We start from the raw sequence: 130062 nt of genomic DNA, 5'->3' as shown, positions 1-130062 counted from the left end.
TGTCATGAATTCTATTGTGTTTTATTCCTTTGTAATTGTGGTTTGGGCATAGAAGCTAGAATTCAAAAAGTAAAAAAAAAGTTTGAGTAATTGAAGAGAGCAACCAAATTTGAGGTTCCCTGTTAGCCTTTAAGTGGCTGATGCAAAAAATATCAGCTAACTAAGTTAATAAAAGGCCTCTAAGGGCTCTTGGGTGGCTCAGTGGGTTAAGCATTTGCCTTTTCTCAGCTCAGGATCTCAGGGCCCTGGGATCAAGCTGCAAAGGGTTCTGCTTAGCAGGGAATCTGCTTCTCTCTCTTCCTCTATGGTGTCTCTCCCTCTCTCTCAAAAAAATTAATAAAATCTTTAAAAGTAAGAAAAAATAACCATATAGTTGACATCTGAAATCCCTACTCCACGATTCTTATGATACATACTGGTTTTTTTTTACATACTGTTTTAAGACTTAAAAGTATATACACATTTTTTTTTAAAGATTTTATTTATTTATTCATGAGAGACACAGAGAGTGAGAGAGAGGCAGAGACACAGGCAGAGGGAGAAGCAGGCTCTATGCAGGGAGCCTGACATGGGACTGGATCACTGGTCTCCAGGATCACACCCTGGGGTGAAGGTGGCGCCAACCGCTGAACCACCTGGGCTGCCCTTATTTTATGTTTTTAAAGATCTTATTATTTATTCATGAGAGTCACAGACACAGGCAGAGAGAGAAGCAGGCTCCCTGCGAGGAGCCTGATGTACGACTAGATCCCAGGACCCAAGGATCACCACCTGAGCCAAAGGCAGACCCTCAACCACTGGGCCACCCAGGCGTCCCCACATTTGTTTTTTAATATTCAGCAGTTATACACAAAGCGATCCTTTGAATCCTTGAAACTTTTTCTTACTTTACCTTTCTCTATTTTTTTTTTTTTTTTTGGCTTCTACTTAACAAATAAAACCACTTTACCAGAATCTGGAGGTTTGTTTATAAGCATTGCATGCATGGCCATAATATTGGGTCCAGTGAAGCACTCCACATATTTCAGAATCTAAGAGTAAAGAGTTGCATGAGAAATCAAATAAACAACCACGTAGTACAATGTACACTTATTTGTACAAGAGTCAAAATGCACATAGTTATACAAAACACTTGGTAGAAGTGCCTGGGTGAGTCTGTTGCTTAAGCATCCAACTCCTGATTTCAGCTCAGGTCATGTTCTCAGGGTCATAGGATACAGGTCTGCCTTGGGGTCCTTGCACAGTAATGGGTCTACTTCAGGTTTTCTCCTTCTGCCTCTCCCTCTCTATCAAACAATTATTTAAAGGAAAAAAAAAAAAGTTGGTATTTCCCAACGTTGCAAACAAAGAATGAAAAACTCAGCACTGGAAATCTGTAACACTCTGAATTAAACAGGTTTTTTTTTTTTTAAAGATTTTATTTATTTATTCATGAGAGATATAGAGAAAGCGAGGCAGAGACACAGGTCGAGGGAGAAGCAGGTTCCATGCCAAGAGCCCGACTTGGGACTCGATCCCAGGTCTCCAGGATCACACCCTGGGCCAAAGGCAGCGCTAAACTGCTGGGCCACCGGGGCTGCCCTTAAACAGGCTTTTTAAGCCAGTTGGAAACCAAACCCCATTTTCTATGAGAATGCGAAGAGTTTCTCTCAGCTTTCGACTGGGAAGGGCAGGAATACCCTCCTTTCACCTGACACTGTCCATAGATGCCCAGGGAGAAGGCACCTTCCTCTTCCCCTCACGGAGACTCTTCATAAGAAGGGACCACGAGGGGCACCTGGCTGGCTCAATCACTAGAACATGAACCTGTTGATCTCGGGGTCGTGACTGCAAGCTACTCCTAGAGTGTAGAAGTCACTTTTTAAAAAGGTGGTAGGGGGACACCATTGCAGCTCAGTCAGTTAAGCATCTGCCTTCAGTTCAGGTCATGATCCCCATGTCCAGCTCCCTGCTCAGAGAGGTGTCAGCTTCTCCCTCTCCCTCTGCCCCTCCCTGCCACTCATGATCTCTCTTGATCTCACTCACTTTCTCTCTCAAATAAGTAGAATCATTAAAGAGAATAATAAATGAAAGGACCATGAGAGGCCCCAATAACGTGCAGCTGCCATGCAGAGCCCAGGGGACAAGAGAACAGCAACAGGGGGACACTTCACAGTCAGGCCACCTCCCTTTCCACAGCTCTTCACTGAGGGCTACAAACCAGACAGTGATAGAAAAGGACACGCAGCAGGGAGTGAGATGAACAGGTCCCTCCTCCCATGGCATCTATATTCTGTTGGAAGGATGTTAAATAATGACATGGGCACTGGTGCTTGACAGCAAGTGCAGTTACAGAGTATGAGGAAGCAGAGGCGGGGTGGGGAGGCTGAATTTGGCCAAAGGTCTGGCAGCGGGTGTGCTCCCTCCTACATCTAACCCACTAGGGAGGAAAGCACTCAGCTTTGCATGCCTACCACCTGCCAGGCGCTTTATGTGTCAGCCACTTAAGTCTCACAACAATCCCTGAAAAGTAATGCCCCCAGGAATTAAAGATCCTTTAAATGATCATTATCCTGCAGATAATAAAGTGCCCAAGGTGGCAGAGCAATTTCAACGAAAAGGACGGTATTCCATCTCCAGTTCTGTCTGACTTCAAAAAATGAAGCCTCTTCTACTGCTTTCTCACTACTTGATCTCCCGTATAAGCCATATTGGCAATTTGAGCATGAAACACTCGAAATGGTCCCAAATCCTAGGAGTCGGGGCTCATATTTGTTTTTTTTTTATAAAGGGTGTCATCTTTTATATTTTCTTGTGATATTTTCTTTGAAGAATATATTCCTCAAATATTTCTTCATATACTTTCCTTTCCTGTTTCCTGGTTTTAAGTAATCTCTATCGCTTGAGCCCACGACTCTGAGATCAAGACTCACATGCTCCATCGGGCCATGCCTGCCCAGCATCTCCTACCAGTATTTTCTAAACTTCAGTGACTCAAGAGACATTTTACCCATTTCTAGCATATGTTGCTAACTGCCCAATATTAGTCAATAATTTTCCTAAATTAACTCATGTCTTATCCTGATTAATAATATTCCTGAAGTCATAGGTTTGATGCACCAGCTACTTTTTCCAATACATATTGAAATAAATACCCAACTACTATATCGTACCCACCTCCTAAAAGTCATTGCATGAACCAGTAGGTGCATGGTGCACACTTGAGAACAGTGGGAACCCTGGAGGCCTCCGGGTACCCAGGGCCTCAGGCAACACAAGTTGCCTCTAACTTCAAGCTTTTCCTCCTTGATTGATGCTCACAAGTTCCATTTCCATTGCAAGACTTGAGGTTGGGAAGAATAGATGATTCAGGGACCTTGTCCCCCTTTGTCCCCAACCCAAGGGGCTGGACATGATAGGTGGCCTGCCTGTACAGTCTTCTCTCATGAGGAAAATATTCTTTCTTTTTTTTTAACATTTGTTTAAAGATCTTTTTAAATTTTAAGTAATATCCACACACAACCGGGACTCTTGGGTGGCTCAGGGTTGAGCCTCTGCCTTTGGCTCAGGGTGTGATCACAGTCCAGGTAACAAGTCCGGCATCGGGCTCTGTGTGAGGAGTCTGCTTCTCCCTCTGCCTATGTCTCTGCCTCTCTCTCTGTGTCTCTCATGAATAAATAAATAAAATCTTTAAAAATAATAAAAATAAAACTAAAAGCATTTGAAATAAATGGTTCATAAACTGTGGTACATTGACACAATGGGATGCTATGCAGAAGTTTGCAAGTATGATATAGATATAGATACACGTGATAATATGTAAGTCATATGGGAAGATGTCTGAGGTCTATTATAAGTGGACAAAACACAGTGACAACCAGTTTGTTCCCGTGTTACACAAAAGGTGGGAACCCTGGAGGCCTCATCGTGATTCATCTAACACAAGTTACCTCTAACTTCAAGCTTTTCCTCCTTGATCGATGCTCACAAGTTCCATTTCTATTGCAAGACTTGAGGTTGGGAAGAATAGATGATTCAGGGGCCATGTCCCCCTTTGTCCCCAACCCAAGGGGCTGGACATGATAGGTGGCCTGCCTGTACAGTCTTTTCTCATGAGGACAATTTTCTTCCTTTTTTTAATTATTTATTTAAGTATTTTTTTTTCTAAATTTTAAATAATCTCCACATGCAACTGGGACACCGGGGTGGCTCAGCGATTGAGCATCTGCCTTTGGCTCAGGGCATGATCCCAGTCCAGAGATCAAGTCCTGCGCAGGCTCCATGTGAAGAGCCTGCCTCTGCCTCTGTCTCTGCCTCTCTCTCTGCGTCTCTCATGAATATCTCATGAATATCCTGAGTATCTCACTTGGTTAAATGTCCACCTCTGGGTTGGGGCTCAGGTTATGATCTTGGTCTAAGGATCCAGCACTGTGTCGTCCTCTGCACTCAGCAGGGAGTCTGCCTGAGGATTCTCCCTCTACCTCAACCTGTGCCTTGTCCCCTTCTCATGCCAAAAATAAATGCATAAATCTTAAAAAAAAAGTGCATACCTCTTAAAAACTAAAAGATCCCCCATGCTCTACCAACTAAAGCAGCCAGGTTCCCATTAAGTCAAATTATCTACTAGCATTTGGGGTTATAATTTCCAAAATGTTCTATATGCAAAGTGCCCCTTAAAAAAAAGTGTGCCATGTGTCAAGGGACACATGAGTGGCTCAGTGTTGAGTGTCTGTCTTTGACTCAGGTCATGGTCCTGGGGTCCTGGAATCAAGTCTTACATCAGGCTTCCCACAGGTAGCTTATTCTCAATCTGCCTATGTCTCTGCCTGTCTCTGTGTCTCATGAAAAAATAAAATCTTTAAAAAACAATAAACAATCTAAAACCATTCTAAATAAATTATCCATAAACTGTCATATATTTATGCAGAAATTTGCAAGTATGATATAGATACATAAGTGATAATATGTAAGTGATATGGAAAGATGTCTGAGATCTATTATAAGTGGACAAGACTCGGTGACAACCAGTTTGTTCCCGTGATACACAAAACGTGGGGGGTTACGTATGCATTTTCATGGCCATGAAAGAATTCTAGTTGAATACACCTAAAAGCTTGGCAGTGAGTGGGGCTGAACGTTGGGAGACTTCACTTTACATGTTCTATATTATGTGGATAACTTTATAAACATGATTTATGCTTAAAGAATGAGAATTTTTTAGACAAGTTTAACTCTAAAGACCTACTTAAACCTCTACTACCAGATTCACAGAAACAAAAGCAACAATAAATGGATGTATAGTGAGTGGGATCTGCAATGTGACTCCTGTTGATATGCCCATATTCAGTGTGAGAGAGGCTCCCCCTCTCCACTGCAGAATTCCCGCCCTTCTCCACCAGGTTAATTACCAAGCGCCAGAGCAGGGTATCTCCACCTGGCCAGTATTGACATTTGGGGCCGGATAATTCATTAATTGGGGGGAGGGGCTGTTCTGTGCATTATAGGCTCCCTGGGCTCCATTAGCGGCATGCCCAGGCTCTACAGACCAAACCTTGTGACAACCCTACAGGGCTCCAGGCGCCACCAGATGTGCTCCTCCAACTGAGAACCACTGCTCTACAACCACCAGAGAGGGGCTCAGAGAAAGGAAAAGCAGCAATTCCTGGGGCAGGCATGTCGGTGGGCTGTTAACCTAAAAACAAAGAAAACACAGGAAGGTTCTCCAACCTCAGGGAGAGTGCAGTATCTGAAGAGTTCCTTGTCTTCTTGGAAGTCTTGGATCTTTGAAATCATCCTTTCACTTGGAATATATTCTGATTTTGCAATGGACACATCTCTCATTATTATCATTTGTTTTGGTTTCACCTCCCCTCTGCAGATCCTTTCAAACTGGTCCCTAGGAAATGAAATTGGCAGATGATGTCATTACTGCAGGCTCCAGGCACCTGCCTGGCCAGTTCTGTGGAAAGATCCACAAAGATTGAGGAGATGGTGTCTCTGCACCAAGTTGACCTCCAGGCCAGACTGAGCAGCTCTGAGCATAGGGTGAGGAAATGGCCAGCTCACAAGCCCCTGCCTCCTCACTGTGAGGCCAGAATTCGCTGTGAGAACTCACATCTTCCTTAGCCTAAGAAAACAGTGGGGGAAAATTTGTGATTTGGTTGCATCTGAGTAACAATGGCAAATACTTCTCTCCTCCATTCCATGGGCCAGGCCCGGTTGGAAGCACTCTGTGTGTCTTTTACCTTATTCAGTCCTCACAACAACACTAGGGCTCAGTACTATTATCCCCATTTTACAGATGAGAAAGGAGAGGCATGGAATGTAAATTGCCCCAGGGCACACAAGATTAAGTAGAAGGGCTAAGATTAAAGCCAGCCCTTCTTGCTCCAGAGCTCATGTTCCCAACCAGTTCCCAAGTAACCAGTCCCTGAAAAATATCTGAACATGCACACACTACTCTTACTACCCATGTTCCCATTGCAAACATACAACATATTTCTTAAAATAATGAAAGGTTACTGTACCTAAAGCGTTGAATGTCCGGGTCAGACACCAAACTTTTAATGACAAGAAACCCATTTTCTTCATAAAATTTTCTCTGTTCTAGGCTTAGGACATCATTATCCTGAGTATACCTAAAGGAAAGAAAACTTTCAAATAAGTCCAACTGAAAAATCACAACCCAACACTATGTATCAAGAACCTGAGAAATGTTTCTACTACTCTTCCATCCGGCATTTCTATTTTTTATTTACTCTAAGAAAATATCTGAACCTTTTTATTTAATGTCTAATGGTTTCTTTTAAGTTTGTTCATTTTTTTTAAAAGTAATCCCTATATCCATATCCCATATGGAGTTCGAACTCATAACCCCAAGATCAAGAGTCATGTGCTCTTCTGACTGAGCAAGCCAGGAACCCCTAAACTCAACATGTATTTAGAAAAGGTCTAAATCCAAAACATTAACTACTGTCACCAAAAAATAGAAGAATAATTAATTACTTATGTCCACTCAATGGGATAGATAGGACTCGGGCTTTAAAAGTGAAGAGCATGTGCCCTGGGGTGGCTTAGTCGGTTAGGTGCAAACTGGTAATTTCACATCAGGTCATGATCTCATGGGTCCTGAGATTGAGCCCATGGCTTACTATGGCCTCAGTGGGGAATCTGCTTGAGATTCTCTCCCTCTGTCCCTCTCTCACTCACTACCCCTTATGCTTTCTCTCTCTTAATTAAATAAATCTTTAAGGGATCCCTGGGTGGCGCAGCGGTTTGGCGCCTGTCTTTGGCTCAGGGCGCGATCCTGGAGACCTGGGATCGAATCCCACGTCGGGCTCCCGGTGCATGGAGCCTGCTTCTCCCTCTGCCTGTGTCTCTGCCTCTCTCTCTCTCTCTCTCTGTGACTATCGTAAATAAATAATTAAAAAAAAAAATAAAAAAATTAAAAAAATAAAAAATAAAAAATAAATAAATCTTTAAAAAAAATGAAGGACTTAATAGCATGGACAGTGCTTATAATAGTAAAATATACTTAGATTTGCACAAAACCAAGACACTACTTGAAATTAATGAAGAGAAATTTTTTTAAAAACATGTTTTTTAAGTGATTGCCTTATGTAATGGAATTATGAATGATTTTTTAAAATTCCTTTTATTTCTCTGATTTTGTAATTTGTTTTGTAAGGAATAAGTATGGTTTTTTAGGTGGGAATCAAATCCAGTAGATTTTATATTTTAATTTTATTTTAAATATAACAGATTTTATGTTTTATATTAAATCATACATTCTCAAAAAAAAATCATACATTCTCAGAAGAAATCAAAGTTGAAAAATCCAAGTCAGTTTATGCACAACTCAGAGCATCCCATCCATTAATTTACATCAGAATTGTGGCTCTATGATAATATTCCATGGATATCATGTCTTCTCCTACAAAGATAATTTAAGATAAACCAAAGATACTACCTAATAGAGCAGTATGACCACACACTAAGGGCTAACTTCAATGAGGTGTAACATGCCTGAATGTGAAATAACCGGGGTAGGGGATCCCTGGGTGGCTCAGTGCTTAGCACCTGCTTCCACCCAGGGCATGATCCTGGAGTTCCGGGATTCAGTCCGGATCAGGCTCCCTGCATGGAGCCTGCTTCTCCCTCTGCCTGTGTCTCTGCCTCTCTGTCTCTCTGTCTCTCTGATGAATAAAAAAAAAATAATCTTTAAAAAGAATTAATCAGATTATACACTTCTAAAATTTTTTGCCTTTCTAAATGTTAAAATACATATAAAAATTAAGTCAAGGTCTTCAACATTTTCCCTAGGTTTAATTAGAACAAGTCCAGGCAACAGAGGATTTTTATAATGAATTATTTTTTTAAAATATTTTATTATTTATTTATTTATTTATTTATTTATTTATTTATTATTTATTTACGAGAGAGAGAGAGAGAGACAGACAGACAGACAGGCAGAGGAGAAGCAGGCTCCATGCATGGAGCCCGACGCAGGACTCGATCCCAGGTCTCCAGGATCAGGCCCTGGGCTGAAGGAAGGCTCTAAACCACAGAGCCACCCAAGCTGCCCCATGAATTATATTTTTAATTTTATTTATTCTCTTTAGGGATGGAGGGAGGGAGGACAGGCAGGGCAGGGTGAGCAGAGACGGAAAGGGGCAAGCAGACTCCCTGCTGTGTACAGAGCCCTCCATGGGGCTCCATTCCATTATCCTGAGACCATGACCTGAGCAGAAATCAAGAGTCAGATGCTTAACACACTGAGCCACCCAAGCGCCCCACCCCCTGTGTAATAAATTCACCGGACAACATGATATGTTGTATTTTATATCTTTTTTTAAAAAATATTTTATTTATTGTTTGTTTTTTTGTTTATTTGAGACACAGAGAGAGAGGCAGAGAGATAGAGGGAGAAGCAGGCTCCTCACAGGGAGCCTGATGTGGGACCTGATCCCTGGACAGGGATCACGCCCTGAGTTGAAGGCAGATGCTCAACTGCTGAGCTACCCAGGCATCCCCTGTATTTTATATCTTAATTACCACTAGAAAAAGCTGTATATATGTATATCATATGGTTTTTAATGACCATTAGATCTACTTACTGGAATTGTGGAGGATGGAAGCTGTTTGGAGACACAGCTCCCGAAGTGGGGTAAGCTACCTACAATATGAATTAAGGCAAATAAAATTAAATTTCAGAGTCAGCATTTTCTGGAACCCACAGTTGGCCCTGGATTAGCCCTCATCCGGGAAGTCACACAGAGCTGATGACAGGTATGCGCCCTTGCTTCCATCATTTCAATTCACAAAGTCCTGAGGAGGGGCTGGAAGCCCCAAGACCTTTATCAGCATTCCAGCTGCCCAGAGAAGGTGGCCTGGACCCCTGGGCTCAGTAACTGGTCCAAGGTCACCCAGCAGAGAATGGCTGAGCCCACACTTGAGCCATCACTGTTTCCTTCATAGATTTCCCTAGTTTATTCTATGTGACTATTCCTTCCACTAAACTACTGAACAAATAAACATTGTAAGGTTCATGTCTAACAGTGAGGAGCAATGTACTCTTCAAAAGAAGTATTGAAGTTAGTGGCAGTCCAGACCAAAATAGGAGAAGGAGTAAGGCTCGTTAAAAAATTAAATAAAGAGTCCATTAAATCAACAGGCTCCACTCCAGAGCTGAGCTAGAAACAGGAATCAGATGCCTCGTGGACTGAGCCACCCAGGGGCCCATGATATCAAATGTTAACAGCAGTACCAGACTGGACCCAGTTATCCCTAGTCCCAGTATGTTGGTGCTTCTCACTGTTGGGCATGTATCCGAAACAAGTGAAAACAGATGGCTGGGCCCCACTCCCAGGTGTTTGGAGTCCAGGGTCAGAGATGAGCCTGGAATCTGCCTTTCTAGCAAGTTTCCAGCTGCTGTTGACGGTGCCCGTCCCGGGAACACACTGCTTTAGTTAAATGGCTTCGGTCAAGAGTGTGCCTCTCCCCTGGCCTGGGTTTCTGCTTTCTGGCCCGTCGGATGAGATCACCTCATCAGCCTTGTGGGAGGGCGGCTGGACTTTCGTTTACCGCTGCATCGCGGCTTGGAACTCAGAGCAATCCTACAACAGCCAGTCTCATTTGTAGGAAAGGTTTCAGGACCCTGCCCACAGCAGGACAGAGACTAGTCCCGCGGCTTAAGGGAAAATCGCGCGCAGCGTTTCCCAGGCTCCCCGAAGTGGCCCCCAGAGGGATCAGGAGACCCGGTTCTATCCGGCAACTTGGTGTCCCTGTCCTGCAGCGACGTGTCCTGGATGCCACAGCAGTGGCGCCCACGGCGCCTGCGAGCTGCCCTCGTGAAGGCCGAGGCCGCGGAGAGCGCGGGCCCCTGGGCGCGGCGGGCGGCGGGCGGCGGGCGGCGCACGCAGGTCCCGGGCAGGAGGGGAGCGCCGGGGCCGCGGCCAGAGCGGGCTCCCCCGCGGAGGGGGCCGGCCCGGCCCGAGGGTCCCGCTGCCGCCCGCCCGCCCGCCCGCCCGCCCGCCCCGGGCAGCTCCGCGCGCGGTGCCGGGCCCGTGCTTCGCCTTTCCCGGCTCCGGGCGGCCGCGGCCAGAGGCCCGGGAGCTGCGCGCACCCGCCTTCTCCTCTCCCCCCCGCTCGCGCCCCGGGCCCGGGACTCGCGGACGCCTTCTTCGCGCATCAGCATCCCCTTCCCTCACTTCCCGCGCCCTCCCTTCTGCCTATTCCCCCTTCTGCCTGCCTCTCTGTCCCCCCTCCCCTTCGCCCGGAACCGGGACCATCACGGGGACGCGGGCGCCGACCCAGGGGACCCTGGAGGCCACCCCTCCTGCAGCCCGAGCTCCCGCAGCCCAAAGGATACGCCGGTCCTGGCGGAGGTCTGGCCGAGGTGTCCCAGCACGACGCGCAGGCGGGCGGCTGCCTGGCGCTGGTTCATGGCCGCGACAGGAGACGGCTCAGCAGGGTCTCGGGCGTCGGCCTCCGCCTCGGCCTCGGCCTCGTTCCGGGCGGCGGGGGGGCGACGAGCGGACGTCGGTCTGGAGGAGGGCGTGGAGCGCCCGGATTCTGCGTGGTGCGGAGATGCCCCGGGCCTCCTGGGTCCACGCACTGGGCGCCCCGGGCGGAGAGGAGGGATGCCCGCACACCCTGCTCCTCGAGATCGCAGAGATCCTTTCAAGGGCTTCTAACCCGGTGAAGGTCGTCCAGGGAGAAGTGAGCCAACACATGACCCATGCTCCCAACCGGGACTTTCAGTCTGTTTAATCCCACGTGACTGTGCCCCTCCCTCCCTGTGCAGATGCTCTGACAATTCACATGGTCGTTCACCCATACAAGTAAGGTGCTGATCCAAAGAGGAATTTGGGGATCCAGTCTGAGGTTGCCGAAACATACTGGCTTCTCATTCAAGAAAAAGAAAGTCCCTGAAGGAATGACTCTGAAGCTAGTGTGATCCACAGTCTAGTATTTTAAATTTTCTAAAACTCTGAAGTTTTATCTTTCTCTCTCTCTTTTTAAATTCATTTATTTGAACTAATTTCTACTCAACATGAGGCTCGAACTGACCACCCCAACATCAGTAGTTCAGGATCCACCAACCAAGCCAGGCCTTCCCTTCTCTTCCCTTCCCCTCCTTTTCTTTCCGTTCCGTTCCAACAATTCAGTTTCTTTGGGGTAAGTATGCATGATACTGCCACCACCATCGAGGTCATAACCACCATCCCTTCTCAAAATTTTCTCCCATACTCTTCACCTCACTATTTTGTTTGTATGTGGGAAGAACACAAGATAAGATCCACTGTCTTAGCAAATTTTAAGTATATATTGCAACATTGCTAGCTGTAGACACTATGCTGTATTATAGACTTCTCGAACCACTTATGTAGCTTCACTGAAAGTTTGTAGCCTTAAACCGTCACCTCTCCATTCTCCCCTCTCTTTAACCCCTGGTAACCACCATTGTCTCTGCTTCTGTGAGTTTGACTCTTAAATTCCTTGGGTAAGTGGGAGAAGGAGGTACCTGTCTCTCTGTGACTGGCCTATCTCACTTAACCTAGTGCCCTCAAGCTGCATCCATGTTGTCACAAAATGGTAGGATGTCCTTCCTCACTAATGCTGAATCATATTCCATTGTATGTGTGTACCTTGTTTTCGTTACCTTTTCACTTGTTGACCACCACTTAGGTTTGCTTTATCTTGCCTCTTGTGAATAGTGCTAGGTGGAGGTGGGAGTGCAGATATCTCTTGGAGATCTAATTTCAGTTCCTTTGGATAGATACCCAGAAGTGGGATTACTGGATCATATGGCAGTTCTTTTTTTATTTTTATTTTTTTTTAAATAAGAGAGACACAGAGAGAGAGAGAGAGAGAGAGAGAGGAAGAGACAGAGACCTAGGCAGAGGTGGAAACAGGCTCCCTGCGGGGAGCCCAATGTGGGACTTGATCCCAGGCCCCGGGATCACCACCTGAGCCAAAGGCAGACGCTCAACCACGGAACCACCCAGGCGCCCCTCATATGGTAGTTCTAGTTCAAATTTTTTGAGGAACTTCCATACTGCTTTCCATAATGACTGTAAGAACTAGAAATTCTTTCTAGAATATCTTTTCATCCAGTCTCTGCAGATGATTGACATAGCATCTCATTGTTTCTTTTTTCTTCTTCATTTTTCTCATTGTTTCTTTGTCTTAAAGAGTTACTTCAGGAATGTCTCACCTTAGAAATATGTCATCATTTTGGTTTCTTCTTAAGATTTTATTCATCAATTTGAGAGAGAGATAAAGGAAGTAGGGGTTAGGAGCAGAAGCAGTGCGACAACAGAGTACATGCTTAGTGCACAGCCTGATACAGGTGTCAATCCTAGAACTCCAGAATCATGACCTGAGCTGAAGGTGGACGCCTAACCAACTGAGCCACCCAGGTGCCCCCCATATGCACTATTCTCTCTAGTGAGAAAAGGTGCAAAATTACTGTTGAAAGTAAATTATATTATCTATGCAACCAATACCTTGTCTAGAGAAAAAGGGTGCTCCGAGCTTGGGGGATGAGAAGCTCAAGGAGGTAGGTTGGGGGAAATCTAGACCTCTCTCTGTGTACCCACATACATGCACACACAAGATACTTATGTATCTGAAGCATCATTATCTATGCTTGCTTTATTACTTCTAAAAATAAAGAAAAGCATCGCAGTAGTAGTACAGTATAGCTATTCTGGTCTCTCTTTACAGAATAAAACTGTAAAACTTAGAATTCGGTTATAACTCCTTGAAAGGCAACGCTAAATTCAGACCAAAACTGCTGGCTCAAACATCTCAGATCAGAACAACTTAAAGCACTCCCATTTATTCATCATAAGGCATGCAGAATTGCAGACTACAACGTACTAAGTTATTTTAAAAATATTTGGCCAAAAAGTACATATTGCTTACACAGTAAGTATTTCAGCATCTCTTCCTAGGCAGAATTCCAAGTTTCAACACAGCCTGCGCAAATATAACAAGCTGAGCCTTGATATTGACAGGTAATTCCTGTTGCCCATAGGAATAACCTACCTCACCAGGGCCGTGCCCTTTCAGACTGTAGTTTAAAATGCCGTGCATTTTAACAAGCTGTATTTTTGTGGTTTTTTTTGTTTGTTTTTTGTTTTTTTTTAATTTATTTATTCATGATAGTCACACACAGAGAGAGAGAGAGAGAGGCAGAGACACAGGCAGAGGGAGAAGCAGGCTCCATGCACCAGGAGCCCGATGTGGGATTTGATCCCGGGTCTCCAGGATCGCGCCCTGGGCCAAAGGCAGGCGCCAAACCTCTGCGCCACCCAGGGATCCCAACAAGCTATATTTTTGGATAAATCATAGGATTTAAGGAGAACAACTCACTATACCAAGGTCAATGTGAAGTTTTAAAATGCTATCAGGAAGCCAAATAATTGTCTATTTATTAAGTATTCACCAAATTGGAAGATCTCCTACACAGATTTTGCTAAGAGGTCAAATATTCAATCACTTGATTCTTCAAGGAACTCTCCAAATTCTTGGGCGTGGGTGCGTGTTTGCTGGGCCCAGAGTGGTGCTGCCAGAGCAACTGCACTTTCCTTCCCTCCTTTGCCTCTTCCTGGCCCTCTGGGACACTCCTCAGATCTGTGGTCCCAACTTCAGTGCACGGAGCCACCTGGGATGCTGGTGGAAGACAGACTCCCTGGGCCACCCAGAACTCGGATCCTGCGGGTCTGTGGCGAGACCCGAGACCGTGCCCGTGACAAGCACCCCCAGATGATCTGGAATGCACTCTGGGAAACCCTGCTTTAAAGACCAGTTCTTCCTCCTCGGGATCACATGAATCACACAGACCTGCATTTTACAAAATCCAATCTTCACGAAGATGATTTCCTCAGGGACATCATCTGCTTAGCTCCCTGCCTCTCAGGAGACCTGCCACCGAAGAAGCCAGCAGCATTCAAGACATGATGGACATTCAAAAGAATTCAGATTTAGTCATCACCAGTATACCAAAAAAAAGAAAAAAAAAAAAAAAGCCCAACAGTATGTTCACCTTACTCAGAGGTTTCCAACACATTTTATTTTGTAGAGCACTGGTTTGTCGCTTTTGAGGACCAACATGTGTATAAATCCCTGTCGGGTCCCGCACAGCGTACTTATGGCTTGAGTTCCAATCCCACTTGCAGAAAGGCTGCCCTCTGGCTCCTCGTGGAGGGTGCATCCAAGCCGAGCCTCTTCTGGGGCTTCATCTCCAAGGGGCGCTTCCTTTGGGGAGGACAGGCAGGCTCTGATGTCCAGGCTTTGGTGCCTGGAGGCAGGAGGCGTTGGGAGGCTCCTGGGCCAGGTGCTGTTTCTCTCAGGCGGACACTCGAGGAGTCAGCGCTTGTGCTTAATGACCACAGTCCCTCTCGCTTTTGTGGGTTACAACAGAGGGAAGCCTCTGTTCTTAAGTAACACGGATAAACACCTTTTTAGATCGCCTATTTGTTCTAGAACTACAAAATTTAATTCAAGAAAATATAGGTCCCATAAAAGACTTTAAAAAGTTTCTTTTAAGATTTATTCACTTATTTGAGAGGGAGGGAGGGAGAGAGAGAGAGAGAGAGAGAGAGAGAGAGAGAACATGCACACAGAAGGAAAGGGAGAAGCAGCCCATGCCCCACCCTCTCAGCTGAGCAGGGAGTCTGACTAGCTGGGGGCCTGATCCCAGGATCCTGAGATCATGATCTGAGCCGAAGGCAGACATTTAACCAACTGATCCACCGAGTCACACCTTCACTGAAAGAAATCTTTAAAACCAAACAAGAACTTTTCCTCTTTGATTTGATTTTCTACATGGAATCCTCCTTTTACACAAGACTTCTTGTATATTTTTTAACTTAAAATCAAGATCATGAAAGAGTGTATCCCTAAATATCTAGATGCTGTCAGTGGCTCTGTAATCTTCAAAACAGAAAAAGCTGAAACCTGTTACCAAAGCCTTCAAAGACAGAAAAGTGTATGGATTAGTAAGTAGAAATAACACATCTGGAAAAGTAGCTATTCATACTTTACCAAAAGTTAAAAACTGGCAACCACTGATCTTTTTACTCTCTCCACAGTACTGCGTTTTTCCAGATTATCAGAATTGGGATCCTAGAGCATTTGATCTTGTCAGATTGGCTTTTTTCACTCAGAAATATGCTTTTAAGGGTCCTCCATGTCATTTATGGCTTGATCGCTCATTTCTTTGTAGAACTGACTAATATTCCTTTGCCTGGGTGGACCTGTTTACTTATCCATTCACCTGCTGAGAGACTTCTTGGTTGCTTCCAAGTTTGGCAGATACGGGTAAAGCTGTGAAGAGATCCGGGTACAAGTTTTTGGGTGGACAGAAGTTGTCACATTCAGTTCGGTAAATACCAAGGAGCAGGACCGCTGGATCGTATTAGTATGTGGGTTTTTTTTTTTTTTAAGATTTTATTTATTTATTCATAGAGATGCAGAGAGAGAGAGAGAGAGGCAGAGACACAGGCAGAGGGAGAAGCAGGCTCCATGCAGAGAGCCCGACGGGGACTCCATCCAGGGTCTCCAGGATCACGCCCCAGGCTGCATGCTTCGCTAAACCACTGCGCCACCGGGGCTGCCCTAGTATAGGTCTTATAAGGACTTTGTCCCAGTCTGTGGCCTGTCTCTTCATTCTTAGCATCTTTCACAGAGTAGAGATTTTTTTTGGTATAAATTCCAACTTGTCAATTTTTTCTCTGAGGATCATTGCCTTCGGTATTGTATCTAAACAGTCATAACTAAAACTAATGTCCTCTTTCATTTCCGATTTTGATTATTATATTTTTCTCTTTTTTTTCTCAGTTATTCCAACTAAAGGTTTACCCATTTTATCTTTTCAAATGATCAGTTATTAATTTCATTGATTTTTTTTATTTCAAAGATTTTATTTATTTATGATAGACATAGAGAGAGAGGCAGAGACACAGGCAGAGGGAGAGGGAGAAGCAGGCTCCATGCCGGGAGCCCAACGCGGGACTCGATCCCGGGACTCCAGGATCGCACCCTGGGCCAAAGGCAGGCGCTAAACCGCTGAGCCACCCAGGGATCCCCTCATTGATCTTTTCTATTATCATTTTCATCTTTTTCATTTATTTCTGCTCTGAATTATTGTTTCCTTCTCTTTATAATTCCTTTAGGTGTAAAATTTTATTGTTTATTGGAGGTATTTCCTGCTTTTTGAGGTAGGCCTGTATTGCTATTACCTTCCCTCTTAGAATCATTTTGCTGCAGCTTACAAATTTTGCTGTATTGTATTTCTGTTTTCATTTGTCTCTAGGTATTTTTCCTCCTTCGATTTCTTTGATGACTTGTTGAGCATGTTGCTTAATTTCCACATTTTGGGGGATCTTTGTGTGATTAATTTTTATTTTCATACCACTGTGGTTGGAAAAGATGCTTGAGATAGTTACATTTTCCTAATTGTCCTGTGTCCTTTGTGTGCTCTGTTGTAGAGAATGTCCCATGTACATGTGAGAATAATATGTACACCGCTGCTTTGGGGTGGAATGTTCTACATGTACGTATTAGGTGGTTCTGGTTTAATTGAAAACCATCAATTCCTTATTGATCTTTTTCTCTGGATGATGTATCTTGTACCCACCTACATTGGGGAAAGGGGCCTGGGTGTAAGTTACTCCGAGTTGAGATAACCAGGGATGGGAAGCAGAGGGAATGCTGCTCTGGAAATAGTAGACAAGGACTGAGACAGCAAGTGAGACCCAGGCCCCAACCTGCCACAGGGAACAGCCTGCCTTGAGAGCCTTCCGGAGCCTGGCCATTTTCCTGGAGTGGTTCCAGTAAGCCTGATGAGTTACCCACTTCTCAGGAACTTCACAAACTGTCAAGATGTGCCACATTCCTGTCTGCATGATATCTAATTAATGGTGCCCTCGTTACATACTTCAGACATCACCCCTGCCCAAACCCTCGTCCCCACCCTCCTTCCTCCCTACCTACCAGGACATATATCAGCCCCTCTCAGTGGGTTCAGGACTGGACATCACATTCTGCTTCTGTTAAAATCCCTGAGGCAGGGAATAACAACATGGAGTCAGGCATGCAGTGAATGAGAAAGAAAAAATAGGCTAATCTCTCAAAACATTTGAGTCATGTATGGCTATGTGAAATCTTTTCTACAACTTTTATAGAAGAAGGTGTACCTAGAACTAAGAAGAAACCAGCATTTAGCTGGTCAGTCACAGAAAGCCTATAAAGATGGGACAAATCCTCAATCTCATTATTATGAAAGGAATGCAAATTCTAATAACCACTTATATGTTGCTTTCCTTTTACATAGTCAAAAATTAAAAGGATTTGGACCATCTAATGCAGGCACAGCTTAGAGACACCCTTGGCCAAGAGACATTCTGAAATGGAATGGCCCTTTAGAGTTGCCTTGAGTTGGGCTGAGAAGTGTCAGCTTTCATACCCCCTACGCAGTACCAGCTCTAACGCTGTACCAGCCAGTGGACACAGGGCAGGGACATGACCTAGACCAAGGCAGCTCTGCAGCTGAGGCCCTCCCTAGAGGGCTGACAGAAAGAACATCTGCTGACAGCCCTTTCAAAGCTAGAGATAATATTCTTTTTTCTTTTCTTTTTTGTTTTTAGGGAGCGAAAGTGCACACACATATCAGCTGTTGAGAGGAGGTGGTAGGGAGAAGGAGAGGGGTAGAGAGTCTTAAGCAGGCTCCAGGCCCAGAGTTCAGGTGCAGAGCCCAACGTGGCGCATGATCTCACAACTCAGAGATCATGACCTGAGCTGAAATCAAAAGTCGGACACTCAACAGACTGAGCCACCCAGGGGCCCCAATTCTTTATTCCTGAAAAGAATCTGAACAGTGCTGCATGCCCCCACAGTATATTATCCTGTTTATCCTCTACTGTCACCCTAGAGGTCAGACATATGTGTTGCTACCTTACAGTAAGGAAACAGGCTCGGGAATGTTAACTTTTAGGAAGTGGCAGAGCCAGAGTCCCAAAACCTTCCACGTTCCTGTGAAATCCCCCTCCTCCAAAGCTTCCAGGGGGACCATCTGTGTTCAGGGAGGGGAAGCCCAGAATCATTATGCTAGGGCTTCATTTGCAAGGCTTTCCTCTGTAGAGTCAATCAGAAAGCGTGCCTGCTTTATTACATGGTCCTTATAAACAATAAACATAGAAAACAGCTTTGTAACATCATCACCCCCCTTCTTAACACCAGCTCATTTTTTTAAACTTGTCTAACCCTCTAGCTTAAACCTAGCTATCCTCACAATCGGTTTGTCCCTGAGTCATTGTGAAGGCATAGTTAGCATCCAGTTGTCCTTGGAAGTACGAGCTAAGATTTTTACCTTAGTTAAAAATATCTAACACAACACCATCTCACCTCTGTGAGGATGAATACTGCCAAGAAAACCAGAAAAATAAACACACAAAAATAGAATAACAAGTACTGGTGGGGATGTAGAGAAATTAGAACTTTCATGTAATGTTGGCAAGAATGCAAAATGGTGCAGCCACTATTGAAAAACAGTATGAGGGTTCCTCAAAAAATTAAAAATAGAAAAACCATATGATCCATCAACCCCATTTCTGGGTATATATACCAAAAAATTGACAGCAAGTTCTCCAGGGGCGCCTGGGTGGCTCGGTCACTTAAGTGTCTGATTCCTGATCTCAGTTCAGGACTTGATCTCAGGGTTGTGAGTGCCTCCATGCCTTGCATGGAGCCTACTTAAAAATATGTATCTTTGGGCGCTTGCATGGTTCAATCGGTGAGTGTCTGCCGTTGGCTCAGTTCATAATCCCAAAGTTCTGGAATCAAGTCTCTCTCAGACTCTCAGTAGGGTACCCACTTCTCCCTCTGCCTATTGTCTCTCCCTCCCTCTCTCTGTCTCTGATGAATAAATAAATATTAAAAATATACATATAAATATATGTATCTGGAATAAAAGAAAGCAATGTGTCTAAGAGATATTTGTACACCATGTTCATAGCAATTTTCACATTTGATGAAAGATGGAAGCAAACCACATGTCAACAGACTGATGAATGGATAAGCAAAACTGGGTATATCCATACAATATAATATTACTCAGCGCTCAAAAAGAAGGAAATTTTCACACATCACCTACTACATATATCAACTCTGAGGACATTATGCTAAGTGACATAAGCCAGTCACAGAATGACAAATACTGTAGGACCACCCCCTGTCTGAGTTATATTAGTCAAATTCATAGGGATGGAAAGTAGAATGGTGGGTGCCAGGACCTGGGGGAGAGGGAATGGGGAGTTAGTGTTTAATGAGGACAGAGTTTCAGTTTTTCAAGCCAAAGAGTCCTAGAGATGGATGACGGTGATGGTTGCACAACGATTAGATTGTACTTAATGCCACTGAATTAGAGGCCTAAAAATGATGATGGTAAATTGTGTTATGTGCATTTTGCTACCATTTAAAAAATTCTTTAAGAATACTGAACCTAGGGGCTATTGGGGACACCTGGGGGCATGCTCATTTACTTAAGCCTCTGTCTTCTGCTCAGGTCATGATCTCGGGGTCCTGGGATTGAGCTGTACTCTAGGTTCCCCACCCTGTGATGTGCTTCTCCATCACCCTCTGCCCCTCCCTGTGCAGGATCCACCCATGGCCAAAAACAAAAACAAACAAAAAAAAACTGGGGGTGCCTAGCAAGCTCAGTTGGTAGAGCATCTGATTCTTGATGGCAGATTCATGAGTTCAAGGACCAAACTGGGTATAGAGATTACATTTTTAAAAATGAATAAAACTTAAAAAATAAAGAATATAAAACTAAAACTTACAAAATGTTGAATTCAACGGAAACATTTTCTAGAGTTCTGATGAGTGAGCAAAAACTCAGCCACAGTCACCACTTTTCCAGTGCCCCGCCCCCCCATACCACCACCTATAGGGGAGAGGTTTGGTGAAGAGAGCCCTGGAATTTGAAGTGGTTGGAACTGGGACACCTGGGTGGCTCAGTGGTTGAGCATATGCCTTGGGCTCAGGGCATGATCCCACCCAGAGTCCTGGGATTCGGTCCTGCAACAGGCTCCCCAGAGGGAGCCTGCTTCTCCCTCTATCTATGTCTCTGCCTCTGTGTGTGTGTGTGTAAGTCTCATGAGTAAATAAGTAAATATATTTCAAAAAAAAGGAGAAGTGGTTGAAACATTCAGAAAAAAACATGTCTGGGAATCATAATGGGTACCGTGCAGGTAAAGTGTCTACATTTCCAAGAAGACACTCTCTTATGTAGGAGGGACAGCTACAAAAATGAGAAGTTTGGTGTTCACATTGAACAAGCCATAAATAGTACGTGCCTCGAGTGTGAGTGTGCTGGAAGTGGTCACGGGGGACAGGAGGGGCAAAGGAATAGACAGGGCTGTCAAAGAGCCTACCCTCTCTATTTGGGAAGGCAGGGTCTTAACATGAAAAAAAAAGAACATCATCCCTTCCGGAAAAGTCAAGGGCCAAGTGATGGGCTATGCTGTACATACAGGATGGGTACGGGAGCTGAGTTGCCGGCCTGCCCGGGGTTAGTAGGAAAAGGTCTTGCACAGGTGGATTTGGTTTGAACCATGCAGCCATATTACTAGGATTGGCTTTGGGAAAGGTTACCACCCTTTGTTGATTCAATCAGAAGCTTTTCAAACTGCTTCAGTCTGTGGCTCACAAAGGAGGAACTCCAAGCAGATACCAGGAGCCAAGGTCTGTTTTTCTGAGGCTGTCAGTGCCAATCATCAACGAAAGGGACCCTTTCTATTTGTTTTGGTCTGCACTTGGAGTACCTCCTATAGCCCTTGGAAGTGAGCCTCTGGGGAAATAAAAGGTTAGCCCAGGATAAATCCCTCCCCTTTACAGCCACTGGGAAACCAGGCTGCTCCTCATTCTGCCAAGATCCGGTGGTAATCCCGTCCCAGCTCTCCATTCTACAGCTGATCCTCCTGCCCACCTCTCCCAGGTGGGTCCACACAGACAAAAGGAGCCGTCCTAACTCCTCCACTTGTTGTCTTTCTTTGACATCTAGTCCTATTGCGCTGAATAGGAATGGATGCTTGGATGTTTGGGAAATGAATTCATGGACACCAGGGACACAGAACAAATGGGAAATGGATTGTTTCCTGAGAGACTAGTTGGCAACCAGAAATGCCTAAGGGACATAAACTGTGCTGTCTGCTTTCCTATTGAAGTTTATTTTTTCAAATGTATTTGAAATTTGAAGAGTTAAAAAATGTTTTTGCTAGAACAGTGCTCCATACATGCTGATTACACCGTATTCCTTATGTACATTTTATGTACAATTCTTCCATAATCCAATTTCCTTAAACCCTGTCAGGGATAGTCTTACCTTCTCCAGTTTCCAGCCAGATGTGAACTTAAACTGTGTGTCCTCCTGCACCTAGGTGCTCAGTAGGTTAGCATCTACCTTTGGCTCATCTCATGATCTAGGTTCCTGGGATCGAGCCTCATTAGGCAAAGAGTCTGCTTCTCCCTCTCCCTCTGAGCTCTCTCACAAGGAAGAAAGAGAAGGAAAGAAAGCGTCCTCAAAGAAACCAACAAAAAAGGTGAACGTCCATTTAGAACAACTTCTGCTTAGCAGATTGAAAGAAAAGGACTCCTTGTTATTCCTGATCTAAATTCTAACTGGTATGCTTAATAATCAGTAGTATGTGTCTTTGCTACCCTCAGCTGGGTAGAAACACAGCTCTGTATTACAAGAAAGTCCCCATGGGGCACCTGGGTGGCTCAGTGGGTTAAACATCTCTGCCTTAGGCTCAGGTCCTGGGGTTGAGCCCCCATCGGTTCCCTGCCAGCGGGCAGTCCTGCTTCTCCCACTCCCTCTGCCCCTCCAACCTGCTGCTCCTTGTGCTCTCTCTAACATAATAAATAATCTTTAAATGAAAAAAAAAAAAAAACAAATTTCCCCAGTTCCTGCCCATTAGAAATCGAAACTAACAATTTTTCCCTGTACCTGAGAGAGTTTAGGTTTCATTCATAAATGCTGAGGGTTTCCAGCTGCCTAACTAGCAGAGGAAGTCACTTTGTCTTCCTTCTTCAGCAACAGAGAAAGATTTGGAAAAATTCTGGCTTTCTTTAAGCAAGCTGGCTGGGTTGGAAGAGTCATGCAAGGACTCAAGGACACAAGGAATGTGTCAGAGCATGAACATCCACCCTTGTCCTCACTCCACAATGCCCCTTCATTAAAGTGGGTGTAGAGGACAGTGTTCTAGATCTGAGAAGTCTCTCATGCCATGAAATCAGTGGGTGGTGGGATTTCCAGAAGAGGATGCGAAAAAGTCAGCAGACCCTGAGTTTCAAAGCTTTCCTTCTTGCTTGGGCAAAGAGCTAACTGGATGAAAGTACTGAACACACTTAATTAGAACATAGACATCAGACCTTTATTAGGTGCAAAGTATATTCCTGACATAGTAATATGCCACTGTTACACCTGTTCATCCATTAAAGCAACAGCCCCTCACCCAGAGCTAACCAGATCCCATAAAGTTCCCTGTAAGTGCGTTGTGATCTTCATACAAGTGACAGGAAAGATTAGGACAGCTCATTAATAAAACAGTTCCATAGGCATCTTGATTCCTTTTGGTTTCCTCTCAAAGAGCTCCAGCAGACGGCCACTTCAAAGGTTGGTCCTTCTTCCTTTCACCAGCTGTCCTCCCAGTCTAAGACATCCTGGAAATAAAGCCAACCACAAGGAGTCCACGGAACACTGGGAATGTGTTCAGCATAAGAAAAAAGTAGATTTCTAGCATCTACGAATAGTTAAGTGGAAAAACTCTCACAGTGGTCCTATCAGTAAATAAACCATTTTTTAAGACTCCCAAAATTTACTTGTCAACATCTGAAATCATGTGAACAACTGAGAGAGCCAGACGCCAGTCAGGCCAGTCAGCCTGTGCCAATTGGTGCTCCTGTTGACTACAGGTTGTCCTCAACAGGCTTAGCATGCTGTTTGGTCAGAAGACCTGTACTCCTTGTCTGGCTTTCCTTTAGCCACTCGCTCCTCATCTAGAGTGATCTGCTCCTCAGTGAAAATCGGTCATGATTTGGTATTGGGGTGATTTGGTATATGCTTTGTTCTCATCAAACAACTGAGACTTTTGAGTCAACAAACTTTCTTGGGGCACCTGGGTTGCTCAGTCAGAGTCCAATCATCTCAGGGTTCTGGGATGGACTCTGTGTTGGGGTCCTGGCTCAGTGGGGAATCTGCTGGAGTTCCCTCCCTCTCCTTCTGCCCATACCCCCACCTCCTGCTCACGTTCTCTTCTCTCTCCTCTCTCGCTCTCTCTCTCTCTCTCTCAAATAATTGAAATAAATACTGGCGGCAGTTCATTCATTTACAACCCTGACAAACTGCCAACACAATATATGCTTTTGTTTCTGCTGCAAGAATCAGTGTGTTGCCCGGAAGCCCCACTTCACAAAATAGGATGCCTTCATAAAAGCGTTTTAAAAACTGGGCAAAGAGAGAAGGACAAGACTTCCCACCAACGGCAAATGAGAAATGAGAGTCTTTTCTGATATGGGGTAGATTCATAGGTTCTAAAGGGAGAAGGGGCCAAGGGGGAAGTAAGATTCTCAGCTGGGAATGACTTTCAGAAGGTGATTCCCAGTGGCCCAGTAGCGTAGTGCTGGTGTCGGTACTCACAGTTACTAGAGGGGCCGAGTTATCATTACATTCAGTCTACGTGGAGGTCCTGTCACCCCCTAGGAAAACATATATTGGTGATTTCTGCAAATTGGAACATAGGATCAGCCTCTTGGTTCGGAGGCTAAAATGTCTTTGTCTACCAGGCAAATATGTTTATTTCTTTGGCTTGACTGTAATTTGTCTGGGGATCATCGGCAGCATGAATGCCCACTACGATACACGCAACTACTTTACAAGTGTTGTGTATTAAGTAGCAAAGCATATGAAATAATGTCTCATGTCCCTCTGATAAGCATCAGTGGTTTCTGCCATCAGCTCCGTGGAACCCCAGATGCTAACTGACCCACACAGAACCTGCTTGAGAATTGCTTCTGGGAAGTTATTGGATCTGCATATATGTAAATACTCTGTTGTAGAGAAATTAAGGGAGGCCTATGGGTAATATCCCAAACCTTTAACTTTCCTTAGATGCATTCAGAAGTGGCTTTTGTTGCTCACTTGCTCTCCCCAGATCTGCTGTTTCCTTTCCTACCTGCCTGTCCTGGAAACAGGATAGCCTACACAGCACAGGGCGGCCAAAAGACATAAGAAGTCTGGGATGCTCAGGTGCCCACGTGGGGAAGCAAGTATTAGCTGAATTCTCAGTGGATCTCAGCAAGGCTTCTGCACGGTGCTCTAAACAATGCACATTATGCTTCCAAATTAAATCAGGATAACAGAGTTGCCGGGTGCTCAGCTGGTTAAGCCTCTATTTTCCACTTAGTTCATGATCTCAGGTTGCTGGATTGATCCCAACATCAGGCTCCCTGCTCAGCAGGAAGTCTACTTCTTCCTCTCCCTCTTTCTCTCCCCACTGCTCATGCTCTCTCTCCCTTCTCTTTTCTTTCTCAAATAAATAAAGATATCTTTAAAAAAATAGATATGAGTATGTCATGCATTGAAGAAAATAGTCTTATAAATCTTTCATCTCATACAAACGTACCTGCAAGCTGGTATCTTTCGGAATTCCGTATAATCTGTGTACTAACTCCATAACTTCCCTCTCAACGATTTCTTGACTGGTGCCTTTCACAATGTAGTGGCAGTCAGCACTGGCGAAATGGCAGGAAATTGCCTGTGCAGGGTGAAATGATGAAATAATATTGGGGGAGAAAAAAATCTGTTAACAGCAACAACCAAACAGAAAGTCTTCTTTTAGAACATCAGCTATTTCACTAGCATTTGATTTCTAGAATGTTCCATCGTGTCTTGGATTAGCCTCTTGGGGTTGGAGTCTTTTCTCCCCCTAGGTACAGCTAAAGGCTGACTGAGAAATTCCAAGAGGTTTTAAGCTCCCTGGGATACTTGTTTTTCAAAATGCGGCTGAGAACATAATGACAAGAGTAAGAGGACTTTAAACTTTTTAACATGTGATTTATCTAGCTAGTGCATATCCCCCCAGTCCTAAACAGGAATGGGTTCCAGGGTTCTTCATCCTCTTCTTAGTCACAGAAGTTAGTTACTCAGCTGAGTTTTGTGGTGCTTTGTTATTTTAATGTCTAAAGATCAGGGAAATCAACATTAAAATACCTTGCAAAGGAAATAATATACACACCCACCCCTTTCAAATCAAAAGGACATTTGAAGTCCAAGATCATTCAATAAGGTACACATTGTTTCCTTCTTAAGGGAAAGGAGGTTACTTGGTTCTCCCCATTCTTTTTTTTTTTTTTTTTTTTTTTTTTAAGATTTACTTATTTATTCATTCAGAGGAGAGCGAAGAGAGAGGCAGAGACACAGGCAGAGGGAGAAGCAGGCTCCCTGCAGAAGCCCAATATGGGACTCGATCTTGGGTCTCAGGGACCACACCCAGGCTGCTCGCCACGCTAAACCGCTGGGCCCCCGGGCTGCCCGGTTGTTCCCATTCTTGAAAGGTTATCAGCACAGATAAACTTAAAACTCCACTTTCCTAGTCGCATGTTAGTTCTCTTCTCTTGAGATGACCTCACCTCTCAGAAGGGCTGTCTGCTTTGCTTACAACATGAGATTTGTAGACAGCAGTGGAGTCACAAATTCCATTTCCTTTTTTTTTTTTAATTTTTATTATATATATATATTTTAAATTTGTTCACGAGAGACACAGAGGGGAGCGAGACACAGGCAATGGAGAAGCAGACTCCATGCAAGCAGCGCGATGTAGGACTGGATCCCCGGACTGGATCACCCCCCTGAGCCCAGGCAGACGCTCAACCGCTGAGCCACACAGGACCCCCATTTCCCATGAAGCCCCCAAACCACACCAAGAAAAAGTGACAATCCAAGGGAGATCAAGTACATTACCATATATGCATTTTTAAGTCTTTTTGTAGGGGTTCATCTTTCCCAATAAAGTAGTTCAAAAACTATTGAAAAATTACAAAGTTAGGATATTATCAATCACATTACTTGGTTTCTTATCATTTACCTTTTAGTTTCATACAGTAATCACTTTATACTATATTTTCAGGTTTTGACATGAGATCTTTCAGTATGTTGTTATCCTACTCAGTTTATAACCCTGATCATATAGGAAGTAATATAATTCTCTAACTCATACAGACTTTAAGACTATTTGTCTTAGCTTGCTGTTTTGATACAGATGCATATACATAAAATTCCATTTTTTATATCAAGTTGAATTTTGACACCAAGGACACATGATAAATGGCCAAATTCATGAATTTCATGAACATTCATATTATTTATGTCATTGTGGCTGTACCCCTGCTTGTACAGTTCTGAGGATCATGTTGGTGGGGAGTCTGATCTAGTCTTTATTTAAAATTTTGGCATTGTGTTCATCAAGGTATTTTTTGCATTGATTTTGATTTTCTAAATACTGCCTTAAACTATCATTTAACTTGATTGTTGAGGTGTTTGGCACCATCCCCCGACCCCTGCTAAATTTTCCCTGGAGGAGAGGGCTTTCTTGCCTCACCCTCATCCTGGCCCTGTTGACCTGGTGGAAATATGAATGAATGGAAGATGAAACATGGTAGCTAACCCTGCACCTAGGGAGACAATGGGTGTTGGTGTGACAAACTGGCACGCTTCACTCAACCCCAAAAACCCCCTATATATCGTAATAAGAGCCATGTAATGTGGAATAATGTCAGTCCACAGTACTGTCAGAGCTGCTGAATTTTTGAGAAGAGAGAAATCTGGGAATATGGGAAATTTTGTCAAATTTTAATGCAAGCAATGAAATCAATAGGTTTTTAATATATTCATAGCTAAGGGGCAAAAACCATGGCTCGCTGCTAAATCTTATTTCTGGGCAGCCAATTCAATAACAAAGCTATTATAAACTGCCGTCATAAATGGTTCCTATATCCATTTCCCATTTTAAGATTTTAGTACATCATCCATTCTTTCTGTCTCCAAAAGCACAGGCTGTGGGCTACCAAGCAACTCTATGAATGTTCCTAATTCACGATCAGTAGGATTGGGAACCGGAGGTCACATGGCCTCCTACTGATAACTTAGCAAAAAAGAATGTGGTATCAAATATATTTCCTGGTAAATAAACCAGAGCAAGAGCAGTTTAGTTAAACATCACAAATCTCATAAAGTTTCACATATCTTGACATTTTTGCTTCTAACCTATTCGTCTTTGGAAAGCACGGTGATGTAATGCATACCTTGCGGTATCCTTGAGTTCTGTTCCAGCCAGATCCGTGGATGAGCAAAGGATGAAAGAAAACGGTGTCTCCTTTCTCCATCACGAGGTGCACGCGGGGGCTGTTTTCATCATAGTCCTGGATCCCATAGAACATTAAGTTCACGCCCCCCTAGAACACATAAGAGAACCCAACTCTGTATTTGAGGAACCCAATGACTAAAAAGTAGATTTCCTAAGTTCTTCCAAGAGAAAGATAAATAGATTCTTAACAGGTACTGCAAATATACAAAAGCTTCTCAGATGTGTGGCTGTGAAAGTCACATTGTGATATTAAAATCATGGATTTAGGGAGGCAAAGGAAGATGCTGAAATTTCTTCTCACCCTTCATAACTGTATTATATTGAGGATCTAGATCAACGTTGCATGTTGCAGTTAACATGGGAGATCACCTTTCAAGCCTGAATGTATAATCATTCTTTCCCAGGATGATATTCTCCTCACCTAGAACTTTGCCTGAACCATTCTTCTATAACTCAGGAGTACCTCTAAGAAGCTAATTGTTCTCCCAAACCAGCAGAGAGAAAATCTCAATTTTTCTCAGCTCAGAAAGCACTGATGTCACATGCAGAGTAAGGAAAGAAAAACAGTAAATTAAAACATTCTGTTTTTTATAACTATTTCCCAAGTCAGTTATTTCATTAAGTAATAGTTATGGTGGAAGGACGGCATCACATTTCCCTTCCTGAGACTGTGCCACATTCTTCTGGGGAAAGGACTGCTTTCCTGCTGGACTCAGTTGTGGTTTTCATCCAGTGCACTTCTCTCCTGGCCAGGGTTGATACGTGACCTAAGCTAAGTCAATCTAACCGCCCACTGTGGTCACTTTGAATCTGAGCAGAAGATGGAAGGCACTGGTCATGATCACAGTTCAGTTGACCCCACCAGGTGCCCCACCCCGAGTGTTCCCACTGAACATAACCCCCACTCTCCTGCTCATCAGAGCTAGCCAGCCTTTCCATGGACTCAGCAGGTGCCTGCCACCCTCCAAAACACTTCGTTTGGCTTAAGTCAGCCACAGCCCACTTCTGTTGCCTGCACCAAACTTTCCCCAAAACTCAACTGAATTTGTGAATCTCACAGTTTCAGTTATATCAGAATCCAGACCCCAGTATTTTCCTTGGCACTAATCCTCAGTGCAAGAATCTAATTGAGACAGAAGTCCTGAAAGCCATATTCTTTACTTCCTACAGACCACATTCATTCTTCCTGCGTTAACAACCCGTGCTCTTCTCTTTCTGACCATCATTATGGGATTTCAAGACCATATTGTCTGATACCTAAAACACTTATCATCTCCTCTCTGGTTTCTCTGCCTCTGGAGCCCTACCTCCAGTATATCCTGCTCTAAGCCTCTAGATTATCATTATTGAAGGATCAATTTGATCTCACCATTCATGGGCTCAAAAGCCTTCTATACTCTTCCATCCTCAACTAGCTCAATTCCATACACCATGTAACAGTCATGCAATGGAATACTACTCATGCTTCCCCAGAGTCTTCATTGGTCTCTCTAGCAGTAAAGAGATGATTCCTCTCTCTTCTTTATGCCAAGAGCCATCAATCAGTGGGTAAGAAGTAGTTGGCACTTTACACATGCATGTGGTGTTGCAAGTGTTGACATCTTACCTGTGCAATTGGGCTTGATAATTTCATATCCTATATAGTACCTACCAAAGTGCCCCACACTGGTCAGCTTTCCAACACTTCTTGATGGAAAAATGGTTATTTTACCTGACATCCTTGAATCTTCCCTGACCCTAATTGTAAATCCTATAATGATGTTTTGTAAGGAAGGAAATGCCATCTGATTGTTAAAGCTCTTTAGGGAGAGTGATGTGAAATCAAAACAAACAATATTCTGGTTAAGATTTCTCCTCTAGGGGTGCCTGGGTGGCTCAGTCAGTTGGGCGTCCAAGTCTTGATGCCAACCCAGGTCATGATCTCAGGGTGCGAAGTTCAAGCCACATATCTGACTCGTGCTCAGCAGAGTCTGCTTGTCCCTCTCCCTTCCCCTTTGTCTCTCTCCTCCCCTCCTCTCCCATTGCTTGTGCTCTTTCTCTCTCTCTCAAATAAATAAATAAAATCTTAAAAGAAAACAACGACAAAAACAAACAAAAAACAGATTCTTCCTCTGAGCTAGAACATGAGACCCCTAACTCTGGGAAAGGAACAATGGGTAGTGGAAGGGGAGGCAGGCAGGGCGATGGGGTGACTGGGTGACAGGCATCGAGGGGGGCACTTGACAGGATGAGCACTGGGTATTATACTATAGGTTGAAAAATCGAACCCTATAAAAAAATACAAAAAAAAGCTAACCTAAAAAAACAAAAAACAAAAAACAACAACAAAAAAATGATGCCTCCTCTACGCAGACATACCTCCCATTGGGGATAATTGTGTGGCTTCAGATAGCCTTTGTGTGTGCCTGGGAACACACACAGACAGCCATTGTTCCTGTCGATGTGCTCCATGGCTGTCCAAGCACAGACAATTTTATTGCTGGGCCTGAAGGGGAAGTAGTGCAGATCCTGGTGCAAGGGATGGCGGGATGTCTTCTTGCCTGAAACAGAACCTGCTGTTAATACACACTTGCATCTCAGATTTCATCTCTTTTGCCTGCAAAACCACAGCAATGACTATTCCCACAAAACCCAAAGAAAGTGAAACAACATTATTGAGAATCAGTCCAGAGAGATAAGCATCAAATTTGAATATCAAATCCACAGGACAACTCCAGATCCTCTATTTTTTTTCTGGGTTTCTGGGAGCCGAGGACTTACTGACACACAACATTCACTAGCAATTCATACACATGTCATGAATTCTATGTGTTTTATTCCTTTGTAATTGTGGTTTGGGCATAGAAGCTAGAATTCAAAAAAAAAAAAAGTTTGAGTAATTGAAGAGAGCAACCAAATTTGAGGTTCCCTGTTAGCCTTCTAAGTGGCTGATGCAAAAAATATCAGCTAACTAAGTTAATAAAAGGCCTCTAAGGGCTCTTGGGTGGCTCAGTGGGTTAAGCATTTGCCTTTTCTCAGCTCAGGATCTCAGGGCCCTGGGATCAAGCTGCAAAGGGTTCTGCTTAGCAGGGAATCTGCTTCTCTCTCTTCCTCTATGGTGTCTCTCCTCTCTCAAAAAAATTAATAAAATCTTTAAAAGTAAGAAAAAATAACCATATAGTTGACATCTGAAATCCTACTCCACGACTATATACATATTTTTTTACATACTGTTTTAAGACTTAAAGTATATAATATACACATTTTTTTTTAAAGATTTTATTTATTTATTCATGAGAGACACAGAGAGTGAGAGAGAGGCAGAGACACAGGCAGAGGGAGAAGCAGGCTCTATGCAGGGAGCCTGACATGGGACTGGATCACTGGTCTCCAGGATCACACCCTGGGGTGAAGGTGGCGCCAACCGCTGAACCACCTGGGCTGCCCTTATTTTATGTTTTTAAAGATCTTATTATTTATTCATGAGAGTCACAGACACAGGCAGAGAGAGAAGCAGGCTCCCTGCGAGGAGCCTGATGTACGACTAGATCCCAGGACCCAAGGATCACCACCTGAGCCAAAGGCAGACCCTCAACCACTGGGCCACCCAGGCGTCCCCACATTTGTTTTTTAAATTCAGCAGTTATACACAAAGCGATCCTTTGAATCCTTGAAACTTTTTTCTTCTTTATTTTTTTTTTTTTTTTTTTTTTTTTTTTGGCTTCTACTTAAAAATAAAACCACTTTACCAGAATCTGGAGGTTTGTTTATAAGCATTGCATGCATGGCCATAATATTGGGTCCAGTGAAGCACTCCACATATTTCAGAATCTAAGAGTAAAGAGTTGCATGAGAAATCAAATAAACAACCACGTAGTACAATGTACACTTATTTGTACAAGAGTCAAAATGCACATAGTTATACAAAACACTTGGTAGAAGTGCCTGGGTGAGTCTGTTGCTTAAGCATCCAACTCCTGATTTCAGCTCAGGTCATGTTCTCAGGGTCATAGGATACAGGTCTGCCTTGGGGTCCTTGCACAGTAATGGGTCTACTTCAGGTTTTCTCCTTCTGCCTCTCCCTCTCTATCAAACAATTATTTAAAGGAAAAAAAAAAAAGTTGGTATTTCCCAACGTTGCAAACAAAGAATGAAAAACTCAGCACTGGAAATCTGTAACACTCTGAATTAAACAGGTTTTTTTTTTTTAAGATTTATTTATTCATGAGAGATAAGAGAAAGCGAGGCAGAGACACAGGTCGAGGGAGAAGCAGGTTCCATGCCAAGAGCCCGACTTGGGACTCGATCCCAGGTCTCCAGGATCACACCCTGGGCCAAAGGCAGCGCTAAACTGCTGGGCCACCGGGGCTGCCCTTAAACAGGCTTTTTAAGCCAGTTGGAAACCAAACCCCATTTTCTATGAGAATGCGAAGAGTTTCTCTCAGCTTTCGACTGGGAAGGGCAGGAATACCCTCCTTTCACCTGACACTGTCCATAGATGCCCAGGGAGAAGGCACCTTCCTCTTCCCCTCACGGAGACTCTTCATAGAAGGGACCACGAGGGGCACCTGGCTGGCTCAATCACTAGAACATGAACCTGTTGATCTCGGGTCGTGACTGCAGCTACTCCTAGAGTGTAGAAGTCATTTTTAAAAAGGTGGTAGGGGGACACCATTGCAGCTCAGTCAGTTAAGCATCTGCTTCAGTTCAGGTCATTATCCCCATGTCCAGCTGCCTGCTCAGAGAGGTTGTCAGCTTCTCCCTCTCCCTCTTGCCCCTCCCTGCCACCTCATGATCTCTCTTGATCTCACTCACTTTCTCTCTCAATAAGTAGAATCATTAAAGAGAATAATAAATGAAAGGACCATGAGAGCCCCAATAACGTGCAGCTGCCATGCAGAGCCAGGGGACAAGAGAACAGCAACAGGGGACACTTCACAGTCAGGCCACCTCCCTTTCCACAGCTCTTCACTGAGGGCTACAAACCAGACAGTGATAGAAAAGGACACGCAGCAGGGAGTGAGATGAACAGGTCCCTCCTCCCATGGCATCTATATTCTGTTGGAAGGATGTTAAATAATGACATGGGCACTGGTGCTTGACAGCAAGGTGCAGTTACAGAGTATGAGGAAGCAGAGGCGGGGTGGGGAGGCTGAATTTGGCCAAAGGTCTGGCAGCGGGTGTGCTCCCTCCTACATCTAACCCACTAGGGAGGAAAGCACTCAGCTTTGCATGCCTACCACCTGCCAGGCGCTTTATGTGTCAGCCACTTAAGTCTCACAACAATCCCTGAAAAGTAATGCCCCCAGGAATTAAAGATCCTTTAAATGATCATTATCCTGCAGATAATAAAGTGCCCCAAGGTGGCAGAGCAATTTCAACGAAAAGGACGGTATTCCATCTCCAGTTCTGTCTGACTTCAAAAAATGAAGCCTCTTCTACTGCTTTCTCACTACTTGATCTCCCGTATAAGCCATATTGGCAATTTGAGCATGAAACACTCGAAATGGTCCCAAATCCTAGGAGTCGGGGCTCATATTTGTTTTTTTTTTTTTATAAAGGGTGTCATCTTTTATATTTTCTTGTGATATTTTCTTTGAAGAATATATTCCTCAAATATATTTCTTCATATACTTTCCTTTCCTGTTTCCTGGTTTTAAGTAATCTCTATCGCTTGAGCCCACGACTCTGAGATCAAGACTCACATGCTCCATCGGGCCATGCCTGCCCAGCATCTCCTACCAGTATTTTCTAAACTTCAGTGACTCAAGAGACATTTTACCATTTCTAGCATATGTTGCTAACTGCCCAATATTAGTCAATAATTTTCCTAAATTAACTCATGTCTTATCCTGATTAATAATATTCCTGAAGTCATAGGTTTGATGCACCAGCTACTTTTCCAATACATATTGAAATAAATACCCAACTACTATATCGTACCCACCTCCTAAAAGTCATTGCATGAATCAGTAGGTGCATGGTGCACACTTGAGAACAGTGGGAACCCTGGAGGCCTCCGGGTACCCAGGGCCTCAGGCAACACAAGTGGCCTCTAACTTCAAGCTTTTCCTCCTTGATTGATGCTCACAAGTTCCATTTCCATTGCAAGACTTGAGGTTGGGAAGAATAGATGATTCAGGGACCTTGTCCCCCTTTGTCCCCAACCCAAGGGGCTGGACATGATAGGTGGCCTGCCTGTACAGTCTTCTCTCATGAGGAAAATATTCTTCTTTTTTTTTACATTTGTTTAAAGATCTTTTTAAATTTTAAGTAATATCCACACACAACCGGGACTCTTGGGTGGCTCAGGGTTGAGCCTCTGCCTTTGGCCAGGGTGTGATCACAGTCCAGGTAACAAGTCCGGCATCGGGCTCTGTGTGAGGAGTCTGCTTCTCCCTCTGCCTATGTCTCTGCCTCTCTCTCTGTGTCTCTCATGAATAATAAATAAAATCTTTAAAAAATAATAAAAATAAAACTAAAAGCATTTGAAATAAATGGTTCATAAACTGGGTACATTGACACAATGGGGATGCTATGCAGAAGTTTGCAAGTATGATATAGATATAGATACACGTGATAATATGTAAGTCATATGGGAAGATGTCTGAGGTCTATTATAAGTGGACAAAACACAGTGACAACCAGTTTGTTCCCGTGTTACACAAAAGGTGGGAACCCTGGAGGGCCTCATCGTGATTCATCTAACACAAGTTACCTCTAACTTCAAGCTTTTCCTCCTTGATCGATGCTCACAAGTTCCATTTCTATTGCAAGACTTGAGGTTGGGAAGAATAGATGATTCAGGGGCCATGTCCCCCTTTGTCCCCAACCCAAGGGGCTGGACATGATAGGTGGCCTGCCTGTACAGTCTTTTCTCATGAGGACAATTTTCTTCCTTTTTTTAATTATTTATGTTAAGTATTTTTTTTCTAAATTTTAAATAATCTCCACATGCAACTGGGACAACCGGGGTGGCTCAGCGATTGAGCATCTGCCTTTGGCTCAGGGCATGATCCCAGTCCAGAGATCAAGTCCTGCGCAGGCTCCATGTGAAGAGCCTGCCTCTGCCTCTGTCCTCTGCCTCTCTCTCTGCGTCTCTCATGAATATCTCATGAATATCCTGAGTATCTCACTTGGTTAAATGTCCACCTCTGGGTTGGGGCTCAGGTTATGATCTTGGTCTAAGGATCCAGCACTGTGTCGTCCTCTGCACTCAGCCAGGGAGTCCTGCCTGAGGATTCTCCCTCTACCTCAACCTGTGCCTTGTCCCCTTCTCATGCCAAAAATAAATGCATAAACTTAAAAAAAAAAAGTGCATACCTCTTAAAAACTAAAAGATCCCCATGCTCTACCAACTAAAGCAGCCAGGTTCCCATTAAGTCAAATTATCTACTAGCATTTGGGTTATAATTTCCAAAATGTTCTATATGCAAAGTGCCCCTTAAAAAAAAGTGTGCCATGTGTCAAGGGACACATGAGTGGCTCAGTGTTGAGTGTCTGTCTTGACTCAGGTCATGGTCCTGGGGTCCTGGAATCAAGTCTTACATCAGGCTTCCCACAGGTAGCTTATTCTCAATCTGCCTATGTCTCTGCCTGTCTCTGTGTCTCATGAAAAAATAAAATCTTTAAAAAACAATAAACAATCTAAAACCATTCTAAATAAATTATCCATAAACTGTCATATATTTATGCAGAAATTTGCAAGTATGATATAGATACATAAGTGATAATATGTAAGTGATATGGAAAGATGTCTGAGATCTATTATAAGTGGACAAGACTCGGTGACAACCAGTTTGTTCCCGTGATACACAAAACGTGGGGGGTTACGTATGCATTTTCATGGCCATGAAAGAATTCTAGTTGAATACACCTAAAAGCTTGGCAGTGAGTGGGGGCTGAACGTTGGGAGACTTCACTTTACATGTTCTATATTATGTGGATAACTTTATAAACATGATTTATGCTTAAAGAATGAGAATTTTTTAGACAAGTTTAACTCTAAAGACCTACTTAAACCTCTACTACCAGATTCACAGAAACAAAAAGCAACAATAAATGGATGTATAGTGAGTGGGATCTGCAATGTGACTCCTGTTGATATGCCCATATTCAGTGTGAGAGAGGCTCCCCCTCTCCACTGCAGAATTCCCGCCCTTCTCCACCAGGTTAATTACCAAGCGCCAGAGCAGGGTATCTCCACCTGGCCAGTATTGACATTTGGGGCCGGATAATTCATTAATTGGGGGGAGGGGCTGTTTCTGTGCATTATAGGCTCCCTGGGCTCCATTAGCGGCATGCCCAGGCTCTACAGACCAAACCTTGTGACAACCCTACAGGGCTCCAGGCGCCACCAGATGTGCTCCTCCAACTGAGAACCACTGCTCTACAACCACCAGAGAGGGGCTCAGAGAAAGGAAAAGCAGCAATTCCTGGGGCAGGCATGTCGGTGGGCTGTTAACCTAAAAACAAAGAAAACACAGGAAGGTTCTCCAACCTCAGGGAGAGTGCAGTATCTGAAGAGTTCCTTGTCTTCTTGGAAGTCCTTGGATCTTTGAAATCATCCTTTCACTTGGAATATATTCTGATTTTGCAATGGACACATCTCTCATTATTATCATTTGTTTTGGTTTCACCTCCCCTCTGCAGATCCTTTCAAACTGGTCCCTAGGAAATGAAATTGGCAGATGATGTCATTACTGCAGGCTCCAGGCACCTGCCTGGCCAGTTCTGTGGAAAGATCCACAAGATTGAGGAGATGGTGTCTCTGCACCAAGTTGACCTCCAGGCCAGACTGAGCAGCTCTGAGCATAGGGTGAGGAAATGGCCAGCTCACAAGCCCCTGCCTCCTCACTGTGAGGCCAGAATTCGCTGTGAGAACTCACATCTTCCTTAGCCTAAGAAAACAGTGGGGGAAAATTTGTGATTTGGTTGCATCTGAGTAACAATGGCAAATACTTCTCTCCTCCATTCCATGGGCCAGGCCCGGTTGGAAGCACTCTGTGTGTCTTTTACCTTATTCAGTCCTCACAACAACACTAGGGCTCAGTACTATTATCCCCATTTTACAGATGAGAAAGGAGAGGCATGGAATGTAAATTGCCCCAGGGCACACAAGATTAAGTAGAAGGGCTAAGATTAAAGCCAGCCCTTCTTGCTCCAGAGCTCATGTTCCCAACCAGTTCCCAAGTAACCAGTCCCTGAAAAATATCTGAACATGCACACACTACTCTTACTACCCATGTTCCCATTGCAAACATACAACATATTTCTTAAAATAATGAAAGGTTACTGTACCTAAAGCGTTGAATGTCCGGGTCAGACACCAAACTTTTAATGACAAGAAACCCATTTTCTTCATAAAATTTTCTCTGTTCTAGGCTTAGGACATCATTATCCTGAGTATACCTAAAGGAAAGAAAACTTTCAAATAAGTCCAACTGAAAAATCACAACCCAACACTATGTATCAAGAACCTGAGAAATGTTTCTACTACTCTTCCATCCGGCATTTCTATTTTTTATTTACTCTAAGAAAATATCTGAACCTTTTTATTTAATGTCTAATGGTTTCTTTTAAGTTTGTTCATTTTTTTTAAAAGTAATCCCTATATCCATATCCCATATGGAGTTCGAACTCATAACCCCAAGATCAAGAGTCATGTGCTCTTCTGACTGAGCAAGCCAGGAACCCCTAAACTCAACATGTATTTAGAAAAGGTCTAAATCCAAAACATTAACTACTGTCACCAAAAAATAGAAGAATAATTAATTACTTATGTCCACTCAATGGGATAGATAGGACTCGGGCTTTAAAAGTGAAGAGCATGTGCCCTGGGGTGGCTTAGTCGGTTAGGTGCAAACTGGTAATTTCACATCAGGTCATGATCTCATGGGTCCTGAGATTGAGCCCATGGCTTACTATGGCCTCAGTGGGGAATCTGCTTGAGATTCTCTCCCTCTGTCCCTCTCTCACTCACTACCCCTTATGCTTTCTCTCTCTTAATTAAATAAATCTTTAAGGGATCCCTGGGTGGCGCAGCGGTTTGGCGCCTGTCTTTGGCTCAGGGCGCGATCCTGGAGACCTGGGATCGAATCCCACGTCGGGCTCCCGGTGCATGGAGCCTGCTTCTCCCTCTGCCTGTGTCTCTGCCTCTCTCTCTCTCTCTCTCTGTGACTATCGTAAATAAATAATTAAAAAAAAATTAAAAAAAATAAAAAATAAAAAAATAAATAAATCTTTAAAAAAAATGAAGGACTTAATAGCATGGACAGTGCTTATAATAGTAAAATATACTTAGATTTGCACAAAACCAAGACACTACTTGAAATTAATGAAGAGAAATTTTTTTAAAAACATGTTTTTTAAGTGATTGCCTTATGTAATGGAATTATGAATGATTTTTTAAAATTCCTTTTATTTCTCTGATTTTGTAATTTGTTTTGTAAGGAATAAGTATGGTTTTTTAGGTGGGAATCAAATCCAGTAGATTTTATATTTTAATTTTATTTTAAATATAACAGATTTTATGTTTTATATTAAATCATACATTCTCAAAAAAAAATCATACATTCTCAGAAGAAATCAAAGTTGAAAAATCCAAGTCAGTTTATGCACAACTCAGAGCATCCCATCCATTAATTTACATCAGAATTGTGGCTCTATGATAATATTCCATGGATATCATGTCTTCTCCTACAAAGATAATTTAAGATAAACCAAAGATACTACCTAATAGAGCAGTATGACCACACACTAAGGGCTAACTTCAATGAGGTGTAACATGCCTGAATGTGAAATAACCGGGGTAGGGGATCCCTGGGTGGCTCAGTGCTTAGCACCTGCTTCCACCCAGGGCATGATCCTGGAGTTCCGGGATTCAGTCCGGATCAGGCTCCCTGCATGGAGCCTGCTTCTCCCTCTGCCTGTGTCTCTGCCTCTCTGTCTCTCTGTCTCTCTGATGAATAAAAAAATAAATAATCTTTAAAAAGAATTAATCAGATTATACACTTCTAAAATTTTTTGCCTTTCTAAATGTTAAAATACATATAAAAATTAAGTCAAGGTCTTCAACATTTTCCCTAGGTTTAATTAGAACAAGTCCAGGCAACAGAGGATTTTTATAATGAATTATTTTTTTAAAATATTTTATTTATTTATTTATTTATTTATTTATTTATTTATTTACGAGAGAGAGAGAGAGAGAGAGACAGACAGACAGACAGACAGGCAGAGGGAGAAGCAGGCTCCATGCAGGGAGCCCGACGCAGGACTCGATCCCAGGTCTCCAGGATCAGGCCCTGGGCTGAAGGAAGGCTCTAAACCACAGAGCCACCCAAGCTGCCCCATGAATTATATTTTTAATTTTATTTATTCTCTTTAGGGATGGAGGGAGGGAGGACAGGCAGGGCAGGGTGAGCAGAGACGGAAAGGGGCAAGCAGACTCCCTGCTGTGTACAGAGCCCTCCATGGGGCTCCATTCCATTATCCTGAGACCATGACCTGAGCAGAAATCAAGAGTCAGATGCTTAACACACTGAGCCACCCAAGCGCCCCACCCCCTGTGTAATAAATTCACCGGACAACATGATATGTTGTATTTTATATCTTTTTTTAAAAAATATTTTATTTATTGTTTGTTTTTTTGTTTATTTGAGACACAGAGAGAGAGGCAGAGAGATAGAGGGAGAAGCAGGCTCCTCACAGGGAGCCTGATGTGGGACCTGATCCCTGGACAGGGATCACGCCCTGAGTTGAAGGCAGATGCTCAACTGCTGAGCTACCCAGGCATCCCCTGTATTTTATATCTTAATTACCACTAGAAAAAGCTGTATATATGTATATCATATGGTTTTTAATGACCATTAGATCTACTTACTGGAATTGTGGAGGATGGAAGCTGTTTGGAGACACAGCTCCCGAAGTGGGGTAAGCTACCTACAATATGAATTAAGGCAAATAAAATTAAATTTCAGAGTCAGCATTTTCTGGAACCCACAGTTGGCCCTGGATTAGCCCTCATCCGGGAAGTCACACAGAGCTGATGACAGGTATGCGCCCTTGCTTCCATCATTTCAATTCACAAAGTCCTGAGGAGGGGCTGGAAGCCCCAAGACCTTTATCAGCATTCCAGCTGCCCAGAGAAGGTGGCCTGGACCCCTGGGCTCAGTAACTGGTCCAAGGTCACCCAGCAGAGAATGGCTGAGCCCACACTTGAGCCATCACTGTTTCCTTCATAGATTTCCCTAGTTTATTCTATGTGACTATTCCTTCCACTAAACTACTGAACAAATAAACATTGTAAGGTTCATGTCTAACAGTGAGGAGCAATGTACTCTTCAAAAGAAGTATTGAAGTTAGTGGCAGTCCAGACCAAAATAGGAGAAGGAGTAAGGCTCGTTAAAAAATTAAATAAAGAGTCCATTAAATCAACAGGCTCCACTCCAGAGCTGAGCTAGAAACAGGAATCAGATGCCTCGTGGACTGAGCCACCCAGGGGCCCATGATATCAAATGTTAACAGCAGTACCAGACTGGACCCAGTTATCCCTAGTCCCAGTATGTTGGTGCTTCTCACTGTTGGGCATGTATCCGAAACAAGTGAAAACAGATGGCTGGGCCCCACTCCCGGGTGTTTGGAGTCCAGGGTCAGAGATGAGCCTGGAATCTGCCTTTCTAGCAAGTTTCCAGCTGCTGTTGACGGTGCCCGTCCCGGGAACACACTGCTTTAGTTAAATGGCTTCGGTCAAGAGTGTGCCTCTCCCCTGGCCTGGGTTTCTGCTTTCTGGCCCGTCGGATGAGATCACCTCATCAGCCTTGTGGGAGGGCGGCTGGACTTTCGTTTACCGCTGCATCGCGGCTTGGAACTCAGAGCAATCCTACAACAGCCAGTCTCATTTGTAGGAAAGGTTTCAGGACCCTGCCCACAGCAGGACAGAGACTAGTCCCGCGGCTTAAGGGAAAATCGCGCGCAGCGTTTCCCAGGCTCCCCGAAGTGGCCCCCAGAGGGATCAGGAGACCCGGTTCTATCCGGCAACTTGGTGTCCCTGTCCTGCAGCGACGTGTCCTGGATGCCACAGCAGTGGCGCCCACGGCGCCTGCGAGCTGCCCTCGTGAAGGCCGAGGCCGCGGAGAGCGCGGGCCCCTGGGCGCGGCGGGCGGCGGGCGGCGGGCGGCGCACGCAGGTCCCGGGCAGGAGGGGAGCGCCGGGGCCGCGGCCAGAGCGGGCTCCCCCGCGGAGGGGGCCGGCCCGGCCCGAGGGTCCCGCTGCCGCCCGCCCGCCCGCCCGCCCGGCCGCCCCGGGCAGCTCCGCGCGCGGTGCCGGGCCCGTGCTTCGCCTTTCCCGGGCTCCGGGCGGCCGCGGCCAGAGGCCCGGGGAGCTGCGCGCACGCCGCCTGCTCTCCGCCCGCAGCGCGGGGCCCCGGGCCCGGGACGGCGCGGACGCCGGGGGCTGGGGGCGCGCATCAGCCCCGGGGCCCGCACTGCCCGCGCCCTCCCGGCGGCCGGATGCCCCCTGCTGCCTGCCGCCCTGCCCCCCGCCCCGGGCGCCCGGAACAGGCGGGACCATCACGGGGACGCGGGCGCCGACCCAGGGGACCCTGGAGGCCACCCCTCCTGCAGCCCGAGCTCCCGCAGCCCAAAGGATACGCCGGTCCTGGCGGAGGTCTGGCCGAGGTGTCCCAGCACGACGCGCAGGCGGGCGGCTGCCTGGCGCTGGTTCATGGCCGCGACAGGAGACGGCTCAGCAGGGCCTGACAGCTGCTGCAGGGCTGGGCGTGGGGGGGTGGGGGCTGATGAGGAGCAGTAGTGGCCCAGGCGGAGCGCGTAGAACTCCCGGATTCTCCGTCGTGCGGAGATGCCCCGGGCCTCCTGGGTCCACGCACTGGGCGCCCCGGGCGGAGAGGATGGATGCCCGCACACCCTGCTCCTCGAGATCGCAGAGATCCTTTCAAGGGCTTCTAACCCGGTGAAGGTCGTCCAGGGAGAAGTGAGCCAACACATGACCCATGCTCCCAACCGGGACTTTCAGTCTGTTTAATCCCACGTGACTGTGCCCCTCCCTCCCTGTGCAGATGCTCTGACAATTCACATGGTCGTTCACCCATACAAGTAAGGTGCTGATCCAAAGAGGAATTTGGGGATCCAGTCTGAGGTTGCCGAAACATACTGGCTTCTCATTCAAGAAAAAGAAAGTCCCTGAAGGAATGACTCTGAAGCTAGTGTGATCCACAGTCTAGTATTTTAAATTTTCTAAAACTCTGAAGTTTTATCTTTCTCTCTCTCTTTTTAAATTCATTTATTTGAACTAATTTCTACTCAACATGAGGCTCGAACTGACCACCCCAACATCAGTAGTTCAGGATCCACCAACCAAGCCAGGCCTTCCCTTCTCTTCCCTTCCCCTCCTTTTCTTTCCGTTCCGTTCCAACAATTCAGTTTCTTTGGGGTAAGTATGCATGATACTGCCACCACCATCGAGGTCATAACCACCATCCCTTCTCAAAATTTTCTCCCATACTCTTCACCTCACTATTTTGTTTGTATGTGGGAAGAACACAAGATAAGATCCACTGTCTTAGCAAATTTTAAGTATATATTGCAACATTGCTAGCTGTAGACACTATGCTGTATTATAGACTTCTCGAACCACTTATGTAGCTTCACTGAAAGTTTGTAGCCTTAAACCGTCACCTCTCCATTCTCCCCTCTCTTTAACCCCTGGTAACCACCATTGTCTCTGCTTCTGTGAGTTTGACTCTTAAATTCCTTGGGTAAGTGGGAGAAGGAGGTACCTGTCTCTCTGTGACTGGCCTATCTCACTTAACCTAGTGCCCTCAAGCTGCATCCATGTTGTCACAAAATGGTAGGATGTCCTTCCTCACTAATGCTGAATCATATTCCATTGTATGTGTGTACCTTGTTTTCGTTACCTTTTCACTTGTTGACCACCACTTAGGTTTGCTTTATCTTGCCTCTTGTGAATAGTGCTAGGTGGAGGTGGGAGTGCAGATATCTCTTGGAGATCTAATTTCAGTTCCTTTGGATAGATACCCAGAAGTGGGATTACTGGATCATATGGCAGTTCTTTTTTTATTTTTATTTTTTTTTAAATAAGAGAGACACAGAGAGAGAGAGAGAGAGAGAGAGAGAGAGGAAGAGACAGAGACCTAGGCAGAGGTGGAAACAGGCTCCCTGCGGGGAGCCCAATGTGGGACTTGATCCCAGGCCCCGGGATCACCACCTGAGCCAAAGGCAGACGCTCAACCACGGAACCACCCAGGCGCCCCTCATATGGTAGTTCTAGTTCAAATTTTTTGAGGAACTTCCATACTGCTTTCCATAATGACTGTAAGAACTAGAAATTCTTTCTAGAATATCTTTTCATCCAGTCTCTGCAGATGATTGACATAGCATCTCATTGTTTCTTTTTTCTTCTTCATTTTTCTCATTGTTTCTTTGTCTTAAAGAGTTACTTCAGGAATGTCTCACCTTAGAAATATGTCATCATTTTGGTTTCTTCTTAAGATTTTATTCATCAATTTGAGAGAGAGATAAAGGAAGTAGGGGTTAGGAGCAGAAGCAGTGCGACAACAGAGTACATGCTTAGTGCACAGCCTGATACAGGTGTCAATCCTAGAACTCCAGAATCATGACCTGAGCTGAAGGTGGACGCCTAACCAACTGAGCCACCCAGGTGCCCCCCATATGCACTATTCTCTCTAGTGAGAAAAGGTGCAAAATTACTGTTGAAAGTAAATTATATTATCTATGCAACCAATACCTTGTCTAGAGAAAAAGGGTGCTCCGAGCTTGGGGGATGAGAAGCTCAAGGAGGTAGGTTGGGGGAAATCTAGACCTCTCTCTGTGTACCCACATACATGCACACACAAGATACTTATGTATCTGAAGCATCATTATCTATGCTTGCTTTATTACTTCTAAAAATAAAGAAAAGCATCGCAGTAGTAGTACAGTATAGCTATTCTGGTCTCTCTTTACAGAATAAAACTGTAAAACTTAGAATTCGGTTATAACTCCTTGAAAGGCAACGCTAAATTCAGACCAAAACTGCTGGCTCAAACATCTCAGATCAGAACAACTTAAAGCACTCCCATTTATTCATCATAAGGCATGCAGAATTGCAGACTACAACGTACTAAGTTATTTTAAAAATATTTGGCCAAAAAGTACATATTGCTTACACAGTAAGTATTTCAGCATCTCTTCCTAGGCAGAATTCCAAGTTTCAACACAGCCTGCGCAAATATAACAAGCTGAGCCTTGATATTGACAGGTAATTCCTGTTGCCCATAGGAATAACCTACCTCACCAGGGCCGTGCCCTTTCAGACTGTAGTTTAAAATGCCGTGCATTTTAACAAGCTGTATTTTTGTGGTTTTTTTTGTTTGTTTTTTGTTTTTTTTAAATTTATTTATTCATGATAGTCACACACACAGAGAGAGAGAGAGAGAGAGGCAGAGACACAGGCAGAGGGAGAAGCAGGCTCCATGCACCAGGAGCCCGATGTGGGATTTGATCCCGGGTCTCCAGGATCGCGCCCTGGGCCAAAGGCAGGCGCCAAACCTCTGCGCCACCCAGGGATCCCAACAAGCTATATTTTTGGATAAATCATAGGATTTAAGGAGAACAACTCACTATACCAAGGTCAATGTGAAGTTTTAAAATGCTATCAGGAAGCCAAATAATTGTCTATTTATTAAGTATTCACCAAATTGGAAGATCTCCTACACAGATTTTGCTAAGAGGTCAAATATTCAATCACTTGATTCTTCAAGGAACTCTCCAAATTCTTGGGCGTGGGTGCGTGTTTGCTGGGCCCAGAGTGGTGCTGCCAGAGCAACTGCACTTTCCTTCCCTCCTTTGCCTCTTCCTGGCCCTCTGGGACACTCCTCAGATCTGTGGTCCCAACTTCAGTGCACGGAGCCACCTGGGATGCTGGTGGAAGACAGACTCCCTGGGCCACCCAGAACTCGGATCCTGCGGGTCTGTGGCGAGACCCGAGACCGTGCCCGTGACAAGCACCCCCAGATGATCTGGAATGCACTCTGGGAAACCCTGCTTTAAAGACCAGTTCTTCCTCCTCGGGATCACATGAATCACACAGACCTGCATTTTACAAAATCCAATCTTCACGAAGATGATTTCCTCAGGGACATCATCTGCTTAGCTCCCTGCCTCTCAGGAGACCTGCCACCGAAGAAGCCAGCAGCATTCAAGACATGATGGACATTCAAAAGAATTCAGATTTAGTCATCACCAGTATACCAAAAAAAAAGAAAAAAAAAAAAAAAAGCCCAACAGTATGTTCACCTTACTCAGAGGTTTCCAACACATTTTATTTTGTAGAGCACTGGTTTGTCGCTTTTGAGGACCAACATGTGTATAAATCCCTATAAAATGTCCAATTACAGTCAGTTCCGTAGCAGCCTGTCGGGTCCCGCACAGCGTACTTATGGCTTGAGTTCCAATCCCACTTGCAGAAAGGCTGCCCTCTGGCTCCTCGTGGAGGGTGCATCCAAGCCGAGCCTCTTCTGGGGCTTCATCTCCAAGGGGCGCTTCCTTTGGGGAGGACAGGCAGGCTCTGATGTCCAGGCTTTGGTGCCTGGAGGCAGGAGGCGTTGGGAGGCTCCTGGGCCAGGTGCTGTTTCTCTCAGGCGGACACTCGAGGAGTCAGCGCTTGTGCTTAATGACCACAGTCCCTCTCACTTTTGTGGGTTACAACAGAGGGAAGCCTCTGTTCTTAAGTAACACGGATAAACACCTTTTTAGATCGCCTATTTGTTCTAGAACTACAAAATTTAATTCAAGAAAATATAGGTCCCATAAAAGACTTTAAAAAGTTTCTTTTAAGATTTATTCACTTATTTGAGAGGGAGGGAGGGAGAGAGAGAGAGAGAGAGAGAGAGAGAGAGAGAGAGAGAGAACATGCACACAGAAGGAAAGGGAGAAGCAGCCCATGCCCCACCCTCTCAGCTGAGCAGGGAGTCTGACTAGCTGGGGGCCTGATCCCAGGATCCTGAGATCATGATCTGAGCCGAAGGCAGACATTTAACCAACTGATCCACCGAGTCACACCTTCACTGAAAGAAATCTTTAAAACCAAACAAGAACTTTTCCTCTTTGATTTGATTTTCTACATGGAATCCTCCTTTTACACAAGACTTCTTGTATATTTTTTAACTTAAAATCAAGATCATGAAAGAGTGTATCCCTAAATATCTAGATGCTGTCAGTGGCTCTGTAATCTTCAAAACAGAAAAAGCTGAAACCTGTTACCAAAGCCTTCAAAGACAGAAAAGTGTATGGATTAGTAAGTAGAAATAACACATCTGGAAAAGTAGCTATTCATACTTTACCAAAAGTTAAAAACTGGCAACCACTGATCTTTTTACTCTCTCCACAGTACTGCGTTTTCCAGATTATCAGAATTGGGATCCTAGAGCATTTGATCTTGTCAGATTGGCTTTTTTCACTCAGAAATATGCTTTTAAGGGTCCTCCATGTCATTTATGGCTTGATCGCTCATTTCTTTGTAGAACTGACTAATATTCCTTTGCCTGGGTGGACCTGTTTACTTATCCATTCACCTGCTGAGAGACTTCTTGGTTGCTTCCAAGTCTTGGCAGATACGGGTAAAGCTGTGAAGAGATCCGGGTACAAGTTTTTGGGTGGACAGAAGTTGTCACATTCAGTTCGGTAAATACCAAGGAGCAGGACCGCTGGATCGTATTAGTATGTGGGTTTTTTTTTTTTTTAAGATTTTATTTATTTATTCATAGAGATGCAGAGAGAGAGAGAGAGAGGCAGAGACACAGGCAGAGGGAGAAGCAGGCTCCATGCAGAGAGCCCGACGGGGGACTCCATCCAGGGTCTCCAGGATCACGCCCCAGGCTGCATGCTTCGCTAAACCACTGCGCCACCGGGGCTGCCCTAGTATAGGTCTTATAAGGACTTTGTCCCAGTCTGTGGCCTGTCTCTTCATTCTTAGCATCTTTCACAGAGTAGAGATTTTTTTTGGTATAAATTCCAACTTGTCAATTTTTTCTCTGAGGATCATTGCCTTCGGTATTGTATCTAAACAGTCATAACTAAAACTAATGTCCTCTTTCATTTCCGATTTTGATTACTTATATTTTTCTCTTTTTTTTCTCAGTTATTCCAACTAAAGGTTTACCCATTTTATCTTTTCAAATGATCAGTTATTAATTTCATTGATTTTTTTTATTTCAAAGATTTTATTTATTTATGATAGACATAGAGAGAGAGAGGCAGAGACACAGGCAGAGGGAGAGGGAGAAGCAGGCTCCATGCCGGGAGCCCAACGCGGGACTCGATCCCGGGACTCCAGGATCGCACCCTGGGCCAAAGGCAGGCGCTAAACCGCTGAGCCACCCAGGGATCCCCTCATTGATCTTTTCTATTATCATTTTCATCTTTTTCATTTATTTCTGCTCTGAATTATTGTTTCCTTCTCTTTATAATTCCTTTAGGTGTAAAATTTTATTGTTTATTGGAGGTATTTCCTGCTTTTTGAGGTAGGCCTGTATTGCTATTACCTTCCCTCTTAGAATCATTTTGCTGCAGCTTACAAATTTTGCTGTATTGTATTTCTGTTTTCATTTGTCTCTAGGTATTTTTCCTCCTTCGATTTCTTTGATGACTTGTTGAGCATGTTGCTTAATTTCCACATTTTGGGGGATCTTTGTGTGATTAATTTTTATTTTCATACCACTGTGGTTGGAAAAGATGCTTGAGATAGTTACATTTTCCTAATTGTCCTGTGTCCTTTGTGTGCTCTGTTGTAGAGAATGTCCCATGTACATGTGAGAATAATATGTACACCGCTGCTTTGGGGTGGAATGTTCTACATGTACGTATTAGGTGGTTCTGGTTTAATTGAAAACCATCAATTCCTTATTGATCTTTTTCTCTGGATGATGTATCTTGTACCCACCTACATTGGGGAAAGGGGCCTGGGTGTAAGTTACTCCGAGTTGAGATAACCAGGGATGGGAAGCAGAGGGAATGCTGCTCTGGAAATAGTAGACAAGGACTGAGACAGCAAGTGAGACCCAGGCCCCAACCTGCCACAGGGAACAGCCTGCCTTGAGAGCCTTCCGGAGCCTGGCCATTTTCCTGGAGTGGTTCCAGTAAGCCTGATGAGTTACCCACTTCTCAGGAACTTCACAAACTGTCAAGATGTGCCACATTCCTGTCTGCATGATATCTAATTAATGGTGCCCTCGTTACATACTTCAGACATCACCCCTGCCCAAACCCTCGTCCCCACCCTCCTTCCTCCCTACCTACCAGGACATATATCAGCCCCTCTCAGTGGGTTCAGGACTGGACATCACATTCTGCTTCTGTTAAAATCCCTGAGGCAGGGAATAACAACATGGAGTCAGGCATGCAGTGAATGAGAAAGAAAAAATAGGCTAATCTCTCAAAACATTTGAGTCATGTATGGCTATGTGAAATCTTTTCTACAACTTTTATAGAAGAAGGTGTACCTAGAACTAAGAAGAAACCAGCATTTAGCTGGTCAGTCACAGAAAGCCTATAAAGATGGGACAAATCCTCAATCTCATTATTATGAAAGGAATGCAAATTCTAATAACCACTTATATGTTGCTTTCCTTTTACATAGTCAAAAATTAAAAGGATTTGGACCATCTAATGCAGGCACAGCTTAGAGACACCCTTGGCCAAGAGACATTCTGAAATGGAATGGCCCTTTAGAGTTGCCTTGAGTTGGGCTGAGAAGTGTCAGCTTTCATACCCCCTACGCAGTACCAGCTCTAACGCTGTACCAGCCAGTGGACACAGGGCAGGGACATGACCTAGACCAAGGCAGCTCTGCAGCTGAGGCCCTCCCTAGAGGGCTGACAGAAAGAACATCTGCTGACAGCCCTTTCAAAGCTAGAGATAATATTCTTTTTTCTTTTCTTTTTTGTTTTTAGGGAGCGAAAGTGCACACACATATCAGCTGTTGAGAGGAGGTGGTAGGGAGAAGGAGAGGGGTAGAGAGTCTTAAGCAGGCTCCAGGCCCAGAGTTCAGGTGCAGAGCCCAACGTGGCGCATGATCTCACAACTCAGAGATCATGACCTGAGCTGAAATCAAAAGTCGGACACTCAACAGACTGAGCCACCCAGGGGCCCCAATTCTTTATTCCTGAAAAGAATCTGAACAGTGCTGCATGCCCCCACAGTATATTATCCTGTTTATCCTCTACTGTCACCCTAGAGGTCAGACATATGTGTTGCTACCTTACAGTAAGGAAACAGGCTCGGGAATGTTAACTTTTAGGAAGTGGCAGAGCCAGAGTCCCAAAACCTTCCACGTTCCTGTGAAATCCCCCTCCTCCAAAGCTTCCAGGGGGACCATCTGTGTTCAGGGAGGGGAAGCCCAGAATCATTATGCTAGGGCTTCATTTGCAAGGCTTTCCTCTGTAGAGTCAATCAGAAAGCGTGCCTGCTTTATTACATGGTCCTTATAAACAATAAACATAGAAAACAGCTTTGTAACATCATCACCCCCCTTCTTAACACCAGCTCATTTTTTTAAACTTGTCTAACCCTCTAGCTTAAACCTAGCTATCCTCACAATCGGTTTGTCCCTGAGTCATTGTGAAGGCATAGTTAGCATCCAGTTGTCCTTGGAAGTACGAGCTAAGATTTTTACCTTAGTTAAAAATATCTAACACAACACCATCTCACCTCTGTGAGGATGAATACTGCCAAGAAAACCAGAAAAATAAACACACAAAAATAGAATAACAAGTACTGGTGGGGATGTAGAGAAATTAGAACTTTCATGTAATGTTGGCAAGAATGCAAAATGGTGCAGCCACTATTGAAAAACAGTATGAGGGTTCCTCAAAAAATTAAAAATAGAAAAACCATATGATCCATCAACCCCATTTCTGGGTATATATACCAAAAAATTGACAGCAAGTTCTCCAGGGGCGCCTGGGTGGCTCGGTCACTTAAGTGTCTGATTCCTGATCTCAGTTCAGGACTTGATCTCAGGGTTGTGAGTGCCTCCATGCCTTGCATGGAGCCTACTTAAAAATATGTATCTTTGGGCGCTTGCATGGTTCAATCGGTGAGTGTCTGCCGTTGGCTCAGTTCATAATCCCAAAGTTCTGGAATCAAGTCTCTCTCAGACTCTCAGTAGGGTACCCACTTCTCCCTCTGCCTATTGTCTCTCCCTCCCTCTCTCTGTCTCTGATGAATAAATAAATATTAAAAATATACATATAAATATATGTATCTGGAATAAAAGAAAGCAATGTGTCTAAGAGATATTTGTACACCATGTTCATAGCAATTTTCACATTTGATGAAAGATGGAAGCAAACCACATGTCAACAGACTGATGAATGGATAAGCAAAACTGGGTATATCCATACAATATAATATTACTCAGCGCTCAAAAAGAAGGAAATTTTCACACATCACCTACTACATATATCAACTCTGAGGACATTATGCTAAGTGACATAAGCCAGTCACAGAATGACAAATACTGTAGGACCACCCCCTGTCTGAGTTATCATTGTAGTCAAATTCATAGGGATGGAAAGTAGAATGGTGGGTGCCAGGACCTGGGGGAGAGGGAATGGGGAGTTAGTGTTTAATGAGGACAGAGTTTCAGTTTTTCAAGCCAAAGAGTCCTAGAGATGGATGACGGTGATGGTTGCACAACGATTAGATTGTACTTAATGCCACTGAATTAGAGGCCTAAAAATGATGATGGTGGTAAATTGTGTTATGTGCATTTTGCTACCATTTAAAAAATTCTTTAAGAATACTGAACCTAGGGGCTATTGGGGACACCTGGGGGCATGCTCATTTACTTAAGCCTCTGTCTTCTGCTCAGGTCATGATCTCGGGGTCCTGGGATTGAGCTGTACTCTAGGTTCCCCACCCTGTGATGTGTCTGCTTCTCCATCACCCTCTGCCCCTCCCTGTGCAGGATCCACCCATGGCCAAAAACAAACAAACAAAAAACAAAACTGGGGGTGCCTAGCAAGCTCAGTTGGTAGAGCATCTGATTCTTGATGGCAGATTCATGAGTTCAAGGACCAAACTGGGTATAGAGATTACATTTTTAAAAATGAATAAAACTTAAAAAATAAAGAATATAAAACTAAAACTTACAAAATGTTGAATTCAACGGAAACATTTTCTAGAGTTCTGATGAGTGAGCAAAAACTCAGCCACAGTCACCACTTTTCCAGTGCCCCGCCCCCCCATACCACCACCTATAGGGGAGAGGTTTGGTGAAGAGAGCCCTGGAATTTGAAGTGGTTGGAACTGGGACACCTGGGTGGCTCAGTGGTTGAGCATATGCCTTGGGCTCAGGGCATGATCCCACCCAGAGTCCTGGGATTCGGTCCTGCAACAGGCTCCCCAGAGGGAGCCTGCTTCTCCCTCTATCTATGTCTCTGCCTCTGTGTGTGTGTGTGTAAGTCTCATGAGTAAATAAGTAAAATATATTTCAAAAAAAAGGAGAAGTGGTTGAAACATTCAGAAAAAAACATGTCTGGGAATCATAATGGGTACCGTGCAGGTAAAGTGTCTACATTTCCAAGAAGACACTCTCTTATGTAGGAGGGACAGCTACAAAAATGAGAAGTTTGGTGTTCACATTGAACAAGCCATAAATAGTACGTGCCTCGAGTGTGAGTGTGCTGGAAGTGGTCACGGGGGACAGGAGGGGCAAAGGAATAGACAGGGCTATCAAAGAGCCTACCCTCTCTATTTGGGAAGGCAGGGTCTTAACATGAAAAAAAAAGAACATCATCCCTTCCGGAAAAGTCAAGGGCCAAGTGATGGGCTATGCTGTACATACAGGATGGGTACGGGAGCTGAGTTGCCGGCCTGCCCGGGGTTAGTAGGAAAAGGTCTTGCACAGGTGGATTTGGTTTGAACCATGCAGCCATATTACTAGGATTGGCTTTGGGAAAGGTTACCACCCTTTGTTGATTCAATCAGAAGCTTTTCAAACTGCTTCAGTCTGTGGCTCACAAAGGAGGAACTCCAAGCAGATACCAGGAGCCAAGGTCTGTTTTTCTGAGGCTGTCAGTGCCAATCATCAACGAAAGGGACCCTTTCTATTTGTTTTGGTCTGCACTTGGAGTACCTCCTATAGCCCTTGGAAGTGAGCCTCTGGGGAAATAAAAGGTTAGCCCAGGATAAATCCCTCCCCTTTACAGCCACTGGGAAACCAGGCTGCTCCTCATTCTGCCAAGATCCGGTGGTAATCCCGTCCCAGCTCTCCATTCTACAGCTGATCCTCCTGCCCACCTCTCCCAGGTGGGTCCACACAGACAAAAGGAGCCGTCCTAACTCCTCCACTTGTTGTCTTTCTTTGACATCTAGTCCTATTGCGCTGAATAGGAATGGATGCTTGGATGTTTGGGAAATGAATTCATGGACACCAGGGACACAGAACAAATGGGAAATGGATTGTTTCCTGAGAGACTAGTTGGCAACCAGAAATGCCTAAGGGACATAAACTGTGCTGTCTGCTTTCCTATTGAAGTTTATTTTTTCAAATGTATTTGAAATTTGAAGAGTTAAAAAATGTTTTTGCTAGAACAGTGCTCCATACATGCTGATTACACCGTATTCCTTATGTACATTTTATGTACAATTCTTCCATAATCCAATTTCCTTAAACCCTGTCAGGGATAGTCTTACCTTCTCCAGTTTCCAGCCAGATGTGAACTTAAACTGTGTGTCCTCCTGCACCTAGGTGCTCAGTAGGTTAAGCATCTACCTTTGGCTCATCTCATGATCTAGGTTCCTGGGGATCGAGCCCTCATTAGGCAAAGAGTCTGCTTCTCCCTCTCCCTCTGAGCTCTCTCACAAGGAAAGAAAGAGAAGGAAAGAAAGCGTCCTCAAAGAAACCAACAAAAAAGGTGAACGTCCATTTAGAACAACTTCTGCTTAGCAGATTGAAAGAAAAGGACTCCTTGTTATTCCTGATCTAAATTCTAACTGGTATGCTTAATAATCAGTAGTATGTGTCTTTGCTACCCTCAGCTGGTGTAGAAACACAGCTCTGTATTACAAGAAAGTCCCCATGGGGCACCTGGGTGGCTCAGTGGGTTAAACATCTCTGCCTTAGGCTCAGGTCCTGGGGTTGAGCCCCCATCGGGTTCCCTGCCCAGCGGGCAGTCTGCTTCTCCCACTCCCTCTGCCCCTCCAACCTGCTGCTCCTTGTGCTCTCTCTAACATAAATAAATAATCTTTAAATGAAAAAAAAAAAAAACAAATTTCCCCAGTTCCTGCCCATTAGAAATCGAAACTAACAATTTCCCTGTACCTTGAGAGAGTTTAGGTTTCATTCATAAATGCTGAGGGTTTCCAGCTGCCTAACTAGCAGAGGAAGTCACCTTTGTCTTCCTTCTTCAGCAACAGAGAAAGATTTGGAAAAATTCTGGCTTTTCTTTAAGCAAGCTGGCTGGGTTGGAAGAGTCATGCAAGGACTCAAGGACACAAGGACATGTGTCAGAGCATGAACATCCACCCTTGTCCTCACTCCACAATGCCCTTCATTAAACGTGTGTGTAGAGGACAGTGTTCTAGATCTGAGAAGTCTCTCATGCCATGAAATCAGTGGGTGGTGGGATTTCCAGAAGAGGGATGCGAAAAAGTCAGCAGACCCTGAGTTTCAAAGCTTTCCTTCTTGCTTGGGCAAAGAGCTAACTGGATGAAAGTAACTGAACACACTTAAATTAGACATCAGTGACCTTTATTAGGTGCAAAGTAGTATTCCTGACAATAGTAATATGCCACTGTTACACCTGTTCATCCATTAAAGCAACAGCCCCTCACCCAGAGCTAACCAGATCCCATAAAGTTCCCTGTAAGTGCGTTGTGATCTTCATAACAAGTGACAGGAAAGATTAGGACAGCTCATTAATAAAACAGGTTCCATAGGCATCTTGATTCCTTTTGGTTTCCTCTCAAAGAGCTCCAGCAGACGGCCACTTCAAAGGTTGGTCCTTCTTCCTTTCACCAGCTGTCCTCCCAGTCTAAAGACATCCTGGAAATAAAGCCAACCACAAGGAGTCCACGGAACACTGGGAATGTGTTCAGCATAAGAAAAAAGTAGATTTCTAGCATCTACGAATAGTTAAGTGGAAAAACTCTCACAGTGGTCCTATCAGTAAATAAACCATTTTTTAAGACTCCCAATAATTTACTTGTCAACATCTGAAATCATGTTGAACAAACTGAGAGAGCCAGACGCCAGTCAGGCCAGTCAGCCTGTGCCAATTGGTGCTCCTGTTGACTACAGGTGTCCTCAACAGGCTTAGCATGCTGTTTGGTCAAGAAGACCTGTACTCCTTGTCTGGCTTTCCTTTAGCCACTCGCTGCCTCATCTAGAGTGATCTGCTCCTCAGTGAAAATCAGGTCATGATTTGGTATTGGGGTGATTTGGTATTATTGCTTTGTTCTTCATCAAACAACTGAGACTTTTGAGTCAACAAACTTTCTTGGGGCACCTGGGTTGCTCAGTCAGAGTCCAACTCATCTCAGGGTTCTGGGATGGACTCTGTGTTGGGGTCCTGGCTCAGTGGGGAATCTGCTGGAGATTCCCTCCCTCTCCTTCTGCCCATACCCCCACCTCCTGCTCACGTTCTCTCTCTCTCTCCTCTCTCTCTCTCTCTCTCTCTCTCTCAAATAATTGAAATAAATACTGGCGGCAGTTCATTCATTTACAACCCTGACAAACTGCCAACACAATATATGCTTTTGTTTTCTGCTGCAAGAATCAGTGTGTTGCCCGGAAGCCCCACTTCACAAAATAGGATGCCTTCATAAAAGCGTTTTAAAAACTGGGCAAAGAGAGAAGGACAAGACTTCCCACCAACGGCAAATGAGAAATGAGAGTCTTTTCTGATATGGGGTAGATTCATAGGTTCTAAAGGGAGAAGGGGCCAAGGGGGAAGTAAGATTCTTCAGCTGGGAATGACTTTCAGAAGGTGATTCCCAGTGGCCCAGTAGCGTAGTGCTGGTGTGCGGTACTCTTCACAGTACTAGAGGGGCCGAGTTATCATTACATTCAGTCTACGTGGAGGTCCTGTCACCCCCTAGGAAAACATATATTGGTGATTTCTGCAAATTGGAACATAGGATCAGCCTCTTGGTTCGGAGGCTAAAATGTCTTTGTCTACCAGGCAAATATGTTTATTTCTTTGGCTTGACTGTAATTTGTCTGGGGATCATCGGCAGCACTGAATGCCCACTAGCTACACGCAACTACTTTACAAGTGTTGTGTATTAAGTAGCAAAGCATATGAAATAATGTCTCATGTCCCCTCTTGATAAGCATCAGTGGTTTCTGCCATCAGCTCCGTGGAACCCCAGATGCTAACTGACCCACACAGAAACCTGCTTGAGAATTGCTTCTGGGACAGTTATTGGATCTGCATATATGTAAATACTCTGTTGTAGAGAAATTAAGGGAGGCCTATGGGTAATATCCCAAACCTTTAACTTTCCTTATGTGCATTCAGAAGGTGGCTTTTGTTGCTCACTTGCTCTCCTCCAGATCTGCTGTTTCCTTTCCTACCTGCCTGTCCTGGAACAGGATAGCCTACACAGCACAGGGCGGCCAAAAGACATAAAGAAGTCTGGGATGCTCAGGTGCCCCACGTGGGGGAAGCAAGTATTAGCTGAAATTCTCAGTGGATCTCAGCAAGGCTTCTGCACGGTGCTCTAAACAATGCACATTATGCTTCCAAATTAAATCAGGGATAACAGAGTTGCCGGGTGGCTCAGCTGGTTAAGCCTCTATGTTCCACTTAGTTCATGATCTCAGGTTGCTGGATTGATCCCAACATCAGGCTCCCTGCTCAGCAGGAAGTCTACTTCTTCCTCTCCCTCTTTCTCTCCCCACTGCTCATGCTCTCTCTCCCTCTCTCTTTCTTTCTCAAATAAATAAAGAATATCTTTAAAAAAATAGATATGAGTATTGTCATGCATTGAAGAAAATAGTCTTATAAATCTTTCATCTCATACAAACGTACCTGCAAGCTGGTATCTTTCGGAATTCCGTATAATCTGTGTACTAACTCCATAACTTCCCTCTCAACGATTTCTTGACTGGTGCCTTTCACATCGATGTAGTGGCAGTCAGCACTGGCGAAATGGCAGGAAATTGCCTGTGCAGGGTGAAATGATTAATATTGGGGGAGAAAAAAATCTGTTAACAGCAACAACCAAACAGAAAGTCTTCTTTTAGAACATCAGCTATTTCACTAGCATTTGATTTCTAGAATGTTCCATCGTGTCTTGGATTAGCCTCTTTGGGGTTGGAGTCTTTTCTCCCCCTAGGTACAGCTAAAGGCTGACTGAGAAATTCCAAGAGGTTTTAAGCTCCCTGGGATACTTGTTTTCAAAATGGGCTGAGAACATAATGACAAGAGTAAGAGGACTTTAAACTTTTTAACATGTGATTTATCTAGCTAGTGCATATCCCCCAGTCCTAAACAGGAATGGGTTCCAGGGTTCTTCATCCTCTTCTTAGTCACAGAAGTTAGTTACTCAGCTGAGTTTGTGGTGCTTTGTTATTTTAATGTCTAAAGATCAGGGAAATCAACATTAAAAATACCTTGCAAAGGAAAATAATATACACACCCACCCCTTTCAAATCAAAAGGACATTTGAAGTCCAAGATCATTCACATAAGGTACACATCTTGTTTCCTTCTTAAGGGAAAGGAGGTTACTTGGTTCTCCCCATTCTTTTTTTTTTTTTTTTTTTTTTTTTAAGATTTACTTATTTATTCATTCAGAGAGAGCGAAGAGAGAGGCAGAGACACAGGCAGAGGGAGAAGCAGGCTCCCTGCAGGAAGCCCAATATGGGACTCGATCTTGGGTCTCCAGGACCACACCCCAGGCTGCTCGCCACGCTAAACCGCTGGGCCACCGGGGCTGCCCGGTTGTTCCCATTCTTGAAAAGGTTATCAGCAGATAAACTTAAAACTCACTTTCCTAGTCGCATGTTAGTTCTCTTCTCTTGAGATGACCTCACCTCTCAGAAGGGCTGTCTGCTTTGCTTACAACATGAGATTTGTAGACAGTGGAGTCACAAATTCCATTTCCTTTTTTTTTTTAATTTTTATTATATATATATATATTTTAAATTTGTTCACGAGAGACACAGAGGGGAGCAGAGACACAGGCAATGGAGAAGCAGACTCCATGCAAGCAGCGCGATGTAGGACTGGATCCCCGGACTGGGATCACCCCCCTGAGCCAAGGCAGACGCTCAACCGCTGAGCCACACAGGGACCCCCATTTCCCATGGAAGCCCCCAAACCACACCAAGAAAAAGTGACATCCAAGGGGATAAGTACATTACCATATATGCATTTTTAAGTCTTTTTGTAGGGGTTCATCTTTTCCCAAATAAAGTAGTTCAAAAACTATTGAAAAATTACAAAGTTAGGATATTATCAATCACATTACTTGGTTTCTTATCATTTACCTTTTAGTTTCATACAGTAATCACTTTATACTATATTTTCAGGTTTTGACATGAGATCTTTCAGTATGTTGTTATCCTACTCAGTTTATAACCCTGATCATATAGGAAGTAATATAATTCTCTAACTCATACAGACTTTAAGACTATTTGTCTTAGCTTGCTGTTTTGATACAGATGCATATACATAAAATTCCATTTTTTATATCAAGTTGAATTTTGACACCAAGGACACATGATAAATGGCCAAATTCATGAATTTCATGAACATTCATATTATTTATGTCATTGTGGCTGTACCCCTGCTTGTACAGTTCTGAGGATCATGTTGGTGGGGAGTCTGATCTAGTCTTTATTTAAAATTTTGGCATTGTGTTCATCAAGGTATTTTTTGCATTGATTTTGATTTTCTAAATACTGCCTTAAACTATCATTTAACTTGATTGTTGAGGTGTTTGGCACCATCCCCCGACCCCTGCTAAATTTTCCCTGGAGGAGAGGGCTTTCTTGCCTCACCCTCATCCTGGCCCTGTTGACCTGGTGGAAATATGAATGAATGGAAGATGAAACATGGTAGCTAACCCTGCACCTAGGGAGACAATGGGTGTTGGTGTGACAAACTGGCACGCTTCACTCAACCCCAAAAACCCCCTATATATCGTAATAAGAGCCATGTAATGTGGAATAATGTCAGTCCACAGTACTGTCAGAGCTGCTGAATTTTTGAGAAGAGAGAAATCTGGGAATATGGGAAATTTTGTCAAATTTTAATGCAAGCAATGAAATCAATAGGTTTTTAATATATTCATAGCTAAGGGGCAAAAACCATGGCTCGCTGCTAAATCTTATTTCTGGGCAGCCAATTCAATAACAAAGCTATTATAAACTGCCGTCATAAATGGTTCCTATATCCATTTCCCATTTTAAGATTTTAGTACATCATCCATTCTTTCTGTCTCCAAAAGCACAGGCTGTGGGCTACCAAGCAACTCTATGAATGTTCCTAATTCACGATCAGTAGGATTGGGAACCGGAGGTCACATGGCCTCCTACTGATAACTTAGCAAAAAAGAATGTGGTATCAAATATATTTCCTGGTAAATAAACCAGAGCAAGAGCAGTTTAGTTAAACATCACAAATCTCATAAAGTTTCACATATCTTGACATTTTTGCTTCTAACCTATTCGTCTTTGGAAAGCACGGTGATGTAATGCATACCTTGCGGTATCCTTGAGTTCTGTTCCAGCCAGATCCGTGGATGAGCAAAGGATGAAAGAAAACGGTGTCTCCTTTCTCCATCACGAGGTGCACGCGGGGGCTGTTTTCATCATAGTCCTGGATCCCATAGAACATTAAGTTCACGCCCCCCTAGAACACATAAGAGAACCCAACTCTGTATTTGAGGAACCCAATGACTAAAAAGTAGATTTCCTAAGTTCTTCCAAGAGAAAGATAAATAGATTCTTAACAGGTACTGCAAATATACAAAAGCTTCTCAGATGTGTGGCTGTGAAAGTCACATTGTGATATTAAAATCATGGATTTAGGGAGGCAAAGGAAGATGCTGAAATTTCTTCTCACCCTTCATAACTGTATTATATTGAGGATCTAGATCAACGTTGCATGTTGCAGTTAACATGGGAGATCACCTTTCAAGCCTGAATGTATAATCATTCTTTCCCAGGATGATATTCTCCTCACCTAGAACTTTGCCTGAACCATTCTTCTATAACTCAGGAGTACCTCTAAGAAGCTAATTGTTCTCCCAAACCAGCAGAGAGAAAATCTCAATTTTTCTCAGCTCAGAAAGCACTGATGTCACATGCAGAGTAAGGAAAGAAAAACAGTAAATTAAAACATTCTGTTTTTTATAACTATTTCCCAAGTCAGTTATTTCATTAAGTAATAGTTATGGTGGAAGGACGGCATCACATTTCCCTTCCTGAGACTGTGCCACATTCTTCTGGGGAAAGGACTGCTTTCCTGCTGGACTCAGTTGTGGTTTTCATCCAGTGCACTTCTCTCCTGGCCAGGGTTGATACGTGACCTAAGCTAAGTCAATCTAACCGCCCACTGTGGTCACTTTGAATCTGAGCAGAAGATGGAAGGCACTGGTCATGATCACAGTTCAGTTGACCCCACCAGGTGCCCCACCCCGAGTGTTCCCACTGAACATAACCCCCACTCTCCTGCTCATCAGAGCTAGCCAGCCTTTCCATGGACTCAGCAGGTGCCTGCCACCCTCCAAAACACTTCGTTTGGCTTAAGTCAGCCACAGCCCACTTCTGTTGCCTGCACCAAACTTTCCCCAAAACTCAACTGAATTTGTGAATCTCACAGTTTCAGTTATATCAGAATCCAGACCCCAGTATTTTCCTTGGCACTAATCCTCAGTGCAAGAATCTAATTGAGACAGAAGTCCTGAAAGCCATATTCTTTACTTCCTACAGACCACATTCATTCTTCCTGCGTTAACAACCCGTGCTCTTCTCTTTCTGACCATCATTATGGGATTTCAAGACCATATTGTCTGATACCTAAAACACTTATCATCTCCTCTCTGGTTTCTCTGCCTCTGGAGCCCTACCTCCAGTATATCCTGCTCTAAGCCTCTAGATTATCATTATTGAAGGATCAATTTGATCTCACCATTCATGGGCTCAAAAGCCTTCTATACTCTTCCATCCTCAACTAGCTCAATTCCATACACCATGTAACAGTCATGCAATGGAATACTACTCATGCTTCCCCAGAGTCTTCATTGGTCTCTCTAGCAGTAAAGAGATGATTCCTCTCTCTTCTTTATGCCAAGAGCCATCAATCAGTGGGTAAGAAGTAGTTGGCACTTTACACATGCATGTGGTGTTGCAAGTGTTGACATCTTACCTGTGCAATTGGGCTTGATAATTTCATATCCTATATAGTACCTACCAAAGTGCCCCACACTGGTCAGCTTTCCAACACTTCTTGATGGAAAAATGGTTATTTTACCTGACATCCTTGAATCTTCCCTGACCCTAATTGTAAATCCTATAATGATGTTTTGTAAGGAAGGAAATGCCATCTGATTGTTAAAGCTCTTTAGGGAGAGTGATGTGAAATCAAAACAAACAATATTCTGGTTAAGATTTCTCCTCTAGGGGTGCCTGGGTGGCTCAGTCAGTTGGGCGTCCAAGTCTTGATGCCAACCCAGGTCATGATCTCAGGGTGCGAAGTTCAAGCCACATATCTGACTCGTGCTCAGCAGAGTCTGCTTGTCCCTCTCCCTTCCCCTTTGTCTCTCTCCTCCCCTCCTCTCCCATTGCTTGTGCTCTTTCTCTCTCTCTCAAATAAATAAATAAAATCTTAAAAGAAAACAACGACAAAAACAAACAAAAAACAGATTCTTCCTCTGAGCTAGAACATGAGACCCCTAACTCTGGGAAAGGAACAATGGGTAGTGGAAGGGGAGGCAGGCAGGGCGATGGGGTGACTGGGTGACAGGCATCGAGGGGGGCACTTGACAGGATGAGCACTGGGTATTATACTATAGGTTGAAAAATCGAACCCTATAAAAAAATACAAAAAAAAGCTAACCTAAAAAAAAACAAAAAACAAAAAACAACAACAAAAAAATGATGCCTCCTCTACGCAGACATACCTCCCATTGGGGATAATTGTGTGGCTTCAGATAGCCTTTGTGTGTGCCTGGGAACACACACAGACAGCCATTGTTCCTGTCGATGTGCTCCATGGCTGTCCAAGCACAGACAATTTTATTGCTGGGCCTGAAGGGGAAGTAGTGCAGATCCTGGTGCAAGGGATGGCGGGATGTCTTCTTGCCTGAAACAGAACCTGCTGTTAATACACACTTGCATCTCAGATTTCATCTCTTTTGCCTGCAAAACCACAGCAATGACTATTCCCACAAAACCCAAAGAAGTGAAACAACATTATTGAGAATCAGTCCAGAGAGATAAGCATCAAATTTGAATATCAAATCCACAGGACAACTCCAGATCCTCTATTTTTTTTCTGGGTTTCTGGGAGCCGAGGACTTACTGACACACAACATTCACTAGCAATTCATACACATGTCATGAATTCTATTGTGTTTTATTCCTTTGTAATTGTGGTTTGGGCATAGAAGCTAGAATTCAAAAAGTAAAAAAAAAGTTTGAGTAATTGAAGAGAGCAACCAAATTTGAGGTTCCCTGTTAGCCTTTTAAGTGGCTGATGCAAAAAATATCAGCTAACTAAGTTAATAAAAGGCCTCTAAGGGCTCTTGGGTGGCTCAGTGGGTTAAGCATTTGCCTTTTCTCAGCTCAGGATCTCAGGGCCCTGGGATCAAGCTGCAAAGGGTTCTGCTTAGCAGGGAATCTGCTTCTCTCTCTTCCTCTATGGTGTCTCTCCCTCTCTCTCAAAAAAATTAATAAAATCTTTAAAAGTAAGAAAAAATAACCATATAGTTGACATCTGAAATCCCTACTCCACGATTCTTATGATACATACTGGTTTTTTTTTACATACTGTTTTAAGACTTAAAAGTATATACACATTTTTTTTTAAAGATTTTATTTATTTATTCATGAGAGACACAGAGAGTGAGAGAGAGGCAGAGACACAGGCAGAGGGAGAAGCAGGCTCTATGCAGGGAGCCTGACATGGGACTGGATCACTGGTCTCCAGGATCACACCCTGGGGTGAAGGTGGCGCCAACCGCTGAACCACCTGGGCTGCCCTTATTTTATGTTTTTAAAGATCTTATTATTTATTCATGAGAGTCACAGACACAGGCAGAGAGAGAAGCAGGCTCCCTGCGAGGAGCCTGATGTACGACTAGATCCCAGGACCCAAGGATCACCACCTGAGCCAAAGGCAGACCCTCAACCACTGGGCCACCCAGGCGTCCCCACATTTGTTTTTTAATATTCAGCAGTTATACACAAAGCGATCCTTTGAATCCTTGAAACTTTTTCTTACTTTACCTTTCTCTATTTTTTTTTTTTTTTTTGGCTTCTACTTAACAAATAAAACCACTTTACCAGAATCTGGAGGTTTGTTTATAAGCATTGCATGCATGGCCATAATATTGGGTCCAGTGAAGCACTCCACATATTTCAGAATCTAAGAGTAAAGAGTTGCATGAGAAATCAAATAAACAACCACGTAGTACAATGTACACTTATTTGTACAAGAGTCAAAATGCACATAGTTATACAAAACACTTGGTAGAAGTGCCTGGGTGAGTCTGTTGCTTAAGCATCCAACTCCTGATTTCAGCTCAGGTCATGTTCTCAGGGTCATAGGATACAGGTCTGCCTTGGGGTCCTTGCACAGTAATGGGTCTACTTCAGGTTTTCTCCTTCTGCCTCTCCCTCTCTATCAAACAATTATTTAAAGGAAAAAAAAAAAAGTTGGTATTTCCCAACGTTGCAAACAAAGAATGAAAAACTCAGCACTGGAAATCTGTAACACTCTGAATTAAACAGGTTTTTTTTTTTTTTAAAGATTTTATTTATTTATTCATGAGAGATATAGAGAAAGCGAGGCAGAGACACAGGTCGAGGGAGAAGCAGGTTCCATGCCAAGAGCCCGACTTGGGACTCGATCCCAGGTCTCCAGGATCACACCCTGGGCCAAAGGCAGCGCTAAACTGCTGGGCCACCGGGGCTGCCCTTAAACAGGCTTTTTAAGCCAGTTGGAAACCAAACCCCATTTTCTATGAGAATGCGAAGAGTTTCTCTCAGCTTTCGACTGGGAAGGGCAGGAATACCCTCCTTTCACCTGACACTGTCCATAGATGCCCAGGGAGAAGGCACCTTCCTCTTCCCCTCACGGAGACTCTTCATAAGAAGGGACCACGAGGGGCACCTGGCTGGCTCAATCACTAGAACATGAACCTGTTGATCTCGGGGTCGTGACTGCAAGCTACTCCTAGAGTGTAGAAGTCACTTTTTAAAAAGGTGGTAGGGGGACACCATTGCAGCTCAGTCAGTTAAGCATCTGCCTTCAGTTCAGGTCATGATCCCCATGTCCAGCTCCCTGCTCAGAGAGGTGTCAGCTTCTCCCTCTCCCTCTGCCCCTCCCTGCCACTCATGATCTCTCTTGATCTCACTCACTTTCTCTCTCAAATAAGTAGAATCATTAAAGAGAATAATAAATGAAAGGACCATGAGAGGCCCCAATAACGTGCAGCTGCCATGCAGAGCCCAGGGGACAAGAGAACAGCAACAGGGGGACACTTCACAGTCAGGCCACCTCCCTTTCCACAGCTCTTCACTGAGGGCTACAAACCAGACAGTGATAGAAAAGGACACGCAGCAGGGAGTGAGATGAACAGGTCCCTCCTCCCATGGCATCTATATTCTGTTGGAAGGATGTTAAATAATGACATGGGCACTGGTGCTTGACAGCAAGGTGCAGTTACAGAGTATGAGGAAGCAGAGGCGGGGTGGGGAGGCTGAATTTGGCCAAAGGTCTGGCAGCGGGTGTGCTCCCTCCTACATCTAACCCACTAGGGAGGAAAGCACTCAGCTTTGCATGCCTACCACCTGCCAGGCGCTTTATGTGTCAGCCACTTAAGTCTCACAACAATCCCTGAAAAGTAATGCCCCCAGGAATTAAAGATCCTTTAAATGATCATTATCCTGCAGATAATAAAGTGCCCAAGGTGGCAGAGCAATTTCAACGAAAAGGACGGTATTCCATCTCCAGTTCTGTCTGACTTCAAAAAATGAAGCCTCTTCTACTGCTTTCTCACTACTTGATCTCCCGTATAAGCCATATTGGCAATTTGAGCATGAAACACTCGAAATGGTCCCAAATCCTAGGAGTCGGGGCTCATATTTGTTTTTTTTTTATAAAGGGTGTCATCTTTTATATTTTCTTGTGATATTTTCTTTGAAGAATATATTCCTCAAATATATTTCTTCATATACTTTCCTTTCCTGTTTCCTGGTTTTAAGTAATCTCTATCGCTTGAGCCCACGACTCTGAGATCAAGACTCACATGCTCCATCGGGCCATGCCTGCCCAGCATCTCCTACCAGTATTTTCTAAACTTCAGTGACTCAAGAGACATTTTACCATTTCTAGCATATGTTGCTAACTGCCCAATATTAGTCAATAATTTTCCTAAATTAACTCATGTCTTATCCTGATTAATAATATTCCTGAAGTCATAGGTTTGATGCACCAGCTACTTTTTCCAATACATATTGAAATAAATACCCAACTACTATATCGTACCCACCTCCTAAAAGTCATTGCATGAACCAGTAGGTGCATGGTGCACACTTGAGAACAGTGGGAACCCTGGAGGCCTCCGGGTACCCAGGGCCTCAGGCAACACAAGTTGCCTCTAACTTCAAGCTTTTCCTCCTTGATTGATGCTCACAAGTTCCATTTCCATTGCAAGACTTGAGGTTGGGAAGAATAGATGATTCAGGGACCTTGTCCCCCTTTGTCCCCAACCCAAGGGGCTGGACATGATAGGTGGCCTGCCTGTACAGTCTTCTCTCATGAGGAAAATATTCTTTCTTTTTTTTTAACATTTGTTTAAAGATCTTTTTAAATTTTAAGTAATATCCACACACAACCGGGACTCTTGGGTGGCTCAGGGTTGAGCCTCTGCCTTTGGCTCAGGGTGTGATCACAGTCCAGGTAACAAGTCCGGCATCGGGCTCTGTGTGAGGAGTCTGCTTCTCCCTCTGCCTATGTCTCTGCCTCTCTCTCTGTGTCTCTCATGAATAAATAAATAAAATCTTTAAAAAATAATAAAAATAAAACTAAAAGCATTTGAAATAAATGGTTCATAAACTGTGGTACATTGACACAATGGGATGCTATGCAGAAGTTTGCAAGTATGATATAGATATAGATACACGTGATAATATGTAAGTCATATGGGAAGATGTCTGAGGTCTATTATAAGTGGACAAAACACAGTGACAACCAGTTTGTTCCCGTGTTACACAAAAGGTGGGAACCCTGGAGGCCTCATCGTGATTCATCTAACACAAGTTACCTCTAACTTCAAGCTTTTCCTCCTTGATCGATGCTCACAAGTTCCATTTCTATTGCAAGACTTGAGGTTGGGAAGAATAGATGATTCAGGGGCCATGTCCCCCTTTGTCCCCAACCCAAGGGGCTGGACATGATAGGTGGCCTGCCTGTACAGTCTTTTCTCATGAGGACAATTTTCTTCCTTTTTTTAATTATTTATTTAAGTATTTTTTTTTCTAAATTTTAAATAATCTCCACATGCAACTGGGACACCGGGGTGGCTCAGCGATTGAGCATCTGCCTTTGGCTCAGGGCATGATCCCAGTCCAGAGATCAAGTCCTGCGCAGGCTCCATGTGAAGAGCCTGCCTCTGCCTCTGTCTCTGCCTCTCTCTCTGCGTCTCTCATGAATATCTCATGAATATCCTGAGTATCTCACTTGGTTAAATGTCCACCTCTGGGTTGGGGCTCAGGTTATGATCTTGGTCTAAGGATCCAGCACTGTGTCGTCCTCTGCACTCAGCAGGGAGTCTGCCTGAGGATTCTCCCCTCTACCTCAACCTGTGCCTTGTCCCCTTCTCATGCCAAAAATAAATGCATAAATCTTAAAAAAAAAAGTGCATACCTCTTAAAAACTAAAAGATCCCCCATGCTCTACCAACTAAAGCAGCCAGGTTCCCATTAAGTCAAATTATCTACTAGCATTTGGGGTTATAATTTCCAAAATGTTCTATATGCAAAGTGCCCCTTAAAAAAAAGTGTGCCATGTGTCAAGGGACACATGAGTGGCTCAGTGTTGAGTGTCTGTCTTTGACTCAGGTCATGGTCCTGGGGTCCTGGAATCAAGTCTTACATCAGGCTTCCCACAGGTAGCTTATTCTCAATCTGCCTATGTCTCTGCCTGTCTCTGTGTCTCATGAAAAAATAAAATCTTTAAAAAACAATAAACAATCTAAAACCATTCTAAATAAATTATCCATAAACTGTCATATATTTATGCAGAAATTTGCAAGTATGATATAGATACATAAGTGATAATATGTAAGTGATATGGAAAGATGTCTGAGATCTATTATAAGTGGACAAGACTCGGTGACAACCAGTTTGTTCCCGTGATACACAAAACGTGGGGGGTTACGTATGCATTTTCATGGCCATGAAAGAATTCTAGTTGAATACACCTAAAAGCTTGGCAGTGAGTGGGGCTGAACGTTGGGAGACTTCACTTTACATGTTCTATATTATGTGGATAACTTTATAAACATGATTTATGCTTAAAGAATGAGAATTTTTTAGACAAGTTTAACTCTAAAGACCTACTTAAACCTCTACTACCAGATTCACAGAAACAAAAGCAACAATAAATGGATGTATAGTGAGTGGGATCTGCAATGTGACTCCTGTTGATATGCCCATATTCAGTGTGAGAGAGGCTCCCCCTCTCCACTGCAGAATTCCCGCCCTTCTCCACCAGGTTAATTACCAAGCGCCAGAGCAGGGTATCTCCACCTGGCCAGTATTGACATTTGGGGCCGGATAATTCATTAATTGGGGGGAGGGGCTGTTCTGTGCATTATAGGCTCCCTGGGCTCCATTAGCGGCATGCCCAGGCTCTACAGACCAAACCTTGTGACAACCCTACAGGGCTCCAGGCGCCACCAGATGTGCTCCTCCAACTGAGAACCACTGCTCTACAACCACCAGAGAGGGGCTCAGAGAAAGGAAAAGCAGCAATTCCTGGGGCAGGCATGTCGGTGGGCTGTTAACCTAAAAACAAAGAAAACACAGGAAGGTTCTCCAACCTCAGGGAGAGTGCAGTATCTGAAGAGTTCCTTGTCTTCTTGGAAGTCTTGGATCTTTGAAATCATCCTTTCACTTGGAATATATTCTGATTTTGCAATGGACACATCTCTCATTATTATCATTTGTTTTGGTTTCACCTCCCCTCTGCAGATCCTTTCAAACTGGTCCCTAGGAAATGAAATTGGCAGATGATGTCATTACTGCAGGCTCCAGGCACCTGCCTGGCCAGTTCTGTGGAAAGATCCACAAAGATTGAGGAGATGGTGTCTCTGCACCAAGTTGACCTCCAGGCCAGACTGAGCAGCTCTGAGCATAGGGTGAGGAAATGGCCAGCTCACAAGCCCCTGCCTCCTCACTGTGAGGCCAGAATTCGCTGTGAGAACTCACATCTTCCTTAGCCTAAGAAAACAGTGGGGGAAAATTTGTGATTTGGTTGCATCTGAGTAACAATGGCAAATACTTCTCTCCTCCATTCCATGGGCCAGGCCCGGTTGGAAGCACTCTGTGTGTCTTTTACCTTATTCAGTCCTCACAACAACACTAGGGCTCAGTACTATTATCCCCATTTTACAGATGAGAAAGGAGAGGCATGGAATGTAAATTGCCCCAGGGCACACAAGATTAAGTAGAAGGGCTAAGATTAAAGCCAGCCCTTCTTGCTCCAGAGCTCATGTTCCCAACCAGTTCCCAAGTAACCAGTCCCTGAAAAATATCTGAACATGCACACACTACTCTTACTACCCATGTTCCCATTGCAAACATACAACATATTTCTTAAAATAATGAAAGGTTACTGTACCTAAAGCGTTGAATGTCCGGGTCAGACACCAAACTTTTAATGACAAGAAACCCATTTTCTTCATAAAATTTTCTCTGTTCTAGGCTTAGGACATCATTATCCTGAGTATACCTAAAGGAAAGAAAACTTTCAAATAAGTCCAACTGAAAAATCACAACCCAACACTATGTATCAAGAACCTGAGAAATGTTTCTACTACTCTTCCATCCGGCATTTCTATTTTTTATTTACTCTAAGAAAATATCTGAACCTTTTTATTTAATGTCTAATGGTTTCTTTTAAGTTTGTTCATTTTTTTTAAAAGTAATCCCTATATCCATATCCCATATGGAGTTCGAACTCATAACCCCAAGATCAAGAGTCATGTGCTCTTCTGACTGAGCAAGCCAGGAACCCCTAAACTCAACATGTATTTAGAAAAGGTCTAAATCCAAAACATTAACTACTGTCACCAAAAAATAGAAGAATAATTAATTACTTATGTCCACTCAATGGGATAGATAGGACTCGGGCTTTAAAAGTGAAGAGCATGTGCCCTGGGGTGGCTTAGTCGGTTAGGTGCAAACTGGTAATTTCACATCAGGTCATGATCTCATGGGTCCTGAGATTGAGCCCATGGCTTACTATGGCCTCAGTGGGGAATCTGCTTGAGATTCTCTCCCTCTGTCCCTCTCTCACTCACTACCCCTTATGCTTTCTCTCTCTTAATTAAATAAATCTTTAAGGGATCCCTGGGTGGCGCAGCGGTTTGGCGCCTGTCTTTGGCTCAGGGCGCGATCCTGGAGACCTGGGATCGAATCCCACGTCGGGCTCCCGGTGCATGGAGCCTGCTTCTCCCTCTGCCTGTGTCTCTGCCTCTCTCTCTCTCTCTCTCTGTGACTATCGTAAATAAATAATTAAAAAAAAATAATAAAAAAAATTAAAAAAATAAAAAATAAAAAATAAATAAATCTTTAAAAAAAATGAAGGACTTAATAGCATGGACAGTGCTTATAATAGTAAAATATACTTAGATTTGCACAAAACCAAGACACTACTTGAAATTAATGAAGAGAAATTTTTTTAAAAACATGTTTTTTAAGTGATTGCCTTATGTAATGGAATTATGAATGATTTTTTAAAATTCCTTTTATTTCTCTGATTTTGTAATTTGTTTTGTAAGGAATAAGTATGGTTTTTTAGGTGGGAATCAAATCCAGTAGATTTTATATTTTAATTTTATTTTAAATATAACAGATTTTATGTTTTATATTAAATCATACATTCTCAAAAAAAAATCATACATTCTCAGAAGAAATCAAAGTTGAAAAATCCAAGTCAGTTTATGCACAACTCAGAGCATCCCATCCATTAATTTACATCAGAATTGTGGCTCTATGATAATATTCCATGGATATCATGTCTTCTCCTACAAAGATAATTTAAGATAAACCAAAGATACTACCTAATAGAGCAGTATGACCACACACTAAGGGCTAACTTCAATGAGGTGTAACATGCCTGAATGTGAAATAACCGGGGTAGGGGATCCCTGGGTGGCTCAGTGCTTAGCACCTGCTTCCACCCAGGGCATGATCCTGGAGTTCCGGGATTCAGTCCGGATCAGGCTCCCTGCATGGAGCCTGCTTCTCCCTCTGCCTGTGTCTCTGCCTCTCTGTCTCTCTGTCTCTCTGATGAATAAAAAAATAAATAATCTTTAAAAAGAATTAATCAGATTATACACTTCTAAAATTTTTTGCCTTTCTAAATGTTAAAATACATATAAAAATTAAGTCAAGGTCTTCAACATTTTCCCTAGGTTTAATTAGAACAAGTCCAGGCAACAGAGGATTTTTATAATGAATTATTTTTTTAAAATATTTTATTTATTTATTTATTTATTTATTTATTTATTTATTTATTTATTTATTTATTTACGAGAGAGAGAGAGAGAGACAGACAGACAGACAGGCAGAGGGAGAAGCAGGCTCCATGCAGGGAGCCCGACGCAGGACTCGATCCCAGGTCTCCAGGATCAGGCCCTGGGCTGAAGGAAGGCTCTAAACCACAGAGCCACCCAAGCTGCCCCATGAATTATATTTTTAATTTTATTTATTCTCTTTAGGGATGGAGGGAGGGAGGACAGGCAGGGCAGGGTGAGCAGAGACGGAAAGGGGCAAGCAGACTCCCTGCTGTGTACAGAGCCCTCCATGGGGCTCCATTCCATTATCCTGAGACCATGACCTGAGCAGAAATCAAGAGTCAGATGCTTAACACACTGAGCCACCCAAGCGCCCCACCCCCTGTGTAATAAATTCACCGGACAACATGATATGTTGTATTTTATATCTTTTTTTAAAAAATATTTTATTTATTGTTTGTTTTTTTGTTTATTTGAGACACAGAGAGAGAGGCAGAGAGATAGAGGGAGAAGCAGGCTCCTCACAGGGAGCCTGATGTGGGACCTGATCCCTGGACAGGGATCACGCCCTGAGTTGAAGGCAGATGCTCAACTGCTGAGCTACCCAGGCATCCCCTGTATTTTATATCTTAATTACCACTAGAAAAAGCTGTATATATGTATATCATATGGTTTTTAATGACCATTAGATCTACTTACTGGAATTGTGGAGGATGGAAGCTGTTTGGAGACACAGCTCCCGAAGTGGGGTAAGCTACCTACAATATGAATTAAGGCAAATAAAATTAAATTTCAGAGTCAGCATTTTCTGGAACCCACAGTTGGCCCTGGATTAGCCCTCATCCGGGAAGTCACACAGAGCTGATGACAGGTATGCGCCCTTGCTTCCATCATTTCAATTCACAAAGTCCTGAGGAGGGGCTGGAAGCCCCAAGACCTTTATCAGCATTCCAGCTGCCCAGAGAAGGTGGCCTGGACCCCTGGGCTCAGTAACTGGTCCAAGGTCACCCAGCAGAGAATGGCTGAGCCCACACTTGAGCCATCACTGTTTCCTTCATAGATTTCCCTAGTTTATTCTATGTGACTATTCCTTCCACTAAACTACTGAACAAATAAACATTGTAAGGTTCATGTCTAACAGTGAGGAGCAATGTACTCTTCAAAAGAAGTATTGAAGTTAGTGGCAGTCCAGACCAAAATAGGAGAAGGAGTAAGGCTCGTTAAAAAATTAAATAAAGAGTCCATTAAATCAACAGGCTCCACTCCAGAGCTGAGCTAGAAACAGGAATCAGATGCCTCGTGGACTGAGCCACCCAGGGGCCCATGATATCAAATGTTAACAGCAGTACCAGACTGGACCCAGTTATCCCTAGTCCCAGTATGTTGGTGCTTCTCACTGTTGGGCATGTATCCGAAACAAGTGAAAACAGATGGCTGGGCCCCACTCCCAGGTGTTTGGAGTCCAGGGTCAGAGATGAGCCTGGAATCTGCCTTTCTAGCAAGTTTCCAGCTGCTGTTGACGGTGCCCGTCCCGGGAACACACTGCTTTAGTTAAATGGCTTCGGTCAAGAGTGTGCCTCTCCCCTGGCCTGGGTTTCTGCTTTCTGGCCCGTCGGATGAGATCACCTCATCAGCCTTGTGGGAGGGCGGCTGGACTTTCGTTTACCGCTGCATCGCGGCTTGGAACTCAGAGCAATCCTACAACAGCCAGTCTCATTTGTAGGAAAGGTTTCAGGACCCTGCCCACAGCAGGACAGAGACTAGTCCCGCGGCTTAAGGGAAAATCGCGCGCAGCGTTTCCCAGGCTCCCCGAAGTGGCCCCCAGAGGGATCAGGAGACCCGGTTCTATCCGGCAACTTGGTGTCCCTGTCCTGCAGCGACGTGTCCTGGATGCCACAGCAGTGGCGCCCACGGCGCCTGCGAGCTGCCCTCGTGAAGGCCGAGGCCGCGGAGAGCGCGGGCCCCTGGGCGCGGCGGGCGGCGGGCGGCGGGCGGCGCACGCAGGTCCCGGGCAGGAGGGGAGCGCCGGGGCCGCGGCCAGAGCGGGCTCCCCCGCGGAGGGGGCCGGCCCGGCCCGAGGGTCCCGCTGCCGCCCGCCCGCCCGCCCGCCCGGCCGCCCCGGGCAGCTCCGCGCGCGGTGCCGGGCCCGTGCTTCGCCTTTCCCGGGCTCCGGGCGGCCGCGGCCAGAGGCCCGGGGAGCTGCGCGCACGCCGCCTGCTCTCCGCCCGCAGCGCGGGGCCCCGGGCCCGGGACGGCGCGGACGCCGGGGGCTGGGGGCGCGCATCAGCCCCGGGGCCCGCACTGCCCGCGCCCTCCCGGCGGCCGGATGCCCCCTGCCGCCTGCCGCGCTGCCCCCCGCCCCGGGCGCCCGGAACAGGCGGGACCATCACGGGGACGCGGGCGCCGACCCAGGGGACCCTGGAGGCCACCCCTCCTGCAGCCCGAGCTCCCGCAGCCCAAAGGATACGCCGGTCCTGGCGGAGGTCTGGCCGAGGTGTCCCAGCACGACGCGCAGGCGGGCGGCTGCCTGGCGCTGGTTCATGGCCGCGACAGGAGACGGCTCAGCAGGGTCTCGGGCGTCGGCCTCCGCCTCGGCCTCGGCCTCGTTCCGGGCGGCGGGCGGGGCGACGAGCGGACGTCGGTCTGGAGGAGGGCGTGGAGCGCCCGGATTCTGCGTGGTGCGGAGATGCCCCGGGCCTCCTGGGTCCACGCACTGGGCGCCCCGGGCGGAGAGGAGGGATGCCCGCACACCCTGCTCCTCGAGATCGCAGAGATCCTTTCAAGGGCTTCTAACCCGGTGAAGGTCGTCCAGGGAGAAGTGAGCCAACACATGACCCATGCTCCCAACCGGGACTTTCAGTCTGTTTAATCCCACGTGACTGTGCCCCTCCCTCCCTGTGCAGATGCTCTGACAATTCACATGGTCGTTCACCCATACAAGTAAGGTGCTGATCCAAAGAGGAATTTGGGGATCCAGTCTGAGGTTGCCGAAACATACTGGCTTCTCATTCAAGAAAAAGAAAGTCCCTGAAGGAATGACTCTGAAGCTAGTGTGATCCACAGTCTAGTATTTTAAATTTTCTAAAACTCTGAAGTTTTATCTTTCTCTCTCTCTTTTTAAATTCATTTATTTGAACTAATTTCTACTCAACATGAGGCTCGAACTGACCACCCCAACATCAGTAGTTCAGGATCCACCAACCAAGCCAGGCCTTCCCTTCTCTTCCCTTCCCCTCCTTTTCTTTCCGTTCCGTTCCAACAATTCAGTTTCTTTGGGGTAAGTATGCATGATACTGCCACCACCATCGAGGTCATAACCACCATCCCTTCTCAAAATTTTCTCCCATACTCTTCACCTCACTATTTTGTTTGTATGTGGGAAGAACACAAGATAAGATCCACTGTCTTAGCAAATTTTAAGTATATATTGCAACATTGCTAGCTGTAGACACTATGCTGTATTATAGACTTCTCGAACCACTTATGTAGCTTCACTGAAAGTTTGTAGCCTTAAACCGTCACCTCTCCATTCTCCCCTCTCTTTAACCCCTGGTAACCACCATTGTCTCTGCTTCTGTGAGTTTGACTCTTAAATTCCTTGGGTAAGTGGGAGAAGGAGGTACCTGTCTCTCTGTGACTGGCCTATCTCACTTAACCTAGTGCCCTCAAGCTGCATCCATGTTGTCACAAAATGGTAGGATGTCCTTCCTCACTAATGCTGAATCATATTCCATTGTATGTGTGTACCTTGTTTTCGTTACCTTTTCACTTGTTGACCACCACTTAGGTTTGCTTTATCTTGCCTCTTGTGAATAGTGCTAGGTGGAGGTGGGAGTGCAGATATCTCTTGGAGATCTAATTTCAGTTCCTTTGGATAGATACCCAGAAGTGGGATTACTGGATCATATGGCAGTTCTTTTTTTATTTTTATTTTTTTTTAAATAAGAGAGACACAGAGAGAGAGAGAGAGAGAGAGAGAGGAAGAGACAGAGACCTAGGCAGAGGTGGAAACAGGCTCCCTGCGGGGAGCCCAATGTGGGACTTGATCCCAGGCCCCGGGATCACCACCTGAGCCAAAGGCAGACGCTCAACCACGGAACCACCCAGGCGCCCCTCATATGGTAGTTCTAGTTCAAATTTTTTGAGGAACTTCCATACTGCTTTCCATAATGACTGTAAGAACTAGAAATTCTTTCTAGAATATCTTTTCATCCAGTCTCTGCAGATGATTGACATAGCATCTCATTGTTTCTTTTTTCTTCTTCATTTTTCTCATTGTTTCTTTGTCTTAAAGAGTTACTTCAGGAATGTCTCACCTTAGAAATATGTCATCATTTTGGTTTCTTCTTAAGATTTTATTCATCAATTTGAGAGAGAGATAAAGGAAGTAGGGGTTAGGAGCAGAAGCAGTGCGACAACAGAGTACATGCTTAGTGCACAGCCTGATACAGGTGTCAATCCTAGAACTCCAGAATCATGACCTGAGCTGAAGGTGGACGCCTAACCAACTGAGCCACCCAGGTGCCCCCCATATGCACTATTCTCTCTAGTGAGAAAAGGTGCAAAATTACTGTTGAAAGTAAATTATATTATCTATGCAACCAATACCTTGTCTAGAGAAAAAGGGTGCTCCGAGCTTGGGGGATGAGAAGCTCAAGGAGGTAGGTTGGGGGAAATCTAGACCTCTCTCTGTGTACCCACATACATGCACACACAAGATACTTATGTATCTGAAGCATCATTATCTATGCTTGCTTTATTACTTCTAAAAATAAAGAAAAGCATCGCAGTAGTAGTACAGTATAGCTATTCTGGTCTCTCTTTACAGAATAAAACTGTAAAACTTAGAATTCGGTTATAACTCCTTGAAAGGCAACGCTAAATTCAGACCAAAACTGCTGGCTCAAACATCTCAGATCAGAACAACTTAAAGCACTCCCATTTATTCATCATAAGGCATGCAGAATTGCAGACTACAACGTACTAAGTTATTTTAAAAATATTTGGCCAAAAAGTACATATTGCTTACACAGTAAGTATTTCAGCATCTCTTCCTAGGCAGAATTCCAAGTTTCAACACAGCCTGCGCAAATATAACAAGCTGAGCCTTGATATTGACAGGTAATTCCTGTTGCCCATAGGAATAACCTACCTCACCAGGGCCGTGCCCTTTCAGACTGTAGTTTAAAATGCCGTGCATTTTAACAAGCTGTATTTTTGTGGTTTTTTTTGTTTGTTTTTTGTTTTTTTTTAATTTATTTATTCATGATAGTCACACACAGAGAGAGAGAGAGAGAGAGAGGCAGAGACACAGGCAGAGGGAGAAGCAGGCTCCATGCACCAGGAGCCCGATGTGGGATTTGATCCCGGGTCTCCAGGATCGCGCCCTGGGCCAAAGGCAGGCGCCAAACCTCTGCGCCACCCAGGGATCCCAACAAGCTATATTTTTGGATAAATCATAGGATTTAAGGAGAACAACTCACTATACCAAGGTCAATGTGAAGTTTTAAAATGCTATCAGGAAGCCAAATAATTGTCTATTTATTAAGTATTCACCAAATTGGAAGATCTCCTACACAGATTTTGCTAAGAGGTCAAATATTCAATCACTTGATTCTTCAAGGAACTCTCCAAATTCTTGGGCGTGGGTGCGTGTTTGCTGGGCCCAGAGTGGTGCTGCCAGAGCAACTGCACTTTCCTTCCCTCCTTTGCCTCTTCCTGGCCCTCTGGGACACTCCTCAGATCTGTGGTCCCAACTTCAGTGCACGGAGCCACCTGGGATGCTGGTGGAAGACAGACTCCCTGGGCCACCCAGAACTCGGATCCTGCGGGTCTGTGGCGAGACCCGAGACCGTGCCCGTGACAAGCACCCCCAGATGATCTGGAATGCACTCTGGGAAACCCTGCTTTAAAGACCAGTTCTTCCTCCTCGGGATCACATGAATCACACAGACCTGCATTTTACAAAATCCAATCTTCACGAAGATGATTTCCTCAGGGACATCATCTGCTTAGCTCCCTGCCTCTCAGGAGACCTGCCACCGAAGAAGCCAGCAGCATTCAAGACATGATGGACATTCAAAAGAATTCAGATTTAGTCATCACCAGTATACCAAAAAAAAAGAAAAAAAAAAAAAAAAAGCCCAACAGTATGTTCACCTTACTCAGAGGTTTCCAACACATTTTATTTTGTAGAGCACTGGTTTGTCGCTTTTGAGGACCAACATGTGTATAAATCCCTGTCGGGTCCCGCACAGCGTACTTATGGCTTGAGTTCCAATCCCACTTGCAGAAAGGCTGCCCTCTGGCTCCTCGTGGAGGGTGCATCCAAGCCGAGCCTCTTCTGGGGCTTCATCTCCAAGGGGCGCTTCCTTTGGGGAGGACAGGCAGGCTCTGATGTCCAGGCTTTGGTGCCTGGAGGCAGGAGGCGTTGGGAGGCTCCTGGGCCAGGTGCTGTTTCTCTCAGGCGGACACTCGAGGAGTCAGCGCTTGTGCTTAATGACCACAGTCCCTCTCGCTTTTGTGGGTTACAACAGAGGGAAGCCTCTGTTCTTAAGTAACACGGATAAACACCTTTTTAGATCGCCTATTTGTTCTAGAACTACAAAATTTAATTCAAGAAAATATAGGTCCCATAAAAGACTTTAAAAAGTTTCTTTTAAGATTTATTCACTTATTTGAGAGGGAGGGAGGAGAGAGAGAGAGAGAGAGAGAGAGAGAGAGAGAGAGAGAAGAGAACATGCACACAGAAGGAAAGGGAGAAGCAGCCCATGCCCCACCCTCTCAGCTGAGCAGGGAGTCTGACTAGCTGGGGGCCTGATCCCAGGATCCTGAGATCATGATCTGAGCCGAAGGCAGACATTTAACCAACTGATCCACCGAGTCACACCTTCACTGAAAGAAATCTTTAAAACCAAACAAGAACTTTTCCTCTTTGATTTGATTTTCTACATGGAATCCTCCTTTTACACAAGACTTCTTGTATATTTTTTAACTTAAAATCAAGATCATGAAAGAGTGTATCCCTAAATATCTAGATGCTGTCAGTGGCTCTGTAATCTTCAAAACAGAAAAAGCTGAAACCTGTTACCAAAGCCTTCAAAGACAGAAAAGTGTATGGATTAGTAAGTAGAAATAACACATCTGGAAAAGTAGCTATTCATACTTTACCAAAAGTTAAAAACTGGCAACCACTGATCTTTTTACTCTCTCCACAGTACTGCGTTTTCCAGATTATCAGAATTGGGATCCTAGAGCATTTGATCTTGTCAGATTGGCTTTTTTCACTCAGAAATATGCTTTTAAGGGTCCTCCATGTCATTTATGGCTTGATCGCTCATTTCTTTGTAGAACTGACTAATATTCCTTTGCCTGGGTGGACCTGTTTACTTATCCATTCACCTGCTGAGAGACTTCTTGGTTGCTTCCAAGTCTTGGCAGATACGGGTAAAGCTGTGAAGAGATCCGGGTACAAGTTTTTGGGTGGACAGAAGTTGTCACATTCAGTTCGGTAAATACCAAGGAGCAGGACCGCTGGATCGTATTAGTATGTGGGTTTTTTTTTTTTTTAAGATTTTATTTATTTATTCATAGAGATGCAGAGAGAGAGAGAGAGAGGCAGAGACACAGGCAGAGGGAGAAGCAGGCTCCATGCAGAGAGCCCGACGGGGGACTCCATCCAGGGTCTCCAGGATCACGCCCCAGGCTGCATGCTTCGCTAAACCACTGCGCCACCGGGGCTGCCCTAGTATAGGTCTTATAAGGACTTTGTCCCAGTCTGTGGCCTGTCTCTTCATTCTTAGCATCTTTCACAGAGTAGAGATTTTTTTTGGTATAAATTCCAACTTGTCAATTTTTTCTCTGAGGATCATTGCCTTCGGTATTGTATCTAAACAGTCATAACTGAAACTAATGTCCTCTTTCATTTCCGATTTTGATTACTTATATTTTTCTCTTTTTTTTCTCAGTTATTCCAACTAAAGGTTTACCCATTTTATCTTTTCAAATGATCAGTTATTAATTTCATTGATTTTTTTTATTTCAAAGATTTTATTTATTTATGATAGACATAGAGAGAGAGAGGCAGAGACACAGGCAGAGGGAGAGGGAGAAGCAGGCTCCATGCCGGGAGCCCAACGCGGGACTCGATCCCGGGACTCCAGGATCGCACCCTGGGCCAAAGGCAGGCGCTAAACCGCTGAGCCACCCAGGGATCCCCTCATTGATCTTTTCTATTATCATTTTCATCTTTTTCATTTATTTCTGCTCTGAATTATTGTTTCCTTCTCTTTATAATTCCTTTAGGTGTAAAATTTTATTGTTTATTGGAGGTATTTCCTGCTTTTTGAGGTAGGCCTGTATTGCTATTACCTTCCCTCTTAGAATCATTTTGCTGCAGCTTACAAATTTTGCTGTATTGTATTTCTGTTTTCATTTGTCTCTAGGTATTTTTCCTCCTTCGATTTCTTTGATGACTTGTTGAGCATGTTGCTTAATTTCCACATTTTGGGGGATCTTTGTGTGATTAATTTTTATTTTCATACCACTGTGGTTGGAAAAGATGCTTGAGATAGTTACATTTTCCTAATTGTCCTGTGTCCTTTGTGTGCTCTGTTGTAGAGAATGTCCCATGTACATGTGAGAATAATATGTACACCGCTGCTTTGGGGTGGAATGTTCTACATGTACGTATTAGGTGGTTCTGGTTTAATTGAAAACCATCAATTCCTTATTGATCTTTTTCTCTGGATGATGTATCTTGTACCCACCTACATTGGGGAAAGGGGCCTGGGTGTAAGTTACTCCGAGTTGAGATAACCAGGGATGGGAAGCAGAGGGAATGCTGCTCTGGAAATAGTAGACAAGGACTGAGACAGCAAGTGAGACCCAGGCCCCAACCTGCCACAGGGAACAGCCTGCCTTGAGAGCCTTCCGGAGCCTGGCCATTTTCCTGGAGTGGTTCCAGTAAGCCTGATGAGTTACCCACTTCTCAGGAACTTCACAAACTGTCAAGATGTGCCACATTCCTGTCTGCATGATATCTAATTAATGGTGCCCTCGTTACATACTTCAGACATCACCCCTGCCCAAACCCTCGTCCCCACCCTCCTTCCTCCCTACCTACCAGGACATATATCAGCCCCTCTCAGTGGGTTCAGGACTGGACATCACATTCTGCTTCTGTTAAAATCCCTGAGGCAGGGAATAACAACATGGAGTCAGGCATGCAGTGAATGAGAAAGAAAAAATAGGCTAATCTCTCAAAACATTTGAGTCATGTATGGCTATGTGAAATCTTTTCTACAACTTTTATAGAAGAAGGTGTACCTAGAACTAAGAAGAAACCAGCATTTAGCTGGTCAGTCACAGAAAGCCTATAAAGATGGGACAAATCCTCAATCTCATTATTATGAAAGGAATGCAAATTCTAATAACCACTTATATGTTGCTTTCCTTTTACATAGTCAAAAATTAAAAGGATTTGGACCATCTAATGCAGGCACAGCTTAGAGACACCCTTGGCCAAGAGACATTCTGAAATGGAATGGCCCTTTAGAGTTGCCTTGAGTTGGGCTGAGAAGTGTCAGCTTTCATACCCCCTACGCAGTACCAGCTCTAACGCTGTACCAGCCAGTGGACACAGGGCAGGGACATGACCTAGACCAAGGCAGCTCTGCAGCTGAGGCCCTCCCTAGAGGGCTGACAGAAAGAACATCTGCTGACAGCCCTTTCAAAGCTAGAGATAATATTCTTTTTTCTTTTCTTTTTTGTTTTTAGGGAGCGAAAGTGCACACACATATCAGCTGTTGAGAGGAGGTGGTAGGGAGAAGGAGAGGGGTAGAGAGTCTTAAGCAGGCTCCAGGCCCAGAGTTCAGGTGCAGAGCCCAACGTGGCGCATGATCTCACAACTCAGAGATCATGACCTGAGCTGAAATCAAAAGTCGGACACTCAACAGACTGAGCCACCCAGGGGCCCCAATTCTTTATTCCTGAAAAGAATCTGAACAGTGCTGCATGCCCCCACAGTATATTATCCTGTTTATCCTCTACTGTCACCCTAGAGGTCAGACATATGTGTTGCTACCTTACAGTAAGGAAACAGGCTCGGGAATGTTAACTTTTAGGAAGTGGCAGAGCCAGAGTCCCAAAACCTTCCACGTTCCTGTGAAATCCCCCTCCTCCAAAGCTTCCAGGGGGACCATCTGTGTTCAGGGAGGGGAAGCCCAGAATCATTATGCTAGGGCTTCATTTGCAAGGCTTTCCTCTGTAGAGTCAATCAGAAAGCGTGCCTGCTTTATTACATGGTCCTTATAAACAATAAACATAGAAAACAGCTTTGTAACATCATCACCCCCCTTCTTAACACCAGCTCATTTTTTTAAACTTGTCTAACCCTCTAGCTTAAACCTAGCTATCCTCACAATAGGTTTGTCCCTGAGTCATTGTGAAGGCATAGTTAGCATCCAGTTGTCCTTGGAAGTACGAGCTAAGATTTTTACCTTAGTTAAAAATATCTAACACAACACCATCTCACCTCTGTGAGGATGAATACTGCCAAGAAAACCAGAAAAATAAACACACAAAAATAGAATAACAAGTACTGGTGGGGATGTAGAGAAATTAGAACTTTCATGTAATGTTGGCAAGAATGCAAAATGGTGCAGCCACTATTGAAAAACAGTATGAGGGTTCCTCAAAAAATTAAAAATAGAAAAACCATATGATCCATCAACCCCATTTCTGGGTATATATACCAAAAAATTGACAGCAAGTTCTCCAGGGGCGCCTGGGTGGCTCGGTCACTTAAGTGTCTGATTCCTGATCTCAGTTCAGGACTTGATCTCAGGGTTGTGAGTGCCTCCATGCCTTGCATGGAGCCTACTTAAAAATATGTATCTTTGGGCGCTTGCATGGTTCAATCGGTGAGTGTCTGCCGTTGGCTCAGTTCATAATCCCAAAGTTCTGGAATCAAGTCTCTCTCAGACTCTCAGTAGGGTACCCACTTCTCCCTCTGCCTATTGTCTCTCCCTCCCTCTCTCTGTCTCTGATGAATAAATAAATATTAAAAATATACATATAAATATATGTATCTGGAATAAAAGAAAGCAATGTGTCTAAGAGATATTTGTACACCATGTTCATAGCAATTTTCACATTTGATGAAAGATGGAAGCAAACCACATGTCAACAGACTGATGAATGGATAAGCAAAACTGGGTATATCCATACAATATAATATTACTCAGCGCTCAAAAAGAAGGAAATTTTCACACATCACCTACTACATATATCAACTCTGAGGACATTATGCTAAGTGACATAAGCCAGTCACAGAATGACAAATACTGTAGGACCACCCCCTGTCTGAGTTATCATTGTAGTCAAATTCATAGGGATGGAAAGTAGAATGGTGGGTGCCAGGACCTGGGGGAGAGGGAATGGGGAGTTAGTGTTTAATGAGGACAGAGTTTCAGTTTTTCAAGCCAAAGAGTCCTAGAGATGGATGACGGTGATGGTTGCACAACGATTAGATTGTACTTAATGCCACTGAATTAGAGGCCTAAAAATGATGATGGTGGTAAATTGTGTTATGTGCATTTTGCTACCATTTAAAAAATTCTTTAAGAATACTGAACCTAGGGGCTATTGGGGACACCTGGGGGCATGCTCATTTACTTAAGCCTCTGTCTTCTGCTCAGGTCATGATCTCGGGGTCCTGGGATTGAGCTGTACTTTAGGTTCCCCACCCTGTGATGTGTCTGCTTCTCCATCACCCTCTGCCCCTCCCTGTGCAGGATCCACCCATGGCCAAAAACAAACAAACAAAAAACAAAACTGGGGGTGCCTAGCAAGCTCAGTTGGTAGAGCATCTGATTCTTGATGGCAGATTCATGAGTTCAAGGACCAAACTGGGTATAGAGATTACATTTTTAAAAATGAATAAAACTTAAAAAATAAAGAATATAAAACTAAAACTTACAAAATGTTGAATTCAACGGAAACATTTTCTAGAGTTCTGATGAGTGAGCAAAAACTCAGCCACAGTCACCACTTTTCCAGTGCCCCGCCCCCCCATACCACCACCTATAGGGGAGAGGTTTGGTGAAGAGAGCCCTGGAATTTGAAGTGGTTGGAACTGGGACACCTGGGTGGCTCAGTGGTTGAGCATATGCCTTGGGCTCAGGGCATGATCCCACCCAGAGTCCTGGGATTCGGTCCTGCAACAGGCTCCCCAGAGGGAGCCTGCTTCTCCCTCTATCTATGTCTCTGCCTCTGTGTGTGTGTGTGTAAGTCTCATGAGTAAATAAGTAAAATATATTTCAAAAAAAAGGAGAAGTGGTTGAAACATTCAGAAAAAAACATGTCTGGGAATCATAATGGGTACCGTGCAGGTAAAGTGTCTACATTTCCAAGAAGACACTCTCTTATGTAGGAGGGACAGCTACAAAAATGAGAAGTTTGGTGTTCACATTGAACAAGCCATAAATAGTACGTGCCTCGAGTGTGAGTGTGCTGGAAGTGGTCACGGGGGACAGGAGGGGCAAAGGAATAGACAGGGCTGTCAAAGAGCCTACCCTCTCTATTTGGGAAGGCAGGGTCTTAACATGAAAAAAAAAGAACATCATCCCTTCCGGAAAAGTCAAGGGCCAAGTGATGGGCTATGCTGTACATACAGGATGGGTACGGGAGCTGAGTTGCCGGCCTGCCCGGGGTTAGTAGGAAAAGGTCTTGCACAGGTGGATTTGGTTTGAACCATGCAGCCATATTACTAGGATTGGCTTTGGGAAAGGTTACCACCCTTTGTTGATTCAATCAGAAGCTTTTCAAACTGCTTCAGTCTGTGGCTCACAAAGGAGGAACTCCAAGCAGATACCAGGAGCCAAGGTCTGTTTTTCTGAGGCTGTCAGTGCCAATCATCAACGAAAGGGACCCTTTCTATTTGTTTTGGTCTGCACTTGGAGTACCTCCTATAGCCCTTGGAAGTGAGCCTCTGGGGAAATAAAAGGTTAGCCCAGGATAAATCCCTCCCCTTTACAGCCACTGGGAAACCAGGCTGCTCCTCATTCTGCCAAGATCCGGTGGTAATCCCGTCCCAGCTCTCCATTCTACAGCTGATCCTCCTGCCCACCTCTCCCAGGTGGGTCCACACAGACAAAAGGAGCCGTCCTAACTCCTCCACTTGTTGTCTTTCTTTGACATCTAGTCCTATTGCGCTGAATAGGAATGGATGCTTGGATGTTTGGGAAATGAATTCATGGACACCAGGGACACAGAACAAATGGGAAATGGATTGTTTCCTGAGAGACTAGTTGGCAACCAGAAATGCCTAAGGGACATAAACTGTGCTGTCTGCTTTCCTATTGAAGTTTATTTTTTCAAATGTATTTGAAATTTGAAGAGTTAAAAAATGTTTTTGCTAGAACAGTGCTCCATACATGCTGATTACACCGTATTCCTTATGTACATTTTATGTACAATTCTTCCATAATCCAATTTCCTTAAACCCTGTCAGGGATAGTCTTACCTTCTCCAGTTTCCAGCCAGATGTGAACTTAAACTGTGTGTCCTCCTGCACCTAGGTGCTCAGTAGGTTAAGCATCTACCTTTGGCTCATCTCATGATCTAGGTTCCTGGGGATCGAGCCCTCATTAGGCAAAGAGTCTGCTTCTCCCTCTCCCTCTGAGCTCTCTCACAAGGAAAGAAAGAGAAGGAAAGAAAGCGTCCTCAAAGAAACCAACAAAAAAGGTGAACGTCCATTTAGAACAACTTCTGCTTAGCAGATTGAAAGAAAAGGACTCCTTGTTATTCCTGATCTAAATTCTAACTGGTATGCTTAATAATCAGTAGTATGTGTCTTTGCTACCCTCAGCTGGTGTAGAAACACAGCTCTGTATTACAAGAAAGTCCCCATGGGGCACCTGGGTGGCTCAGTGGGTTAAACATCTCTGCCTTAGGCTCAGGTCCTGGGGTTGAGCCCCCATCGGGTTCCCTGCCCAGCGGGCAGTCTGCTTCTCCCACTCCCTCTGCCCCTCCAACCTGCTGCTCCTTGTGCTCTCTCTAACATAAATAAATAATCTTTAAATGAAAAAAAAAAAAACAAATTTCCCCAGTTCCTGCCCATTAGAAATCGAAACTAACAATTTCCCTGTACCTTGAGAGAGTTTAGGTTTCATTCATAAATGCTGAGGGTTTCCAGCTGCCTAACTAGCAGAGGAAGTCACCTTTGTCTTCCTTCTTCAGCAACAGAGAAAGATTTGGAAAAATTCTGGCTTTTCTTTAAGCAAGCTGGCTGGGTTGGAAGAGTCATGCAAGGACTCAAGGACACAAGGACATGTGTCAGAGCATGAACATCCACCCTTGTCCTCACTCCACAATGCCCTTCATTAAACGTGTGTGTAGAGGACAGTGTTCTAGATCTGAGAAGTCTCTCATGCCATGAAATCAGTGGGTGGTGGGATTTCCAGAAGAGGGATGCGAAAAAGTCAGCAGACCCTGAGTTTCAAAGCTTTCCTTCTTGCTTGGGCAAAGAGCTAACTGGATGAAAGTAACTGAACACACTTAAATTAGACATCAGTGACCTTTATTAGGTGCAAAGTAGTATTCCTGACAATAGTAATATGCCACTGTTACACCTGTTCATCCATTAAAGCAACAGCCCCTCACCCAGAGCTAACCAGATCCCATAAAGTTCCCTGTAAGTGCGTTGTGATCTTCATAACAAGTGACAGGAAAGATTAGGACAGCTCATTAATAAAACAGGTTCCATAGGCATCTTGATTCCTTTTGGTTTCCTCTCAAAGAGCTCCAGCAGACGGCCACTTCAAAGGTTGGTCCTTCTTCCTTTCACCAGCTGTCCTCCCAGTCTAAAGACATCCTGGAAATAAAGCCAACCACAAGGAGTCCACGGAACACTGGGAATGTGTTCAGCATAAGAAAAAAGTAGATTTCTAGCATCTACGAATAGTTAAGTGGAAAAACTCTCACAGTGGTCCTATCAGTAAATAAACCATTTTTTAAGACTCCCAATAATTTACTTGTCAACATCTGAAATCATGTTGAACAAACTGAGAGAGCCAGACGCCAGTCAGGCCAGTCAGCCTGTGCCAATTGGTGCTCCTGTTGACTACAGGTGTCCTCAACAGGCTTAGCATGCTGTTTGGTCAAGAAGACCTGTACTCCTTGTCTGGCTTTCCTTTAGCCACTCGCTGCCTCATCTAGAGTGATCTGCTCCTCAGTGAAAATCAGGTCATGATTTGGTATTGGGGTGATTTGGTATTATTGCTTTGTTCTTCATCAAACAACTGAGACTTTTGAGTCAACAAACTTTCTTGGGGCACCTGGGTTGCTCAGTCAGAGTCCAACTCATCTCAGGGTTCTGGGATGGACTCTGTGTTGGGGTCCTGGCTCAGTGGGGAATCTGCTGGAGATTCCCTCCCTCTCCTTCTGCCCATACCCCCACCTCCTGCTCACGTTCTCTCTCTCTCTCCTCTCTCTCTCTCTCTCTCTCTCTCTCAAATAATTGAAATAAATACTGGCGGCAGTTCATTCATTTACAACCCTGACAAACTGCCAACACAATATATGCTTTTGTTTTCTGCTGCAAGAATCAGTGTGTTGCCCGGAAGCCCCACTTCACAAAATAGGATGCCTTCATAAAAGCGTTTTAAAAACTGGGCAAAGAGAGAAGGACAAGACTTCCCACCAACGGCAAATGAGAAATGAGAGTCTTTTCTGATATGGGGTAGATTCATAGGTTCTAAAGGGAGAAGGGGCCAAGGGGGAAGTAAGATTCTTCAGCTGGGAATGACTTTCAGAAGGTGATTCCCAGTGGCCCAGTAGCGTAGTGCTGGTGTGCGGTACTCTTCACAGTACTAGAGGGGCCGAGTTATCATTACATTCAGTCTACGTGGAGGTCCTGTCACCCCCTAGGAAAACATATATTGGTGATTTCTGCAAATTGGAACATAGGATCAGCCTCTTGGTTCGGAGGCTAAAATGTCTTTGTCTACCAGGCAAATATGTTTATTTCTTTGGCTTGACTGTAATTTGTCTGGGGATCATCGGCAGCACTGAATGCCCACTAGCTACACGCAACTACTTTACAAGTGTTGTGTATTAAGTAGCAAAGCATATGAAATAATGTCTCATGTCCCCTCTTGATAAGCATCAGTGGTTTCTGCCATCAGCTCCGTGGAACCCCAGATGCTAACTGACCCACACAGAAACCTGCTTGAGAATTGCTTCTGGGACAGTTATTGGATCTGCATATATGTAAATACTCTGTTGTAGAGAAATTAAGGGAGGCCTATGGGTAATATCCCAAACCTTTAACTTTCCTTATGTGCATTCAGAAGGTGGCTTTTGTTGCTCATTTGCTCTCCTCCAGATCTGCTGTTTCCTTTCCTACCTGCCTGTCCTGGAACAGGATAGCCTACACAGCACAGGGCGGCCAAAAGACATAAAGAAGTCTGGGATGCTCAGGTGCCCCACGTGGGGGAAGCAAGTATTAGCTGAAATTCTCAGTGGATCTCAGCAAGGCTTCTGCACGGTGCTCTAAACAATGCACATTATGCTTCCAAATTAAATCAGGGATAACAGAGTTGCCGGGTGGCTCAGCTGGTTAAGCCTCTATGTTCCACTTAGTTCATGATCTCAGGTTGCTGGATTGATCCCAACATCAGGCTCCCTGCTCAGCAGGAAGTCTACTTCTTCCTCTCCCTCTTTCTCTCCCCACTGCTCATGCTCTCTCTCCCTCTCTCTTTCTTTCTCAAATAAATAAAGAATATCTTTAAAAAAATAGATATGAGTATTGTCATGCATTGAAGAAAATAGTCTTATAAATCTTTCATCTCATACAAACGTACCTGCAAGCTGGTATCTTTCGGAATTCCGTATAATCTGTGTACTAACTCCATAACTTCCCTCTCAACGATTTCTTGACTGGTGCCTTTCACATCGATGTAGTGGCAGTCAGCACTGGCGAAATGGCAGGAAATTGCCTGTGCAGGGTGAAATGATTAATATTGGGGGAGAAAAAAATCTGTTAACAGCAACAACCAAACAGAAAGTCTTCTTTTAGAACATCAGCTATTTCACTAGCATTTGATTTCTAGAATGTTCCATCGTGTCTTGGATTAGCCTCTTTGGGGTTGGAGTCTTTTCTCCCCCTAGGTACAGCTAAAGGCTGACTGAGAAATTCCAAGAGGTTTTAAGCTCCCTGGGATACTTGTTTTCAAAATGGGCTGAGAACATAATGACAAGAGTAAGAGGACTTTAAACTTTTTAACATGTGATTTATCTAGCTAGTGCATATCCCCCAGTCCTAAACAGGAATGGGTTCCAGGGTTCTTCATCCTCTTCTTAGTCACAGAAGTTAGTTACTCAGCTGAGTTTGTGGTGCTTTGTTATTTTAATGTCTAAAGATCAGGGAAATCAACATTAAAAATACCTTGCAAAGGAAAATAATATACACACCCACCCCTTTCAAATCAAAAGGACATTTGAAGTCCAAGATCATTCACATAAGGTACACATCTTGTTTCCTTCTTAAGGGAAAGGAGGTTACTTGGTTCTCCCCATTCTTTTTTTTTTTTTTTTTTTTTTTTTTTAAGATTTACTTATTTATTCATTCAGAGAGAGCGAAGAGAGAGGCAGAGACACAGGCAGAGGGAGAAGCAGGCTCCCTGCAGGAAGCCCAATATGGGACTCGATCTTGGGTCTCCAGGACCACACCCCAGGCTGCTCGCCACGCTAAACCGCTGGGCCACCGGGGCTGCCCGGTTGTTCCCATTCTTGAAAAGGTTATCAGCAGATAAACTTAAAACTCACTTTCCTAGTCGCATGTTAGTTCTCTTCTCTTGAGATGACCTCACCTCTCAGAAGGGCTGTCTGCTTTGCTTACAACATGAGATTTGTAGACAGTGGAGTCACAAATTCCATTTCCTTTTTTTTTTAATTTTTATTATATATATATATATTTTAAATTTGTTCACGAGAGACACAGAGGGGAGCAGAGACACAGGCAATGGAGAAGCAGACTCCATGCAAGCAGCGCGATGTAGGACTGGATCCCCGGACTGGGATCACCCCCCTGAGCCAAGGCAGACGCTCAACCGCTGAGCCACACAGGGACCCCCATTTCCCATGGAAGCCCCCAAACCACACCAAGAAAAAGTGACATCCAAGGGGATAAGTACATTACCATATATGCATTTTTAAGTCTTTTTGTAGGGGTTCATCTTTTCCCAAATAAAGTAGTTCAAAAACTATTGAAAAATTACAAAGTTAGGATATTATCAATCACATTACTTGGTTTCTTATCATTTACCTTTTAGTTTCATACAGTAATCACTTTATACTATATTTTCAGGTTTTGACATGAGATCTTTCAGTATGTTGTTATCCTACTCAGTTTATAACCCTGATCATATAGGAAGTAATATAATTCTCTAACTCATACAGACTTTAAGACTATTTGTCTTAGCTTGCTGTTTTGATACAGATGCATATACATAAAATTCCATTTTTTATATCAAGTTGAATTTTGACACCAAGGACACATGATAAATGGCCAAATTCATGAATTTCATGAACATTCATATTATTTATGTCATTGTGGCTGTACCCCTGCTTGTACAGTTCTGAGGATCATGTTGGTGGGGAGTCTGATCTAGTCTTTATTTAAAATTTTGGCATTGTGTTCATCAAGGTATTTTTTGCATTGATTTTGATTTTCTAAATACTGCCTTAAACTATCATTTAACTTGATTGTTGAGGTGTTTGGCACCATCCCCCGACCCCTGCTAAATTTTCCCTGGAGGAGAGGGCTTTCTTGCCTCACCCTCATCCTGGCCCTGTTGACCTGGTGGAAATATGAATGAATGGAAGATGAAACATGGTAGCTAACCCTGCACCTAGGGAGACAATGGGTGTTGGTGTGACAAACTGGCACGCTTCACTCAACCCCAAAAACCCCCTATATATCGTAATAAGAGCCATGTAATGTGGAATAATGTCAGTCCACAGTACTGTCAGAGCTGCTGAATTTTTGAGAAGAGAGAAATCTGGGAATATGGGAAATTTTGTCAAATTTTAATGCAAGCAATGAAATCAATAGGTTTTTAATATATTCATAGCTAAGGGGCAAAAACCATGGCTCGCTGCTAAATCTTATTTCTGGGCAGCCAATTCAATAACAAAGCTATTATAAACTGCCGTCATAAATGGTTCCTATATCCATTTCCCATTTTAAGATTTTAGTACATCATCCATTCTTTCTGTCTCCAAAAGCACAGGCTGTGGGCTACCAAGCAACTCTATGAATGTTCCTAATTCACGATCAGTAGGATTGGGAACCGGAGGTCACATGGCCTCCTACTGATAACTTAGCAAAAAAGAATGTGGTATCAAATATATTTCCTGGTAAATAAACCAGAGCAAGAGCAGTTTAGTTAAACATCACAAATCTCATAAAGTTTCACATATCTTGACATTTTTGCTTCTAACCTATTCGTCTTTGGAAAGCACGGTGATGTAATGCATACCTTGCGGTATCCTTGAGTTCTGTTCCAGCCAGATCCGTGGATGAGCAAAGGATGAAAGAAAACGGTGTCTCCTTTCTCCATCACGAGGTGCACGCGGGGGCTGTTTTCATCATAGTCCTGGATCCCATAGAACATTAAGTTCACGCCCCCCTAGAACACATAAGAGAACCCAACTCTGTATTTGAGGAACCCAATGACTAAAAAGTAGATTTCCTAAGTTCTTCCAAGAGAAAGATAAATAGATTCTTAACAGGTACTGCAAATATACAAAAGCTTCTCAGATGTGTGGCTGTGAAAGTCACATTGTGATATTAAAATCATGGATTTAGGGAGGCAAAGGAAGATGCTGAAATTTCTTCTCACCCTTCATAACTGTATTATATTGAGGATCTAGATCAACGTTGCATGTTGCAGTTAACATGGGAGATCACCTTTCAAGCCTGAATGTATAATCATTCTTTCCCAGGATGATATTCTCCTCACCTAGAACTTTGCCTGAACCATTCTTCTATAACTCAGGAGTACCTCTAAGAAGCTAATTGTTCTCCCAAACCAGCAGAGAGAAAATCTCAATTTTTCTCAGCTCAGAAAGCACTGATGTCACATGCAGAGTAAGGAAAGAAAAACAGTAAATTAAAACATTCTGTTTTTTATAACTATTTCCCAAGTCAGTTATTTCATTAAGTAATAGTTATGGTGGAAGGACGGCATCACATTTCCCTTCCTGAGACTGTGCCACATTCTTCTGGGGAAAGGACTGCTTTCCTGCTGGACTCAGTTGTGGTTTTCATCCAGTGCACTTCTCTCCTGGCCAGGGTTGATACGTGACCTAAGCTAAGTCAATCTAACCGCCCACTGTGGTCACTTTGAATCTGAGCAGAAGATGGAAGGCACTGGTCATGATCACAGTTCAGTTGACCCCACCAGGTGCCCCACCCCGAGTGTTCCCACTGAACATAACCCCCACTCTCCTGCTCATCAGAGCTAGCCAGCCTTTCCATGGACTCAGCAGGTGCCTGCCACCCTCCAAAACACTTCGTTTGGCTTAAGTCAGCCACAGCCCACTTCTGTTGCCTGCACCAAACTTTCCCCAAAACTCAACTGAATTTGTGAATCTCACAGTTTCAGTTATATCAGAATCCAGACCCCAGTATTTTCCTTGGCACTAATCCTCAGTGCAAGAATCTAATTGAGACAGAAGTCCTGAAAGCCATATTCTTTACTTCCTACAGACCACATTCATTCTTCCTGCGTTAACAACCCGTGCTCTTCTCTTTCTGACCATCATTATGGGATTTCAAGACCATATTGTCTGATACCTAAAACACTTATCATCTCCTCTCTGGTTTCTCTGCCTCTGGAGCCCTACCTCCAGTATATCCTGCTCTAAGCCTCTAGATTATCATTATTGAAGGATCAATTTGATCTCACCATTCATGGGCTCAAAAGCCTTCTATACTCTTCCATCCTCAACTAGCTCAATTCCATACACCATGTAACAGTCATGCAATGGAATACTACTCATGCTTCCCCAGAGTCTTCATTGGTCTCTCTAGCAGTAAAGAGATGATTCCTCTCTCTTCTTTATGCCAAGAGCCATCAATCAGTGGGTAAGAAGTAGTTGGCACTTTACACATGCATGTGGTGTTGCAAGTGTTGACATCTTACCTGTGCAATTGGGCTTGATAATTTCATATCCTATATAGTACCTACCAAAGTGCCCCACACTGGTCAGCTTTCCAACACTTCTTGATGGAAAAATGGTTATTTTACCTGACATCCTTGAATCTTCCCTGACCCTAATTGTAAATCCTATAATGATGTTTTGTAAGGAAGGAAATGCCATCTGATTGTTAAAGCTCTTTAGGGAGAGTGATGTGAAATCAAAACAAACAATATTCTGGTTAAGATTTCTCCTCTAGGGGTGCCTGGGTGGCTCAGTCAGTTGGGCGTCCAAGTCTTGATGCCAACCCAGGTCATGATCTCAGGGTGCGAAGTTCAAGCCACATATCTGACTCGTGCTCAGCAGAGTCTGCTTGTCCCTCTCCCTTCCCCTTTGTCTCTCTCCTCCCCTCCTCTCCCATTGCTTGTGCTCTTTCTCTCTCTCTCAAATAAATAAATAAAATCTTAAAAGAAAACAACGACAAAAACAAACAAAAAACAGATTCTTCCTCTGAGCTAGAACATGAGACCCCTAACTCTGGGAAAGGAACAATGGGTAGTGGAAGGGGAGGCAGGCAGGGCGATGGGGTGACTGGGTGACAGGCATCGAGGGGGGCACTTGACAGGATGAGCACTGGGTATTATACTATAGGTTGAAAAATCGAACCCTATAAAAAAATACAAAAAAAAGCTAACCTAAAAAAAAACAAAAAACAAAAAACAACAACAAAAAAATGATGCCTCCTCTACGCAGACATACCTCCCATTGGGGATAATTGTGTGGCTTCAGATAGCCTTTGTGTGTGCCTGGGAACACACACAGACAGCCATTGTTCCTGTCGATGTGCTCCATGGCTGTCCAAGCACAGACAATTTTATTGCTGGGCCTGAAGGGGAAGTAGTGCAGATCCTGGTGCAAGGGATGGCGGGATGTCTTCTTGCCTGAAACAGAACCTGCTGTTAATACACACTTGCATCTCAGATTTCATCTCTTTTGCCTGCAAAACCACAGCAATGACTATTCCCACAAAACCCAAAGAAGTGAAACAACATTATTGAGAATCAGTCCAGAGAGATAAGCATCAAATTTGAATATCAAATCCACAGGACAACTCCAGATCCTCTATTTTTTTTCTGGGTTTCTGGGAGCCGAGGACTTACTGACACACAACATTCACTAGCAATTCATACACATGTCATGAATTCTATTGTGTTTTATTCCTTTGTAATTGTGGTTTGGGCATAGAAGCTAGAATTCAAAAAGTAAAAAAAAAGTTTGAGTAATTGAAGAGAGCAACCAAATTTGAGGTTCCCTGTTAGCCTTCTAAGTGGCTGATGCAAAAAATATCAGCTAACTAAGTTAATAAAAGGCCTCTAAGGGCTCTTGGGTGGCTCAGTGGGTTAAGCATTTGCCTTTTCTCAGCTCAGGATCTCAGGGCCCTGGGATCAAGCTGCAAAGGGTTCTGCTTAGCAGGGAATCTGCTTCTCTCTCTTCCTCTATGGTGTCTCTCCCTCTCTCTCAAAAAAATTAATAAAATCTTTAAAAGTAAGAAAAAATAACCATATAGTTGACATCTGAAATCCCTACTCCACGATTCTTATGATACATACTGGTTTTTTTTTACATACTGTTTTAAGACTTAAAAGTATATACACATTTTTTTTTAAAGATTTTATTTATTTATTCATGAGAGACACAGAGAGTGAGAGAGAGGCAGAGACACAGGCAGAGGGAGAAGCAGGCTCTATGCAGGGAGCCTGACATGGGACTGGATCACTGGTCTCCAGGATCACACCCTGGGGTGAAGGTGGCGCCAACCGCTGAACCACCTGGGCTGCCCTTATTTTATGTTTTTAAAGATCTTATTATTTATTCATGAGAGTCACAGACACAGGCAGAGAGAGAAGCAGGCTCCCTGCGAGGAGCCTGATGTACGACTAGATCCCAGGACCCAAGGATCACCACCTGAGCCAAAGGCAGACCCTCAACCACTGGGCCACCCAGGCGTCCCCACATTTGTTTTTTAATATTCAGCAGTTATACACAAAGCGATCCTTTGAATCCTTGAAACTTTTTCTTACTTTACCTTTCTCTATTTTTTTTTTTTTTTTTTGGCTTCTACTTAACAAATAAAACCACTTTACCAGAATCTGGAGGTTTGTTTATAAGCATTGCATGCATGGCCATAATATTGGGTCCAGTGAAGCACTCCACATATTTCAGAATCTAAGAGTAAAGAGTTGCATGAGAAATCAAATAAACAACCACGTAGTACAATGTACACTTATTTGTACAAGAGTCAAAATGCACATAGTTATACAAAACACTTGGTAGAAGTGCCTGGGTGAGTCTGTTGCTTAAGCATCCAACTCCTGATTTCAGCTCAGGTCATGTTCTCAGGGTCATAGGATACAGGTCTGCCTTGGGGTCCTTGCACAGTAATGGGTCTACTTCAGGTTTTCTCCTTCTGCCTCTCCCTCTCTATCAAACAATTATTTAAAGGAAAAAAAAAAAAGTTGGTATTTCCCAACGTTGCAAACAAAGAATGAAAAACTCAGCACTGGAAATCTGTAACACTCTGAATTAAACAGGTTTTTTTTTTTTTTAAAGATTTTATTTATTTATTCATGAGAGATATAGAGAAAGCGAGGCAGAGACACAGGTCGAGGGAGAAGCAGGTTCCATGCCAAGAGCCCGACTTGGGACTCGATCCCAGGTCTCCAGGATCACACCCTGGGCCAAAGGCAGCGCTAAACTGCTGGGCCACCGGGGCTGCCCTTAAACAGGCTTTTTAAGCCAGTTGGAAACCAAACCCCATTTTCTATGAGAATGCGAAGAGTTTCTCTCAGCTTTCGACTGGGAAGGGCAGGAATACCCTCCTTTCACCTGACACTGTCCATAGATGCCCAGGGAGAAGGCACCTTCCTCTTCCCCTCACGGAGACTCTTCATAAGAAGGGACCACGAGGGGCACCTGGCTGGCTCAATCACTAGAACATGAACCTGTTGATCTCGGGGTCGTGACTGCAAGCTACTCCTAGAGTGTAGAAGTCACTTTTTAAAAAGGTGGTAGGGGGACACCATTGCAGCTCAGTCAGTTAAGCATCTGCCTTCAGTTCAGGTCATGATCCCCATGTCCAGCTCCCTGCTCAGAGAGGTGTCAGCTTCTCCCTCTCCCTCTGCCCCTCCCTGCCACTCATGATCTCTCTTGATCTCACTCACTTTCTCTCTCAAATAAGTAGAATCATTAAAGAGAATAATAAATGAAAGGACCATGAGAGGCCCCAATAACGTGCAGCTGCCATGCAGAGCCCAGGGGACAAGAGAACAGCAACAGGGGGACACTTCACAGTCAGGCCACCTCCCTTTCCACAGCTCTTCACTGAGGGCTACAAACCAGACAGTGATAGAAAAGGACACGCAGCAGGGAGTGAGATGAACAGGTCCCTCCTCCCATGGCATCTATATTCTGTTGGAAGGATGTTAAATAATGACATGGGCACTGGTGCTTGACAGCAAGGTGCAGTTACAGAGTATGAGGAAGCAGAGGCGGGGTGGGGAGGCTGAATTTGGCCAAAGGTCTGGCAGCGGGTGTGCTCCCTCCTACATCTAACCCACTAGGGAGGAAAGCACTCAGCTTTGCATGCCTACCACCTGCCAGGCGCTTTATGTGTCAGCCACTTAAGTCTCACAACAATCCCTGAAAAGTAATGCCCCCAGGAATTAAAGATCCTTTAAATGATCATTATCCTGCAGATAATAAAGTGCCCAAGGTGGCAGAGCAATTTCAACGAAAAGGACGGTATTCCATCTCCAGTTCTGTCTGACTTCAAAAAATGAAGCCTCTTCTACTGCTTTCTCACTACTTGATCTCCCGTATAAGCCATATTGGCAATTTGAGCATGAAACACTCGAAATGGTCCCAAATCCTAGGAGTCGGGGCTCATATTTGTTTTTTTTTTTTATAAAGGGTGTCATCTTTTATATTTTCTTGTGATATTTTCTTTGAAGAATATATTCCTCAAATATATTTCTTCATATACTTTCCTTTCCTGTTTCCTGGTTTTAAGTAATCTCTATCGCTTGAGCCCACGACTCTGAGATCAAGACTCACATGCTCCATCGGGCCATGCCTGCCCAGCATCTCCTACCAGTATTTTCTAAACTTCAGTGACTCAAGAGACATTTTACCATTTCTAGCATATGTTGCTAACTGCCCAATATTAGTCAATAATTTTCCTAAATTAACTCATGTCTTATCCTGATTAATAATATTCCTGAAGTCATAGGTTTGATGCACCAGCTACTTTTTCCAATACATATTGAAATAAATACCCAACTACTATATCGTACCCACCTCCTAAAAGTCATTGCATGAACCAGTAGGTGCATGGTGCACACTTGAGAACAGTGGGAACCCTGGAGGCCTCCGGGTACCCAGGGCCTCAGGCAACACAAGTTGCCTCTAACTTCAAGCTTTTCCTCCTTGATTGATGCTCACAAGTTCCATTTCCATTGCAAGACTTGAGGTTGGGAAGAATAGATGATTCAGGGACCTTGTCCCCCTTTGTCCCCAACCCAAGGGGCTGGACATGATAGGTGGCCTGCCTGTACAGTCTTCTCTCATGAGGAAAATATTCTTTCTTTTTTTTTAACATTTGTTTAAAGATCTTTTTAAATTTTAAGTAATATCCACACACAACCGGGACTCTTGGGTGGCTCAGGGTTGAGCCTCTGCCTTTGGCTCAGGGTGTGATCACAGTCCAGGTAACAAGTCCGGCATCGGGCTCTGTGTGAGGAGTCTGCTTCTCCCTCTGCCTATGTCTCTGCCTCTCTCTCTGTGTCTCTCATGAATAAATAAATAAAATCTTTAAAAAATAATAAAAATAAAACTAAAAGCATTTGAAATAAATGGTTCATAAACTGTGGTACATTGATACAATGGGATGCTATGCAGAAGTTTGCAAGTATGATATAGATATAGATACACGTGATAATATGTAAGTCATATGGGAAGATGTCTGAGGTCTATTATAAGTGGACAAAACACAGTGACAACCAGTTTGTTCCCGTGTTACACAAAAGGTGGGAACCCTGGAGGCCTCATCGTGATTCATCTAACACAAGTTACCTCTAACTTCAAGCTTTTCCTCCTTGATCGATGCTCACAAGTTCCATTTCTATTGCAAGACTTGAGGTTGGGAAGAATAGATGATTCAGGGGCCATGTCCCCCTTTGTCCCCAACCCAAGGGGCTGGACATGATAGGTGGCCTGCCTGTACAGTCTTTTCTCATGAGGACAATTTTCTTCCTTTTTTTAATTATTTATTTAAGTATTTTTTTTTCTAAATTTTAAATAATCTCCACATGCAACTGGGACACCGGGGTGGCTCAGCGATTGAGCATCTGCCTTTGGCTCAGGGCATGATCCCAGTCCAGAGATCAAGTCCTGCGCAGGCTCCATGTGAAGAGCCTGCCTCTGCCTCTGTCTCTGCCTCTCTCTCTGCGTCTCTCATGAATATCTCATGAATATCCTGAGTATCTCACTTGGTTAAATGTCCACCTCTGGGTTGGGGCTCAGGTTATGATCTTGGTCTAAGGATCCAGCACTGTGTCGTCCTCTGCACTCAGCAGGGAGTCTGCCTGAGGATTCTCCCTCTACCTCAACCTGTGCCTTGTCCCCTTCTCATGCCAAAAATAAATGCATAAATCTTAAAAAAAAAAGTGCATACCTCTTAAAAACTAAAAGATCCCCCATGCTCTACCAACTAAAGCAGCCAGGTTCCCATTAAGTCAAATTATCTACTAGCATTTGGGGTTATAATTTCCAAAATGTTCTATATGCAAAGTGCCCCTTAAAAAAAAGTGTGCCATGTGTCAAGGGACACATGAGTGGCTCAGTGTTGAGTGTCTGTCTTTGACTCAGGTCATGGTCCTGGGGTCCTGGAATCAAGTCTTACATCAGGCTTCCCACAGGTAGCTTATTCTCAATCTGCCTATGTCTCTGCCTGTCTCTGTGTCTCATGAAAAAATAAAATCTTTAAAAAACAATAAACAATCTAAAACCATTCTAAATAAATTATCCATAAACTGTCATATATTTATGCAGAAATTTGCAAGTATGATATAGATACATAAGTGATAATATGTAAGTGATATGGAAAGATGTCTGAGATCTATTATAAGTGGACAAGACTCGGTGACAACCAGTTTGTTCCCGTGATACACAAAACGTGGGGGGTTACGTATGCATTTTCATGGCCATGAAAGAATTCTAGTTGAATACACCTAAAAGCTTGGCAGTGAGTGGGGCTGAACGTTGGGAGACTTCACTTTACATGTTCTATATTATGTGGATAACTTTATAAACATGATTTATGCTTAAAGAATGAGAATTTTTTAGACAAGTTTAACTCTAAAGACCTACTTAAACCTCTACTACCAGATTCACAGAAACAAAAGCAACAATAAATGGATGTATAGTGAGTGGGATCTGCAATGTGACTCCTGTTGATATGCCCATATTCAGTGTGAGAGAGGCTCCCCCTCTCCACTGCAGAATTCCCGCCCTTCTCCACCAGGTTAATTACCAAGCGCCAGAGCAGGGTATCTCCACCTGGCCAGTATTGACATTTGGGGCCGGATAATTCATTAATTGGGGGGAGGGGCTGTTCTGTGCATTATAGGCTCCCTGGGCTCCATTAGCGGCATGCCCAGGCTCTACAGACCAAACCTTGTGACAACCCTACAGGGCTCCAGGCGCCACCAGATGTGCTCCTCCAACTGAGAACCACTGCTCTACAACCACCAGAGAGGGGCTCAGAGAAAGGAAAAGCAGCAATTCCTGGGGCAGGCATGTCGGTGGGCTGTTAACCTAAAAACAAAGAAAACACAGGAAGGTTCTCCAACCTCAGGGAGAGTGCAGTATCTGAAGAGTTCCTTGTCTTCTTGGAAGTCTTGGATCTTTGAAATCATCCTTTCACTTGGAATATATTCTGATTTTGCAATGGACACATCTCTCATTATTATCATTTGTTTTGGTTTCACCTCCCCTCTGCAGATCCTTTCAAACTGGTCCCTAGGAAATGAAATTGGCAGATGATGTCATTACTGCAGGCTCCAGGCACCTGCCTGGCCAGTTCTGTGGAAAGATCCACAAAGATTGAGGAGATGGTGTCTCTGCACCAAGTTGACCTCCAGGCCAGACTGAGCAGCTCTGAGCATAGGGTGAGGAAATGGCCAGCTCACAAGCCCCTGCCTCCTCACTGTGAGGCCAGAATTCGCTGTGAGAACTCACATCTTCCTTAGCCTAAGAAAACAGTGGGGGAAAATTTGTGATTTGGTTGCATCTGAGTAACAATGGCAAATACTTCTCTCCTCCATTCCATGGGCCAGGCCCGGTTGGAAGCACTCTGTGTGTCTTTTACCTTATTCAGTCCTCACAACAACACTAGGGCTCAGTACTATTATCCCCATTTTACAGATGAGAAAGGAGAGGCATGGAATGTAAATTGCCCCAGGGCACACAAGATTAAGTAGAAGGGCTAAGATTAAAGCCAGCCCTTCTTGCTCCAGAGCTCATGTTCCCAACCAGTTCCCAAGTAACCAGTCCCTGAAAAATATCTGAACATGCACACACTACTCTTACTACCCATGTTCCCATTGCAAACATACAACATATTTCTTAAAATAATGAAAGGTTACTGTACCTAAAGCGTTGAATGTCCGGGTCAGACACCAAACTTTTAATGACAAGAAACCCATTTTCTTCATAAAATTTTCTCTGTTCTAGGCTTAGGACATCATTATCCTGAGTATACCTAAAGGAAAGAAAACTTTCAAATAAGTCCAACTGAAAAATCACAACCCAACACTATGTATCAAGAACCTGAGAAATGTTTCTACTACTCTTCCATCCGGCATTTCTATTTTTTATTTACTCTAAGAAAATATCTGAACCTTTTTATTTAATGTCTAATGGTTTCTTTTAAGTTTGTTCATTTTTTTTAAAAGTAATCCCTATATCCATATCCCATATGGAGTTCGAACTCATAACCCCAAGATCAAGAGTCATGTGCTCTTCTGACTGAGCAAGCCAGGAACCCCTAAACTCAACATGTATTTAGAAAAGGTCTAAATCCAAAACATTAACTACTGTCACCAAAAAATAGAAGAATAATTAATTACTTATGTCCACTCAATGGGATAGATAGGACTCGGGCTTTAAAAGTGAAGAGCATGTGCCCTGGGGTGGCTTAGTCGGTTAGGTGCAAACTGGTAATTTCACATCAGGTCATGATCTCATGGGTCCTGAGATTGAGCCCATGGCTTACTATGGCCTCAGTGGGGAATCTGCTTGAGATTCTCTCCCTCTGTCCCTCTCTCACTCACTACCCCTTATGCTTTCTCTCTCTTAATTAAATAAATCTTTAAGGGATCCCTGGGTGGCGCAGCGGTTTGGCGCCTGTCTTTGGCTCAGGGCGCGATCCTGGAGACCTGGGATCGAATCCCACGTCGGGCTCCCGGTGCATGGAGCCTGCTTCTCCCTCTGCCTGTGTCTCTGCCTCTCTCTCTCTCTCTCTCTGTGACTATCGTAAATAAATAATTAAAAAAAAAAATAAAAAAAATTAAAAAAAATAAAAAATAAAAAAATCTTTAAAAAAAATGAAGGACTTAATAGCATGGACAGTGCTTATAATAGTAAAATATACTTAGATTTGCACAAAACCAAGACACTACTTGAAATTAATGAAGAGAAATTTTTTTAAAAACATGTTTTTTAAGTGATTGCCTTATGTAATGGAATTATGAATGATTTTTTAAAATTCCTTTTATTTCTCTGATTTTGTAATTTGTTTTGTAAGGAATAAGTATGGTTTTTTAGGTGGGAATCAAATCCAGTAGATTTTATATTTTAATTTTATTTTAAATATAACAGATTTTATGTTTTATATTAAATCATACATTCTCAAAAAAAATCATACATTCTCAGAAGAAATCAAAGTTGAAAAATCCAAGTCAGTTTATGCACAACTCAGAGCATCCCATCCATTAATTTACATCAGAATTGTGGCTCTATGATAATATTCCATGGATATCATGTCTTCTCCTACAAAGATAATTTAAGATAAACCAAAGATACTACCTAATAGAGCAGTATGACCACACACTAAGGGCTAACTTCAATGAGGTGTAACATGCCTGAATGTGAAATAACCGGGGTAGGGGATCCCTGGGTGGCTCAGTGCTTAGCACCTGCTTCCACCCAGGGCATGATCCTGGAGTTCCGGGATTCAGTCCGGATCAGGCTCCCTGCATGGAGCCTGCTTCTCCCTCTGCCTGTGTCTCTGCCTCTCTGTCTCTCTGTCTCTCTGATGAATAAAAAAATAAATAATCTTTAAAAAGAATTAATCAGATTATACACTTCTAAAATTTTTTGCCTTTCTAAATGTTAAAATACATATAAAAATTAAGTCAAGGTCTTCAACATTTTCCCTAGGTTTAATTAGAACAAGTCCAGGCAACAGAGGATTTTTATAATGAATTATTTTTTTAAAATATTTTATTTATTTATTTATTTATTTATTTATTTATTTACGAGAGAGAGAGAGAGAGAGAGAGACAGACAGACAGACAGACAGGCAGAGGGAGAAGCAGGCTCCATGCAGGGAGCCCGACGCAGGACTCGATCCCAGGTCTCCAGGATCAGGCCCTGGGCTGAAGGAAGGCTCTAAACCACAGAGCCACCCAAGCTGCCCCATGAATTATATTTTTAATTTTATTTATTCTCTTTAGGGATGGAGGGAGGGAGGACAGGCAGGGCAGGGTGAGCAGAGACGGAAAGGGGCAAGCAGACTCCCTGCTGTGTACAGAGCCCTCCATGGGGCTCCATTCCATTATCCTGAGACCATGACCTGAGCAGAAATCAAGAGTCAGATGCTTAACACACTGAGCCACCCAAGCGCCCCACCCCCTGTGTAATAAATTCACCGGACAACATGATATGTTGTATTTTATATCTTTTTTTAAAAAATATTTTATTTATTGTTTGTTTTTTTGTTTATTTGAGACACAGAGAGAGAGGCAGAGAGATAGAGGGAGAAGCAGGCTCCTCACAGGGAGCCTGATGTGGGACCTGATCCCTGGACAGGGATCACGCCCTGAGTTGAAGGCAGATGCTCAACTGCTGAGCTACCCAGGCATCCCCTGTATTTTATATCTTAATTACCACTAGAAAAAGCTGTATATATGTATATCATATGGTTTTTAATGACCATTAGATCTACTTACTGGAATTGTGGAGGATGGAAGCTGTTTGGAGACACAGCTCCCGAAGTGGGGTAAGCTACCTACAATATGAATTAAGGCAAATAAAATTAAATTTCAGAGTCAGCATTTTCTGGAACCCACAGTTGGCCCTGGATTAGCCCTCATCCGGGAAGTCACACAGAGCTGATGACAGGTATGCGCCCTTGCTTCCATCATTTCAATTCACAAAGTCCTGAGGAGGGGCTGGAAGCCCCAAGACCTTTATCAGCATTCCAGCTGCCCAGAGAAGGTGGCCTGGACCCCTGGGCTCAGTAACTGGTCCAAGGTCACCCAGCAGAGAATGGCTGAGCCCACACTTGAGCCATCACTGTTTCCTTCATAGATTTCCCTAGTTTATTCTATGTGACTATTCCTTCCACTAAACTACTGAACAAATAAACATTGTAAGGTTCATGTCTAACAGTGAGGAGCAATGTACTCTTCAAAAGAAGTATTGAAGTTAGTGGCAGTCCAGACCAAAATAGGAGAAGGAGTAAGGCTCGTTAAAAAATTAAATAAAGAGTCCATTAAATCAACAGGCTCCACTCCAGAGCTGAGCTAGAAACAGGAATCAGATGCCTCGTGGACTGAGCCACCCAGGGGCCCATGATATCAAATGTTAACAGCAGTACCAGACTGGACCCAGTTATCCCTAGTCCCAGTATGTTGGTGCTTCTCACTGTTGGGCATGTATCCGAAACAAGTGAAAACAGATGGCTGGGCCCCACTCCCGGGTGTTTGGAGTCCAGGGTCAGAGATGAGCCTGGAATCTGCCTTTCTAGCAAGTTTCCAGCTGCTGTTGACGGTGCCCGTCCCGGGAACACACTGCTTTAGTTAAATGGCTTCGGTCAAGAGTGTGCCTCTCCCCTGGCCTGGGTTTCTGCTTTCTGGCCCGTCGGATGAGATCACCTCATCAGCCTTGTGGGAGGGCGGCTGGACTTTCGTTTACCGCTGCATCGCGGCTTGGAACTCAGAGCAATCCTACAACAGCCAGTCTCATTTGTAGGAAAGGTTTCAGGACCCTGCCCACAGCAGGACAGAGACTAGTCCCGCGGCTTAAGGGAAAATCGCGCGCAGCGTTTCCCAGGCTCCCCGAAGTGGCCCCCAGAGGGATCAGGAGACCCGGTTCTATCCGGCAACTTGGTGTCCCTGTCCTGCAGCGACGTGTCCTGGATGCCACAGCAGTGGCGCCCACGGCGCCTGCGAGCTGCCCTCGTGAAGGCCGAGGCCGCGGAGAGCGCGGGCCCCTGGGCGCGGCGGGCGGCGGGCGGCGGGCGGCGCACGCAGGTCCCGGGCAGGAGGGGAGCGCCGGGGCCGCGGCCAGAGCGGGCTCCCCCGCGGAGGGGGCCGGCCCGGCCCGAGGGTCCCGCTGCCGCCCGCCCGCCCGCCCGCCCGGCCGCCCCGGGCAGCTCCGCGCGCGGTGCCGGGCCCGTGCTTCGCCTTTCCCGGGCTCCGGGCGGCCGCGGCCAGAGGCCCGGGGAGCTGCGCGCACGCCGCCTGCTCTCCGCCCGCAGCGCGGGGCCCCGGGCCCGGGACGGCGCGGACGCCGGGGGCTGGGGGCGCGCATCAGCCCCGGGGCCCGCACTGCCCGCGCCCTCCCGGCGGCCGGATGCCCCCTGCTGCCTGCCGCCCTGCCCCCCGCCCCGGGCGCCCGGAACAGGCGGGACCATCACGGGGACGCGGGCGCCGACCCAGGGGACCCTGGAGGCCACCCCTCCTGCAGCCCGAGCTCCCGCAGCCCAAAGGATACGCCGGTCCTGGCGGAGGTCTGGCCGAGGTGTCCCAGCACGACGCGCAGGCGGGCGGCTGCCTGGCGCTGGTTCATGGCCGCGACAGGAGACGGCTCAGCAGGGCCTGACAGCTGCTGCAGGGCTGGGCGTGGGGGGGTGGGAGCTGATGAGGAGCAGTAGTGGCCCAGGCGGAGCGCGTAGAACTCCCGGATTCTCCGTCGTGCGGAGATGCCCCGGGCCTCCTGGGTCCACGCACTGGGCGCCCCGGGCGGAGAGGATGGATGCCCGCACACCCTGCTCCTCGAGATCGCAGAGATCCTTTCAAGGGCTTCTAACCCGGTGAAGGTCGTCCAGGGAGAAATGAGCCAACACATGACCCATGCTCCCAACCGGGACTTTCAGTCTGTTTAATCCCACGTGACTGTGCCCCTCCCTCCCTGTGCAGATGCTCTGACAATTCACATGGTCGTTCACCCATACAAGTAAGGTGCTGATCCAAAGAGGAATTTGGGGATCCAGTCTGAGGTTGCCGAAACATACTGGCTTCTCATTCAAGAAAAAGAAAGTCCCTGAAGGAATGACTCTGAAGCTAGTGTGATCCACAGTCTAGTATTTTAAATTTTCTAAAACTCTGAAGTTTTATCTTTCTCTCTCTCTTTTTAAATTCATTTATTTGAACTAATTTCTACTCAACATGAGGCTCGAACTGACCACCCCAACATCAGTAGTTCAGGATCCACCAACCAAGCCAGGCCTTCCCTTCTCTTCCCTTCCCCTCCTTTTCTTTCCGTTCCGTTCCAACAATTCAGTTTCTTTGGGGTAAGTATGCATGATACTGCCACCACCATCGAGGTCATAACCACCATCCCTTCTCAAAATTTTCTCCCATACTCTTCACCTCACTATTTTGTTTGTATGTGGGAAGAACACAAGATAAGATCCACTGTCTTAGCAAATTTTAAGTATATATTGCAACGTTGCTAGCTGTAGACACTATGCTGTATTATAGACTTCTCGAACCACTTATGTAGCTTCACTGAAAGTTTGTAGCCTTAAACCGTCACCTCTCCATTCTCCCCTCTCTTTAACCCCTGGTAACCACCATTGTCTCTGCTTCTGTGAGTTTGACTCTTAAATTCCTTGGGTAAGTGGGAGAAGGAGGTACCTGTCTCTCTGTGACTGGCCTATCTCACTTAACCTAGTGCCCTCAAGCTGCATCCATGTTGTCACAAAATGGTAGGATGTCCTTCCTCACTAATGCTGAATCATATTCCATTGTATGTGTGTACCTTGTTTTCGTTACCTTTTCACTTGTTGACCACCACTTAGGTTTGCTTTATCTTGCCTCTTGTGAATAGTGCTAGGTGGAGGTGGGAGTGCAGATATCTCTTGGAGATCTAATTTCAGTTCCTTTGGATAGATACCCAGAAGTGGGATTACTGGATCATATGGCAGTTCTTTTTTTATTTTTATTTTTTTTTAAATAAGAGAGACACAGAGAGAGAGAGAGAGAGAGAGAGAGAGGAAGAGACAGAGACCTAGGCAGAGGTGGAAACAGGCTCCCTGCGGGGAGCCCAATGTGGGACTTGATCCCAGGCCCCGGGATCACCACCTGAGCCAAAGGCAGACGCTCAACCACGGAACCACCCAGGCGCCCCTCATATGGTAGTTCTAGTTCAAATTTTTTGAGGAACTTCCATACTGCTTTCCATAATGACTGTAAGAACTAGAAATTCTTTCTAGAATATCTTTTCATCCAGTCTCTGCAGATGATTGACATAGCATCTCATTGTTTCTTTTTTCTTCTTCATTTTTCTCATTGTTTCTTTGTCTTAAAGAGTTACTTCAGGAATGTCTCACCTTAGAAATATGTCATCATTTTGGTTTCTTCTTAAGATTTTATTCATCAATTTGAGAGAGAGATAAAGGAAGTAGGGGTTAGGAGCAGAAGCAGTGCGACAACAGAGTACATGCTTAGTGCACAGCCTGATACAGGTGTCAATCCTAGAACTCCAGAATCATGACCTGAGCTGAAGGTGGACGCCTAACCAACTGAGCCACCCAGGTGCCCCCCATATGCACTATTCTCTCTAGTGAGAAAAGGTGCAAAATTACTGTTGAAAGTAAATTATATTATCTATGCAACCAATACCTTGTCTAGAGAAAAAGGGTGCTCCGAGCTTGGGGGATGAGAAGCTCAAGGAGGTAGGTTGGGGGAAATCTAGACCTCTCTCTGTGTACCCACATACATGCACACACAAGATACTTATGTATCTGAAGCATCATTATCTATGCTTGCTTTATTACTTCTAAAAATAAAGAAAAGCATCGCAGTAGTAGTACAGTATAGCTATTCTGGTCTCTCTTTACAGAATAAAACTGTAAAACTTAGAATTCGGTTATAACTCCTTGAAAGGCAACGCTAAATTCAGACCAAAACTGCTGGCTCAAACATCTCAGATCAGAACAACTTAAAGCACTCCCATTTATTCATCATAAGGCATGCAGAATTGCAGACTACAACGTACTAAGTTATTTTAAAAATATTTGGCCAAAAAGTACATATTGCTTACACAGTAAGTATTTCAGCATCTCTTCCTAGGCAGAATTCCAAGTTTCAACACAGCCTGCGCAAATATAACAAGCTGAGCCTTGATATTGACAGGTAATTCCTGTTGCCCATAGGAATAACCTACCTCACCAGGGCCGTGCCCTTTCAGACTGTAGTTTAAAATGCCGTGCATTTTAACAAGCTGTATTTTTGTGGTTTTTTTTGTTTGTTTTTTGTTTTTTTTAAATTTATTTATTCATGATAGTCACACACACAGAGAGAGAGAGAGAGAGAGGCAGAGACACAGGCAGAGGGAGAAGCAGGCTCCATGCACCAGGAGCCCGATGTGGGATTTGATCCCGGGTCTCCAGGATCGCGCCCTGGGCCAAAGGCAGGCGCCAAACCTCTGCGCCACCCAGGGATCCCAACAAGCTATATTTTTGGATAAATCATAGGATTTAAGGAGAACAACTCACTATACCAAGGTCAATGTGAAGTTTTAAAATGCTATCAGGAAGCCAAATAATTGTCTATTTATTAAGTATTCACCAAATTGGAAGATCTCCTACACAGATTTTGCTAAGAGGTCAAATATTCAATCACTTGATTCTTCAAGGAACTCTCCAAATTCTTGGGCGTGGGTGCGTGTTTGCTGGGCCCAGAGTGGTGCTGCCAGAGCAACTGCACTTTCCTTCCCTCCTTTGCCTCTTCCTGGCCCTCTGGGACACTCCTCAGATCTGTGGTCCCAACTTCAGTGCACGGAGCCACCTGGGATGCTGGTGGAAGACAGACCCCCTGGGCCACCCAGAACTCGGATCCTGCGGGTCTGTGGCGAGACCCGAGACCGTGCCCGTGACAAGCACCCCCAGATGATCTGGAATGCTCTCTGGGAAACCCTGCTTTAAAGACCAGTTCTTCCTCCTCGGGATCACATGAATCACACAGACCTGCATTTTACAAAATCCAATCTTCACGAAGATGATTTCCTCAGGGACATCATCTGCTTAGCTCCCTGCCTCTCAGGAGACCTGCCACCGAAGAAGCCAGCAGCATTCAAGACATGATGGACATTCAAAAGAATTCAGATTTAGTCATCACCAGTATACCAAAAAAAAAGAAAAAAAAAAAAAAAAGCCCAACAGTATGTTCACCTTACTCAGAGGTTTCCAACACATTTTATTTTGTAGAGCACTGGTTTGTCGCTTTTGAGGACCAACATGTGTATAAATCCCTGTCGGGTCCCGCACAGCGTACTTATGGCTTGAGTTCCAATCCCACTTGCAGAAAGGCTGCCCTCTGGCTCCTCGTGGAGGGTGCATCCAAGCCGAGCCTCTTCTGGGGCTTCATCTCCAAGGGGCGCTTCCTTTGGGGAGGACAGGCAGGCTCTGATGTCCAGGCTTTGGTGCCTGGAGGCAGGAGGCGTTGGGAGGCTCCTGGGCCAGGTGCTGTTTCTCTCAGGCGGACACTCGAGGAGTCAGCGCTTGTGCTTAATGACCACAGTCCCTCTCACTTTTGTGGGTTACAACAGAGGGAAGCCTCTGTTCTTAAGTAACACGGATAAACACCTTTTTAGATCGCCTATTTGTTCTAGAACTACAAAATTTAATTCAAGAAAATATAGGTCCCATAAAAGACTTTAAAAAGTTTCTTTTAAGATTTATTCACTTATTTGAGAGGGAGGGAGGAAAGAGAGAGAGAGAGAGAGAGAGAGAGAGAGAGAAAGAGAACATGCACACAGAAGGAAAGGGAGAAGCAGCCCATGCCCCACCCTCTCAGCTGAGCAGGGAGTCTGACTAGCTGGGGGCCTGATCCCAGGATCCTGAGATCATGATCTGAGCCGAAGGCAGACATTTAACCAACTGATCCACCGAGTCACACCTTCACTGAAAGAAATCTTTAAAACCAAACAAGAACTTTTCCTCTTTGATTTGATTTTCTACATGGAATCCTCCTTTTACACAAGACTTCTTGTATATTTTTTAACTTAAAATCAAGATCATGAAAGAGTGTATCCCTAAATATCTAGATGCTGTCAGTGGCTCTGTAATCTTCAAAACAGAAAAAGCTGAAACCTGTTACCAAAGCCTTCAAAGACAGAAAAGTGTATGGATTAGTAAGTAGAAATAACACATCTGGAAAAGTAGCTATTCATACTTTACCAAAAGTTAAAAAACTGGCAACCACTGATCTTTTTACTCTCTCCACAATACTGCGTTTTCCAGATTATCAGAATTGGGATCCTAGAGCATTTGATCTTGTCAGATTGGCTTTTTTCACTCAGAAATATGCTTTTAAGGGTCCTCCATGTCATTTATGGCTTGATCGCTCATTTCTTTGTAGAACTGACTAATATTCCTTTGCCTGGGTGGACCTGTTTACTTATCCATTCACCTGCTGAGAGACTTCTTGGTTGCTTCCAAGTCTTGGCAGATACGGGTAAAGCTGTGAAGAGATCCGGGTACAAGTTTTTGGGTGGACAGAAGTTGTCACATTCAGTTCGGTAAATACCAAGGAGCAGGACCGCTGGATCGTATTAGTATGTGGGTTTTTTTTTTTTTAAGATTTTATTTATTTATTCATAGAGATGCAGAGAGAGAGAGAGAGAGGCAGAGACACAGGCAGAGGGAGAAGCAGGCTCCATGCAGAGAGCCCGACGGGGGACTCCATCCAGGGTCTCCAGGATCACGCCCCAGGCTGCATGCTTCGCTAAACCACTGCGCCACCGGGGCTGCCCTAGTATAGGTCTTATAAGGACTTTGGTCCCAGTCTGTGGCCTGTCTCTTCATTCTTAGCATCTTTCACAGAGTAGAGATTTTTTTTGGTATAAATTCAACTTGTCAATTTTTTCTCTGAGGATCATTGCCTTCGGTATTGTATCTAAACAGTCATAACTAAAACTAATGTCCTCTTTCATTTCCGATTTTGATTACTTATATTTTTCTCTTTTTTTTCTCAGTTATTCCAACTAAAGGTTTACCCATTTTATCTTTTCAAATGATCAGTTATTAATTTCATTGATTTTTTTTTATTTCAAAGATTTTATTTATTTATGATAGACATAGAGAGAGAGAGGCAGAGACACAGGCAGAGGGAGAGGGAGAAGCAGGCTCCATGCCGGGAGCCCAACGCGGGACTCGATCCCGGGACTCCAGGATCGCACCCTGGGCCAAAGGCAGGCGCTAAACCGCTGAGCCACCCAGGGATCCCCTCATTGATCTTTTCTATTATCATTTTCATCTTTTTCATTTATTTCTGCTCTGAATTATTGTTTCCTTCTCTTTATAATTCCTTTAGGTGTAAAATTTTATTGTTTATTGGAGGTATTTCCTGCTTTTTGAGGGTAGGCCTGTATTGCTATTACCTTCCCTCTTAGAATCATTTTGCTGCAGCTTACAAATTTTGCTGTATTGTATTCTGTTTTCATTTGTCTCTAGGTATTTTTCCTCCTTCGATTTCTTTGATGACTTGTTGAGCATGTTGCTTAATTTCCACATTTTGGGGGATCTTTGTGTGATTAATTTTTATTTTCATACCACTGTGGTTGGAAAAGATGCTTGAGATAGTTACATTTTCCTAATTGTCCTGTGTCCTTTGTGTGCTCTGTTGTAGAGAATGTCCCATGTACATGTGAGAATAATATGTACACCGCTGCTTTGGGGTGGAATGTTCTACATGTACGTATTAGGTGGTTCTGGTTTAATTGAAAACCATCAATTCCTTATTGATCTTTTTCTCTGGATGATGTATCTTGTACCCACCTACATTGGGGAAAGGGGCCTGGGTGTAAGTTACTCCGAGTTGAGATAACCAGGGATGGGAAGCAGAGGGAATGCTGCTCTGGAAATAGTAGACAAGGACTGAGACAGCAAGTGAGACCCAGGCCCCAACCTGCCACAGGGAACAGCCTGCCTTGAGAGCCTTCCGGAGCCTGGCCATTTTCCTGGAGTGGTTCCAGTAAGCCTGATGAGTTACCCACTTCTCAGGAACTTCACAAACTGTCAAGATGTGCCACATTCCTGTCTGCATGATATCTAATTAATGGTGCCCTCGTTACATACTTCAGACATCACCCCTGCCCAAACCCTCGTCCCCACCCTCCTTCCTCCCTACCTACCAGGACATATATCAGCCCCTCTCAGTGGGTTCAGGACTGGACATCACATTCTGCTTCTGTTAAAATCCCTGAGGCAGGGAATAACAACATGGAGTCAGGCATGCAGTGAATGAGAAAGAAAAAATAGGCTAATCTCTCAAAACATTTGAGTCATGTATGGCTATGTGAAATCTTTTCTACAACTTTTATAGAAGAAGGTGTACCTAGAACTAAGAAGAAACCAGCATTTAGCTGGTCAGTCACAGAAAGCCTATAAAGATGGGACAAATCCTCAATCTCATTATTATGAAAGGAATGCAAATTCTAATAACCACTTATATGTTGCTTTCCTTTTACATAGTCAAAAATTAAAAGGATTTGGACCATCTAATGCAGGCACAGCTTAGAGACACCCTTGGCCAAGAGACATTCTGAAATGGAATGGCCCTTTAGAGTTGCCTTGAGTTGGGCTGAGAAGTGTCAGCTTTCATACCCCCTACGCAGTACCAGCTCTAACGCTGTACCAGCCAGTGGACACAGGGCAGGGACATGACCTAGACCAAGGCAGCTCTGCAGCTGAGGCCCTCCCTAGAGGGCTGACAGAAAGAACATCTGCTGACAGCCCTTTCAAAGCTAGAGATAATATTCTTTTTTCTTTTCTTTTTTGTTTTTAGGGAGCGAAAGTGCACACACATATCAGCTGTTGAGAGGAGGTGGTAGGGAGAAGGAGAGGGGTAGAGAGTCTTAAGCAGGCTCCAGGCCCAGAGTTCAGGTGCAGAGCCCAACGTGGCGCATGATCTCACAACTCAGAGATCATGACCTGAGCTGAAATCAAAAGTCGGACACTCAACAGACTGAGCCACCCAGGGGCCCCAATTCTTTATTCCTGAAAAGAATCTGAACAGTGCTGCATGCCCCCACAGTATATTATCCTGTTTATCCTCTACTGTCACCCTAGAGGTCAGACATATGTGTTGCTACCTTACAGTAAGGAAACAGGCTCGGGAATGTTAACTTTTAGGAAGTGGCAGAGCCAGAGTCCCAAAACCTTCCACGTTCCTGTGAAATCCCCCTCCTCCAAAGCTTCCAGGGGGACCATCTGTGTTCAGGGAGGGGAAGCCCAGAATCATTATGCTAGGGCTTCATTTGCAAGGCTTTCCTCTGTAGAGTCAATCAGAAAGCGTGCCTGCTTTATTACATGGTCCTTATAAACAATAAACATAGAAAACAGCTTTGTAACATCATCACCCCCCTTCTTAACACCAGCTCATTTTTTTAAACTTGTCTAACCCTCTAGCTTAAACCTAGCTATCCTCACAAGGTTTGTCCCTGAGTCATTGTGAAGGCATAGTTAGCATCCAGTTGTCCTTGGAAGTACGAGCTAAGATTTTTACCTTAGTTAAAAATATCTAACACAACACCATCTCACCTCTGTGAGGATGAATACTGCCAAGAAAACCAGAAAAATAAACACACAAAAATAGAATAACAAGTACTGGTGGGGATGTAGAGAAATTAGAACTTTCATGTAATGTTGGCAAGAATGCAAAATGGTGCAGCCACTATTGAAAAACAGTATGAGGGTTCCTCAAAAAATTAAAAATAGAAAAACCATATGATCCATCAACCCCATTTCTGGGTATATATACCAAAAAATTGACAGCAAGTTCTCCAGGGGCGCCTGGGTGGCTCGGTCACTTAAGTGTCTGATTCCTGATCTCAGTTCAGGACTTGATCTCAGGGTTGTGAGTGCCTCCATGCCTTGCATGGAGCCTACTTAAAAATATGTATCTTTGGGCGCTTGCATGGTTCAATCGGTGAGTGTCTGCCGTTGGCTCAGTTCATAATCCCAAAGTTCTGGAATCAAGTCTCTCTCAGACTCTCAGTAGGGTACCCACTTCTCCCTCTGCCTATTGTCTCTCCCTCCCTCTCTCTGTCTCTGATGAATAAATAAATATTAAAAATATACATATAATATATGTATCTGGAATAAAAGAAAGCAATGTGTCTAAGAGATATTTGTACACCATGTTCATAGCAATTTTCACATTTGATGAAAGATGGAAGCAAACCACATGTCAACAGACTGATGAATGGATAAGCAAAACTGGGTATATCCATACAATATAATATTACTCAGCGCTCAAAAAGAAGGAAATTTTCACACATCACCTACTACATATATCAACTCTGAGGACATTATGCTAAGTGACATAAGCCAGTCACAGAATGACAAATACTGTAGGACCACCCCCTGTCTGAGTTATCATTGTAGTCAAATTCATAGGGATGGAAAGTAGAATGGTGGGTGCCAGGACCTGGGGGAGAGGGAATGGGGAGTTAGTGTTTAATGAGGACAGAGTTTCAGTTTTTCAAGCCAAAGAGTCCTAGAGATGGATGACGGTGAGGTGATGGTTGCACAACGATTAGATTGTACTTAATGCCACTGAATTAGAGGCCTAAAAATGATGATGGTAAATTGTGTTATGTGCATTTTGCTACCATTTAAAAAATTCTTTAAGAATACTGAACCTAGGGGCTATTGGGGACACCTGGGGGCATGCTCATTTACTTAAGCCTCTGTCTTCTGCTCAGGTCATGATCTCGGGGTCCTGGGATTGAGCTGTACTCTAGGTTCCCCACCCTGTGATGTGTCTGCTTCTCCATCACCCTCTGCCCCTCCCTGTGCAGGATCCACCCATGGCCAAAAAAACAAACAAAAAAACAAAACTGGGGGTGCCTAGCAAGCTCAGTTGGTAGAGCATCTGATTCTTGATGGCAGATTCATGAGTTCAAGGACCAAACTGGGTATAGAGATTACATTTTTAAAAATGAATAAAACTTAAAAAATAAAGAATATAAAACTAAAACTTACAAAATGTTGAATTCAACGGAAACATTTTCTAGAGTTCTGATGAGTGAGCAAAAACTCAGCCACAGTCACCACTTTTCCAGTGCCCCGCCCCCCCATACCACCACCTATAGGGGAGAGGTTTGGTGAAGAGAGCCCTGGAATTTGAAGTGGTTGGAACTGGGACACCTGGGTGGCTCAGTGGTTGAGCATATGCCTTGGGCTCAGGGCATGATCCCACCCAGAGTCCTGGGATTCGGTCCTGCAACAGGCTCCCCAGAGGGAGCCTGCTTCTCCCTCTATCTATGTCTCTGCCTCTGTGTGTGTGTGTGTAAGTCTCATGAGTAAATAAGTAAAATATATTTCAAAAAAAAGGAGAAGTGGTTGAAACATTCAGAAAAAAACATGTCTGGGAATCATAATGGGTACCGTGCAGGTAAAGTGTCTACATTTCCAAGAAGACACTCTCTTATGTAGGAGGGACAGCTACAAAAATGAGAAGTTTGGTGTTCACATTGAACAAGCCATAAATAGTACGTGCCTCGAGTGTGAGTGTGCTGGAAGTGGTCACGGGGGACAGGAGGGGCAAAGGAATAGACAGGGCTGTCAAAGAGCCTACCCTCTCTATTTGGGAAGGCAGGGTCTTAACATGAAAAAAAAAGAACATCATCCCTTCCGGAAAAGTCAAGGGCCAAGTGATGGGCTATGCTGTACATACAGGATGGGTACGGGAGCTGAGTTGCCGGCCTGCCCGGGGTTAGTAGGAAAAGGTCTTGCACAGGTGGATTTGGTTTGAACCATGCAGCCATATTACTAGGATTGGCTTTGGGAAAGGTTACCACCCTTTGTTGATTCAATCAGAAGCTTTTCAAACTGCTTCAGTCTGTGGCTCACAAAGGAGGAACTCCAAGCAGATACCAGGAGCCAAGGTCTGTTTTTCTGAGGCTGTCAGTGCCAATCATCAACGAAAGGGACCCTTTCTATTTGTTTTGGTCTGCACTTGGAGTACCTCCTATAGCCCTTGGAAGTGAGCCTCTGGGGAAATAAAAGGTTAGCCCAGGATAAATCCCTCCCCTTTACAGCCACTGGGAAACCAGGCTGCTCCTCATTCTGCCAAGATCCGGTGGTAATCCCGTCCCAGCTCTCCATTCTACAGCTGATCCTCCTGCCCACCTCTCCCAGGTGGGTCCACACAGACAAAAGGAGCCGTCCTAACTCCTCCACTTGTTGTCTTTCTTTGACATCTAGTCCTATTGCGCTGAATAGGAATGGATGCTTGGATGTTTGGGAAATGAATTCATGGACACCAGGGACACAGAACAAATGGGAAATGGATTGTTTCCTGAGAGACTAGTTGGCAACCAGAAATGCCTAAGGGACATAAACTGTGCTGTCTGCTTTCCTATTGAAGTTTATTTTTTCAAATGTATTTGAAATTTGAAGAGTTAAAAAATGTTTTTGCTAGAACAGTGCTCCATACATGCTGATTACACCGTATTCCTTATGTACATTTTATGTACAATTCTTCCATAATCCAATTTCCTTAAACCCTGTCAGGGATAGTCTTACCTTCTCCAGTTTCCAGCCAGATGTGAACTTAAACTGTGTGTCCTCCTGCACCTAGGTGCTCAGTAGGTTAAGCATCTACCTTTGGCTCATCTCATGATCTAGGTTCCTGGGGATCGAGCCCTCATTAGGCAAAGAGTCTGCTTCTCCCTCTCCCTCTGAGCTCTCTCACAAGGAAAGAAAGAGAAGGAAAGAAAGCGTCCTCAAAGAAACCAACAAAAAAGGTGAACGTCCATTTAGAACAACTTCTGCTTAGCAGATTGAAAGAAAAGGACTCCTTGTTATTCCTGATCTAAATTCTAACTGGTATGCTTAATAATCAGTAGTATGTGTCTTTGCTACCCTCAGCTGGTGTAGAAACACAGCTCTGTATTACAAGAAAGTCCCCATGGGGCACCTGGGTGGCTCAGTGGGTTAAACATCTCTGCCTTAGGCTCAGGTCCTGGGGTTGAGCCCCCATCGGGTTCCCTGCCCAGCGGGCAGTCTGCTTCTCCCACTCCCTCTGCCCCTCCAACCTGCTGCTCCTTGTGCTCTCTCTAACATAAATAAATAATCTTTAAATGAAAAAAAAAAAAACAAATTTCCCCAGTTCCTGCCCATTAGAAATCGAAACTAACAATTTCCCTGTACCTTGAGAGAGTTTAGGTTTCATTCATAAATGCTGAGGGTTTCCAGCTGCCTAACTAGCAGAGGAAGTCACCTTTGTCTTCCTTCTTCAGCAACAGAGAAAGATTTGGAAAAATTCTGGCTTTTCTTTAAGCAAGCTGGCTGGGTTGGAAGAGTCATGCAAGGACTCAAGGACACAAGGACATGTGTCAGAGCATGAACATCCACCCTTGTCCTCACTCCACAATGCCCTTCATTAAACGTGTGTGTAGAGGACAGTGTTCTAGATCTGAGAAGTCTCTCATGCCATGAAATCAGTGGGTGGTGGGATTTCCAGAAGAGGGATGCGAAAAAGTCAGCAGACCCTGAGTTTCAAAGCTTTCCTTCTTGCTTGGGCAAAGAGCTAACTGGATGAAAGTAACTGAACACACTTAAATTAGACATCAGTGACCTTTATTAGGTGCAAAGTAGTATTCCTGACAATAGTAATATGCCACTGTTACACCTGTTCATCCATTAAAGCAACAGCCCCTCACCCAGAGCTAACCAGATCCCATAAAGTTCCCTGTAAGTGCGTTGTGATCTTCATAACAAGTGACAGAAAGATTAGGACAGCTCATTAATAAAACAGGTTCCATAGGCATCTTGATTCCTTTTGGTTTCCTCTCAAAGAGCTCCAGCAGACGGCCACTTCAAAGGTTGGTCCTTCTTCCTTTCACCAGCTGTCCTCCCAGTCTAAAGACATCCTGGAAATAAAGCCAACCACAAGGAGTCCACGGAACACTGGGAATGTGTTCAGCATAAGAAAAAAGTAGATTTCTAGCATCTACGAATAGTTAAGTGGAAAAACTCTCACAGTGGTCCTATCAGTAAATAAACCATTTTTTAAGACTCCCAATAATTTACTTGTCAACATCTGAAATCATGTTGAACAAACTGAGAGAGCCAGACGCCAGTCAGGCCAGTCAGCCTGTGCCAATTGGTGCTCCTGTTGACTACAGGTGTCCTCAACAGGCTTAGCATGCTGTTTGGTCAAGAAGACCTGTACTCCTTGTCTGGCTTTCCTTTAGCCACTCGCTGCCTCATCTAGAGTGATCTGCTCCTCAGTGAAAATCAGGTCATGATTTGGTATTGGGGTGATTTGGTATTATTGCTTTGTTCTTCATCAAACAACTGAGACTTTTGAGTCAACAAACTTTCTTGGGGCACCTGGGTTGCTCAGTCAGAGTCCAACTCATCTCAGGGTTCTGGGATGGACTCTGTGTTGGGGTCCTGGCTCAGTGGGGAATCTGCTGGAGATTCCCTCCCTCTCCTTCTGCCCATACCCCCACCTCCTGCTCACGTTCTCTCTCTCTCTCTCTCTCTCTCTCTCTCTCTCTCAAATAATTGAAATAAATACTGGCGGCAGTTCATTCATTTACAACCCTGACAAACTGCCAACACAATATATGCTTTTGTTTTCTGCTGCAAGAATCAGTGTGTTGCCCGGAAGCCCCACTTCACAAAATAGGATGCCTTCATAAAAGCGTTTTAAAAACTGGGCAAAGAGAGAAGGACAAGACTTCCCACCAACGGCAAATGAGAAATGAGAGTCTTTTCTGATATGGGGTAGATTCATAGGTTCTAAAGGGAGAAGGGGCCAAGGGGGAAGTAAGATTCTTCAGCTGGGAATGACTTTCAGAAGGTGATTCCCAGTGGCCCAGTAGCGTAGTGCTGGTGTGCGGTACTCTTCACAGTACTAGAGGGGCCGAGTTATCATTACATTCAGTCTACGTGGAGGTCCTGTCACCCCCTAGGAAAACATATATTGGTGATTTCTGCAAATTGGAACATAGGATCAGCCTCTTGGTTCGGAGGCTAAAATGTCTTTGTCTACCAGGCAAATATGTTTATTTCTTTGGCTTGACTGTAATTTGTCTGGGGATCATCGGCAGCACTGAATGCCCACTAGCTACACGCAACTACTTTACAAGTGTTGTGTATTAAGTAGCAAAGCATATGAAATAATGTCTCATGTCCCCTCTTGATAAGCATCAGTGGTTTCTGCCATCAGCTCCGTGGAACCCCAGATGCTAACTGACCCACACAGAAACCTGCTTGAGAATTGCTTCTGGGACAGTTATTGGATCTGCATATATGTAAATACTCTGTTGTAGAGAAATTAAGGGAGGCCTATGGGTAATATCCCAAACCTTTAACTTTCCTTATGTGCATTCAGAAGGTGGCTTTTGTTGCTCACTTGCTCTCCTCCAGATCTGCTGTTTCCTTTCCTACCTGCCTGTCCTGGAACAGGATAGCCTACACAGCACAGGGCGGCCAAAAGACATAAAGAAGTCTGGGATGCTCAGGTGCCCCACGTGGGGGAAGCAAGTATTAGCTGAAATTCTCAGTGGATCTCAGCAAGGCTTCTGCACGGTGCTCTAAACAATGCACATTATGCTTCCAAATTAAATCAGGGATAACAGAGTTGCCGGGTGGCTCAGCTGGTTAAGCCTCTATGTTCCACTTAGTTCATGATCTCAGGTTGCTGGATTGATCCCAACATCAGGCTCCCTGCTCAGCAGGAAGTCTACTTCTTCCTCTCCCTCTTTCTCTCCCCACTGCTCATGCTCTCTCTCCCTCTCTCTTTCTTTCTCAAATAAATAAAGAATATCTTTAAAAAAATAGATATGAGTATTGTCATGCATTGAAGAAAATAGTCTTATAAATCTTTCATCTCATACAAACGTACCTGCAAGCTGGTATCTTTCGGAATTCCGTATAATCTGTGTACTAACTCCATAACTTCCCTCTCAACGATTTCTTGACTGGTGCCTTTCACATCGATGTAGTGGCAGTCAGCACTGGCGAAATGGCAGGAAATTGCCTGTGCAGGGTGAAATGATTAATATTGGGGGAGAAAAAAATCTGTTAACAGCAACAACCAAACAGAAAGTCTTCTTTTAGAACATCAGCTATTTCACTAGCATTTGATTTCTAGAATGTTCCATCGTGTCTTGGATTAGCCTCTTTGGGGTTGGAGTCTTTTCTCCCCCTAGGTACAGCTAAAGGCTGACTGAGAAATTCCAAGAGGTTTTAAGCTCCCTGGGATACTTGTTTTCAAAATGGGCTGAGAACATAATGACAAGAGTAAGAGGACTTTAAACATGTGATTTATCTAGCTAGTGCATATCCCCCAGTCCTAAACAGGAATGGGTTCCAGGGTTCTTCATCCTCTTCTTAGTCACAGAAGTTAGTTACTCAGCTGAGTTTGTGGTGCTTTGTTATTTTAATGTCTAAAGATCAGGGAAATCAACATTAAAAATACCTTGCAAAGGAAAATAATATACACACCCACCCCTTTCAAATCAAAAGGACATTTGAAGTCCAAGATCATTCACATAAGGTACACATCTTGTTTCCTTCTTAAGGGAAAGGAGGTTACTTGGTTCTCCCCATTCTTTTTTTTTTTTTTTTTTTTTTTTTAAGATTTACTTATTTATTCATTCAGAGAGAGCGAAGAGAGAGGCAGAGACACAGGCAGAGGGAGAAGCAGGCTCCCTGCAGGAAGCCCAATATGGGACTCGATCTTGGGTCTCCAGGACCACACCCCAGGCTGCTCGCCACGCTAAACCGCTGGGCCACCGGGGCTGCCCGGTTGTTCCCATTCTTGAAAAGGTTATCAGCAGATAAACTTAAAACTCACTTTCCTAGTCGCATGTTAGTTCTCTTCTCTTGAGATGACCTCACCTCTCAGAAGGGCTGTCTGCTTTGCTTACAACATGAGATTTGTAGACAGTGGAGTCACAAATTCCATTTCCTTTTTTTTTTAATTTTTATTATATATATATATTTTAAATTTGTTCACGAGAGACACAGAGGGGAGCAGAGACACAGGCAATGGAGAAGCAGACTCCATGCAAGCAGCGCGATGTAGGACTGGATCCCCGGACTGGGATCACCCCCCTGAGCCAAGGCAGACGCTCAACCGCTGAGCCACACAGGGACCCCCATTTCCCATGGAAGCCCCCAAACCACACCAAGAAAAAGTGACATCCAAGGGGATAAGTACATTACCATATATGCATTTTTAAGTCTTTTTGTAGGGGTTCATCTTTTCCCAAATAAAGTAGTTCAAAAACTATTGAAAAATTACAAAGTTAGGATATTATCAATCACATTACTTGGTTTCTTATCATTTACCTTTTAGTTTCATACAGTAATCACTTTATACTATATTTTCAGGTTTTGACATGAGATCTTTCAGTATGTTGTTATCCTACTCAGTTTATAACCCTGATCATATAGGAAGTAATATAATTCTCTAACTCATACAGACTTTAAGACTATTTGTCTTAGCTTGCTGTTTTGATACAGATGCATATACATAAAATTCCATTTTTTATATCAAGTTGAATTTTGACACCAAGGACACATGATAAATGGCCAAATTCATGAATTTCATGAACATTCATATTATTTATGTCATTGTGGCTGTACCCCTGCTTGTACAGTTCTGAGGATCATGTTGGTGGGGAGTCTGATCTAGTCTTTATTTAAAATTTTGGCATTGTGTTCATCAAGGTATTTTTTGCATTGATTTTGATTTTCTAAATACTGCCTTAAACTATCATTTAACTTGATTGTTGAGGTGTTTGGCACCATCCCCCGACCCCTGCTAAATTTTCCCTGGAGGAGAGGGCTTTCTTGCCTCACCCTCATCCTGGCCCTGTTGACCTGGTGGAAATATGAATGAATGGAAGATGAAACATGGTAGCTAACCCTGCACCTAGGGAGACAATGGGTGTTGGTGTGACAAACTGGCACGCTTCACTCAACCCCAAAAACCCCCTATATATCGTAATAAGAGCCATGTAATGTGGAATAATGTCAGTCCACAGTACTGTCAGAGCTGCTGAATTTTTGAGAAGAGAGAAATCTGGGAATATGGGAAATTTTGTCAAATTTTAATGCAAGCAATGAAATCAATAGGTTTTTAATATATTCATAGCTAAGGGGCAAAAACCATGGCTCGCTGCTAAATCTTATTTCTGGGCAGCCAATTCAATAACAAAGCTATTATAAACTGCCGTCATAAATGGTTCCTATATCCATTTCCCATTTTAAGATTTTAGTACATCATCCATTCTTTCTGTCTCCAAAAGCACAGGCTGTGGGCTACCAAGCAACTCTATGAATGTTCCTAATTCACGATCAGTAGGATTGGGAACCGGAGGTCACATGGCCTCCTACTGATAACTTAGCAAAAAAGAATGTGGTATCAAATATATTTCCTGGTAAATAAACCAGAGCAAGAGCAGTTTAGTTAAACATCACAAATCTCATAAAGTTTCACATATCTTGACATTTTTGCTTCTAACCTATTCGTCTTTGGAAAGCACGGTGATGTAATGCATACCTTGCGGTATCCTTGAGTTCTGTTCCAGCCAGATCCGTGGATGAGCAAAGGATGAAAGAAAACGGTGTCTCCTTTCTCCATCACGAGGTGCACGCGGGGGCTGTTTTCATCATAGTCCTGGATCCCATAGAACATTAAGTTCACGCCCCCCTAGAACACATAAGAGAACCCAACTCTGTATTTGAGGAACCCAATGACTAAAAAGTAGATTTCCTAAGTTCTTCCAAGAGAAAGATAAATAGATTCTTAACAGGTACTGCAAATATACAAAAGCTTCTCAGATGTGTGGCTGTGAAAGTCACATTGTGATATTAAAATCATGGATTTAGGGAGGCAAAGGAAGATGCTGAAATTTCTTCTCACCCTTCATAACTGTATTATATTGAGGATCTAGATCAACGTTGCATGTTGCAGTTAACATGGGAGATCACCTTTCAAGCCTGAATGTATAATCATTCTTTCCCAGGATGATATTCTCCTCACCTAGAACTTTGCCTGAACCATTCTTCTATAACTCAGGAGTACCTCTAAGAAGCTAATTGTTCTCCCAAACCAGCAGAGAGAAAATCTCAATTTTTCTCAGCTCAGAAAGCACTGATGTCACATGCAGAGTAAGGAAAGAAAAACAGTAAATTAAAACATTCTGTTTTTTATAACTATTTCCCAAGTCAGTTATTTCATTAAGTAATAGTTATGGTGGAAGGACGGCATCACATTTCCCTTCCTGAGACTGTGCCACATTCTTCTGGGGAAAGGACTGCTTTCCTGCTGGACTCAGTTGTGGTTTTCATCCAGTGCACTTCTCTCCTGGCCAGGGTTGATACGTGACCTAAGCTAAGTCAATCTAACCGCCCACTGTGGTCACTTTGAATCTGAGCAGAAGATGGAAGGCACTGGTCATGATCACAGTTCAGTTGACCCCACCAGGTGCCCCACCCCGAGTGTTCCCACTGAACATAACCCCCACTCTCCTGCTCATCAGAGCTAGCCAGCCTTTCCATGGACTCAGCAGGTGCCTGCCACCCTCCAAAACACTTCGTTTGGCTTAAGTCAGCCACAGCCCACTTCTGTTGCCTGCACCAAACTTTCCCCAAAACTCAACTGAATTTGTGAATCTCACAGTTTCAGTTATATCAGAATCCAGACCCCAGTATTTTCCTTGGCACTAATCCTCAGTGCAAGAATCTAATTGAGACAGAAGTCCTGAAAGCCATATTCTTTACTTCCTACAGACCACATTCATTCTTCCTGCGTTAACAACCCGTGCTCTTCTCTTTCTGACCATCATTATGGGATTTCAAGACCATATTGTCTGATACCTAAAACACTTATCATCTCCTCTCTGGTTTCTCTGCCTCTGGAGCCCTACCTCCAGTATATCCTGCTCTAAGCCTCTAGATTATCATTATTGAAGGATCAATTTGATCTCACCATTCATGGGCTCAAAAGCCTTCTATACTCTTCCATCCTCAACTAGCTCAATTCCATACACCATGTAACAGTCATGCAATGGAATACTACTCATGCTTCCCCAGAGTCTTCATTGGTCTCTCTAGCAGTAAAGAGATGATTCCTCTCTCTTCTTTATGCCAAGAGCCATCAATCAGTGGGTAAGAAGTAGTTGGCACTTTACACATGCATGTGGTGTTGCAAGTGTTGACATCTTACCTGTGCAATTGGGCTTGATAATTTCATATCCTATATAGTACCTACCAAAGTGCCCCACACTGGTCAGCTTTCCAACACTTCTTGATGGAAAAATGGTTATTTTACCTGACATCCTTGAATCTTCCCTGACCCTAATTGTAAATCCTATAATGATGTTTTGTAAGGAAGGAAATGCCATCTGATTGTTAAAGCTCTTTAGGGAGAGTGATGTGAAATCAAAACAAACAATATTCTGGTTAAGATTTCTCCTCTAGGGGTGCCTGGGTGGCTCAGTCAGTTGGGCGTCCAAGTCTTGATGCCAACCCAGGTCATGATCTCAGGGTGCGAAGTTCAAGCCACATATCTGACTCGTGCTCAGCAGAGTCTGCTTGTCCCTCTCCCTTCCCCTTTGTCTCTCTCCTCCCCTCCTCTCCCATTGCTTGTGCTCTTTCTCTCTCTCTCAAATAAATAAATAAAATCTTAAAAGAAAACAACGACAAAAACAAACAAAAAACAGATTCTTCCTCTGAGCTAGAACATGAGACCCCTAACTCTGGGAAAGGAACAATGGGTAGTGGAAGGGGAGGCAGGCAGGGCGATGGGGTGACTGGGTGACAGGCATCGAGGGGGGCACTTGACAGGATGAGCACTGGGTATTATACTATAGGTTGAAAAATCGAACCCTATAAAAAAATACAAAAAAAAGCTAACCTAAAAAAAAACAAAAAAAAAAAACAACAACAAAAAAATGATGCCTCCTCTACGCAGACATACCTCCCATTGGGGATAATTGTGTGGCTTCAGATAGCCTTTGTGTGTGCCTGGGAACACACACAGACAGCCATTGTTCCTGTCGATGTGCTCCATGGCTGTCCAAGCACAGACAATTTTATTGCTGGGCCTGAAGGGGAAGTAGTGCAGATCCTGGTGCAAGGGATGGCGGGATGTCTTCTTGCCTGAAACAGAACCTGCTGTTAATACACACTTGCATCTCAGATTTCATCTCTTTTGCCTGCAAAACCACAGCAATGACTATTCCCACAAAACCCAAAGAAGTGAAACAACATTATTGAGAATCAGTCCAGAGAGATAAGCATCAAATTTGAATATCAAATCCACAGGACAACTCCAGATCCTCTATTTTTTTTCTGGGTTTCTGGGAGCCGAGGACTTACTGACACACAACATTCACTAGCAATTCATACACATGTCATGAATTCTATTGTGTTTTATTCCTTTGTAATTGTGGTTTGGGCATAGAAGCTAGAATTCAAAAAGTAAAAAAAAAGTTTGAGTAATTGAAGAGAGCAACCAAATTTGAGGTTCCCTGTTAGCCTTTAAGTGGCTGATGCAAAAAATATCAGCTAACTAAGTTAATAAAAGGCCTCTAAGGGCTCTTGGGTGGCTCAGTGGGTTAAGCATTTGCCTTTTCTCAGCTCAGGATCTCAGGGCCCTGGGATCAAGCTGCAAAGGGTTCTGCTTAGCAGGGAATCTGCTTCTCTCTCTTCCTCTATGGTGTCTCTCCCTCTCTCTCAAAAAAATTAATAAAATCTTTAAAAGTAAGAAAAAATAACCATATAGTTGACATCTGAAATCCCTACTCCACGATTCTTATGATACATACTGGTTTTTTTTTACATACTGTTTTAAGACTTAAAAGTATATACACATTTTTTTTTAAAGATTTTATTTATTTATTCATGAGAGACACAGAGAGTGAGAGAGAGGCAGAGACACAGGCAGAGGGAGAAGCAGGCTCTATGCAGGGAGCCTGACATGGGACTGGATCACTGGTCTCCAGGATCACACCCTGGGGTGAAGGTGGCGCCAACCGCTGAACCACCTGGGCTGCCCTTATTTTATGTTTTTAAAGATCTTATTATTTATTCATGAGAGTCACAGACACAGGCAGAGAGAGAAGCAGGCTCCCTGCGAGGAGCCTGATGTACGACTAGATCCCAGGACCCAAGGATCACCACCTGAGCCAAAGGCAGACCCTCAACCACTGGGCCACCCAGGCGTCCCCACATTTGTTTTTTAATATTCAGCAGTTATACACAAAGCGATCCTTTGAATCCTTGAAACTTTTTCTTACTTTACCCTCTTTTTTTTTTTTTTTTTTGGCTTCTACTTAACAAATAAAACCACTTTACCAGAATCTGGAGGTTTGTTTATAAGCATTGCATGCATGGCCATAATATTGGGTCCAGTGAAGCACTCCACATATTTCAGAATCTAAGAGTAAAGAGTTGCATGAGAAATCAAATAAACAACCACGTAGTACAATGTACACTTATTTGTACAAGAGTCAAAATGCACATAGTTATACAAAACACTTGGTAGAAGTGCCTGGGTGAGTCTGTTGCTTAAGCATCCAACTCCTGATTTCAGCTCAGGTCATGTTCTCAGGGTCATAGGATACAGGTCTGCCTTGGGGTCCTTGCACAGTAATGGGTCTACTTCAGGTTTTCTCCTTCTGCCTCTCCCTCTCTATCAAACAATTATTTAAAGGAAAAAAAAAAAAGTTGGTATTTCCCAACGTTGCAAACAAAGAATGAAAAACTCAGCACTGGAAATCTGTAACACTCTGAATTAAACAGGTTTTTTTTTTTTTAAAGATTTTATTTATTTATTCATGAGAGATATAGAGAAAGCGAGGCAGAGACACAGGTCGAGGGAGAAGCAGGTTCCATGCCAAGAGCCCGACTTGGGACTCGATCCCAGGTCTCCAGGATCACACCCTGGGCCAAAGGCAGCGCTAAACTGCTGGGCCACCGGGGCTGCCCTTAAACAGGCTTTTTAAGCCAGTTGGAAACCAAACCCCATTTTCTATGAGAATGCGAAGAGTTTCTCTCAGCTTTCGACTGGGAAGGGCAGGAATACCCTCCTTTCACCTGACACTGTCCATAGATGCCCAGGGAGAAGGCACCTTCCTCTTCCCCTCACGGAGACTCTTCATAAGAAGGGACCACGAGGGGCACCTGGCTGGCTCAATCACTAGAACATGAACCTGTTGATCTCGGGGTCGTGACTGCAAGCTACTCCTAGAGTGTAGAAGTCACTTTTTAAAAAGGTGGTAGGGGGACACCATTGCAGCTCAGTCAGTTAAGCATCTGCCTTCAGTTCAGGTCATGATCCCCATGTCCAGCTCCCTGCTCAGAGAGGTGTCAGCTTCTCCTCTCCCTCTGCCCCTCCCTGCCACTCATGATCTCTCTTGATCTCACTCACTTTCTCTCTCAAATAAGTAGAATCATTAAAGAGAATAATAAATGAAAGGACCATGAGAGGCCCCAATAACGTGCAGCTGCCATGCAGAGCCCAGGGGACAAGAGAACAGCAACAGGGGGACACTTCACAGTCAGGCCACCTCCCTTTCCACAGCTCTTCACTGAGGGCTACAAACCAGACAGTGATAGAAAAGGACACGCAGCAGGGAGTGAGATGAACAGGTCCCTCCTCCCATGGCATCTATATTCTGTTGGAAGGATGTTAAATAATGACATGGGCACTGGTGCTTGACAGCAAGGTGCAGTTACAGAGTATGAGGAAGCAGAGGCGGGGTGGGGAGGCTGAATTTGGCCAAAGGTCTGGCAGCGGGTGTGCTCCCTCCTACATCTAACCCACTAGGGAGGAAAGCACTCAGCTTTGCATGCCTACCACCTGCCAGGCGCTTTATGTGTCAGCCACTTAAGTCTCACAACAATCCCTGAAAAGTAATGCCCCCAGGAATTAAAGATCCTTTAAATGATCATTATCCTGCAGATAATAAAGTGCCCAAGGTGGCAGAGCAATTTCAACGAAAAGGACGGTATTCCATCTCCAGTTCTGTCTGACTTCAAAAAATGAAGCCTCTTCTAGCTTTCTCACTACTTGATCTCCCGTATAAGCCATATTGGCAATTTGAGCATGAAACACTCGAAATGGTCCCAAATCCTAGGAGTCGGGGCTCATATTTGTTTTTTTTTTATAAAGGGTGTCATCTTTTATATTTTCTTGTGATATTTTCTTTGAAGAATATATTCCTCAAATATATTTCTTCATATACTTTCCTTTCCTGTTTCCTGGTTTTAAGTAATCTCTATCGCTTGAGCCCACGACTCTGAGATCAAGACTCACATGCTCCATCGGGCCATGCCTGCCCAGCATCTCCTACCAGTATTTTCTAAACTTCAGTGACTCAAGAGACATTTTACCATTTCTAGCATATGTTGCTAACTGCCCAATATTAGTCAATAATTTTCCTAAATTAACTCATGTCTTATCCTGATTAATAATATTCCTGAAGTCATAGGTTTGATGCACCAGCTACTTTTTCCAATACATATTGAAATAAATACCCAACTACTATATCGTACCCACCTCCTAAAAGTCATTGCATGAACCAGTAGGTGCATGGTGCACACTTGAGAACAGTGGGAACCCTGGAGGCCTCCGGGTACCCAGGGCCTCAGGCAACACAAGTTGCCTCTAACTTCAAGCTTTTCCTCCTTGATTGATGCTCACAAGTTCCATTTCCATTGCAAGACTTGAGGTTGGGAAGAATAGATGATTCAGGGACCTTGTCCCCCTTTGTCCCCAACCCAAGGGGCTGGACATGATAGGTGGCCTGCCTGTACAGTCTTCTCTCATGAGGAAAATATTCTTTCTTTTTTTTAACATTTGTTTAAAGATCTTTTTAAATTTTAAGTAATATCCACACACAACCGGGACTCTTGGGTGGCTCAGGGTTGAGCCTCTGCCTTTGGCTCAGGGTGTGATCACAGTCCAGGTAACAAGTCCGGCATCGGGCTCTGTGTGAGGAGTCTGCTTCTCCCTCTGCCTATGTCTCTGCCTCTCTCTCTGTGTCTCTCATGAATAAATAAATAAAATCTTTAAAAAATAATAAAAATAAAACTAAAAGCATTTGAAATAAATGGTTCATAAACTGTGGTACATTGACACAATGGGATGCTATGCAGAAGTTTGCAAGTATGATATAGATATAGATACACGTGATAATATGTAAGTCATATGGGAAGATGTCTGAGGTCTATTATAAGTGGACAAAACACAGTGACAACCAGTTTGTTCCCGTGTTACACAAAAGGTGGGAACCCTGGAGGCCTCATCGTGATTCATCTAACACAAGTTACCTCTAACTTCAAGCTTTTCCTCCTTGATCGATGCTCACAAGTTCCATTTCTATTGCAAGACTTGAGGTTGGGAAGAATAGATGATTCAGGGGCCATGTCCCCCTTTGTCCCCAACCCAAGGGGCTGGACATGATAGGTGGCCTGCCTGTACAGTCTTTTCTCATGAGGACAATTTTCTTCCTTTTTTTAATTATTTATTTAAGTATTTTTTTTTCTAAATTTTAAATAATCTCCACATGCAACTGGGACACCGGGGTGGCTCAGCGATTGAGCATCTGCCTTTGGCTCAGGGCATGATCCCAGTCCAGAGATCAAGTCCTGCGCAGGCTCCATGTGAAGAGCCTGCCTCTGCCTCTGTCTCTGCCTCTCTCTCTGCGTCTCTCATGAATATCTCATGAATATCCTGAGTATCTCACTTGGTTAAATGTCCACCTCTGGGTTGGGGCTCAGGTTATGATCTTGGTCTAAGGATCCAGCACTGTGTCGTCCTCTGCACTCAGCAGGGAGTCTGCCTGAGGATTCTCCCTCTACCTCAACCTGTGCCTTGTCCCCTTCTCATGCCAAAAATAAATGCATAAATCTTAAAAAAAAAGTGCATACCTCTTAAAAACTAAAAGATCCCCCATGCTCTACCAACTAAAGCAGCCAGGTTCCCATTAAGTCAAATTATCTACTAGCATTTGGGGTTATAATTTCCAAAATGTTCTATATGCAAAGTGCCCCTTAAAAAAAAGTGTGCCATGTGTCAAGGGACACATGAGTGGCTCAGTGTTGAGTGTCTGTCTTTGACTCAGGTCATGGTCCTGGGGTCCTGGAATCAAGTCTTACATCAGGCTTCCCACAGGTAGCTTATTCTCAATCTGCCTATGTCTCTGCCTGTCTCTGTGTCTCATGAAAAAATAAAATCTTTAAAAAACAATAAACAATCTAAAACCATTCTAAATAAATTATCCATAAACTGTCATATATTTATGCAGAAATTTGCAAGTATGATATAGATACATAAGTGATAATATGTAAGTGATATGGAAAGATGTCTGAGATCTATTATAAGTGGACAAGACTCGGTGACAACCAGTTTGTTCCCGTGATACACAAAACGTGGGGGGTTACGTATGCATTTTCATGGCCATGAAAGAATTCTAGTTGAATACACCTAAAAGCTTGGCAGTGAGTGGGGCTGGTGAACGTTGGGAGACTTCACTTTACATGTTCTATATTATGTGGATAACTTTATAAACATGATTTATGCTTAAAGAATGAGAATTTTTTAGACAAGTTTAACTCTAAAGACCTACTTAAACCTCTACTACCAGATTCACAGAAACAAAAGCAACAATAAATGGATGTATAGTGAGTGGGATCTGCAATGTGACTCCTGTTGATATGCCCATATTCAGTGTGAGAGAGGCTCCCCCTCTCCACTGCAGAATTCCCGCCCTTCTCCACCAGGTTAATTACCAAGCGCCAGAGCAGGGTATCTCCACCTGGCCAGTATTGACATTTGGGGCCGGATAATTCATTAATTGGGGGGAGGGGCTGTTCTGTGCATTATAGGCTCCCTGGGCTCCATTAGCGGCATGCCCAGGCTCTACAGACCAAACCTTGTGACAACCCTACAGGGCTCCAGGCGCCACCAGATGTGCTCCTCCAACTGAGAACCACTGCTCTACAACCACCAGAGAGGGGCTCAGAGAAAGGAAAAGCAGCAATTCCTGGGGCAGGCATGTCGGTGGGCTGTTAACCTAAAAACAAAGAAAACACAGGAAGGTTCTCCAACCTCAGGGAGAGTGCAGTATCTGAAGAGTTCCTTGTCTTCTTGGAAGTCTTGGATCTTTGAAATCATCCTTTCACTTGGAATATATTCTGATTTTGCAATGGACACATCTCTCATTATTATCATTTGTTTTGGTTTCACCTCCCCTCTGCAGATCCTTTCAAACTGGTCCCTAGGAAATGAAATTGGCAGATGATGTCATTACTGCAGGCTCCAGGCACCTGCCTGGCCAGTTCTGTGGAAAGATCCACAAAGATTGAGGAGATGGTGTCTCTGCACCAAGTTGACCTCCAGGCCAGACTGAGCAGCTCTGAGCATAGGGTGAGGAAATGGCCAGCTCACAAGCCCCTGCCTCCTCACTGTGAGGCCAGAATTCGCTGTGAGAACTCACATCTTCCTTAGCCTAAGAAAACAGTGGGGGAAAATTTGTGATTTGGTTGCATCTGAGTAACAATGGCAAATACTTCTCTCCTCCATTCCATGGGCCAGGCCCGGTTGGAAGCACTCTGTGTGTCTTTTACCTTATTCAGTCCTCACAACAACACTAGGGCTCAGTACTATTATCCCCATTTTACAGATGAGAAAGGAGAGGCATGGAATGTAAATTGCCCCAGGGCACACAAGATTAAGTAGAAGGGCTAAGATTAAAGCCAGCCCTTCTTGCTCCAGAGCTCATGTTCCCAACCAGTTCCCAAGTAACCAGTCCCTGAAAAATATCTGAACATGCACACACTACTCTTACTACCCATGTTCCCATTGCAAACATACAACATATTTCTTAAAATAATGAAAGGTTACTGTACCTAAAGCGTTGAATGTCCGGGTCAGACACCAAACTTTTAATGACAAGAAACCCATTTTCTTCATAAAATTTTCTCTGTTCTAGGCTTAGGACATCATTATCCTGAGTATACCTAAAGGAAAGAAAACTTTCAAATAAGTCCAACTGAAAAATCACAACCCAACACTATGTATCAAGAACCTGAGAAATGTTTCTACTACTCTTCCATCCGGCATTTCTATTTTTTATTTACTCTAAGAAAATATCTGAACCTTTTTATTTAATGTCTAATGGTTTCTTTTAAGTTTGTTCATTTTTTTTAAAAGTAATCCCTATATCCATATCCCATATGGAGTTCGAACTCATAACCCCAAGATCAAGAGTCATGTGCTCTTCTGACTGAGCAAGCCAGGAACCCCTACTAACTCAACATGTATTTAGAAAAGGTCTAAATCCAAAACATTAACTACTGTCACCAAAAATAGAAGAATAATTAATTAC

The 130062-nt window shown here is 44.1% G+C and overlaps 4 protein-coding genes and 1 pseudogene across 6 annotated transcripts; all 5 read right to left on the bottom strand.

The window, feature by feature from the left end:
• Positions 1-899: 899 nt before the first annotated feature.
• Positions 900-11016, bottom strand: LOC119878399 (phytanoyl-CoA dioxygenase, peroxisomal-like). Its single transcript, XM_038589027.1, has 5 exons — positions 10850-11016; positions 9096-9154; positions 6507-6617; positions 5707-5875; positions 900-1031 (listed from the first exon to the last, which is right to left on the bottom strand). The coding sequence occupies exons 1-5, from the start codon at positions 10922-10924 to the stop codon at positions 924-926; spliced, it is 522 nt and encodes a 173-aa protein (XP_038444955.1). The 5' UTR covers positions 10925-11016; the 3' UTR covers positions 900-923.
• A 3522-nt stretch (positions 11017-14538) lies between these two features.
• Positions 14539-41911, bottom strand: LOC119878395 (annotated as a pseudogene).
• An 11751-nt stretch (positions 41912-53662) lies between these two features.
• On the bottom strand, positions 53663-72711 carry LOC119878398 (phytanoyl-CoA dioxygenase, peroxisomal-like). 2 transcript variants are annotated; one of them, XM_038589025.1, is made up of 9 exons: positions 72383-72706; positions 70615-70673; positions 68016-68126; positions 67216-67384; positions 62453-62534; positions 61069-61250; positions 58647-58796; positions 55969-56103; positions 53663-53978 (listed from the first exon to the last, which is right to left on the bottom strand). In XM_038589025.1, exons 1-9 carry the CDS (start codon positions 72455-72457, stop codon positions 53925-53927), a joined length of 1017 nt encoding a protein of 338 aa, XP_038444953.1. In that variant the 5' UTR covers positions 72458-72706; the 3' UTR covers positions 53663-53924. The 2 variants fall into 2 exon arrangements, with proteins under 2 accessions (XP_038444953.1, XP_038444954.1); XM_038589026.1 differs by lacking the exon at positions 53663-53978 and adding an exon at positions 57305-57368 and having other exon boundaries at positions 55968-56103; positions 72383-72711.
• An 11763-nt stretch (positions 72712-84474) lies between these two features.
• LOC119878397 (phytanoyl-CoA dioxygenase, peroxisomal-like) lies at positions 84475-103548 on the bottom strand. 2 transcript variants are annotated; one of them, XM_038589023.1, is made up of 9 exons: positions 103180-103548; positions 101412-101470; positions 98831-98941; positions 98031-98199; positions 93267-93348; positions 91882-92063; positions 89460-89609; positions 86781-86915; positions 84475-84790 (listed from the first exon to the last, which is right to left on the bottom strand). In XM_038589023.1, exons 1-9 carry the CDS (start codon positions 103531-103533, stop codon positions 84737-84739), a joined length of 1296 nt encoding a protein of 431 aa, XP_038444951.1. In that variant the 5' UTR covers positions 103534-103548; the 3' UTR covers positions 84475-84736. The 2 variants fall into 2 exon arrangements, with proteins under 2 accessions (XP_038444951.1, XP_038444952.1); XM_038589024.1 differs by lacking the exon at positions 84475-84790 and adding an exon at positions 88118-88181 and having other exon boundaries at positions 86780-86915.
• Positions 103549-115257: 11709 nt separating this feature from the next.
• On the bottom strand, positions 115258-129728 carry LOC119878396 (phytanoyl-CoA dioxygenase, peroxisomal-like). The gene is made up of 7 exons (XM_038589022.1): positions 129584-129728; positions 128784-128952; positions 124025-124106; positions 122646-122827; positions 120225-120374; positions 117558-117692; positions 115258-115572 (listed from the first exon to the last, which is right to left on the bottom strand). Exons 2-7 carry the CDS (start codon positions 128904-128906, stop codon positions 115519-115521), a joined length of 726 nt encoding a protein of 241 aa, XP_038444950.1. The 5' UTR covers positions 128907-128952; positions 129584-129728; the 3' UTR covers positions 115258-115518.
• Between the last annotated feature and the right edge of the window lie 334 nt (positions 129729-130062).

The sequence above is a fragment of the Canis lupus genome, unplaced genomic scaffold, assembly GCF_011100685.1.
Source record: "Canis lupus familiaris isolate Mischka breed German Shepherd unplaced genomic scaffold, alternate assembly UU_Cfam_GSD_1.0 chrUn_S1575H1764, whole genome shotgun sequence".
Classification (NCBI taxonomy): domain Eukaryota; kingdom Metazoa; phylum Chordata; class Mammalia; order Carnivora; family Canidae; genus Canis; species Canis lupus.
This window is presented reverse-complemented; position numbering and strand designations above follow the sequence as displayed.

Excerpts from the sequence above, each read along its gene's own strand:
- LOC119878399 (XM_038589027.1), bottom strand. The coding sequence starts at position 10,924 with ATGAACCAGCGCCAGGCAGCCGCCCGCCTGCGCGTCGTGCTGGGACAC. Across the intron at positions 5,876-6,506 it reads CCGGACATTCAACGCTTTAG|GGACCAGTTTGAAAGGATCT; the intron begins GTACAGTAACCT and ends TTCATTTCCTAG. Across the intron at positions 1,032-5,706 it reads GATACTGCACTCTCCCTGAG|ATTCTGAAATATGTGGAGTG; the intron begins GTTGGAGAACCT and ends CTTTACTCTTAG.
- LOC119878397 (XM_038589023.1), bottom strand. The coding sequence starts at position 103,533 with ATGTGTTGGCTCATTTCTCCCTGGACGACCTTCACCGGGTTAGAAGCC. Across the intron at positions 86,916-89,459 it reads GAACTCAAGGATACCGCAAG|GCAATTTCCTGCCATTTCGC; the intron begins GTATGCATTACA and ends CACCCTGCACAG. Across the intron at positions 84,791-86,780 it reads CGAAAGATACCAGCTTGCAG|GATGTCTTTAGACTGGGAGG; the intron begins GTACGTTTGTAT and ends CTTTATTTCCAG.
- LOC119878398 (XM_038589025.1), bottom strand. The coding sequence starts at position 72,457 with ATGAACCAGCGCCAGGCAGCCGCCCGCCTGCGCGTCGTGCTGGGACAC. Across the intron at positions 62,535-67,215 it reads GATACTGCACTCTCCCTGAG|ATTCTGAAATATGTGGAGTG; the intron begins GTTGGAGAACCT and ends CTTTACTCTTAG. Across the intron at positions 61,251-62,452 it reads AAACAAACCTCCAGATTCTG|GCAAGAAGACATCCCGCCAT; the intron begins GTAAAGTGGTTT and ends GTTCTGTTTCAG.
- LOC119878396 (XM_038589022.1), bottom strand. The coding sequence starts at position 128,906 with ATGATAATAATGAGAGATGTGTCCATTGCAAAATCAGAATATATTCCA. Across the intron at positions 122,828-124,024 it reads AAACAAACCTCCAGATTCTG|GCAAGAAGACATCCCGCCAT; the intron begins GTAAAGTGGTTT and ends GTTCTGTTTCAG. Across the intron at positions 117,693-120,224 it reads GAACTCAAGGATACCGCAAG|GCAATTTCCTGCCATTTCGC; the intron begins GTATGCATTACA and ends CACCCTGCACAG.